Source organism: Lytechinus variegatus, chromosome 5 (genome assembly GCF_018143015.1).
Source record: "Lytechinus variegatus isolate NC3 chromosome 5, Lvar_3.0, whole genome shotgun sequence".
In the NCBI taxonomy this organism is placed as follows: domain Eukaryota; kingdom Metazoa; phylum Echinodermata; class Echinoidea; order Temnopleuroida; family Toxopneustidae; genus Lytechinus; species Lytechinus variegatus.
The window spans coordinates 46,574,609-46,718,787 of record NC_054744.1 but is presented as its reverse complement, the minus strand read 5'-3'; the positions used below and the strand labels follow the sequence as shown (position 1 = coordinate 46,718,787).

The following is a 144,179-nucleotide window of genomic DNA, read 5'->3' as shown; positions in this document are numbered from 1 at the left end:
TTTTATGTTTGTTTACAAAGCTGAACAAAAATATATTCGTATCACCTGGCTATAGGGTTGCAGATTCCAGAAGCCAATTTCTTTTTTCCAAATTCCATTATGATGATGCAACTGCATTGCCTATATGTCAACTTATCCCTTCCTTTTGAATTGTTTGAATATAAAGTCTTCGCCTCTTTGAAAAGAATTTACGTTAATAACTTGAAATTGAATAGAAGATGAAATTAAAAGATAAATACCTAGATAATGTAATCATGGAAGAGTGTCTGTTCTATGATGAAATTTTCTGGTCATTGCATGACTAAAGACATAAAATAAAAATTCTATCAAAAATAATTCAGGTTCCCTACGTTTCATAATCTTGTGATTCACACTATACAATAATGTTAAAAAAGGATCTATTATCTTCATCGAAACCTAACAACAAAATAAGCATGGTAAGGATTGATATATAATCTAGAAGGTTGGGCTTTGCTGTACTACATTTTGAGATTTAAGTATCCTGATCATTATTTTTAATTGAGATCGCATGCAGATATACAATTTATGAACTCGTATCGCGATCTTCACTGGTATATATCTATGAAGAAATCATGGAAATTGTTACACGTAATCTTTGGATTATTCGATAATGCTTACCACTTTCAAAATCTTGATTCATACAAGACTTGCCCAAAAAACTTTCACGCAGAGAAAATGTCAATTTCCAGGTCGGGATATCAACTAGCTCGCACTAGCATTTTTGGTTGGGGAAATATGCGCCCTAGACAAGAGTCATTAAAAAATATCTTAACAAATGCCTTTTCAGATAAGTATATGAAATATTGCAGCTCGTGCTTTGCACTCGCATTATTCCTTTAGTTAGATACGTATCTTTTTCGTGATTATAAAAACTGCTGAGTTTTTAATTTTCATGTCTAATTACAAGAAATTTTAAAAAGAAAATGATCTCGCATTATTTATGTATATAGACCTTGCGAGATATGTTTGTTAGAATAAAACTTTGATGTACTTAACACTGAAGTCTTTAATTACAGGACTACCCCTAAAAACCAACAACAAAAATGATCGGGGGGATCAAGTTAAGCCCAGACATAGTTTATGTTCTCTTAAAATGATACAAAAAATGTCGCCGGTCACTATCTATTCAACAAGCAAAATCACTTCAAGGGAAAGGATGTCATATTAACATTAATTAGCGCCATAACCACAAAGCGAGTTTTACATCTTTCAATTTCAAAATCGATCAGAAATATCTTCAAGAATGTTTTTGCTCAAATAAATTACCACGAAACACCAGCTACTTCAGGCAGAAACGCAATCTGATATCGAAAATACACGTTTGTACAAAAATGCCCATTGTGACATATTATAAGTGAATTTTGTTGCGTTTTCCCCAACGAAAATACGGTCCACTGCCCCTGCAAGACAAAAAAAAACTCATGTGAATCATACCCACCATCATTCTATTGTCATTATGCCCCAATCCCCCCCCCTCTCTCTCTCTCTCTCTCTCTCTCTCTCTTTTCTTTCTTCCCCCTCCCTCAGTTCCCTCGCCCTTTCTCTCTAATTCTCTTTAAAAAAATATATATATGATACCCCTCACTAAAAAGTACACTTTATAAAAAAATTCTGTAAATTTGAAACAAACCAATCTCTTTATTCCAGTGTCTATGAATTATTTTAATTATTTACGTTATTTTTTTAATGAGGTCTCTCTTATTATGAGCGTTATCTCTGGCAGTACAAGAAATGGATGATATCATCTACTTTCAGCCATAAATACAAATATACTAAACATCCCCGATAGCAAGATAACGTACTCATCCGTCCTGTAAACCGACTCTTTCTCCTTCGGCCTCCCTTGCTAATTATTCACGAATATATTAAATATATCATATTTCCCAGTGATGATATTGTCAAGGATAAGTTTGTCGGTTTGAGGGATTAGTGATCGAGCCATAATAGATCAAGCTACAGAGACGGCATTGCGGGGGCCACAGGCGACCGTCATTCTAAGAGTTTTCAAGTGGTAAAGGAGTCTATAGAATTGAAAAGAAGACGATTTTTTTTAAAGGGAATGGAGATGTAAGATGTTTTGTTGACCGTGATGATACTCTAATTTTCTAATGGTTTTATCAAACTCTCTTTGGATTATCTTTAACCCTACTATATACACTGGTACCATGATGGTTGACGACGTCCCTGAATGTCATCATGGTCAAGAGTCATTAGCTCGGGGGTACTTCAATGTATAGAGGAATATCATCTCCAACTCAAAGCGCAGTAGCTACACTTCCATCAAAATTTTGGCTAAAAAGGAGCATCTACTTAATCATCACAGCCTTTGATAAACATGATAAATGAAACTGATAGGGTAGGTATAAATATGTTAATCAGAAGCAGATCTATCGTTGTCCGAGAGAAGGGCCAGAAAAATAATCATCCATATTTTCCCCCAGCGCTTAAAATGTAGAAACCAGGGCCGGGATGTGTGAATATCTCATGAATAGAAAATGCGAGCGCGAAGCGCGAAATAATCTTTGTTGATATACCCAGCCTCGTAACCAGGGGTTCCCTGCTTTCCGCGGAACCCCTCCACTTGCTGACAGCAAAAAGGGGGAAAGGAAAAGTGGAAAGAGTGGATGAAGGGAAACAAATACGAAAAAAAGAATGAAACAAGGGGCTTCAGATATCCCGTTCTCAAGTCAGTATGCACCAATTGTTTTGCTTTCGATTTGAGTTTCGTTATTTTGTCGCAGCGAGATAAGCAATTATGTTACGCATCCTGTTCATGATTACAAAAAGTGCTGAATATAACAAAATGTGAACAGTTCGATTTGCGAGATTTGTATCCGGTTCCTGAATTCGATCCATCTAATAATCTTTGAAACATCTCCTTTTCAGGTCAGTAGGCCTATATCAAGTAATAGGTCCGAGAGAGAATTGGTACAAACTGTCAAATGTGACTTTTTTATTATATAATAACTCTTAGCTGGCTTACCAAGTGAAACTATACTTTAGCTGCTTTCATGCGACCAATGTGAAAAATAAAACATGTTATTATGATCCTTCCCCCATTTTGATATACCAAGGGATTGTGGGTTACAGTTTTGAGTTTCGGTTGTCAGGACATCCTTGTCCTGAAGTGCGTCATCGAGGAACCACTAAGCCAGTGATTTCATTCAGAATAGCTCATTATTTCATTCTGAACCTTGCAACTGATCCAATCATTGCCTTCTAAGCATTACCACATCCATGTTTTTTAATAAGATGAGCCAGCGCAGCGAATTAGTTTTCTTCTCTATTTTATCATGATGAAGAAGCACTTCCTACAATTTTAACAAAATCTCGATATTTTGGGCTTCCGGTTATTTTAGCAGAGAGTTAGTCCATGACATAAGTTAAACGTGATTTCAGAATACGGGCCAAAGTCTTTATACGGAAAGAAAAAAGGGACACAAAAAATCTTAGAAAATTCATCTTCATGTGTATACGCAAGGAAACAAAATTTTCAATTTCAGAAGATAATTATCAATTATTGAAAACAAAGAACTGATCCACACTAGTCTTTTGACATGTTTGAGGTGGGAGCTTAAAGGTTATAGTTATTGTGTTTTTTTTTTTCATTCTTTCATCCTTTCTGGGGAAGAGGTGAACTTAAGTGTCATGCTCAGTGATGATAATGTATATCATACATACATCAAATCTTAATGATTAGTTTTTCTACCATCTTCGTTTATATTTATATTTTTTTTGAAGATTGAAGGATGGTAATAGATAAGCATACACGTTCAAATGAAATATCACAGTCAAGAAAAGATAAAATCACACAGGTTAACAAAGATTTACTTTGAAAGGGTATAATGGAGAGCATTAACTAATACCTACCAAAGATAGATATTTATACAATTGTATAGTGTGTATTAACTGCTGATAATTACACTTGATAGTGAGTTTATTAACCAAGTTTGGGTTGAAATCAACGAATTTCTTACATACCTTATATGACAGATCCAGGGCTACGTACTATCATCAGCGTGTCTGTGGATGCATACATCTCATCAACCCGCAAAACACTGTCAAGTATAATACGTCAAAGTACAAGCAAAATTATCTCTTTTACCATGGCGAACCAGAGGAGCATAAAAGCCAGCATGAAATCCAAGTGACTTCCAATTTTATCCTTGAAATGGGAATGCATCTTCCGATGCAACAGGGGCATAGGCGGGAAAGGAAAGGATGCCTGTTTGTCATGAGGCCTCCGAATCCTTACTGCGCTTGCGCAATGCATCATTATCACGCATGAGCAACCACACCTAGAGCGCCACGGAGGAATAGCTTCATCACTAAATTTGTGTCCATCTTGTTCCCACTGCCACTGCAGTCCAGGCGTCTCTTTCGAATTTCACGGGGGTCACTCTCCTATGTTTTATCCTTTTTCATTTCATTTTTTATTTCTAAATTAAAAACTAATGTTTAACATTATTCATAAGTATCATTATTCGTTATTAAATGGTTGGTAGCTCGTCACCATACTTGAGACCAATCTTTTCACATTTTGACTACATAGCGATCATCTTCGTCGATAAGGCATATAAGTAGTGGCCCTCATTTCCTGTTTTCAATAATAGCCATTATGATAAGAACACTGCATAGCCCCTTGATGACCCTTTTTATTTTAATTCTGAATTGACGTCATTGTGATAAATGGCCCTCGTGATAGATTATGAAAAAACGACCCTCATATCACAGTTCTAATAACGAAACTTCAGAATAAAAGTATGATTTTGTGAAAAGTGCCCTCCACCCCCCCCCCCCCCCTTCTCTTATATGACTAGCGAAACTTTTGGCAAACGAGCTTGTAAACGCGTTAATACTAACGTTCCCTATATGACTCGCGGGTTTGGCCCATTTCTTCGGTCCCATCCTTTTGTGTTTAAATACCAATATTTAAAGGTTCCAGTGAAAAAAAACAATAATTGCATGGTTGTATATTTGGCAGCAGTGAGAACGTTACTCATCAGTAAAACACAAGAGACACTAGGGAGTAATACTCGGCCGTCAAATGCTACTCACGCTTCCCCGTTGCACACCTTGGGCACGCGCCAGCTGAGACGGTTACTATGGAGACGTATGCAAGTTTTATGAGCGGGAAAGTGGTTCGTTTTTCAGGGCCCTGTGAAAGTGATGTATTGCAACTATTTCGGCTGTTTACTCATCAAGACACCGGGCAATTGGTCAGTCAACGGGTCGGACTTGCCCGCAGGGGGAATATTCATTGAAATACAGTCAACTGTATTCAAGGGGATCTTAATTAAGGTGCGTTAATGACATGGTATCCCTGCTTGAATGTATCCACTCATCATGCTTATTATAATGAATATCTCAATAGTCTTAATGATGATAATATCAATAGTGATTTTTATTGTAAAAAATATAATAATGATTGTGAAATTGACGAAAACAATAATAATGATAATAATATTAATGATGATAGTAATAATAATAACGATGACGATAATAATGATAATAGCAGGAGCCGCGGAACCGCTTTCAAAGTGGGGGGGGGACTGAGCCAAAAGTGGGGGGCTGGCCATGCTAAAAATCACAATCATATGGTAATTTTTACGTTTTTGTACACGGTTTTGGAAAAAAGTGGGGGGCTTCAGCCCCCCCCCCCCCCCCCCGGGTTCCGCGGCCCCTGAATAGTAACAACAATAATAATGATAATAATAATAAGTAACAATAGTAATTATAAAAATAATAATAAAATGAATACTAATAATGAAACTAAAGATAATGCATTTCCTTACTAACATTACACTAGTGATAACGATGAGATTACATTACTTTTTTTACAGCGGTTTAGACTATTCATAATTCAATATATAATAAACATAGAAGCTTAATATTTCCATTAATTATAGGCCTATATTGTCATACGTTATTGTTTTTCTCACGAAAGAAACGAATTTACATAATAGATTATTTATTTTGCAAGCAATGTAACAATTTAAAAATCCAACAATAAAAAGACATATGTTTTGAAAATTAATCAAATCAATATTCATCACATCACATCACATCAGGTACGGAAATGAAGGACTTCTCCTGTAGATTTTCCGATCTTTACTTCTAGTAATTGACGGCCTAAACAGTTTAAACTTGTGGAACTTTACGTGCGTTGAGAAATGGAGGTTTTAAATCTTTCCCCCCACCAAAATTTATCCAACAGATGTTTAAACATTTCCACTGATTTTGCTTCCACTACTATGATCCTAATATTAATTAGGATCATCTGACTATAATATAATGATCACAAAAATCCTCTCCATCTGACTATAATTTTTTTATAGAACAGGAACTAAAGGTGAATGTACTTGTGATCGTGGTCTAGTGGTTACGACTCTCGTCTTTCAATCAGAGGGACGTGGGTTCGAATCGCAGCCATGGCTTGGTTTTTTTTCAGCAAGAAATTTACCCACATTCTGCTGTTATTAAATTGTTATTAAAATTCCATCAATGTTATTGTTATCATCTTTATCATTATTATAATTGTCATTATTATTATCATTATTCGTAGTACATGTAGTAGTAGTGGTAGTAGTAGCAGTAGTAGTAGTAGTAGTAGCAGTAGTAGTAGTAGTAGTAGTAGTAGTAGTAGTAGTAGTAGTAGTAGTAGTAGGATATCGTTATTGCTATATCTAAATCATCAATAAAAAATAACGAAACGATAACTATATATGCTTAAAGTAACAATGATTAAGCAAAGTACACAACCTTCGAATTATGATAATTAAAGAGAATGCCAATTGTCATTTTGATAGACTCTGGAGGTTTCTATCTACCTCCATGGATAGACTAAAGCAATACATGTATGAAAACAACCAAACCAATAACTGCCGTTCAAGTAAAAGTACGCCATCTTCGTTCAAACGCCTAGTTCTGTTCATTTTTACTTGAGCCATCTCACCAATTCATTCACATACCTTTCTAATAACATAAAAACTGGTATTGTAAAATTCTATCACCCATAATTTGTGTAGTAATGATAAAAGTATACTACAAACACCTGCTTTGATACCTCCTAACCAGTTCGTCCCTTCTTTTTTTCATCCATCACGTCATCATTGTGTACATGGTGTAAGCTCATCATCCTTTCATCGTTTTCTTTTACCTTCATAGTCAGTTCATCCAGTCATTTTCACCAACATATTTCCAATATGTTGCTCAAGTCTTTGCTCAGAAAATGCACTTTTTTATAATACTGTACATCCGCGATTTGATTAAAAATAGCGTCAATCTGTAAGGTTTAAAATGGGTTTTGATATCAAGAGGTTCCGGGAGCGCCGCCGGGATCCTACCCGCATAGCACCAATGGAAGGGTTTGGCCATGGCTCCAACCTACAACCAAAAACAAAACAGAAAAGGAGGAAAGAAAAGCCAAGGAAAATTTTGAGAGTAAGGCCGGCTCTGTCTGAGCTGTGCCAATATTTATTTAGTCATCAAATTACACGTTTTTCAGGATTATTTTCATGTCTGATGTTATACCAATGGGAAAACTGATCTTAATATGATCATGGACATGCATTCTATACAAGTTTTGTTATTTATAAGTATCTCGTATTTTTCATGATGAATCTGAATTTGTTACTGATTGAACTGTCTGTGATGAAGTACATGGGGAATCTTTCTGTAACTGACCGTCTAGATACTAGGCGGGTCAGTCAGTGCGTCATTTTCGCTGGACATGCCAACGCCAACTTTACGGACATATATTCATATAAAATACACGCTACACAAGTTACGTAATTCTACAAAGAATGTGTTGCCATTAGACGGGAGAGATACGTCACTTGGCATTGCTAGGCGCCGGCATCGGTAGTGTCATTAGACGATCTATTCCTGTTCGACTATCCCCGCGGAATGTCGTGGACATTGAGTGCAATCCCTCTTCATCAAGAAAAAAATTCTGATCCACATTAACTTGGCAGAGAAATCTTCAACAAGGTATTGCCTTCCGTCTATATATTTGTGTAACACAAGACCTCTCAATAACAAACGATTTTTCGGTTATAGTTAGGGATTTTAACCTTGATATATGTGTAATAACCTTAAGTAGGAATCCAGCCTTGGCCATACAGTGCTGTGTTGGGAAAGAGAAAAATAAATTAAACTGAATGGTGAAAGTTTGAAAGAAATCGGACAAGCAATAAGAAAGTTATAGCTGTTTTAAAATTGAGATCTCTAATACTATGTAGATTTCAAATTGGCAACTGGGGAAGTCAATTATGACAAGAGGCAAGGACAACTTCCCATAGGCCATGTACTTTATTATCAGGGATTTGTGGTTTTCTCCTAAGTACCCATTCCCCTGGGGCAGTAATCTAAATATAACCCATGTGGTATATTGTTTTATGTCCTCATGAAAGAAAAATATAATTTGAAATAAAACTTTTGGGAAAAATGACATTTTAGCCATAATATGTATCGGAGTACATGGAAGAGTAGTCCTTGCCTTACATCACTATGACATCCCATATGCGGCCAATTTGAAATCTCCATGGGTATAGTGATTACCAATATTTACAACTTTTAAAAATTCATATCTTTCTTTTTGTTTGTCCAATATTGTTCAAACTTTCACCTATCAACTTGTCTGATTTTTCTTTTCCTTATAAAAACAAGTTTTTATTTGGGTTGGATTCCCCTTTAAAGAGAAATTCCAGTAGTTGCAGTTAACACTGATTTCATGAGAAAGTCTGTAAAACAAGGCTTAATTGCCAGTATATCATCGAGGATCTAGATCTGGTACAGTTACATTAACTGGACTTTGTGAAATCTTGAAATCTACGCTGAAAAATGTTCACTCCGAAAATCCCCAACACAGATAAGCGCACGTGGGACAATGTATAATTATTGCTTAGGGCGTCGGGCCCGACGCCCTACCCGAATCCCGTGCTTATTTGCTGATTTCTCAGCAATTACACAATTTCTTCCAGAATCCTTTGGCACATGCGTTTTATTTATACAAACAGACACTCTAGTGGTCATTTCATTGGATTCTGTACGAACTCATTTTGATATCGTTACCAAAACTAGCATTTACAAGTCTTTAACATGGTTCACTCCCGACCAACCTTCATCGTCATATGGGGTTATCAGGTCTTCACAAAGTCAAGACACGGTCGAAGAAGAGGCGGTGCATGTTGCGAACATGGAGCTATTATGTTGCGATATACTCAAATAGCAACGCCTTACCCAAAAACCAATCAAGTTCCTACCATTCCCTGATCCCCATGAAGTAGTGTTGGTCCAGGGGTCTGTAACACTAAACCCTACTACTGTAAAGGTATAAAAGTCGATGTCAGTGATCAGTACCGCTGTACTTGTTTAGGAAGTCAATTCAGGAATTAATTGAGGGTACCGTTTTGTTTCCAACACGTGTCAAGGGTAGGGATTGACACGCCAATACTTGTTAAGGAGTGTATTGTCAGAATATGGAAAATGCTATTCATAGGGTGCTTTTCGAATCCACTCGTTCCGAGGGGGTAGGGGTATCATTCAAGGAAATCTTAAATGGGACGCTTACATTCATCGTATTGCGAGCCAACCGTAGAATGTTCATGGTAAAGGCACGGTCACACCGCCCAAGCGTTGTTGGAGCGGTCGTGGAGCGAAGAGAAAAAAAAATCATCACCGCTCGCTACCGTTCGCCATTTTCGATTTCGATTGTTCTTTCGGTTTTTTTTTCGATTTTTTTTCCCAATATTGTGAGCGAAATTCGGCCCTCGTTCCCTACCGCTCCACGACCGCTCCAACAACGCTCGGGCGGTGTGACCATGCCTTTAGATCGCTAAAACGGTTCCTTCTCCCACTACGCGACTTGGTTGTCTCTCAATATCATTCATATGATAATGCTCTCGAAACATCACAGCTGCCTACGTTGAGATGAAGACGCAAACAACTCTGCTTGCAGTTTGCTCGGAAAGCTTTCCTATCTGGGTGCCTTTGATTTGAGAGGAACACAAATACAAGGACACTAAAAACAAGAAGAACTTGTATCGAACATAGAAGCAGAACTGATCGCTACAGGAACGACCAAGCAGTCCACTTCTTAACTCCCATGGACTGTGAAATTTATCTTTTTATCTTCGTTTATTTTATTTGTCGCTTCACTTGAACTGTAATTGATTTATCTGAGTACTCTTGTAAATGTTAATTTCAGCAGAAATCATTTGAATTTTCATCTCCTAATAGTTACTGGCTCATAATGACAAAATCCATGCCAATCCAAGAAGAAGATGCACATGGTGTAAGACTTTGTAATTTCACAACATGTGGATATTTTTGCACTCACTGAAACATGGCTCATGGGGGTGAATGTGATGGCCGAGTCTTGTCTGATTTCTCCAAAGAACCTTCCATATCATCGGTTCATCAGCTCACCGAGAATAAAGAGGTCAGTGGTTGTGTTGGTGTATGCCTTCATCGACGCTTCAACGTTCTTGAAAAAGACTTTGGAACTCTTGAATCTTTTGAATATCTTAATTTGCTCATTTCAGGCGACCATCAAAAGCCTCTTCGCCTGGTAGTTATCTACAGACCACAGAGAACTATTGATCGACGATCAACATCTTCCATCTTTCTTGATGAGATTGCTACCTTTCTTGACTGGCATCTGAACGTAACCATCTTTTGCTGTGTGGTGACTTTAATGTTCATGTCAATGATGATAGAGATCGAGAGGCAGTTTTGTTTCTGGACTTGATTTCGTCAGCTAACTTGATCCAGCATGTTGACTTTCCCACCCATCAAAAAGGCCATACTTTGGATCTAGAGCATCTGATGATGTGATTTCTAACGTTTATTCATGGCATTTTCTTCCTTCTGACCACTCTTCCGTCGGCTGCCAACTTGACATCAAGAAGCCTGATCCAATGACAATTAATATCAGTTTCCGCACACTGAAGGAAATTGGCATTGATTTTTTTCTATGAGGACATTCTAGAGTCTAAACTTTATGGATCACCCGCTTCTGACCTTGACCAGCAGGTTCTTCAATACACCACTGTGCCTCAAACTCTACTACATAAGCACGCCCCTCTTATTGCTAGATGTGAAACTGCTAGGCCTCACTCACGTTGGTCTATGGATGATCTGCGGAAGAGTAAACAGAGAGTGAGACAACTTGAGAGAAGATCCTGAGCCAGATACTGAAGGGTGTCACTTCTACAGCAACCAGCTTGCCAAGGCAAAAAAAAAAAGAGTTTTACTCTGAACAATTTGATGAATGTGACAGTCATCAACTCTTCCAAAGAGTTGATTGCATGTTCTCTACCTCCACGCGATAAGTTCTCCCATCGGATGATGATCCTCATCTATCTCTTGCCAATCGTTTCTCTGACTTTTTCTGCACCAAGATTGGTGTCCTTGTCAGGTTCCTTGAGTGTCTACCCTCAGGCAATCTAAACACGTCAATTCTCGTATAGTACTCACCAGTGTTTTAATGTTTTCTCTCCAGTGTCAGAGGCTAAGTTCGTAGAGTTATTAAAGAGTCTCGTTCAACTTCGACTCGACTCGACCCCATCCCTATTTAGCCCCGGTTCATTTTTACACTCAAATTTCGTTCCAAGGCATAGCATTTTTGTCTTGATGAGAAAAAGAACAAAGAAAGCCCGCTCCAAAGCATAGCATTTTCTTCTTATCGAGAAAAAAAAAGAAATCCGCTCCAAAGCTTCGCAGATTTATCGTTACGCCGTTCCGGTCGCATTGATCAGCTACAATGAGCTGCAATTTTTGGTGAAAAGCGGCCACAGAGCGCTGTCCGACCATCGCCTCTGCGCGAGCGCACCTGGCGGAGACCGCAGCTGGCGATCCGTTCCAAGGACCCCCGTTTTCACAAACATTTGTAGCTCCGAAGCCCGTTCCGAGGACCCTCCTTTTTACAATAAGTCCGCTCCAAGGCCCCCGTTATTTGTCTCGCCTACCACTTTTTTTGGTCGAGTGCCCCCCCCCCCTCCGGGCTGAGTCCTGATGATCCAAAGATCAACAGACCGGTCTCTAATCTTCAGTTCCTGGAAAATAATGTAGAAAGAGTTGTGTTTAAACAAATCCAGGAGTACTTGTGTGAGCATAACCTTTATTCGAAAAACCGCCCTGCTTAAAGTTTCAAATTATATTCTTCTTTCCATAGATAAAGGTGATGAATCGGTTTAGTTGTTAGAATATTCTGCAGCCTAGCTTTCACACCGTGAGTCACGATGCCCTTCTTAGACGTTTCCATGAAAGATTTGGACTTAAAAACACAGCCTTGTCAATGGTTTCGTTCCTACCTCACTAACCATGCTAACAGAACCCAGTCTGTTTTTGTTAGTGGCTCTGAATCCCACGTCAGCTCTACTAACTTCGGAGTACCCCAAGGTTCTGTCATTGGACCTTTGGTATATTTACACTCTTCGTCACCATTAGAGAATGTAATCGAACACCATGGCATATCATGTATGACTTATGCAGATGACACTAAAATTTACCTTGTGTTAAAGAAGGACGATCATGATGTGGGTCTACAAAGACTCGGTGCATGTTTTACAGACATTAAGAATTGGTCCATACAGAATGGATTGAAGTTGAATGAAACTAAAGAGGAATGTTCACATTTTGTGAGCAGGCATCGGACTTGTAAGTTCAGTTGGGGATATTGCCAGAAACTAAGGGGTCACATTTGATAACAACCTTTCTCTGAAGACTCATGTGAACAATGTATGCAGATTTGCTTCATTTGCGTTGCATTATTGGTAGTATCCGTCCATTTCTCTGAAAAAGACCACCCAAAGACTCGTTCGGGCACTAGTCATGTCTCGCATTGGCTTCTGCAACAGTCTTTTATAAGGTCTTCCTGATGCATAAATTAACAAACTGCAGAGAGTACAAAATTCAGCCGCTAGACTGATTGCTAATCATCGTTCATGTGAGTCTGTCACTCCACTGCTAAGGGAGCTTCACACGCTCAGGGTCTGGGAACGAACCGATTTTATGATACTCTAGCTGACTTTCCAATGTTAGAAGAAATCAGCGCCAGTCTATCTATAAGAGTTGATATCAGAATATTCACCCTCCCGCAACTTGCGCTCAAGAAACAAATCACTATTAATAGTTCCTGCCATCAATACACAATCTTATGGTTCACCATCTTTTTATTCCGCATCCCCCTCCATGCCCTCATCTCTGGAACAATCTACCACAAAGTATAAAACAAGCAGATTCAACATAGAAATTCAAACCAATGTTAAAACCTACTTTCTTGTTAAATAGCCTTTCCCTTCGCATGTGAAGCCCCTCAACTACAGTCTACTGTACGTGAACTATATAATTGCTGATATTTTTTTTGGCTGAATTCCCTTCTCTCTTTCTATTTTTTTTCCTTAACGCTTAGAGACCTGTTTTGTGATAAGCGCTATACAAATAATGTTAATTATTATTGTTGTTACATTTACCTTTTCTTTTGCACATATCATTTTTGCCTCAAAGTCATCTTATTTTTGTATTTAACTCCTTTGAGGATAATTAATGGTTCCGTTTCTGAAAACTTTCATTACCATCGACACCATTTTTCTTTGGAATAGATATCATTATCAGGCATACCGATAATAATCCCAACCCAAATTACTTTTGTTATTTTTTTTTTAATATTGAACGGAATACATGTTTGCTCTTTCAATTCACCCCTTTTGATAGCTTTTGTTTGTTTGATTTTTAATTCTTAGAAAAAAAAAGTTTTATTTCTTAATTCACTCCGCATTCAAAGTGAGAAATTACGCAGAAATTATTGTATTCTTTCAACATTGCTCAATTATATATTTATGTTTGAAAATTTTTATGATAAAATGTTTTATATATAACTTTCGTCTACTCCTAATCTATTCCAATTCTTGGTTCTGACATTCCGTCTTCTTTTGTATACATTCTCTCTTTACCCCCTTCCCTATATTATACATTGATATACGATGTTGTTTTGATGTTTACTATCTGTTTGTACACTGAAATTTTGCTCTGTACAAATTCATGTAATTCAGCCTTTGGCAGCAAAGTGAATGTTATCATAATAAATGCAATTTATATATCTATCTAAGATATGATGTTATTTGCTGAATATAATGTAAAGATATATCGAAGTTTGATCTCATAAAAAGATGATATTTTCACTAGCTTCGCTCGCTCGAGACTTACATTAAGCAGCTTTTTGGTACATGCACCATACTGTGCCCCTCTTTTTTTTTTTACTCTTCACGCTACTGACGTATAGAGCTTCGCGCAGAATAATACAAAAGAATTCTGTTCAAAGTGGCGTACACAACAAAAAGGGGGAGGAAAGGAGAGAAGAGTGAAATATGATATTAATTTTCTGAATTTTATGTCAAAATTTATCACAAAACTGAATTCTTGTAATAAGAGTGTCGATTTTTGTTTGCTCGCTGTTTCGCTCGTTCGCAAAATAAATTCTGCCCGATACGCCATTACTGGCCCCCTCAAATATTCATCAAATATTTTCAGCTCGCGTCGCGCATCATTTTGGTTGGTGAGATATGTATCTTCCTCATGAGTCACTGCAAATAGTCTTCAATATTTCCCTTTTCTTGTTTTCATTCAGTACATAATATGACAAATTTCAGCTCGCGCTTCGCGCTCGCATTAATTATTTACTTCGATACATATCGCAAGACCATTACAGCAAATTGCCCTGAGCGTTCACTTTTCAGGTCTGAATGCAAAAGGTATCCAAAAATCTGAGCGTGTTCTCGAATTATTTTATTTAAGCGGGCGATCGCGGGAAAATATAGATCCCCCCCCCCCCCCGATTTTGCGAAAGCTGGGTCCACCCCAGGGATTAACAGAACTGCTTATCATGCATCTAGAAAGGTTCGCTTTTTTATGATATTGATTTGGAGCCCCCCTCATAGAAATCCTGATTATGGGCGTGACAAAATTCATTTAGGTTATGTGTTAAAGTTTACTTGCAGGTCTCTCTTATTATACGGTATAAAGAGCAGAGTGCAAGCTGAAAGTTGTGGGTACCAGAAAATGGGAATGGTTGAATTCATGAACAGAATACGGAGCTCGCTGAACAAAAAGTGTGAGCACAAAGCATTTCTTCTACTCTATTCCTTCCTCCTCTTTCTTCTCCGGTTAGTCTGACAGTCTGCCTCCCCTCTTTGTATCGCCAGTTAAGTATAGGCCTATGATAACGATTTTCTGTTAACTACACACACGCGCGCGCGGCCACCTCCCCCCCCCCCCCCCCCCCCTCATCGACCACCATACCATTATGCGCGCTGCTACCGTTCAGAACACTCAATAAACAATGTCTAGATCTCACTCTTTGTTCCTTCTCTTCCAATATGACCAAGTCTCAATTGATGGGCCAAAGGGCATTATCCCGAGTCAACATAGTTATGATTATAATATTCCTACACGTCATTTTGTATGTACTTGATAATGTTCACAGTACTTCTCAGTGGCGTAACTACGGGGTACAGGGGGGACGTGCCCCCTCCACCGCCGCCCCCCCCCCCCCATTGCCTAGCAAAAAAAAAACCGGGAGAAAAGGAGAAAAAAGAGGAAGAGAGAAAGAAAAATTATTTTATATCATATTATCATGATTATGTTATTACATAAAGAAATATTTTGTTACAACTGTGAAACATAATTTAATTTGCTAAGGACCTTTGTGTTCATCATACTTGGTACTCGCATTGTCTGAGATATATAATTCTGTTGTACAAAAACATCCCGTTTTGAAGTCCATATACACCCAATATTTTCTTTCACTTGTTGTTATTTTTATGAAGTGAAATATGCTTCTTTTTCATGGTTACTTAAAGTGATTGCCCCCCTTTTCGGTCTGAATATAAAACATTTCCAGTCAGTGATTTACGTTCGCATTATTGGATTCTTTGTATATATGTCAGTTCTTCATGAATTCCAAAAAGCAGTCCTAAAAATGTCCCTTTTTCTGGTCTGAATATCAAAAATTTTCAGCAAGCGCTTCGCGCTCGCATCTTTTGATTAGTGAATAATAGCTATGGTCTTACTGAAATCCTACGAACAAGCCTTAGAACATGTAGAATGCTCCTATTCATGTCTGAAATTTGCGGCTCGTGCCTCGCAATTTTTGATTACATTTGTATCATGGCTTTCTTCTTGAATCATTCTGCTGAAATAAAAAAAATATTTTTGATAATAGAATATCAAAAATAAAATGATTGATGAGGCAAATCTTGTCCATTACCGAGGCTTGAAGTATTAAGGTGAATACATTAAAATACAACGTGAACTGGGGCCCGTTGCAGAAAGAGTTGCGACTAAACGCAAGCCAAAAAATCAATCGCAAGTCCCAAAATGCACGCTGTTGATTTGCTGAAAATCAAGTTGCGCATGATTTTTAGAGTTGCGATTGATTGCAACTCTTTCTGCAACGGGCCCCTGGTGTACATACGTGGTGGAAACACGATAGACAATCATTTCGATCAACGTTCGCATTGTTCATTCTTCGTTTCTTGTTTATTCGAATGCCATTCCGATATGATTCACGATCTTGATTAAATAAGTATAATTATTTAATGCTTCAGACATCTAAGAAAGTATTATACAATGCGAAGTAAACCTGTATCGAATTGGAATATTACATTGGCCTGTGTACCTGCTCGAGGCCTACATCTGTTCTGACAATGGCGGTTTGTGACCAGTCGAGGACCAGTTGTAGAAAGTGTGAGCTATCACGATGATTTCGACATGAAATTGGTACGAGGAAATATTGCGGATATACAATCATCCTTTTCCATAGTTTCGGTATGTTGAATAATTATCATAACTGCAAGGAGTTGCAAAGTCGACTGGTGGTAATCATTTTGAATCATTATTGACGCAACTGTTATAAAAAGCCATGACATCAATCCTTTTTTTATATATTTAAGTAAGGCCTTGGCATCAATCCCCGGAAGCACGCCATTGTGATAATAGAAGTGTGAAATCGCCAAAGCATTAAAAAAATGATTCCGTTTTGTGAGTATCGTTTCTATATCTTAAAATATGCTATGTGCAATTGAGAAATCGCCTAACAGTGTGAAGTGAAGCAATAATTACAGGAAGTATATCTTTTATCTCGATGTGGTAATTAAATGGCCTCTCTTTATATATATGAGCCTGAGGTAAGTTATACTGATAATGGCCTCTCTTTGTACCACAGTTAATGACAGCTGGGTAGTCCATTTCTTTTGATTATTTTTCAATAATTATTCTAGTTAAAGTTATACACCGGTGCATGATTTCCCAATTATTATATTCAAAGGTATGACAATTTCAAATGAGCTTTTGTTTTCGAATATGCGATCTCGCGATTATGAAGAAACATAAACTTATATACTCGATAACGGTGTTTTTTAAGTTAATACTCGAAATGGAAAAACAAAATGTATTGTTATTATTTCCTACATCACATTTTTTTTTACTACTGTATATTTCACTATTATTTTGTTTTAGTCTAGTTCAGTGTAACTGTTTTCTACATTATAACTTTATGGGTATATAAGAAATACTTGAGAAATATGGATCAAATTTATATTTGCAGAACGACAGCGATATAAAGAGAGATAGATAGATAGATAGATAGATAGATAGATAGATAGGGTTAGGGTTAACAAAGTTGATGAAAATGATGAAATGAAAATCCATATTTCATTGTTCGAAATAGACTTGAAATTAAATACTCCGAAAACTAGTTTTGCCCAATTGATCGTGGGCCCGGCAGCCGCTGTGCAGCGCCAGATCGACGAGCCCTTTAATCGTAAACAGGGTAGCAGCAACTCCCATCTTTTAACGTCTTTCGGTCTGACGCGGCCGGGGTTCGAACACCCGACCTCCCGGTCGGGTGTTCGAATGCTCTACCAACTAAACCAACACACATCGGTTGCATTTTCCATAACATAAAGGTTATGGTTGCAGGTGTTGCCACTATCTAAGCTCAACTTGACTGCTTGGCAACCCCGAAAAACAATTACAAATTATATCTAACAACACTAATAGTGTAAAAACGCAGGTGTATAATTGAGAGGGGAGCTTGAGGAGGGAGCAAGCTTTACTTATGTGATAAAGCTGGCTGGAAAAGTATCTTACCGGTTTTCGTTTGCTGCTTGTTCATGCTTTGTTTGTATGTCCGATTAAAAAAAGAACTTTGATATCTACTTCACATTTAGATACAATGGTGGACCGTGGGTCACGGCTTTGGGGGAAGCAAAAATGTTAAGTCACTTAATTAGTGAGCGCGCGAAGCGCGCTCAGTTGCCATTTATACCGATGTAACAAAGACATTTTTAAGAACAATGCCATTAAAGGGATATGTATCTTACTGATCAAATAATGCGAGCGCGAAGCGCGAGCTGAAAATTTTTGATGTTCAGATCAGAAAAATTGATATTTAAAGACTGATTTTAGGAATTCATGGAGAGTAGACATATCTCACCAATCCTCTTATGCGAACGTAAGCATGGACAGGAAATGTTTTACGTTAAGACCTTAAAATGTGGATATCATTTTAAGTCCTAATGAAAAAGAAGCATACAATAGTACAAAAACAATAATAAATCGAAGTGCGAAGAATTATATTTGGTATATATTGACTTGAAAACGGGAAGTTTTAGTACAACATAGGTTTTGTTAAACATAGAATGCGAGCATCGGGAACAATGAAGACATAGGCCCTGAGCAAATTACGTTTCATAAAGTTATGAAAAAGTGTTCTTTATGTAATATAACATAACATAATTATAATATAACATAATAATGAACACTAATTTCTTCTTTCCCACAAAGTTTCTATTCATTTCTCCATCTTTTTCCCCGTTTTTTTTTAATCAGCCGATGAGGGGCACGTTCCCCCATCCCCCCCCCCGTAGTTACGCCATTGTTTAGATACCGCTATCTGGGGTAGACATCAAAGTAATTTTTTCTGCATTCAAATTTGTCCGGGCCAATTTTACTTCAATTTTTTTTTTTTGCTTCTCGAATTTACATCAGCATCCCACTTTAAAAAAAAAATCATTCCCAGGGCCCTGGTAGACTTTGGATCTAGATCTAGGCCTACTCACTAATGCCCTTTGTATGGGTATATCTAAACGCAAGCTCAAGTTAGATACCAGTTTGGTGGCCCCTCTAATGTACTCTTTCTTGTGCATGAATAAATTTGAATAAGATCAAGGACTCCATGCAGGCGCGCCGGAACACTTTCAGTTTTGGGGGGGCAAAATCCCGAAGGGGGCACAATATTTTTGACAGCGTGAGATACCGAAGCAATCGAGCGGGAGAGGCTATGGGACCCCCCCCCCCCCACGGTAGAGATTTTGTGTAAAAACGGAGTATAAAAGTTGCGTTTCTAAGTGCATTCAAAAATAAAATTTCTTGAGAATTGAACAGTCTTGGAGTTCTTTTTGCTCCTTCTGCTTCCTCCCTTCTGACCCAGCCTGGTGTTTCTTCATGACCAGGGTCGCAGTTCCAGCAAATTACGAGCCTTATTGCAAACGAAATTGTTTCAAACCAATGTAATATAGGACTTTTAAAGACTTTAAGATGACAAAGATGACCGTACGCAGCCGGGGGCCGCCGATCGAGAGGGATAAATTCACAAAATTCACCAAAAGTGTGCACGAAATCCTTCAATTTTATTCTAGAAAATGCAAAAGCTCCCCCATCACAAATCCCCTCGCTATTACGTTTCTTCGAAAAATTTAGGTCTTGCAGTGAGCGCCACCCACTCCTGGGTTGTTTTTTTTTGTTTATTTTTGCAAACGTCCATGAATAACAAAAGCTGGGATGAACCAGAGAACATAGCTGCCATCTCGATCTGATTAGTATCAGGTAATGGGAAGAAGCTTTAGAATCTAAAATACATATGAGCTGAAATAGTATCAGACAAAACGCCTTCCAATCATGCCAATGAAAAGGAATAGAGGAAAATACGGGGCTGTGAAAATATCTTAAGATTTTTTTTTATAGTAGAGCAGTACTGTAACGCTTATTTCTTTCTTTTACATTCTTTACATTTTCATTCATATCTCGGATAATATGAGTCCGGTCAGGAAGACACTTTCACAGATGATTTTATTTTTTTCATGTCTAAACATTATCTCTAAGTTGCTTTCGAGTGGGATTCACCATTTTTACAATTATAAATTATAATCCTCTACACATGATTATTCTGAGTGTAATTTTCTGATAACATGTCTATATTGAGTTGAAATGACCTTGGTATTTTACTATTTTCTTTAGGGCACTGAATTGTTATTATTATTTGTTTGGCGTCACCTGTGCCTGGGAGGCGAAAAGCGAACTGAATCACTATGATCCACAGGTCCCTCCTCCCGATATAATTGATTGGGGGGGGGGGGGCAGGTGGACCTCGACACCGTGGTTCCCCCTACTCTTATACGAATACTGTAGTGCAGTGGGTTCTTAACGTGCAAAGGTGGTGACTCTCCTCTACAAGGGGCCTCCATTTAACGTCCTATCCGAGGGACGGAGTGTTTTCCATTGTAACATAGCCTGCATCTATGAAAAATGGGAGAATGACGTTTACACACAACGCACTGACTTCAGTCATCCGCCCAGGGTGGACTGGAACCTACGATCTTTGGTTCGACTTCGACGGGCAGACGCGTTACCGACTGAGCCAACACCGCTCTCTTGTTATCACTGTATTAACTCAATTTATATTTAGTTTAAAATGAAATAATTGAAACAAGTTTCTCGAGATGTTATGGTTTCTGGGCTGGACAGCTATGACATAGATTTCATATCTTGCTCGAGTAACTAGTGTTCACGCGCGTTAGTGATATCGGGTCCGGTCTTAGCATTTCTGGGCGACCGCGCGTTTGTTAGACGACACAGCCAGCATCATAGAATTGTAAACCTAATCATTGGTAGACCACTATCAATTTGCCATTCGCTTTTAGTCTGAAATGTATTCATTAAAAGGTTAAACGTTATCACACTGTAATAAGATGGAAAAAGGGGCTTATCAAAGCTATGTTTCAAGAGGAACTGTTCGTCAAAAGACGCGAGGCTTGCTATGATAATGTATTTGGCCCGTCAGGGGCAAAAATTTTTCATTTTTGACAATGGAAATGACAATTTTCAGGCAGAAAAGTGCCTTCATTTACTTTTGTCCTTAAATAATTTATCATTTTTCATCTTTCAGGGGGGCACGTTGGGGGGGGGGGCAAAATCTCGTTTTGCCCCCCAAAAATTTTATTTGGGGGGGCAAGTGCCCCCCCTGCCCCCCCCCCCGCTTCCGGCGCCCTTGACTCCATGTGCCTAGATCTGCTCCAAATATGGTGTAATCAATGCTTTCACATTCAGGAGTACATAGCTCTTACGTTATAACGTCTTGATTAGAGTTTGATCTAAATCTAGACCCCATTTAGAATATAAGTGGAGTAGCGTGGTCGTGGGGCGATCTAAGTTAGAATCTGTTGTAGGAGTTGACAAGACTAGAGGATCTGCTCTCTATCATTGTGCATTATGTTAGGGTCGTAATCTTGGTCTAGACTCTACTAGGCCTAGGTCCTAATGATAATTCTACCTTCCAAAAATGAATCTCGGTGATGAACGATGGGATCATATTCATTGCACTATACGATAGGTATCATTCTGGTCAAGAATAGAAAGGCAAGTATACCTAATTGACGATATCAAAGAAGCATTCTTAACAAACTGAAATATCATCGTTTAAGAAACCTTGTTGAAAAAGATGTGGTAAAATGGAATTTAAAAGGGTAGGGTAATTGGAAGTCCAAAACATTGAAAACATTTAAACAATTTCATGACACAACAACATTCAATATATCATATCGCTAAAGAAATTATACGTGTGCAGTGAAAAAAAATGATATCATTATGAAACGAATCGGGATAAGAAATACGATTAAATAAATAAGGAGTAAGATTATTACTGTACAAGCATCAAATGAATTAAGGTAAATTAACATGATTAATGCATTATCACATAATTCACACGGGAGAATGAGGTTTAAAGTGTAGAAAGGTAGAGAGAAAGCGAGAGGGGGTGGGGAAAAAAGGGGCCTGTTGCAGAAAGAGTTGCAATCGATCGCAACTCTAAAAATCATGCGCAACATGATTTTCAACCAATCAACAGCGCGCATTTGGGACTTGCGATTGATTTTTTGACTTGCGTTTTAACGCAACTCTTTCTGCAACGGACCCCAGAAGAGTCGGGAGAACGAAAAAGAAGAGTCTCCGAGACAGAAAACTTGTATCATGACCATGGATTAATATATTGTTAGCATGGTGCAGTCAAGCAGACGAAAGGAAAAGAACAGGAAAAGCAGTGAATCAATAATCATAATCAAGAAATAAAATTGCATGCTTACCAAGTACTTAAGGAAAGTAGAAGGAGGAAGAACAGCAATATCCTTGATGTCATTTTATAATGTGTCCCACAGTCGAGGACTCGACACTGTAAAAACTGTGGTGTTAAAACTCACACCAATTGGTCTTGATAGAGGACCACACCCTGAGGTGTTAAAATTACACCTTAAAGATTGAACATAACACCAAAGAGTGTAAATGTAACAACCAAAGGTGTTGTAATAACACCTATAGGTGTAAAACTAACACCACCAATTTAACATCGGTGTAAAATATCTGGTGTGGTCCTCTATGTACACCGGTTAACACCACAGTTTTTGCTGTGGAGGTAGTCTATTCGTGGGAGTGCAAAAGAGGGCTTGAGTCCTCATGTAGAAGAAAGATGTCCAAAGGAAGGAACATCCGGATGACATGGGTATGTTCTCAGAGAGAAATTCAGAGTCACATAAACCTGGGCCCTGTCTTACAAAGAGTTACGATTGATCCAATCAATCGTAACTCTATGGAAATCCAACAGTGTCATAAATTTTTTCTGCAGGAAATGTGCAAAATGTGTTTTGAAAACGAAGGGCAACACACCAAACTGTCAAGAAATCAATGAATTTATGGATATACATTCATATCTAGAAAAAAAATTGAGCAAACATGCAATTGATATGTTGACTTTGCTGGCTTTCCATAGTTGATGTTATCTTTGTAAGACAGGGCCCTTAGTGGCGTAAATACGGGGGGGCATAGGGGACACGTGCCCCCCAATCGGCTGGCCGAAAAAAAAACGGGGAATAGGAGAAAAAGAGGGAAAAGGAAAAGAAACGTAGTGGGGAAAGAAGAAATTGTTTATTATTGTGTTATATTATGTTATATAACATAAGAAGCATTTTTTCATAACTTTATGAAACGTTATTTGCTTAATTGTGTCTTCAATGTTCCTGGTGCTCGCATAGACTGTTTAACGAGATATATAAACCTGCTGTACTAAAGCCACCGGTTTTCAAATCAATATACAACAAAATAATATATTTCCTCGCAATTAGAGTTATGGTTTTAAGTAGTGATATATTCTTTTTTCATGACTACTGAAAGTTGTTGTCCTATTTTAAGGTCTTAAAATAAAACATTTCCTGTCCGTGCTAACGTTCGCATTACTGGATTGGTGAGATTTCTGCTCTTCATGAACTCCTAAAATCAGTCCTTAAAATGTCAATTTTTCTGATTTGAATATCGAAAAAATTTAGCTCGCGCTTCGCGCTCGCATCATTTGGTTAGTGAAATACGTGGGTTCTTAGTGAATTTCTACAAATAACCCTTAGAATGCCCCTCTTCATGTCTGAATTTCCTAGATTTTCAGCTCGCGCTTCGCGCTCGCAGTATTTCATTAGTGAGATGCGTATGATAATCATGATTACAATGACTTCAAAAAGTGCTCCATGTGTTTAGATGTAATTCTAACAAACTCAGCAAGCGCTTGGCACTCGCACTAGATGACTATGGTGAGATATGTACACTCTGACTTAATGAATTCCTAACTATAGTCCTTAAAATATCCATGTTTGGGGTCAATATATACAAAAATTTCAGCTCGCGCTTCGCGCTCGCATCGTTTGGTTAGTCAAATACGTAGGGTCTTAGAGAATTCCTACAAACAACCCTTAGAATGCCCCTCTTCAGGTCTATATTTCCTAAATTTATAGCTCGCGCTTTTGCGCTTGCAGTATTTGATTAGTAAGATGCGTATGATAATCATGATTACATGACTACAAAAGGTGTTTCATGACTGTGTTTAGATGTAATTCTAACAAAATCAGCAAAAGGATGGCACTAGCATTAGATGACTATGGTGAGATATTTATACTCTTAATGGATTCTAAAATATAATCCTTAATATTTCCTTGTTTAGGGTCAGTATATACACAAATTTTAGCTCGCGCTTCGCGCTCGCATTGTTTGTTTAGCGAGACAGTTAAGTATCATGATTACAAAACAATTTGCTTATAATGTCAATTTTTAGCCCTCGATATCAAAAATTTTCAGCTCGCGCTTCGCGCTCGCATTATTTAATAAGTGAGATACATATCCGTTTAATGGCAATGCATGTCCTTAAAATATCTCTATTAGATCAGAATACCTGACAACTGAGCGCGCTTCGCGCGCTCCCTAAGTAACCCGAATTTTTGCTGGTGACCCACGGTACGCCACTGAGGGCCCTGATGGACACTTGTATGCAAATGAGCATAGATAAAAGCACCACGTGCAACAACTCGGATAAAACCAAGCAGACGGTTCGACCTAGAGACCTGGGTTCCGGGATAGGTCTGAAGTAATTGTAATTTCCAAGTATTAGAATAAAGATTATGGAAGATATGCATGCGTTTCCTAGAAAGTGAGGAGTTTGGATTCTTTTCTTCCTGGTCACATGCATAACTTTAGTCTTGTGTGGAATAAAACCCATTGCTGGCAGTCCACTGAATTACGTATCTAACTCTTTTTAGACGATGTTTTCGTCAGCATCAGAAGAAATAACTCGGAATAAAAGAATGTCATCTACAAATAGAACAGCTTCAGAAGGGAAGTAGAGATGTCATTAATGAAGAGATTAAATAGCTTGGGCCCCAAAACACTCCCTTGCGAAATTCCAAAAGGAACATGAATCCACGAAATAGTTGAACCTGAAAGAGAACAGACTGATAGCGTTTAGAAAGGGAAAAAACGACTCCATCTCCACAGGTTACCCTAAATGGTTAACTTGTAATAATTGTAATATACAATACGGCATGAAGAATATATATTGTTCATCAAAAGATACGTTTGGTATCTATAGTTTGCATTGTTTGTTTATGAATTGAATTTATCAATGGTTATTTATATGAGAAAAAGAATTTGATAACCTTTAATTATTGTTTTTAGAGTGAATTATGTACACCAGGGGCCCGTTGCATAAAACTTTTTACCTGAGAAAACTCAGGTTGTTTTTACCAGAGTTTTTGCCCTGTGTTAAAATCAATGGCAGAAATCAGACTAACCTTAGTTTCCAGTTTTTACCAGAGTTTTCTCAGGTAAAAAGTTTTATGCAATGGGCCCCAGGGGTCACAGGCCCAATGGCTTTAAGGGTAAGACCCCCCTCCCCCCCCCCCACTTTCAAAACTGATCTGCGGCCCCTGCTCGTCAACTCGTCAATCTCAAGCTGCTGAGAAATATAGAAGATTCAAACATTAAGGGGAATGAAACCTTTCGAACAAGTAGGCTTCTGTCGAAACAGAAAAATCAAAGAATAAGAACAAAGAAAGTTTGAGAAAAATTAGACAAATAATGAGAAAATTATGAGCATTTGAATAGTGCAATCACTAATGACATGGAGATCCTCCCATTGACAATGTGACAAGGAAGTGTGATGTCACATGTGAGCAACTTTCCCTTTGATGGACTATAAAATACCCCCAAAGTGTATCTTGCTCTTTCTTATGATACAAACTCTTTTAATATCCATGGTGTATTCTTTAAAAATCTGCATTACATGCCCTCCTATAAAAGAATACATGATCTACTGATAACGTGATAAAAGAGGCAGTGTAAGTGAAATATACACTACAGTAATGGGGAGAGTTGTTCACAAGTAGTGACATCACACATATTTGTCGCATTGCCAACATGAGGATCTCCATAGCATTAGTGATCGCAATATTCAAATGTTCATAACTTTCTCATTATTTGTCCGATTTTTCTAAAACTTTCATTGATCTGTTTCTCTGATTTTTCTGTTTCTGATGTAATTTCTAACGTTCATCACCAGCACCATTTTATTTTCATCTCTTTCAGAAAAGAACGTAACAACATGCCTTATCTTGCCAGCCTAAAAGGAAAACAATTTATTTTTGGCCTTCTGCTTGTGATTTCCGTGATGTTGTACATCATAATACTTTCTCCCGAGGGTCCAGTTTGGCCATCATTTCCATATGTTTCAGATCGAGACGCACAGACTAGGTTAGTATTTTAGTTTACCGTTCAGGAAAATAATCTTTAGTTTAAAATCAATGTTATCTACTATCTTAACAGGATTTAACTAATTATCTAATCAATTAATTTAGCTTTGCTGCTGTAGTTAACTCTCTACCTCGTTTTGTTTTTTTTTCTTATTTTTGGGGGGTCGAGGGTGACGAAGCCACATTTCCAACAGCGGCGGTTATGTCCGTCATTTTTTTTAATTTTAACCAAGGTGAAATGTTTGTTATTTTTATGTCATCATAACTTGAAATGTATAAACCTTTTGCACGAAAATTTGGATAATCAAGTGTCACTTATCATCTGGCATGTCTCTCAGGTCACATGATGAAGTTCTCCGCTCATTAAGGGTCAATGAACTTTGACCACGTTGTATATCAGTTTTAAGAAAAAAGTTATTAAATATACGCGGAAGATTTTGACAATATACGTCACTAATTAAGTATTCGCGTATTGGAAAATGAGATTTCTGGTTGCAAAACAGCAAAAACTGTGGTGTTAACCGGTGTACATAGAGGACCACACCAGTTATTTTACACCGGTGTTAAATTGGTGGTGTTAGTTTTACACCTATGGGTATTATTACAACACCTATGGTTGTTACATTTACACTCTTTGGTGTTATGTTCAATCTCTAGGGTGTTATTTTAACACCTCGGGGTGTGGTCCTCTATTAACACCATTTGGTGTCAGTTTTAACACCACAGTTTTTACAGTGTAGGAAAAGGATTGAAGGTCAAATGGCCCCAACTTCACTCTAAAAAACGAAGAGCTAACTTAGCTTAACTTAACTAGAGCGTGTAAAGTGACTGCACTTCGGAGTGCCGATTTGTCTAGTTCAAATTTGAACGGGAAAAATCAGCACTCCGAAGTGCAGTCATTATACACGCTCTTTAAGAGTCAAATTAGCTCTTCGTTTTTTAGAGTGGTGAAAATAAAATCTTCAACCAAAGATGAAGAATAGGAATTTTCAAGGTATTTTTAGACGAAAAGTCTTTATTCTATATTCGACTTGGATGAGAAGGTTATTAAAACATATACTAAAAAAATTATATTGGTCAATGGATGAAGATCAGTGGTCATTTGAGGTGAAGGAACTTTGTGCTTTTTATCGAAATATTTTCTTCTCTAATTTTGGACTATTTTGTTTCTTTTTTTTTATTCTACCAGGGTGGAGAAAAGGATTGAAACATATATTTTTGTCATGATTTCATTAGTAAAATATCATATATCCACCCATGTCCTTCTTCCCTGAAGATTGTATAGAATGAAATATTATGTCAACTATATTTGTATGTGCATGCACACTTATTCACATGCATATTAGATCAAATTTCAAGATTTTTTTAGTGCAAGGCCGTAATTTGATATAGCATGAATGGGGGTAATTAAAAACGGCACCAAAATTTTCGAAGGATAAAAGGGGCATAAAGTCCATTCAATAGGGCATCATGGTCTTGGATTTATATCATACACATAGATATATCTCTATGATTATACATCAAATGGGTAATTAATGAACGAGATAAATTCTTGATATGTCACTAAGTCAAAAAAATACTCCTGCTTCATTGAATTGCATGCTTAAAGCTAGACTTCTCCGGGTGTTCCACTTGTTTTTTGTTTTGTTTTTTTCAAATAGATTTGCCCTCTTTCCATTCCAGAATAATACTCATGTACCCATCCCCTCCAACCAACATGACCAAATAGAATTTTCAGAAAGCAATACAAATTACCCTTTTTATTATTATCTTCAACGTATTCATGGAGCGTTGTGGCCCAGTGGATTAGTCTTCGGACTTTAAAGCAGAGGGTCGTGGGTTCGAATCCCAGCCATGGCGTAGTTTCCTTCGGCAAGAAATTTATCCACATTGTGCCGCACTCGACCCAGGTGAGGTGAATAGGTACCCGGTAGGATTTATTCCTTGAACGCTTTAGCGCATATTGATATGGCGGCTCAGCTACAGCCGGGGTAATAATATGATACCAAGTATCAAAGCGCAGTTGAGTATATGCACAAAAAACTGCGCTATAATGGATATATTATTATTATCAGTAGTAGTATTAGTAGTATTAGTAGTATTAGTAGTAGTAGTAGTAGTAGTAGTAGTAGTAGTAGTAGTAGTAGTAGTAGAAGTAGTATCATTATTATTATTATTATCATTATTATTATTATGTTCTCTTTGCTTTCATAATAATCAACCTTTCTTATCTCTCAGTCTTTGGAATTTCAGAGATATCGGACAACAACAGCTATATCTTTATGATACCATACTGAAGTATCCGTGGAAATCAAATAGCACGAGGAGAGATCATTTTAGGTGAGGACGTTATGATGGCTCTGAAATACAGTCGATCACAGGTGACTTCAGCCGTTGCAAAGTCCATGACTTTACTTGTAATATATGCAATTCTTGTCGGGAATTTCGCGATTTTCTTTGCGAAATATGCAACGGAGGTTGCGAACTATATGCGACTGCAACTGCACGGTTTGCACCGAAATTCGCGAACTTCATGTGTGATCGTCCATATTCCAAGGCCAACGTAAGAAGGGGTCCTAATACTAATGTTATTACATAAAATCTTATAATAATCTTTTCCAAAAACTTATGAAAAACTTGCCAATGAATAAATTCCATTTGAAAAAAATGTATTAGTTTGATTCGACCATTCTTCTTTTCGTCTACCTTAGAATTATCATGAGTAGAAATTTGTCTATGGGGTTTTATGTGTTAGTATTTTATTAAATACATCTCCATTTAATTATAGCAACTATGTATTTTTCACTAAATGTGGAGTTTGAATCATTATTACATGAGACACGGTGTATTCCTGCTTTTAGGTAGATATATTACGCCCCATTACAACTCGAAATGTGTGCCAAAACAACTAAATTTGTTTTTATGTATTTTCTATAAAAAACTAAGTGAATATGCCTGCTTAATTCGATATGTCTTGGAGTTACTCGTGTCAATGTGTATCAAATAACCTATTTATTTTTTTATAATATACAGCGATTGACGGGTGTCCGGTGATAATGATTCTGTTTGTATCTATAGGGTAAAAGTACCCTTATCGTAATATAGAGTTTAAACTGAATTAATTCCCTGGAATATAATGTAATCAGATATGTAATTAAATTTTAAGATTAAGGATGACCTGATATTTGGTTACATTTAGTTGTATAGTTCCGGTTAATTTTGTGTCAGTCAAGTGTACCAATCAACACCCCCCCCCCCCCCGCCCATTGGAGAGTGTAGGCTGAAAGAGCGATGCGGTAGAACTCGGACAGCGCTGATTTATAAACAAATATCATTTGTTACATTTGTTGAAATACATGAATACCCAATTCATAGCTGAGAATGTAATGCGACCTTACTTTGTGCAATATATACATGTATATATATATATATATTTAAAACACATTTTACCAATTCATGTCACGTATTGTCCACTGATTCGATTATATTAAATGTCAGGCGTTCAACGTGTAGGTGAAGTATGGCCCAATAAAATATTCGAACTACGGTCTTGTTTTGTGATCAAATGCCGTAGAAGTAAATTTGAGACTTTATCCCCATGTTTGTCAAATTATTTACATGGAGTACCTTTTGTTAATTACAGTACGTAACTTGTTATTTATTTGTATCTGGCGACTCCAACTCAAGCTCTGCTTTTCGGGTTTTCGCCTCCTTCAAAATTGTGTCGAAATATATACTGTATTCGTTACTATGTCAAATATTATTTTGTATCTGTTTGAAGGAAATAAATGTGATTTTCAATCAATCAAATCAGTTAATCAACAAGTATGTTTTAAGAAGTTTTATTAGTACTGGGTTCCGTGACACAAAGGTTAGCGATTATCGTACGCTTGATTTTCATGATTTATTGTACATTGAAGTCATAATGCAATCAATGGTAGAAAAATGTTCTACGATCATCGCTAAGCTTTGTGTTACGGGACTTTGGTGTGCAAAATGATGTAATGGTGGGTTATCACAATCGAATATCAATAGGTGCCGTGGCCGACTGGTCTAAGGCGCCTGACTATACATGGAAAGTCCGGGTTCGATCCCCGGCCGCGGCACCTATGCCCGTGAGCAAAGTATTTTATCCTGCATTCAAATAAATGAAAATGCTATACACATTCTTGGTAACTAGACTTTTTTTTATTCTAACGAAAAAAATAAAGTAAAGGAATGTATTATTTTTCTGCTCCATAGATTTTGGCCAAATTACAAAGTGTGGTCATCAAAGCATTATACATGTGTTTTCTGATTCTACTATGTCTGTTACATCCAGCATGGCGAATGTACTCAGCTGTCTGTGTAGGTTTCGACAAATCTACGTCTTCACCAGAGTTGAGTTTTTAGCATTGAGATGAAATACCAATATATCCATTTGTATATTTATATAGGAGATTCGTTTGGTTTTGTTCCATGATATATTTCCCCACTATACGAATACTCAATGTCATTTCATTTTTGTTTTCATGCCAATTATTGTAGACAAGAGCTCGCCAACTATCGTTCGGAACTGGGCAGCAGCTGGTCAGTTGTTCTACATCAAGAAAATGTTACCATAAAGGATCATGACAAATATGTATTTCATGACAATTACAATGGAATATCACCCGAACTATACAAACTGCTCCCGAAGGTAAACAAAAAAAGACCAGCTCATAACGTACAACCTAAAGCATATTGGTATTGCATTTCTGAAAAGGATTTCTGAATCATAAAATAAACAGTGCTCCATTAATTCTGAAATGCTATCTTGGAAAACGTTCCGTATGATTTTTATTCGATGGTTTCTTGGCATTTTTAGTACTTATAGGCCTATATAGAACGTATAGTACATAGTTAGTATCATTTCTGCAGCTAATAGTTATGCCGTTTATATACGTTGATTCGTCATCTAATTCTCTTAAGCTGCTGAAACTCCAAGATGTCAGCAAACCTCTGCAATGTAATTTTTTTTATATAGATCTGTAAACTCCAGACCGAACTTCCATCTAAATTTAGTGATATTTTTGTATCAATTTCAAATGTATCAATTTTATTCCAAATTGTGTATTCCGAATCACAATGTTAGGTATACTTGTCCCAAAATATGGAATGATCCTCCTATAAAGGTTCTAAAAGTCCTTGTCGACATCAAGTTTTAAATACAATTTCTTTATAAAAAAAAACCCCCCAAAATACATGATATCTACCTACATATGAATCTTAATGTTTTCTATATTAATTAATTCTATTAATAATCGTGTTGTACTATTTACATTGAACGACCTCGTTCTGGTCTGCAGGGGCGGCTTCAGCGGAAGGGGGGCAGGGGGCGACCGTGGACGCCCCTTTACTGTTTCTTTTGTCGAGTAGTGATAGGGAAAAAAGATGTGCTAAAACGAAAACTAGATAATTTGATTGAGAAAAACAAAATAAGGTAATATTAAGGTCGACTTTTCTCCCCCTCCCCCCACCACCACCATTAATAATATCCTGGGGCCCGTTTCTTAAAACAGTCATTAACTTCTTGACTAAATCGGAGTTTGTGAGCTACTTGTCCGCAAACCGTTTCACGAAGCCCTCTTTGCCAAGGTCTGGTACAACAACCTCACCGTGACACCTCCGAACCTGTCATACGTACTGGGGGGGCTGAAGCCCCCCCCCCCCACTTTTTTTCCAAAACCGTTTACGAAAACGTAAAAAAATACAATAGGATTGTGATGTTTGCATGGTCAGCCCCCCCCCCCCCCACTTTGGAAACTTTTCCGCGTCCCCTTTAAATGGTTGTTGAGTCTTGTTACCATGGAATTTACCATTGAATGGCAAAGTTCCCATAATGATAAGTGTTATGCAACGGAACGCTGGCCATAAATCTGGCTTGATCGAATTGATCAGGAGAGCATTTAAACAAATCTGACAGGTTGTCGATTCGATGACTTCCTTGATGTTGAATGACTGAGAACCACAGCACTGGTTCATATTACAACTGTTGGAAAATTTAAACTTTGTCGGATGAAAAAAAAAACAAGTCCCTTCATAAAACGCTCCCTAGTTCTTTGTGAACCGATTAGAGGACAAATCTTTATTGAAGACAAAAATGAAGAATAGAACATAAAATTTTAATAAACGGAACACGTTTCGAGGTGTCGCACCTTTTTTTTTTTTTTACTTCATTCCATTTAACAATTAAATTCACACCTTGTAATCCTGTGTAACTACATTCTTGAAATTTTTACTTGACACCCTAACTGTATAAATACCAATGACTCTGTTAATAATTTTCAGGCTGAGGATGAGGTGCGACACCTCGAAACATGTTCCGTTTATTAAAATGTTATGTTCTATTCTTTATTTTTGTCTTCAATTTAGTATCGTGTCGTTCATTTGGAAGTGACAAATCTTTAATTGGTAAATGAAATGATAAAATATATCTTGTTTCTTTTTATTAATTTCTTATTAATATTTATTGTACTCGTGCAGAAAAATCCTTTATTACATGGGAAGAGATACCGTTCATGTGCAGTTGTTGGCAATAGCGGAACAGTTCTACATAGTGGATGCGGAAAAGAAATAGATATGCACGATTTTATATTCAGGTAGGTAGAACAAACAGTTATATTTACAAATGTATTGTGAGTTTTACACTGCGCAAACAATGTGGACATATTTGAACACTGCCACTCTTCCATATTTCATGTTCATAATAATGAGTCAAAAACTCAAAATAGACGCAGTTTAACTAACTTTTGGACTGTATTGAGGGAACCGAATATTGGACATTGTGTAAATGCTCTGAGCAAGCGCGTATGCTGGGGGAAGGGGATGCACCCTTCCACTGAGGCAGAGGAGTTCCGACACTGAGAAGCAAAACGAAGTTATTTTGTACCCCCTTCTGCTTCCAACAGCTAATTTTCCAAACTAGTTCCTACTCCACATGATGTGCACCTCCCCGTGCTCAAACCAGCCTACGCCCTTGAAAAGTCACTCAAATTTTCGTGTTTACTGAATAGTGGTCTTGATCTTTCTTATTATTTGATAAAATATCATTAATAGCTGAAAACAACGTTGGCCATACTATGCCTGGTGTTGTTTACGTCTTTAATGATGGGTTTTATGCAATACACTTCCTCATATTACAATATTAGAATAGTATACTTCCAGTAGTCATGGTAGTCAATACATACATATGAAGTATAATAAATCTAGTTGAAAACCTTAACATGACAGAAAGAAAACTCCGAGTAGAGCCACTTGTTCACCGCTACCATCTGGCCTGTGGAGAATCTACAGGTAGGATTATGGTATGCCAATGCTGTATTGAGCACACTTTTTAAAAATATCATTAAAATATCACTTTTGTGACCAAAATTACTAATTTCCATACAGTTTAAATTTATTTATCATTAGTAACGTGGGAATAATTTTTGTATTCACCAGAGCGCTCAAAAGCTTGAATTTTGGGCATATTTTTGTGTACGCCCTCTATTGGTGGAAAGTAATATGGCAAGAAAATTTTAATATTTAGATCTCTATTTTTAATTATGAAAAAAATGATATAAAGAATCAAATTTAAATAAGAGCCAAGTTGTATGAATAATAGGTGTAATGGAAACTGTCAGTGTAAAAAAATCAAGCATTTACCCCAAAGAAAAAGAGAAAATAAGCCAAACATTGCCACCCTTATTTTGTCACACATGGAGATATAACTGAGAACAAGGTTATATCATCATGATCATAACCTTGTTCAATGAATGAGTGAGTAGAGCCATTATTGATGAGTTCAAATTTTTGACCTTTTACTTTAGATCATCTTCAGGAACTGAATTATTCACAGGAAAATAGGTTTCATGAATATGAAACTAAATCACACAAAGGTGAAATAACTCTTGACTAAATAAACTACAAGATGTCAAACCGGAATTAAGAGGCATTAGGTTACATAACTTTAATATATATATATATATATATATTGTAAAGAAATGGATGAAGAGAACAATGGTAGGCGTAGCTTAAATCAAGGATCCCAGAGCTATCTACCCTTTGGAAAAATTGGTGATGCCGAAAAAATGTCTCTGCCGGGAATCGAACCCGGGCCCCCGGCTTTGAACGCCGGTGCCTTAACCACAAGACCACAGAGACGGGTTAGTGACTAGGGCGAACACAATCCGTTTGACCGTCAGATAGACAGATTTTCGACACTATACCAATTATAATTTCCTTTGTCGGGTGAAGGTGGGTTTAGAACAATGACAATGACAAGCCACCATGCCTCAGCTGGATCAAAGCTATTGCTTCGATACAGTACACGTATGGGAGAAGAAATACAAATGTGTAAAGTTATACATGTACAACAGCTTTTGTTCTCTTCATCCATTTCTTTACAATATTTAAATAAAAAAGAGTTGCCAAAAGCTGTTGTACATGTATAGCTTTACACACACACACACACATTATATAATAGAGATTTAACCTGTTTTCCTGTAAATAACTTAGTTCCTGAAGATGATCTGCAATAAAAGGTCAAAAATTTGAACTTATGAATTGGCTCTACTCGGAGTTTTTTCTTTTCTGTCATTTAATTTATTGATATATATATGCATCGGTTCAAGAAATTGATTTTTTTGGAAGCCTTCATCGTCAGGAATTTGCTTGATTTATATGTTGATACATAAAAAGGCAAACACAGTCAAAAATTCAGATTTTCATGATATTGATTGCTTTACTAACATATATTCTACAATATGAATACATGTATTTACATGTCATATGTTATCATTTACTAGATCAATGTCTATAATCCATGTGATACAATTTAAGCCCTATTTTTTTTTTTTTTTACTTTTATCTGAAATCTTAAATATTGTAGAAATGAAATTCAAAAAGTGCAAACATCCTCACAGTGTGGCCTACATTCTTAGCATCATCAGGAGGGGTAAACATTTAGGGACAAGCCTAAAAAGAAAAGTAAATCCGCCCTTTATATGAGGTGTGGTATAAATCGCATTTAGTGATTTTCATTTTTTTTTCTAATTTCTTTCGGGTTATTGAACCTTGAAAAGCCCAACACATATTGGTTCTACTATTGCAGTATAAAGTTACAGTATATCCTCCGCCCTGCCCCCTCTTCTCTTTGCACTCTTATCATACAAACACTTTGAAATTATTGAATTCTATTATTGGCTGACTGGCTTCCATTGTGTAAAGTGCATCCTAGACCACCCCCCCCCCAAAAAAAAAAATCCTTGTGTCATTAATCGTGCACAGAGATAATGATACCTAGTGGGACGTCACGAATGCGTGAGGTGAAAACAACTTCGAAAAAAGGAGAACAAAAATTGATTTGGTGGACGGTATATATTTGAATATATTTGAATTTTGAATGAATTATTATACAAATTAAAATTGGACTTCAATACCTTAATCATGGGAAATTACGATTCGATCACTTCAGTATTTTGCTTCCTTACTTGGAAGTGAGGGTTAAACCAATTAAGTTCCAAACCATGTAACCTTAAAGGACAAGTCCACCCCAACAAAAACTTGATTTGACTAAAAAGAAAAAAAAATCAACAAGCATAACACTGAAAAATTCATTAAAATTGGATGTAAAATAAGAAAGTTATGACATTTTACAGTTATATGCACATCTCGGTCAGTATGCAAATGAGGGAACTGACGATATCACTCACTATTTCCATTGTATTTAATTTTATGAAATATGAAATATTTTTATTTTTTCGTCATTGTCATGTGAAATGAAGTTTCATTCCTCCCTGAACATGTGGAATTCCATTATTTTAACATTTTGTGGTTCAGGCAAGGAGGTCCTATTAAAAAAAATCGTAAAAATTGAAATATTGTATAATTCAAACAATAAAAAAAAGAAATAGAGTGAGTGACATCATCGACTCTCTCGTTTGGATGTAACTGACTCGTTCATATAATTATTTCGTCAAAAATAAGCGAAACTTTGAAATGTCATAAGTTTCTTATATTACATCTGATTTTGATGAAATTTTCAGCATTGTGCTTGTCTGATTTTTCTCTATTGATTCAAATCAACACTTTGTCTGAGGTGGACTTGACCTTAAACAAATTACTACTATCCACTGTATAAATTTCCTCTGCATGTTGAGGTACATTGCAGTACTAAATAACAATATTAAATTCACCATGGCCACTGACTTATAAAGCCCGGCACACACTATGCATGTGATCCGATGAGACGTATTTTTTTAATAAATCGCATTTTTTTTATTTAATGTGAAAGTTCCAAGAAGAAAAATTATTTCATTTCAATTTCGGCATAATGTTTGGAATAATAACATCACAACTTTGCTTTGCGGCAAGCCCTATTTATGGGTGAAGTAAAGTCCAATTCGGCTTCAAGTCGCAGCTGATGATGACGTCATTACAGATTTGATTTGAATTTGTTTTTATTCCTTCTAGAAGGCTCGAACTAGACAAAATTTCGATTTTAGCTGTCCAACCACTATTCTTATCTCCGATCACTAAGATTTTATTGTTTGGAATGATCTTTTATCAAAATGTAATAAAAAACTCTTTGTAATTGGGATGGAAATGAAATTTGCACTGGGTGCTCCTAGGTTTATTTAGAAAGCAGTTCTATAGTAAAGTCTCTCTTTTGGGATTATAATCATTATGGAGATAGAAGATTACAGGCGAATTGGTAGGGCCTAGCTTCATGTTAGCGGCATATTATGGCAATTGCCATGATTACGAACTACTTTCTCACTTCTCATCCAATGCTCATGAGACTTTGCTCATACGTTAGTCTTTAAATGAGTACGTACTGTTGCCGGGCACTGCGATACGCCAATCATGCCATGCAATGGCGTGTTATTGGAATATGGCAGAAAATATAAAGTGATACCTCCATGGCTATGGCAATACATTAGGTAAAGATATTGTGGAGCTAAATGCGTGAACATGTACTTCATAATGATCATGACACATTGGAATTTACAATGAAGACGGGCCAGAAATATTTTCGAATATGTCGGGTACTGCATCGCGATGGTATGTGCGGCAATATTAAAATCAGATGGATATTATACTTCCATTTAAAAATGCTCCTCACACAAGTCCGTCGTGATAGGGCGGAATTATTCACCTACCTTCAGTAATATACTTATGCCTCTATTTATGGTAAGGTAGTAATAAACACTGATAACTTTTGTTGATTTTTTTTTTCTATGACGCACTCTATAGCTCATTAAGGACTTGATTTCATGTACCCTTTTCTCTCTAACGTTATTATCGCATTAATGATAATCATAGTGTGATAATAGTACATGTTAGAATACCCACGCCATCCTAATTTCCTAATCTAAATGATGGGATCAAGTTTCATGTTGTGAATATCATTAGATTATATGCTACTCGTCATTTCCCCGTCTACATATTAATCATCTTAATCAAATACACATGATGTCAAGATCTACACTATTACAAAATATTTATTTGAATATGAAGGTTCAAAGTACAAGATATTTCGAACACGGCGATGTTCGAAACTGTTATTGCGATATACCAGCGAAACATGGAACTGTATGAAGTGCGTTATTAATTAGTATTGGAAAGGAGTACCATCCCACTCCTCTATCTTCCACGATAATTAATTGAACACGTCTGACCCGTAGATACAGTACATGCATTCGTCATATTCTATAGGCCTACGGTTTAACATTAGCGGATCCAGCTTTGACCAACAAGAGGGGAAGAGAAAAAAATCGTTATAAAGTTCCGTAGTCATTGGCATACCGGAGAAATCTCGTCGGGGGATGGGGGGGTCTGAAAGCTTTTCTTCCCCCCCCCCCCCCCATCACGTACACTAGTGTATAGATCTATGTTTTTTCTGACTGATGTGCGTGTGAATATCAATCGAAGTTAGTTGATTATCATTTTGAAACACTTTTCAAGATAATAATTGACTTTGAAAACTATGATCAATTGTGATCAAATATCTGTAATATACACTCCCCTCTTTCTCTCTTTACTCTTATCTCTCAGGTGCAACATACCACCGTTGATGCCGTTTGAGCGAGACGCTGGAATAAAAAGTAATTTTTCCACGATGAATCCTAGTATATTGTTTAAAAGGTACTAATTTGATCTGAATTCTCCATCCATAATCAGAGTATTCCGCATGTTCCGCACGATCAATTGGGCAAAGCAAATTTTCGGAGTATTTCATTTCATGTCTATTTCGAACAATAAATTATGGATATTGGATAAATTATGGATATTAGATGTACGTTCGCTAATTGGAAATTTACATTACTTAAACACGTTATAGGAATCCAAAATTATTTAATTATTAATGAATTTCATATTTTTGCAATGCTTTCGTTATTTTCAAATATATAGTTGGTGATATAATACAACGCATGTACTTTCTCAGTAAACTTAAATTATTCAATGTAGATAGGACTATCCACCTGATTTTTCTTTTCTGATCTATTCTACCTGGACGATCTTCTTTACTTATCGTCTTTAATTTTTACATCTTTTGTTGGAAAAAATTTAAGATTATATCAAGAATTTCCCTTGTTACTTTCAAATGCATTTTGTATAATTGTATCTATGTAAGTGATATATGTAATAATTATGTAATGTTTTATTACAAATGTTTTTTATTGTGAGCAATATCGAATTGAATTGAATGATATTCATTTTAAAACCTGTTTTATTAGGTACATGATATAAAACAGCTGTGCTTTTAATGTATCCTGTATAAATTCAAATAAATAAATAAATAAATAGATAGATATTTTGTTCACTGGTATGGGTAAAAGCCTACATTAAAAAGCAGTTTCTGGTATGTCAAAACAAATAGTGACAACTGTAACACTTATGACCACGGCTTGTGTTTCTTTTTTTCAAGCGAGCATTGCAAGTTATTTTAAAAGTATATATATATATATATATATGTGTGTGTGTGTGTGTGTGTGTGTGTGTGTGGGTGAGGGTGTGTATGTGTATGTATATATTTATATATAAATGTGTGAAATTGTACATGTACAACAGCTTTGGCACTCTTATTTAAATATAGAGAACAATGGTAGGCGTAACTTAAATCAAGGCTCCCCAAAGCTATCTACCCTTTGGAGAAATTGGTGATGCCGGAAAAATGACAGAGACGGGTTAATTGCTAGTGGTTATTTGCTACAATTGGTATTGTGTCGAAAATCTGTCTATCTGACGGTCAACCGGATCGGGGTCGCCCTAGCCATTAACCCGTCTCTGTGGTCTAGTGGTTAAGGCATCGGCGTTCAAAACTGAGGGCCCGAGTTCGATTCCCGGCAGAGACATTTTTTCGGCATCACCAATTTTTCCAAAGGGTAGATAGCTATGGGGAACCTTGATTTAAGCTACGCCTACCATTGTTCTCTTCATTCATTTCTGTCACAAAATATATATACTTTTAAAATAATTGGGAAAAGAAGTACTCCTCTGTAACAAAAATCAATGGAACTAAATTTCTATATTGTACATGTATCTTTGTCTGTTTTCTTTTATTCTGTTATCTCTTCATTGTATTTACTCCACTATAGCTTAATAGCTCAACATGCTATAATCCTTATTTTTCTGATTGACATTATTTTTTAAGAAAGTCTGCTTATTCCTTTGCAGGTATAACGGGCTTAAGAAAGCGGAACAAATCGACAAATTCAATTATATGGTGTCGGAGTATAGAGGCGTGTTGTGGTCAATCTGCCATGCGTCCCATGTTTCACTGTCTCTACTGATGACCGCCATGAGGAATTTAATAGCGGAGAATTTAGATTTGGTGTGTGCTAATCCCATGCACGTCCAAGCTGTAACTGACTTTTGGTACGAGAGAAACATCCGGGCTCGGATATCTAGTGGTAATATCTTTTTTTTACAGTAGAGTAATGAAAAATGCTGACGACGATAATAAAAATAACAATGTAATAATAGTATTGATAACAATAATAATATCAATGATAATAATATTGATCATGATAATAAAAATAGAAGAAGAAGGAAAAGGTATATCAGAATTATTTACAAAGGTGGTTATAATGAAAATAATAATACATAATGAAGATAATAACCATAACATTAATAATCATTATAATAAAGAATGTTTTTAATCATGGTGATAATCAGAATATTTATGAAAGTATAATAGTTGTTGTACTAAGTTGTACCGACATTATGGAATAAACTGCCTGTAACACTTTTTTTTTTAATTTAATTTACTTTTGCTTGAGTAAATGTTTGTAGTTGAGTATTTAGCTATAGGTTTTTTTTTGTGTAGATCGTTATTTATATGTTCTTGTCTTTTTTTTGTGCAGGGCCCCTTGGTAGAGCAGTTTTGTAACTGAAAGGGTTGCCCTGCTGAAATAAAACGGAAATAAACAATAAATAAATAACACTAAGATCTGCTGACAAGTTAAAAACTTTTAAATCTGTGCTTAAAACACATTTATTTGCTCGTTGAATTTTTTTCTCCTTATATGATTTTTTGTGTAACTATTGGTATAAATATTCATGTTTAGTTCTCTTTCGTAAATTATTTTTGTTATAGAGTTTAGATTAGGCCTGGTATTTTTCATGGGCGGAAATCTGTCCCCAAGGGTAGCGGGACCAGGGGCTGGAAAATTTCACAAGCAAAAAAAAAAGTTATCACCTGAAATAAAAAAAATAAAAAAGTTTTTACAAAAAATGTAAGGTAAAAATACGTTTTTTATATCGATGTGAATGATGTATTTCTCTCCATCATAAAAGACCCAAAATAGTAGGGGGACATTTCATATAGTGTCCCCCTACTATTTTGGGTAGAAGGGACACGTCCCCCTGGGATTTCCGCCCATGGTGTTTTGTGTTATGAACCTGCCGGATTGCCTTATGGGCATGCAAGTTCCTTAAACTACTGGTGAACAGGGCATTAAGATCAGGCACCAGTCCCCATAGATATATTTTCAAGTGCTCTTTGAGTAATTTCATTTTTATTATTAGTAGTAGTAGTTATTAATTGTAAAGCGCGTTGATCATATTTTGGGTAAGCTATATGAATACATGTTTAATGTATGTATGTATGTATGTATGTATACTATTACCGCTGCATAATAACAATAATAGGCCTATAGGGTATTTATATTGCGAATATATCCACCTTGTTAGGTGCTCAAGGCGCTCCTATGTATTTCCCGGCTAAGCTAGGCGTTTAAAGGCACACAGCGTTTTAAGAAATTACTTCCTACCGTTACTCATTTACCTCACCTGGGTTGAGTGCAGCACACCGTGGATCAGTTTCTTGCTGAATGAAATTACGCCATGGCTGGGATTCGAACCCACGACCCTCTGTTTCAAAGTCCGATAAGCACACCTACCCTTATAATGTGCTCAAGCATCCACATAATTCCTTCCTACTGGTAGACTTTGTATTAATTTACTAAACCTGGGTTGAGAGTGGCAAATGCAGATTAATGAACACCTTGCTAATAGGGTCGAACGTTTGCAGTGAAATTTGAACCCCGGACCTTTTGGTTCATTATCGGAGACTTATCCACTGAGCCATATGAAGGTAACCTAGGCCCCGTCTTACAAAGAGTTACGATTGATTCGATCAACTACAACTATGGAAAGCCAGCAACATCCAAAATGCTTGTTTGCTCAAAATATTTTCTAGATAGGATGTAGAGCCATACATTTATCGTTTTCTTGAAAATGCAGGGTGCTTTTCTTTGTTTACAAAGGACATTGTGTAAATTTCCTTGAAAAATTATGACACTGTTGGATTTCTATATACACTGTAGTTTAGGTTGATCAGATCGAAGTCTTTGTAAAACGGGGCTCTGGAATCCTATTGACCACGTGCGATAATTTACAATCTACCCTAGATAACAGCTATGTCTGTTCTTATTTGTCCAGATTGGTATATTACCTGCGAGAACAGATCCAACACGAAAAGTTTGAGAGAAAAAATCAGGATTTACATTGCTCTGTTGGGGCATGTAATCTGTCGTCTTACAATCAGAGGATTGTTGGTTCGAGTCCCAGCCATGGCGTGTTTTCCTTCGGTCAGGCATAAATTGTGCCACGGACCGTGAAGGTGTTAGAATCTTCATGAATGTGCTGCAATCCACCCAGGAGAGGTGTGTATAAATATGTATACCCAGCAGCATCAATCCTGCAAACAACAGCTCGAGCTAAATCCGGGGTAATATTCTTTGAACAAAAGCTAGATAAACGGTCCCTTATCACGAGAAATGTGAAATACAAATATCAAGGAAGAATGATGTTAATAAATGTAATTTTGTTTTCATTGTCCCCACAGGTTTCTATTTGGTAACATTAGCCATTCAGGTATGTGATGAAGTAACGCTGTATGGATTTTGGCCCTTCTCCGAGCGATATGGAGCAAACAAGACCAGTGTATCTTACCACTATTTTGATAAAAGCACAGACAAGGTAGCCAAAGGAGTTCATAGTATGGATAAGGAATTTGCCCTTCTTATGCAGCTTCATGACCTTGGTATCATCCGTATTAATATAGGACCATGTAAATAACTTCATTACACCGGCATTACACTAATACCTCGTGTTGAGTACTGTACACCTGAGAATCGGAAATCCCTAGAAAACCTTATTGTGATGCTATGCAGAAAAAAAGGGACAACGTGACTTGTTTTGCAACATTCTCTACGGGATACTGTGCATCGACCTGAACAGGGATGACCGTGAGCTAGTTTACAGTAACGAAAGTAAAATTGTGGGAGTATAGCCTGTAGCCACCTGTCCAACTTTTAATCTTGTCAAGTTCATAACTACTAAATCCTTGATGACTTGCCAGTTGGCCTCCCGGTACACTGTCATATAGGTCTGGTGTTGATCTAGCACTAACGCAGAATCTGATTATAGCAACACCAGTTTGGTTTTGACGGCAACACCAAAGAAGTGTTTAATTAACATCAGTCATTATCAAAATGGTGTTGAGTCAACACTTCTTTGGTGTGAGCTGATGTAATAATAAATACCGCCTGCTTTTCAGTGTTAATGTGCACACAGGCATTTACAACCTACAACTTAATGGAAATGTCCTAGAATTAGCACAAACCACCTAATCCGGTCCCCAACTTGGATGGTCTCCCATCCTAAATGGTCTGTACCATGCCGATTGTTACTCCAGTTCTTTAGACCCCCATTCCACATAGAGAGCAAGCCCTCTGAACATGCTGAAAGACCATGAAAATCGCTTGATCTTTCAAAGGTCTTTCGACGAAATTTCAAAGATATGATGTCTTTTCGTGATCCCCAAAACTTTTTTAAACGGTTTAAAACAGTCTTTCAGTGGCCTTTGAGGGAAAAAGTCTTTTGGCGGTCTTTCAGCGGTCTTTTGATGAACTTTCAAAGTTCTTATCAGTTTTTCATGATCTTTCAACAGTCTCTTTACTTATTTTTGGGGGGTGGGGTGTCTTTGAAATTCGGTCTTTAAGAGATCCTGTCGGTGGTCTAGGTCAGTCTTTCAGAGTTCCTTCAGAGGGCTTTGTTGGTATTTCATAGAATTTGATTGATCTTTCAAACATCTCCCGCAGTACGCCATAATCTTTCAGTGATCTCTCGATTTTCTTACTTGTCTCTCAGTAAACTTTTAGCGGTCTTCACGGTCGTACGGGAATCTTGTTATAAATGTTGTTTTTTGGTCTTTCAGGGTTTTCAGAGCCATTCTACACAGACAACACATTTCACTAATCTTGAGGTCTACTGAAAGACCTTGCCAATTTTGTCTTACCGTGATCTTTCAAGGGTCTTCGTTCTGTGGAATGTGGGCATTGGAGATAAGGGTGTATACTTTAGAAGACAAATGATAATTATTATTTTACTAATAATGATAATAATAATAGAGAGGAGCAACAAAAGAAGGAAGAGGGAGAGAGAGAGTATGCAATATGGAATGATAAATTAAAGAACTTGAGTAGTAATAAGCTATACTAAGAGTAGGAATGTTGAGTATTTAAATCATGTTCAGGCGTTCTTTTTGTACCATACGATTTAAGTTGATTTTTTAAGAAAAAAAATTGCGAGTCATTTTAGAGTAAAGATATACAGTGCATTAGAAAATCTTGCCCAGCAGACCTGAAATAAATATTACGTTGCCCTTGGTAAAAGAAAAACTTTCACAACAACATGGCACATTTTTTTCTTTTTGAGACAGGTATTTTTTTTAAATGTATGAAATGAATGGGAAATAAAAAGTAATTAATGAAATAATCGGTAAATTCGACAATACTAAATGTATTCTAACTTTTGTTATGGGATATTTTCTTTTCCATCTATTCATGAAAGATATTTGTATGTGTATTTTCTTAACATTACATTTTTGTTATTTTCCTTGCCATCAATTGAAAACGTATATAAGGGCAGTTTTTAGCAGCTACTAAGTGAGATCATGATCGTTGAGGTTATAATTGTCAATTTCTGATGTACATGTAGTAATAAAGGTGTATGCAATCTTTTCAAAAGTTTAATTTTAGGCTTGGTGTAATAATAATACTACCTAAGTGGTCTTTCTGTTGCATATGTATATTATATATATACATATATATATATATATATATATATATATACACAGGCCCCGGGGGGCCACTTCCATTCACGAGTGGATACCATGCGCGACCATGAAGTCTCGAAAAGCACCCTAAACATGTAATTTCCACTTTCCGAAAATGCACCCCTTAACAAGTATTGGTGTGTGAAACCCTACCCTTAACAAGTATTGGAAACAAAACGATACTCTTATTGGTAATATTCCCTGAAATGAACCCCTAATCAAGTACAGGAATGTTTTATTGTTACGGGTCCTTCGGTCGTCGGCTTTACCTTATTTGGTTTAGTACTACGACCCCACCTTCTACACCTCGCGCAAATCGGACTCTAAACACGAAGTTTTGGGGCAAAAAAGACATCCTTTATAAAACATTTTAATTTTGTTTTATCATCCCCGCATATTCGACCCTAAACACGTAATTTTCCTAGCGAAATAGATACCCTTTTTTCATTATTTTTGTGTTTTTGACACCCTTATCACGTTACGTACGTAACGTGCCCTATCGTGAAAAAGACATCCTTTTTACGTGTTTTTTTGGTCGCGCATGGTATCCACTCGCCAATGTAAGTGGCCCCCCCCCCCGGGACACAGGCGCGTATCCAGGGGTGGTATTCTGGAACTTTGTCATAACTTTTGTCATAAATTTTGTCATTTCTCTCCGAGATATGACACCGCTATGATTGTCACAAATCGGTATTCTGAACATTGTCTTTTCCCTGTCATATCTCTCAAAGTTCCCGCCCATCTTTTCGGAAGCAATCCAATCAAAATCATCGTTAGTTCCCAGTGGGAGCCCTTCTAGCCAATAGGAAGGCCCCGTTACAGGTAGGGCGTATCCCCACTGCAGTTGCTGGCATCGCGCAACTACGCGAATATTGATGCGCTTAATTACAAAGAGAGACACAGAGCTGTGAAGGATTTTAGATGAGAAGTAGAAAAAGAAGGAAAAACAGAGAAAAAGAGGAGGAATTAATATGTAGGGCCTAACTAATTGTAGCATGAAAAAATAATTTTGAAAATTGTCATGGATGATGAGTGAAACTACTACCACAATCTAATCTAAATAATATCATTATATGCTTGACATTTAGTCGGCAGGGTATCGGAATATTTGGTACTAAAAGATATGACAAAATTTATGACTGCTACCCCCTGTCATAACTTTTGTCATATCTTTTGCTTGAATAAAAGGATTACGCGCATTGAAAGCCGCGTAATTTTGGTGCGCGCTTAAGAGAAGAGACGAAATTTATGACAATTTTTGTGACAAAAGTTATGACATCAACCAGGGGTGGTATTCTGTAACTCTGTCATAACTTTTGTCATAAATTTTGTCATTTCTCTCCGAGATGTGACACCGCTATGATTGTCACAAATCGGTATTCTGAACATTGTCTTTTCCCTGTCATATCTCTCAAAGTTCCCGCCCATCTTTTCGGAAGCAATCCAATCAAAATCATCGTTAGTTCCCAGTGGGAGCCCTTCTAGCCAATAGGAATGCCCCGTGACAGGTAGGGGGTATTCCCAATTCTGTTGGTGGCATCGCGCAACTACGCGAATATTGATGCGCTTAATTACAAAGAGAGACAGGGAGCTGTGAAGGATTTTAGAGAAGTAGAAAAATAAGGAAAACAGAGAAAAAAAAGAGAAATTAATATGTAGGGCCTAACTAATTGTAGCATGAAAAAATAATTTTAAAAATTGTCGTGGATGATGAGTGAAACTAATACCACAATCTAATCTAAATGATATCGTTACATGCTTGACATTCAGTCGGCAGGGTATCGGGATATTTGGTACTAAAAGATATGACAAAATTTATGACTGCTACCCCCTGTCATAACTTTTGTCATATCTTTTGCTTGTATAAAAGGATTACGCGCATTAAAGCCGCGTATTGTTGGTGCGCGCCAAAGAGATAAGACAAATTTTATGACAATTTTTGTGACAAAAGTTATGACATCCACCAGAATACCGATTTTGTCATATCTCTGAGATAAGATAAAAAACAGAGATAAGACAATGTTCAGAATACCGCCCCAGGATTTTGCACCCCGGGGGCCAGACCTAAGTTTGGCGCCTCTGTGAACTTTCCCGAAAATTTTCATATTCTGACCTAAAATTTGGACATTCTAAGCGCTTTATCTTACCATGAACAGGATCGTCACCTTTCTAAACAAATGAAGCGAGCGCGAAGAGTGAGATTAATTTTTTTTTTATAATCTGACCCAAAATTTAGACTTTCTAAGCACTTTTAGTAATCATGAACAGGATGGGCATCTAACAATGATGCGAGCAAACATGAGTTTGACGCCCCCATGTGAAACATGAATTTTCCCCTCCCCCGGTCAAACATCAAATTGGAGCCCAACAAGCCGAATATGAATTTGGCGCCCCTCCCTAGGTTGAACATGACTTTGGCCCCCCATGACAAACATCGAATTCGCGCTCTAAAGGTCGAATATGAATTTAGCGCCCTCAGGTTTAACATTGTCACGTTGGAAGTGACTTTTTTTAATTATGTAACTACTGCTGCTTGACACCAAATAAGGAATACGTAAAAACTGAGGACTACAGTTATGAAAGATTTAATTTAAACCTTTTCAATATTTCTTTTGATTTCTTTAACAATAATTGTACAAGAAAATATACATAGACGTGGATTATGGATAACAAAATATAACTTAACGGTAATCGTTGATGTGAGCCCCCATCATCCTATCTGGTCTGACATATGCCCCACTCGGCCCTGGTGGTCGGTCCAGTTCCTGGCCTCCGCAGCTTGCGATGTCTTTTCCACTCGGCCTAAGCCTCCGCAGACTGTGTTACCCCTCGATGAGTAGCCCCCAGATAAGAGAGATGTGGCTTCAACGAATTAGGACGAGATCGAGCCCCCAATAATGACATGATTTTTTACCAGTCATGTCGGTGCAGAACTGGCGGCAGCTGGGGTCGTTATCTCGTCACCGACGTAGTCCCTCAGTTTTAACTTAGACTGCCTACACGAACTTCTGTAGTAGTCCAGGATAGAAGAGGCATAACCTTGTTTTTATATATACAATATATTTTGATGGTTTCTTGTCAATTCGAGGTTGCTGATTACGAATCTGGATGATGCCACTCGTGTAACCTTGAGCATTTTCCGCAAATCGGCAAAATCCAATATGGCCGCCAAAATATGCAAATTACCCATGAAAATCATAAAATTGTCCGCACATTGTCTGTGAAATACATGAAATTGTGTGGCAGGAGTGAAATACAATCTTAAAAAATAATTTATGAAAAATATTTATTTTCCTGATATTCAAAATGGCCGCCATAGGCCATTGTATACACTATCATGTACAATATGAATAGGGAAAAATAATTTTCACAAAAATGAGCACTAAACTGCAAAAAATCGCGATGTATGAACGAAGTAATATATGCAAATCATCATTAACGAGATATATCATTTATAATGTCATATATGGGAACATTGCTGTATTTTGATATCTAAAATAGCCGCCACTGGCCCAAACAGTATTGCGTACAATGGCAATGGGGCCAAAATATTCACAAGAGTCAGTGGCGTACCGTGGGTCACGGCATTGGGGGGGCACCAGCAAAAATTTTGAGTCACTTAGTGAGCGCGCTCAATTATCAGGAATACTGACCTAATAGAGACATTTTAAGGAAGCACTTGTAGTCATTGTAATCATAAATAAAAATACGCATCTCAGCAATCAAATAATGCGAGCGCGAAGCGCGAGCTGAAAATTTTTGATATTCAGACCTAAAAAGGGACATTATAATCGATTTTGTAATCATGATACGTACCTGTCTGGCTAAACAATGCGAGCGCGAAGCGCGAGCCGAAATTTTTGTATATATTGACCCCAAACAGGGAGATCTTGACGACTATATTTTAGGAATCACTTACTAGTATACATATCTCACCAGTGCCAAGCGCTGGCTGATTTTGTTAGAATTACATCTGAACACATGAAGCACGTTGTGTAGTCATTGTAATCATGATTACCATACGCATCTCACTTATCAAATATTGCGAGCGGGAAGCGCGAGCTGAAAATTTAGATAATTCAGACCTGAAGCGGGGCATTCTAAGGCTTGCTTGTAGGAATTTACTAAGACCATACGTATTTCACTAACCAAATGGTGCGAGCGCGAAGCGCGAGCTGAAAATTTTTGATATTCAGATCAGAAAAAGGGACTTTTTATGGACTGATTTTAGGAATTCACTTACTTATCTCACCAATCCACTGATATGAACGTAATCACGGACAGGAAATGTTTTATATTAAGACCTTAACATGGGGCAATCATAAAATTTTTAAGTAGTCATTAAAAAAGAAGCATATGCCACTACATAAAACAATAATATATTTGGTGTATATTGACTTGAAACGGGAGTTTTTCGTACAACAGGTTTATACATCTCTCTAAACAGACAATGCGAGCACCAGGAACAATGAAAACATAGGCCCTGAGCAAATTATGTTTCATAAAGTTATGATAAAAATGTTTCCTATGTAATATAACATAACATGATTATAATGTAATATACCATTATAATGAATAATAATTTCTTCTCTCCCACTACGTTCCTCTTCCTTTCTCCCTCTTTTTCCTTTTCCCCGTTTATTTTTTGGGGGGGGGGTCAGCCGATTGGGGGGGCACGTGCCCCCCCATGCCCCCCCCCCCGTAGTTACGCCACTGACAAGAGTAATCCCTAAAATGCTTATTATGAAGACTAAACAGGCGGAATACTGACTATAAACATAATTGTTAACGAAATATATTATCAATATGCCATGTATGTGGTGAATGTTGTATTTTATTCAAAATGGCTGCCAAATACCCTAAAAGTATTATGCACAATGAGAAATGGGAGAAAAAGAAATCACATGAGTGAGCGCTAAAATGCATATATATGTGATAAATTAATTGGATACTGTCTAAATACGTATTTTCTAACGAAACATATCATTCAGGTTTCAAGTTTGTCTTAAATACTGTATTTCGACTTTCAAAATGGCCGCCATCGACATTAACTGTATTATGTACAATGCAACGTGGGAAACCAATATACCAACCAACCAGGAGTGAGCACCATAAATGCACGTAATAGTGATCTATAATAAAATATTGTCTGAAAGCATAATTTCTATTAAGATATATCATTTATTCTGCCAGTTAGGTGAGAAATACGGTTATTTTAAAGTCAAAATGGCCGCTACAGTCCCTTACGGTATTATGCACAATATGAATGGAAACAAATCATTTCAACAGAATTTGGCTTTGCTTGGTCAAATGGTGATGTATCAGTAGAATGTTGTTTGAAAACATGATTTATAACAAAATATGTTATATTTTATGTAATGTAGGTGATAAATACTGTATTTCAACATTCAAAATGACTGCCATATGCCCTTCTTGTGAACATTATTTTGTCTCCACCCAAATTGTATATTATACGATAAGTGCATATGGTGGTCATTTTCAATTTAAAAATGTAGCATTTATCACTTTAATTACACAGCATTATGATATATCTCGTCAGAAACCATTCACACTTACATCACAATTCACAATTATATGCAATATTTAGAGTCAAGCAAAGCCAAATTCTGTCAAAATTATATGTCTCGTGTTACAATGTACACAATAATTTTAGGACCTATGGCAGCCATTTTGGATTTCAAAGTACAGCATTTATTACCTCCACCATGTCCACGACCAATATGGGATGTGTTTAGTTAGAAATTATGTTTATAAGACAATATCTCTACTCGTACATCACAGTTATATGCATTTTATGATTCTCTTGTGAAAATTATTTTCCCTGTTTGCATGTTACATAATTTAGTTATAGGGCTTGTAGAGGTTATTTTGAATTGTCAAAATACATTATTTATCACCTATATGGAAGAAGAAATGTGATGATTAAAAAAATGTTTTCAAATAACGTTTTACTCATACAACAGGATTATATGGATGTCATAGTCAAGCATATCCAAATTCTTACAAAATTATATGTCCCAATTCACATTGTAGATAATACTGTTAAGGGCCTATAGGGGCCATTTTGAATTTCATAATACAGTATTTATCTCATGCATGACAAAAGAAATGATATGCTATAAAATATGTTGTCAGACAATATTTTACTCATAGATCACAATTACATGCATTTTATGTTTCTTACTCGTGTGAAAATTAGTTTCTCCATTTGCATTGTACATGATGAATATAGAGGCTTTGGCGGCCATTTTGAATTTAAAAATACAACATTCATCACATAAATGGCATATTTGCAATGATGTTTTTAGTCAGTATTCCACTCACTTATCTTAATAATATGCATTTTAATGCTCAATCTTGTCATTTTTTGGCCCCGGCCATTGCCATTGTGGGGCCATTGTTTATAATACTCTTTGGGCTAGTGGCGGCTATTTTAGATATCAAAATACAGCAATGTTCCCATATTTGACATAATAAATAATAAATCTCATTATATAGTAATGACGATTTGCATATATTTCTTCGTTCATACATCACGATTTTTGCAGTTTAGTGCTCGTTTTTTTATTCATATTGTACATGATAGTGTATACAATGGCCTATGGCGGCCATTTTGAATATCAGGAAAATAAATATTTTGTTTTCCACTCCTGCTACACAATTTCATGCATTTCACAGCCAATGTGCGGACAATTTTATGAGTTTCATGGGTAATTTGCATATTTGGCGGCCATATTGGATTTTGCCAATTTGCGGAAAATGCTCAAGGTTACACGAGTGGCATCATCCAGATTCGTAATCAGCACCCTCGAATTGACATAAAACCATCAAAATATATTGTATATATATAAAAAACAAGGTTAGGTCAATTTTCTATGGGGCCTATCCTGGACTATAGTCTATTCTGGCTTAGGTGGTTCTCCCTGAATTACTCAAATTAACTTCCTAATATACCCTACCATTACTAGGACTATCTGTAAAATTTCTATAAACTAATTCAAAGAATTGCAATGACAGATGAGCGCATTAAGCAACACATTCTATTAATAAAAGACTTCCTGTGCATTCAATACACTTACATTCATCAATGCTAGATCACTTTTTGTTATTTACGACACCTGTATGAAAATGCTTCGCCCAATAAGAAAAATTTCTAACACCTGTATAAAATATGACATAAACCTGGTACACTTGTACTCTTAAGAGGGGGGTATCAATCGTTTCTAATGCTTGCTTTTAAAGTATTCAAAACACATTTACCTGCTTGTCTATAACAGTATAAGCCTTCTCTAACCTGGACCAAGTAAATATTTTAAACACATGTTTGAACTCTTCAAATGTATAATTAAATTTCTTTCCTGACAAACATAAATTTGGCGTCACATGACAAACATCAATTTGTCGCCCCTTGATCGAACATCAATTCGGCACTCCTATATCCAACTTCAAATAGGCGCTCCTAGATCGAATATCAATTCGGTGCCCCCCCCCCCTATTATATTGAGCATCAATTCGGCACCCCCTATATTCAACTTCAATTCGGAACCCCTAGGTCGAACATCATTTCGATGCCCCCTCGATTGAGCATTAATTCGGCGCCCCCCCCCCTTCAATGGTCAAACAATAATTTGGCGCCCCCTAGGATGAACATAACTAGGCGCCCCTATATGGAACTTCATTTCGGCACCACCCCCCCCCCCCGCCCCTCGGTTGAACACCAATTCGGGGAACCCGTATGTAAAACATCAAGCCGGTGCACCCCTAGGTCGGACATCAAATCGGCGCCCCCCATGTCGAACGTCAATTCGGCGCCCCTAAGTAAAACATCAAAACGGCGCCCGCCAGCAAAATCGGATAACAAATTATGAAGTAATTGAATTTTAAAGATTTGCATTATTCCGGTGAAACAGTTCTAGGTATGTCTTTCTGAATATTCATTAGGTGGGATGACGACGTTATATCCCCACTTGTTCTTTTGTATTTAATTACATGAAATTAGGTTTATTCAAAAAATATTCTCCCAAAAACTAAAACAATTGGATTGAAAACTGAATAAGCGCATTAGTTATGTATTGCCGCAACTTATTTCATCATAACGGAGACACATCCTTTATCCATGTATGAAAAAATTAAAACATTTATAATTTCATGTATAGAAAAAGGAAAGTGGGGATGTGACATCATCAGTCCACCTAATGAATATTCATGACGATGTGCATATAACTGTTTTCACAAAATATCCATAAACTTTAAAATTCAATAACTTTGTTATTGTCATCCGATTGAAATATTCATCATTTTGCTCTGTGAATTTTACTCTATTTATTTAGATATAAATATTTTCAGCCCGGACCATCCCTTTAAGCCCGGCTCACACTATTGTTGCGATCCGAATTTAAAATTAAATGTGATATCTTTAATTTGATATTTTATTCCAACTAATAAAATATTACGGATCAGAGTTCAGAATAGTGGTAGGACTACTAGCATCGAAATTCAGTCCATTTATATATATATATATATATATATATATATATATTCATACGCCAATCAAAGATATATCGTCGTATTGACTGCATAGTGCATGTCAAATGTGTACATCAAAGACATTCACGTTCATGCGAGAAAGGTAAAATCCTTTCTAATCTTTATCTAATATTTAAACGTTGTGCAGTTAAAAAAGGAAGGAGTATTATGCAATAAAATGTTTTATGCTAGACTTTCAATTTAAGCTAGCTATATATCGTCCATCAACAATGTTTTGCTGCAGTAGTTCATGACTGGTTTGGGCAACCAGAATATGAAATGGTCATTTCTAAAAAAAAAATAAAAAACCTTATCAAGAAAAAATGCCCTCGCACATTAGCCCAAGCTATATTCGAGCCCACATTGAAGCCAAACAAAGTTTATCCCTGTCTCGTGTTCAATTCCTTTCAATTTATCAATAAGAGACATTAGCGCTAGTGAATTGTTTTGTATCATTTTGTATATAGTTTTCCTCACTACAGGCGATGTTCAGATTCATCCACTTTTTTTATCAAGGTTAGTGTAATCATGGACCAAGGTCCATGGTGTAATACAACTCTTGCAACTGTTTTATCAAGGCTTGCATATGTTTGTAGATCTTAACAAAATAAATTTGCCTTGACAACAGAAAAATGATTAATTTTTTGTGTGTGTGATTATTTTTTACAACCAATGATAAAGAAGAAAGAAACTTGAACAATGTTCGCTCAGAATGATTAATGACTAATTAACCCCTTTATTAATCTACATGTATTGCTTGCCATTGTTACATAATGCCTGATTCAATGTTTGTATTGTTTAATCATGTTCATCCAATTTTCCACTCGAGTTGACTAGAATAGTAAAACAATTTTAAACGACAGTTGATTAAATGATTAATAACGATATTCAAGCTTATTTGTTTACCATGTTTGCTGTTTCTCGCCAACGAATGTCACTCCCGATCCTGTGGTCACTCCCCTGTTTTACAAACACTTTTTAACTGATTGTCCCCTCGGCAACTATTGGCGCAGTTAGTTCCCCGCCTACGGTCGCCGTATAAATACGGCGATTATAAACAACAGTCGTTTTTTACATTTTTTTGCTTGTCAAATTTACCAGCCCCTGCCCCCCTACCTTTGGGGATAACGAATTTTGTGTTTCTTTCTTTTTTGTATTTATGTTTTGTGAATTTTTATTGATTTTATGTATTTTAATAGATATATCGACTTTTTCTGGAGAAATAAACTATTATTTGGGGTTTTTTCATGCCCTCAAAATATTTGGGAGGGTGATTGGACGTACAGGCCATCCCCCCACGCCTTAATTTTTTGGGATATACCCCCCCCCCCCCGATCTTTGCAGAGTCTCCCGTGGTAAATGCGAAAATGACATTATTTGCTCTGGGCATGGACTCGCCCATGGACCTATCCACGGAATATTATCTATTACTGGGGGTGCTGTGACAATGGTCAGCACCCCCGGTAACAATAAAATAGTAATCCTCCGTGGATAGGTCCATGGACCCTACTGGGGTCCTGCAGGGAAATCCCCGAAAAATAACTGAACTTACGTGCGCGTGCGTAAGGTACCTGGTATAGGTACGTCATCATGTTGTCGTCATATATTTTTTCATACACAGTGGATCGATCTCGTAGATATAGAGGCGACGTACGCGACGACACACAGCAAGGCCAAATTATATTTCAAGCCGTATAATTTCCGCTTCATCGTTTCGATTTCATTTTTTACAGCCGAACTTCACACAGCCACTTTAATACAGCCATGACAGGTAAATTGTCAATGAACTTTTTGCTTAATACTGGACCAAACTTGTAGGCCCGTATTCTGAAGTCGGGTTTAACTCAAAGTTAGAGTTAGACCGTCACCATGGTCTAACTCTGTGCTAAAATTATGGGAAGCCAAACGTGTCAAGATTTTTATTAAGTTGTATGTTTCTTCTGTTTACTGTGCTCTTTCCTGATTCATCGATGGTGAAGACAATCATCTAATTATATGGTTGGAACTACCCCTTATCGACCACCTAATCTTCTAAGCATCATATCTGCGAAAATATTCACAAATTTTACCCAGTTTTCGTCTCATTTGTGCAGAAAATTGAGCAGATCAGATTTCCATGTTTTGCTCGACGACTCCGATTCAATTCGCGTATATATCGACGAACAAGGAATGCGACGATTTTACATTTGCTCATTTGCAGCCGTCTTTTGAAACCGACCACCAGCGATACACTAAGTTTACGGTCGATTCGTGTCGCGGTGGCGAAATATTTTTACTCTTTCAAATCAGTTACATGACGTCAACATGCTAAATGATCGCCTCACTACTTCCACTGCGAGCTCCGGCGCATGATTCGACGATTGACGACGGATATTTGTTCTAAAGCCGTTTCCTATCGGATTTCTTGGTTTTTCAGCGGGGATTGGGTTTAGTCAATACAATTTTGATTAATTCTACTACATTTCTACTTTTGTTGCTTCTTTTTTTCTTGTGAAATCGATTTTTACCGTTTCTATGGACACTGCGCCTACTCTCCCGCGCGTATCGTTTGTAATACGCAATAATTTTAACGCGCGCAAGGTGGTCGGTTTCAAAAGAGGTGGTCGATATGTGGTAGTCTCACCATACTTAATAGACAATTATTAATGATTTGAGAGCCAAATGAGCTAAAATATGATGTCTGTATAGTTAGTGATTTATGTAACAATTGGCTATCCATACTTAAACCCACTCACACAACATGCGAGGTTGACTTAAACCATAACTTTAAACCTGAGTTTAAGTTAAACCCGACTTCAGAATCGGGCCATTGGCCCGAATTCACAAATGAAACCACCTTTGTGAATCGTAAAATCAGCAAAACCCATGGTTGAAACCATGGTTTCTGCAAAAACCACCTTTGTGAATTCGGGCCATTAAATTTAGCTGCTGCAGCTAGATGGGAGCCGGGACGGGGTAGTACTAGGAGCACTCATTCAATGAACAAGGTTATATATTATAACCTTGTTCTCAGTTTATATCTCCATGTGTGGCAAAATAAGGGTAGCAATGTTTGGCTTATTTTCTCTTTTTCTTTGGGGCGAATGCTTGATTTTTTTACACTGACAGTTTCCATTACACCTATTATTCATACAACTTGGCTCTCATTTAAATTTGATTCTTTAAATCATTTTTTTCTTAATCAAGAATAGAGATCAAAAAATGAAAATTTTCTTGCCATATTACTTTCCACCAATAGAGGGTGTACACAAAAATATGCCCAAAATTCAAGTTTTTGAGCGTTCTGGTGAATACAAAAATTATTCCCAAGTTACTAATGAAAAATAAATTGCAGCTGTATGAAAATTAGTAATTTTGGTCACAAAAGTGTCAGTGATATTTCAATGATTTTTCAGAGTGTGTGCTATGTACAGCATTGGCATACCATAGTCCTACCTGTAGATTCACCACAGGCAGGGTGGTAGCAGTGAACAAGTGACTAGGAGCAGAGTCAGAGAGCCCGAGGTACGGTACATTACCTCACTCATTCAATGAACAAGGTTATGATATAACCTTGTTCTCACTTATCTCCATGTGTGGCAAAATAAGGGTGGCAATGTTTGGCTTATTTTCTCCTTTTCTTTGGGACAAATGCTTGATTTTTTTACACTGAAAGTTTCCATTACACCTATTCATACAACTTGGCTCTTATTTGAATTTGATTCTTTAAATTATTTTTTTCTTAATTAAAAATAGAGATCAAAAAATGAAAATTTTCTTGCCATATTACTTTCCACCAATAGAGGGCGTACACAAAAAATATGCCCAAAATTCAAGTTTTTGAGTGCTCTGGTGAATACAAAAATTATTCCCAAGTTACTAATGAAAAATAAATTGTAACTGTATGGAAATGAGTTGGGCATGAGTCAGGAGGTTTTTGATGCCCTTGCTAAACATGACTCTTATACTTGGACTTGTTGTGACTGTGGAGCGCCAAACTTTCATTCTTCCTTATTTATGGATGTGAGTGATATTCAGACTGATAATAGCTTTGGGATACTGAATGATCATGATCCTGTATTGTCAAACAACGATTTACATACTGTATATTGGACAACCTATCCAAACATCCAGTCCTAAATGTAAAAAAGTAAAATTTGAATCAAATGAACATGTGAAAGTTAAACCTAAATATTCCCTCTACCCTCGTACAATTGTAGAGTGGAATTCACTTTCTCCCACTACTAAAAATGCATCTGACCTAGCTGCATTTAAGAAACAGCTAACTAAAAGAAGTATATAGCGGCAGCGATTGCATGAATGGCCTGCACGTCTATAGCCTCCTTGAGGCGTTCAAGTGCAGTATTCACAAGACAAGACAAGACCAATTAGTAATTTTGGTCACAAAAGTGATATTTTAATGATTTTTTAAAGTGTGTGCTCTGTACAACATTGGCATACCATAGTCCTACCTGTAGATTTCCCCACAGGCAGGGTGGTACATGTAGCAGTGAATAAGTGCATTACCTCAAGGCTCAAGTGATGCTCGTGCAAGACAGCTGTTTCGAGGTGTTCTTGAACATTTTTTTTTATTTCTCCTAGTACACAGACGGCTCCCATTAGTATGAGTAAATGCAAGGTGAGTTCCTTGGCTCCCTGGGTTAGAGGTAACCCAGTGAGCTCGTGTTTAACGTTAGGCGGACATAATTCATATGCTCTCCAAAATGGGGAAGAATCACTGGTTCACTGCAACCAACCTGCCTGTGCGGAATCTACATGTAGGACTATGTTAATTGGTATGCCAATGCTGTACATAGCACACACTTTAAAAAATCTTTAAGAATATCACTTTTTGTGACCAAAATTACTAATTTCCATACAGTTACAATATATTTTTCATTAATATTGGTTTTTTGTATTCACCAGAGGGCTCAAAAACTTGAAGTTTGGGTATATTTTTGTGTATGCCCTCTATTTGTGGAAATTAATATGGCAAGAAAATTTTCAGTTTTCAATCTCTATTTTTAATTCAGAAAAAATATTTAAGAATTAAATTTACATATAAAAAAGAGCAAAGTTATATGATGAATAGCTGTAATGAAAACTGACAATGTACATGTAAGAAAATCAAACATTTGTCCCATATTATAAATAGAGAAAATAAGCCAAACATTGCCACCCTTATTTTGCCACACATGGAGATGTAACTGAGAACAAGGTTATATCATAACCTTGTTCATTGAATGAGTGGCAAGAATGGGGTCGCAATACTAGCACTCGAAATAAAAGGGGAAAAAATAAATCATGCTCTTATGACTCACCTCGATTGTATGGATGAATGTCTATCAGGATACAGAATCCTGAAATCGAGACACAAACAAACTGGACACTCAAGAAAAAGGAAAAGTTAGACCTCTGGCACTGTCGTCGTGTTCTTTCTCGCCAATCTCGGTATCGATCAGCCATTACCTTGTAGTACCTTGTAGTTCCATTCCCTGAAGTCCTCCACCAGGAAGGGTAACTCGGGGCTGACGAGAGTGGGAGTATTATTACTCTGTTTTGCTTTGTTGCAGGTTTTGCATGTTTAGTTTTGCTTTAAGTATGTCAGTGCTTTTGGAGGATACCATATCTGCTGTGAGATTATTCCAGTGGGAGATTGCTTCAGGGAAGAAGGAATTAGCCAGTTGGGTAGTTGTGATGAACTTTGAAGTGACGTCATTGTGTTTTCAATTTTGACAGAAGAACGAACAAGACAGACTTTTTCCCTTCCAAAACACGTTTGGCTAGTCTTAGAAAAAAAAAGCTTTGGAGAAAATAATACCCTAAATAAGATTGACCCTGCGATTGACCAGTCTTTCAAAACCACAGTCACAAGCTTATTTCTGAAAATAAGTGTTTTTGATACCAAAGAGAAATTCCAGTACATGTAGTTGCAGTAAACAATGATTTCATGAGTAAGTCTGTAAAACAAGGCTTCATTGTCAGTATACCATCTAGGATCTAGATCAGGTACAGTTACATTAACTGAACTTTGGGAAATCTTGAAATCTACACTGAAAAATGTTCACACCGAAGATTCCCAACACAGATAAGCGCGCGTGGGACAATGTATAATTATTGCTTAGAGCGCCGGGCCCCGACGCTCTACCTGAATCCTGTGCTTATTTGCTTATTTCTCAGCAATTACACAATTTCTTCCAGGATCCTTTGGCACATGCGTTTTATTTATACAAACATACACTTTGGTGGTCATTTCATTGGATTCTGTATGAACTCATTTTGATATCGTTACCAAAACAAGCATTTACCTTTAACTTAATTCTTAAACAAGTGTATGGCGGCCTGCATCCAAAACTGATAAAACACCACTTTAAAGGCTTTAATTTTTTAAACGTAATTTTTTTGGTCGTGCATGTTTACAGCAATATATTTGATTGCCCAAAATTCAAGTTTTTGAGAGCTCTGGTCAATACAAAAATTATGCTATGTTACTAATGAAAAATGGATTGCAACTGTATGGAGATTAATAATTTTAGTCACAAAAGTGATATTTCAATGTTTTTTAAAGTGTGTGCTCAACACAGCATTGGCATTCCATAGTCCTACCTGTAGATTCTTCACAGGCAGGATGGTAGCAGTGAACCAGTGGTTAATGGCAAAGTTACAAGAGTTGTAACTCTTTATAAAACAGGCCCTTGATCTACTAACCCAGGGAGCTGATCTAGATGACTCTGTCAGTCTGTGAGCATCAGAGAGTCCTCTACTCATACTAGATCCATGCTAGATCCAGGGTAGCCTAATTTTAGTAGTCTAGCCTACATGTAGGCTTACTTACCAATCTGGGTAATAAGCTCTTAAATGTGCGAGTTGTCTAAAATTTTGATTAAATCATGCAGCTAAAGGTATCTGCAATCACCGCAGAAAGCACCATTTTACATGCAATCAAATGAGGATCTCGGCCAAATTTAACTATGCCTGTTGCTAAGGGGCAGATCAGGGGGCAATAGCCAGAAATCTTGTTAACTATTACTGGGGGTTGGGTGTCCTTCTTTTTTTGTCTTTGGATTACACTAAAACTATGGATTCAATAGTTGTAATCATCGTCTGTTTTGTTCTCTATAATATTTCCTTCCCTTTTGTAGGCCTACTAAAAATTGATGAAATTTTGCTTGTAAATTTTCCCAAGTGACTTTCTAAAATTGATCGTCCGGACTCCGGACACACAACTGGGTATACCGTTGCCCTTGGTAATCACCTTAGTTTTTTTGTTTTGCAGGCATGGTCAAATACATGACCCCACATTTGACCAATCAGAGGAATGGATTATTCATCGTTCTTGAAGAGAAGTTTATAATCCTAGATATTCTACTTCTACTTTCAAACAAAGATCTACATGTAGATCTAACTTGTTGTCACATTCATTTTCTTCCGTTAAAGAGGCAGCACGGTGTAGCCATAGCTCAGTCAGTTGGATGTTAAAGAGAAATGCCAGTAGTTGCAGTAAACACTGATATCATGAGAAAGTCTGTAAAACCAGGCTTATTTGTCAGTATATCATCGAGGATCTAGATCTGGTACAGTTACATAAACTGAACTCTGTGAAATCTTGAAATATACGCTGAAAAATGTTCACACTGAAGACACCAACACAGATAAAGCGCACGTGGGACAGTGTATTATTATTGCTTTGAATGTCAGCCCGACGCTTGACCCGAATCCTGTGCTTATTTGCTAATTTCTCAGTGCTCAATTACACAATTTCTTTCATAATCCTTTGGCACATATTTTTTATTCATACAAGCAGACACTTTGGTGGTCATTTCATTGGATTCTGTACGAACTCATTTTGATATCGTTACCCCAACTAGAATTTACCTTTAAAGATGCATACCAGTTGTAACAATAACGAAATACAAAATGATTAAAAAAAAACAATAACAAAATGATTCTGAACAGAATCCAATGAAATTACCATCAAAGTGTTTGTATGTTAAATGTAAAAAATGTGTGCCAAATAGATGGAAGAAAATGTGTAACTGCTGAGAAATGAGCAAAATAAGCACAGAATTCTACCAAATGTTGGGTATTTTTCAAAGCAATACTCCCACATATGCTTTTCTCAGTTTTCTGTATTAGTGATCATCACAATTATCAATTTTGAGCTAAGATCTCGTGATTTTACAATGAACCGGATCTTGATGTATGATATTTTGACAATCAACCTTGATTTAAAAGATTTCCTCAATAAATAATTGTTTGCTGCATCTACTGTATTTTACTTTTAAGGTGTAAGCATGCGATAAATGGGTCTCACTTCGAGTCCTGTTTATGCTGAAAAAGTGGAATTGATGCTCACCTTTCAGTTCAGGTGTAAATGAAGTTGGAAAACACTGTTGATTGGATTTGGAAGGGACCAAATTTTGTCCATGTATAGGGGAGTTACAACCTCTCCTTTACCTGTTCAAACCAGTACTGTGTGTCTTATGAGTATGGTGTTCAGCAGCTGTATTAGATGTCATGAGCCAAGTGTATCATTCACCAGACATTGCAGGTCCTGACCTTAATACAATATAGATCTAGTATTAGTCCAAATACCATTCTCTATTTTCCTTTGTTCAGCGTCAGAAGGATCAACTTATATATAATGTGAATAAACAGGAAATTTTGTGAGAATATGAAGAATTTTCAAGAAATGTCGGGAATTTTCAAAAGTAATAATTTACTGATAAATACAGGCCTACATGGATACCGAGGTGTACATGTGATGCACCACGCCGTACACCGGGGTACCGTAGTACCCCAGGGTACGGCGTTGTGCAGCGCCATCTTGTGTTGTAATAGTGTACAGTTACATTGTTGTCATTGTGATCACGGTCGTACGATCGGTGCGACAACCATGACAATGATGGGGACAATGATCACAAAGCCTATTTCCTTTCTTTGATACAATCTTATGCCAATAATAGTAAACAAATAGAATAAAGTTATCATTTGCATGCATTAATTGTTACATAAGATCACTAAAAAGAAAAAAAAAATCTGTACAAAACATTAAAATATACTTGTACACATTTTTGGTAACCCAGGGTACAGCGCAAAAAATAAAATAAATAATTCAACAAAATGGCGGATTATCATTTGGTACCCCAGGGTACCAAATACTGCATCATGTACAGAGTCAGATATTGCTTCGCTGTGCTTAGATCAAAAGTTTCAGTCTCTGTATTATGGTTGTTCCGCTGAACTACGTTGGTGAATGGGGATGATAGTAAAATGTCAGAAATTGTTGAATAAATCCCCAGAAACGACGGTTATTCCTGTGTACACTGTGCTTTGTCAGGAAGGTTCAAACCCAATGCTGATATTGTTAGATAAGAGCAGAATTGTATTGAATCCAATGTAAAAGTTGAATGTAACAAATTCTTTAAAAATGTGTTCAGTGGATGAATGGTTTGTGTGATAGCAGTACACAGTGCCTGCATTTCAACTTACACTTGGGATCCTGATCATAGGATATTAAAGGGGAAATCCACCCTGGCAATACCGGTAAGTTGATTTCCATTATAACAAAAAAGTTAGAGAAACATTGGTGAAGGTTTGATGAATATCCATTAAGGAATACAAGAGTTATGAATTATTAAATTTTTTAATGTGTGAAATACGATTAATAGCGTTTGGGACTAACTAAGCTTTATTTTCAAGTATAATGTTGCTATAAATATTTTTCTTTTTTAGCTGAATACAAGAAACTGGGAAAGGGTCAGGACTTGGAGAGTGGAATGGGATCACCCTTCTTAGACGACCCAAATGAATCTTGTAATATGGTAAGATTTTTTGTCCCAATTACTATATCCTTCCATGATTTTCATTATATTTAATTATCTTCTTTTTTTTTGGGGGGGGGCCTTATTTATATTTTACGGTTACCATCTACATCCAACCAGTCATACGGTGTCAGCTTACAAGCCTTTGTACAGTATATAGAAACCCATACTTCTGTTTTGGGGGCATTGCACTGGCGTGATGGGCTGATTTATGCTGTACATAGAGGCAAAAGTTAGCGTATCCAGCATTAACTATGACAAAGAAATGTGTGGACTGTGGACCCATGCACAAGCTTAATAGAGTCACTATTGTCCCCATACAATCAGGCCATGAAATGCTTTGTAGGATCTGATATGCGCCTGGTAGTGACTGCCAAGCATGCCAGCTTCTATGTCCCGTATGCTGAAGTCTGGTTTAATTTAGACCACGGTCGTACTCTGTGCTAAAACTAGTATGGGCAGCCAAAAAATTCTATATATTGTATATTTCTTATGTTTAAGATTTTGTTTCCTTTTGCCTTCATAATGAAGAAAAATACTGCAGTTACAATTCCCTGACAATTATGAACAATTTGTGTGTGGTACGAGTTAATGAATTGAATGTGTACTGTCAGGGATTTGTGTCCCATTTGGCTCTCCATACTTAAACCACAACTTTGAACCAGGGTTTGATTTAAACCAGAGTTCAGAATACGGGCCTATGAGTTTATTTCAAATGCCAAAACTGCGTTGGCATTATCTTAATCTGTCTAGGGGCCCAAATGGGTGAATTATGTGTGAACGGAGGGGTGTTCTCAAGTGGTGACAACTATCCCTTTTTGGCCTAGTCCATCAGTTTTATATTTAATCATATAAATTTGCTTATGTCCATGGGCCCCGAATGACTAATACCCCTTTCATATTAAAACCCAATTATGCGGCTAATAGCAGCATAATTTGGTTGTAAAATCGGAGGAGGACCAGAGATATTTTCATTTGCAATATTTTGATGCTGCTATTATCCGCATAATAGCAGCATCAGGACCAGATTTTGACTTTATGAACGCATTTCCAAATATCGCGGATAATTGCCATGGTGCGGTCACAAGGTCACCCTTTTCCAACACCACCGCATCGGAGGGGGCGTGTCCAGTTGTCATGACGATTATCCGCCTTTTTCAGGACGGGCGCTTGTAAAAATAGTGCGGATTATTTTCGGAGTTTGTGAACGCAATTTTTATTGAATTATCCGCATTACTCTTAGGCGGCTAATTGGAGGATGGGTCTATGAAAAGGGTATTAATCTGTCTAGGGGCCCAAATGGGTGAATTATGTGTCTATAACAACAGAGGGGTGTTTTCAAGTGGTGACAACTACCCTTTCCTGGCCTAGTCCATCAGGTTTTATATTTAATCATATAAATTTGCTTATGTCTATGGGCTTGATTGAGTAAATAACTACATGTATGTACTTTCTCAAATGTCAGAGCCGCATCTTTTGTGCAGGAATCCCACAAGCACACTTTCATTGCCAATTCTCACACATAATCATAGACAAATGAATGGGGAATGCAGGATAGTTGCTATGAAAAGACGCTAAGTGCATTTATAGGAGAATACCTGCTCAAAGATGTGGCACAGACTTCTGACAAGGTATCCAACAACCAAAGGGTATTTTGAGGGGGCCTTGGGCCCGAACCTGACCAGCACCATTTTTTTACTCATATTCTCAGCACATTTGAGGGGTCAAATCTTATGGGCTCATAGGGATTAGTCAGAATGTTGTCGGCTCTCTGTTTTTTGTATTTGGTTTGACGTTTTTACAGTAGTAGTACATGTAGATGCAGTTATTGAACTTGTAGTAGACATAGTAAAAGTAGTAGTAGTAGTAGTAGTAGTTGTAGAACTAGTAGTAGTAGAACTAGTAGTAGTAGAAGTAGTAGTAGTAGTAGTAGTAGTAGTAGTAGTAGTAGTAGTAGTAGTAGTGGTAGTAGTGGTAGTAGTAGTAGTGGTAGTAGTAGTAGTAGTAGTAGTAGTAGTAGTAGTAGTAGTAGTAGTAGTAGTAGTAGTGGTAGTAGTAGTAGTAGTAGTAGTAGCAGTAGTAATAGTACTACTAATACTAGTAGTAGCAGCAGTAGTAGTAGTAGTAGTAGTAGAAGTAGTAGTAGTAGTAGTACTACAGTGCGTATAAAAAAAAACGGACAGATTTGAAGTCTATAAAATTTTTGTTTCAAATTATGATCTCTATATTTTGGTGTCAATAGGTGCTCTGAAGTCTTATCCTTCAAATGTCATTAAAATAATTTAGTTTCGTTCATGCTTGAGCGAACACGGAATGTTTTTGTCTGGGGTTGAAATTTTTGTCATTTTGTCATTTTATGCCAAAATGGCATAAAATGATAAATATGATGGACAGACTTCTTGTTAATCAGCAGACTTCCTCTTAACCTTTGCACTTCTTTGCCATAATTTTTGAATTATCAGGTCAAAATTCATTTCCAAATCTACTTATTTGCTTGAATATATCTGTTGTTGTTCCTCTTTAATATGTTCCCTTTTATCTTTGAATATTCCTTCTTTAGGCAAGAACAATCTTTTTAAAAACCAAAGTATGGGAGAGCATGTTTTTTTTCCAAATCCTTTCATTGTGTGCTACAAAGGTTATGGTGCCTTTGAACAGTGGCATACTGATAGGTGGGGGCTCGGGGTGCTTCCCTTCCCCCACCAAATAAAAAAAAATCTGACCAAGAAAAAAAAGGGGGAAAGAAAAATAACAGAAAATATAGAAAACAAAATATGACATCATTTTCTGAATATCATGTCAAAATCACAAAATTTTATATTTTAATAGAAAAGTGGAAATTTTCGCATGTTTGCTTCACAACTTTTTAATACATTAAATACCCTATCTGCCATATCTTGCTCCTTAAAAATTGACTAAATACATCATTGCCTTTGAAAGAGGTGAATCCTTTCCTGTTGTCCTGTCAAGAACATGATTAAACTTCAAGGAATCAATAACCCCTTGAAAAATGTATTTATGTATTTTAAAGGTACCATAACATAATTTGTTTCACATAATAAAAGGATTTGAATAATTACAAATTCTCCCGATTGATAATGCAAATCTTCTTACTTGGGTTGACAAGAAGTCTTCTTATCTTACTTATGAAGGAAAATTCAAAGGTAAAACAAGTTGAAATGAAAAACAAAATAATTCAAGTAAATAAATAAATAAATTCATAAAATAAATTTGACAGCAAAATTCGAAAATCATGGCAAAGATAATGAAAAGATTAAGAGAAAGTCTGCTGATTGGCCAAAAGTCTAATCATCAAATTTCTCATTTCTGCCATTTTGGTGCAAGCCTCTTTTTGAACCCCCGATAAAAACGTCCCATGTTCGCTCAAGCATGAACAAAATTTATTTTTTTTAAATGGCATTTCAATAATAAGATCTCAGAGTATCTATTAACATCAAAATATAGATATAATATTCTGAAACAAATATTTTATAGACTTTTCAAAACTGTCCCGTTTTTGTCTCACCTGCGAAGCAAAGTGAGACTATAGGCGCCGCTTTTCCGACGGCGGCGGCGACGGCGGCGGCGGCGGCGGCGTCAACATCAAATCTTAACCTGAGGTTAAGTTTTTGAAATGACATCATAACTTAGAAAGTATATGGACCTAGTTCATGAAACTTGGCCATAAGGTTAATCAAGTATTACTGAACATCCTATTAGAGTTTCATGTCACATGACCAAGGTCAAAGGTCATTTAGGGTCAATGAACTTAGACCATGTTGGAGGAATCAACATCGAAATCTTAACCTGTGGTTAAGTTTTTGAAATGTCATCATAACTTAGAAAATATATGGACCTAGTTCATGAAACTTGGACATAAGGTTAATCAAGTATCACTGAACATCCTGCATGAGTTTCACGTCACATGACCAAGGTCAAAGGTCATTTAGGGTCAATGAACTTTGGCCGAACTGGGGATATCTGTTGAATTCCCATCATAACTTTGAAAGTTTATGGATCTGATTCATGAAACTTGGACATAATAGTCATCAAGCATCACTGAAAATTTTGTGCAAGTTTCAGGTCTCATGATTAAGGTCAAAGGTCATTTAGGGTCAATGAACTTTGGCCGAATCAGGGGTATCTGTTGAATTACCATCATAACTTTGATAGTTTATTGGTCTAGTTCATTAAACTTGGACATTAGAGTAATCAAGTATCACTGAACATCCTGTGCACGTTTCAGGTCACATGACCAAGGTCAAAGGTCAATGAACTTTGGCCGAATTGGGTGTATCTGTTGAATTACCATCATAACTTTGAAAGTTTATGGATCTGATTCATGAAACTTGTACATAAGAGTAATCAAGTATCACTGAATATCCTGTTTGAGTTTCAGGTCACATGATCAAGGTCAAAGGTCATGTAAGGTCAATGAACTTTGGCCATGTTGGGTTTTTTTTGTGAATCTCTGTAAGTTTATTGGTCTAGTTCATAAAAAGTGGACATAAGAGTAACCATGTATCACTGAACATCTTGTGCGAGTTAGAGTAGTATTCAAAGTCAGCACTGCTGCTATATTGAACCGCGTGATGCAGGTGAGACGGCCAGAGGCATTCCACTTGTTTTTATATGCACTGTAGTAGTAGTAGTAGTAGTCGTCGTAGTGGTAGTGGTAGTAGTAGTAGTAGTAGTGGTAGTAGTAGTAATAGTGGTAGTAGTAGTAATAGTGGTAGTAGTGGTAGCGGTAGTGGTAGTAGTAGTAGTAATAGTGGTGGTAGTGGTAGCGGTAGTGGTAGTAGTAGTAGTAGTAGTAGTAGTAGTAGTAGTAGTAGTAGTAGTAGTAGTAGTAGTAGTAGTAATAGTGGTGGTAGTAGTAGTAGTAGTAATAGTGGTAGTAGTAGTAGTAGTGGCGGTAGTGGTAGCGGTAGTGGTAGTAGTAGTAGTGGTGGTAGTGGTAGCGGTAGTGGTAGTAGTAGTAGTAGTAGTAGTAGTAGTAGTAGTAGTAGTAGTAGTAGTAGTAGTAGTTGTTGTTAGTAGGAGGAGAGGAGTAAAGAGAGATCAGAGAGAGAGAGAGAGCCGGGGTGAACCATTGTTCCCCCCCCCCCCACCCTATCTGATCAGAATGCTGTGGTACCACTGAAACGAAGAGAGCATGGGAAGAGCAAATGACAAAGAAAATAGAAAAGAAGAATTAGTAAGAGGTGGAGGAAGAGGGGGTTATTGTAACAATATATCTATGATAACCAAACACCTATACACCTGTCATTTGACTGTCCATAGGCACCACAAGCTCAAGTGATGGGTCAGGCAAGGTTTGGCCAGCAGCCAAATGACCATCTTCTCTTTGCCATACTCACAACTGTATTCTGCTGTATCCCGTGTGGCATTGTAGCAATCGTCAAGTCTGTGGATGTAAGTTAATACTACTTCACTGAAGTCTTTAATTGACTTTAATTCTTCCTCAAATTATTTTTTGATGATTAGTGATTTGAATAAGTTTTCTTGTACACTGGAGAGTGATAATCAATATTCATCTTTTATTTTCAGTATTTTCATTGACGTTTTCAAGAATTCAGTGTATGAGTGATAGGGCTACTAATATTTATGTAGTGCACAGGTTCATTCTCGGTGCTCATAGTGCCTCAAGAGCAGTGGCATACCTGGGATTTTCCACAGGTATGCCACTGCTGTTGAGGCACTATGAGCAGTGGCATACCTGGGATTTTCCACAGGGGGGGCAAAACCGGTCGAAAAATTTTACAAGAAAAAAAAAAGGTCTTCAATCGTACCCGAAAAAAATTTAACAAGCAAAAAAAAAAGGTCTTCAAGCTCGTCAGGGGGGGGCAGGGATATTTGTATGGGTTGTGACTCGTCAGGGGGGGGGCAGACTGCCCCCTCTAGTTTGGATTGTTTGCAGACTCGAGCTCAATCTAATGGCTTCTGTAATCAATAAGTGGGACTGTAGAGAAGTCTAGCACAAGATATAGCTTGCTCAGCCAGTTATTCCCTCGGGTCGCCTTTAATATTCATACTCCAAATATTGTGTTTTGAAAAACTAGGTAGGGTAGGGTCATGTGTTTGTGAATAAACTTTTGCAAAAAAGGCATTTGGGATGTAGGAAGTCACACCATGCCCAATACTGATCCCTTGATCAACATTGCAGCTTTCATTGTTTACATTTGGTGGCCTGCTCCCCTAAACTGTTCCATACTAACCATGTAGTAAAAGTTTTGAAATTGAGTCAGTATTAATTTATTTTGTATCTTTTACACATTTCTGCCAGGTTCGTAATAAATGGCTGGTTGGTGATGTCGTAGGAGCTACGCAGTCTGCAAGAGCAGCCAAGCGATATTCAGTGTGCAGTCTTGTATTTGGTGTTCTCTTCTTCTGCTCCTATGTTGGGATCATGGGGGCATTTGCCATTTACAGCATAAAAGCTATGAAAGAGATGGGAGAGCTCGGGCAACCTAACGGTAATCAACTCACCATCCTCCATCAATTACAGGATCAGCAAGGGTAAAACCCATAGGGGCTTGGTGCACACCATGCATCGAAGAGTTAGAAATTATCCTCAGCCTCAACTTCATCTCTCAATTTGTAGGATAATGTTCGAGGAATGTGCATCATGTAGACGTGCTTACCTAAATCCTTTTGCTTAACCGAGTTCCACATTCGTTTAATAAGCTATTCTCAGATAATACGTGGTTCCCATCATTGCCATATTTCTAATACAGCTTTTTCTGAGCTCCACTTAAAATTCATCTGCATATATAAATGAAAAAATTGAAATGATGCATTTTCTGGAATCACCCCAATATAAAGAAAAAAAACAACTTCTAAAATGTAAAAGAAATATATAGTGATAAATTTGAAAAACGCCACTCACCAATTTGATTTATTCTGTTTGTGTCCCACCAGTGTCTCTTCCACTTAGCTTAGACCAAAATAATTTAATATTACCTGTTGAATTTACATGTAGTACCAGTAAACTGCTCTGGACTGTGTTTTACAAATCTTTGTAAAGGTCCTGACTCACATTGTTCCGTGCAAACCTTGCTTATGAGTTGCAGGTGATTGCCCGCAACAAAGTTTTGAGCTTGTTCAAAACTTTTCTACGGGGAAACTGCGTGTGAGATGCGTGCGAGATACTGTCAACGCGGGCGACCTGCAGTTAGCAAAAATAGTTACCTGCAAGTCACACGCAAGGCTTGCATGGAATGAACTGACAGGGCTTTAAGTTGTGCATGGCTTTGCCCTTCACTGTTGACTCTTCTTAGATGCAATCATATAATATTCTACCATAACTGGTTGGTGGGATGGCATCTTTTCTGGCCCAAGGAAAGGTAACCAGTCATGGAGAGTCATACCGAACTTATAAAACTTGAAGGTTTCCATGATGAAGAATAATAGTACAGTAGGTTTCACTGTACACAGGTTTCTTTGGCAAGTGTTGGTCCTGAAAATGACCACCCAAACTTGACGTTTTGACAAGTGTGTTCTTGTCGTCTTCAGGAGTACTTACAGATAGCTTTATGAAATTCCCACCAGAGGCAAGCGGGAAAATTTTAAGAGTGATTTAAATATTTTTTACTGATTTTCTTTAATGAATTATTGACGATGTAGTACATGTATTTTCCTACATTGATAATGATGGTAATAATTGATCATGATGATATTTATTATCCAGAATTCCATAACACAGCTTAAATAGCACTTGATTGTGAGACTAGTTTTTACGATTGATTGCACTGATCATTGCACTTAATTCATGAGAACAAATCAATTTTTTGATCAATTGCTTAGCTTTATGATTATTGGCCCCTTAATGTATAATTTTCATCTTTTCAGTAACAACAAATTAAAAAGATATATATATAATATTTGCCCTTTTCCAATATACAAAAGCCTATCCTAATTTCCTTATATAATGAGGCCTGTATCAGTGTCATGTATATATTTGTTTCTGATTATTTTTGTTTCCACTTATATATATATATATATATATATATTCAGCTTTGGCTTAGGGGTTTGTTGTTTTATTTTTATTCGAGAGCATAATGTAACATGTTATGAATTGTATTCTGTATATTGATGATGGTGACGAAGATAGGCAAGGAATCTTGACAATAATTGTATGTTGGTTTTTTTTGTCTCGCCCACCAGAGGGAAGGCGAGACTTAAGGATCCAAATGTCGTCGGTCGTCCGTCCGTCCATCACAAACCTGTAATGACACATAACTCCACAACCGTAAGTCGCTTTTCAACCAAACTTGGGTGGTAGATGGACTTGGGGGACCTGCATGTCATGCTGCAGTCTGAGGTCACATGGTAAGGTCAAAGGTCATTTTCAGGTCAACGTTAAAGTTCACATGCAAGACTCTCTTATGACACCTAACTCCGCAACCGTATGTCGCTTTTCAACCAAACTTGGGTGGTAGATGGACTTGGGGGACCTGCATGTTATGCTGCAGTCTGAGGTCACATGGTAAGGTCAAAGGTCATTTTCAGGTCAACGTTTAAGTTCACATGCAAGACTCTCTTATGACACCTAACTCCGCAACCGTATGTCGCTTTTCAACCAAACTTGGATGGTAGATGGACTTGGGGGACTTGCATATTATGCTGCAGTCGGAGGTCACATGGTAAGGTCAAGGGTCATTTTCAGGTCAACGTTAAAGTTTACATGCAAGACTCTCTTATGACACCTAACTCCGCAACCGTATGTCGCTTTTCAACCAAACTTGGATGGTAGATGGACTTGGGAGACTTGCATATTATGCTGCAGTCGGAGGTCACATGGTAAGGTCAAAGGTCATTTTCAGGTCAACGTTAAAGTTTACATGCAAGACTCTCTTATGACACCTAACTCCGCAACCGTAAGTTACTTTTCAACAAAACTTGTATGGTAGATGTACTTAGGCGACCTGCATGTTAAGATAATAATAACTTAAACTTATATAGCGCTTTTCATGAAATCATATCAAAGCGCTTTACAATGTAGAACATACAAAATATACAAATTAGAAATCATTAAACTAAGAGAGAGAGAGAAAAAAGAAATCAAGAACACTGTAAATGGCGCGATGTTGAATATGCTTTATTCATGAGGTGCGTTTTTAAATTTGATCGAAATGAAGTGATATTTGAGATGCAACAAAGGGAAGCTGGAAGAGTGTTCCAAAGACGTGGGGCAAAGCTTGAAAAGGACCTATCACCAAAAATTTTAGTTTTTGTTTTTTTGACTGTTAAGAAATTTTGATTGACAGAACGAAGGGACCTACTGGGAGTATATGCCTGGATCAATTCGGAGAGATATTTTGGAGCATGTCCATGAAGAGATTTGAATGTTAGGAGTAGAATTTTGAATTGTATACTGAATTTAATGGGGGTTATGCTGCAGTCGGAGGTCACGTGGTAAGGTCAAAGGTCATTTTCTGGTCAACATTAAAGTTTACGTGCAAGGCTCTTATGACAAGTGTAATTCCATCCCAGTCATTTCACAATGAAGTTTCGATATAATTCTCTTGCGTGCCCTCGCAAAAAATTGCTTTTGCCTTGTTTGTCTGTGTGTTTGTTTAGTGTATTGATTTTTGGATATATTGCAACAACTGCTGTGACTACATGACACATGTAATCTAGAATGACATATTATACAAGTATAATGTGTATGATTGACTTTTATTCCCATTACCCACATAATTAGGGTGTAGTGACACTAAATGTTTCATCAATTATTGTGAACAAATTGTGCTCATTTTCTTTTTAAAAGGGATATAAAATGCCAGAATTCAAGCTCAGAGGTTCTCCTCTTTCAGCAAATTAAATATATGTATTCTATGAAGTGACAGAAGTGTATACTTTCTATTGAAAGTATGAGCTACTAGTTCTTCAATCATTATTTACTGATGAACTCAAATAGATAAATATATATATATATAATATAAGCTGCATTTGGAAAAGTGGATTAGCACTGGCCTCTGATAATCCAGCTCTATCTGGCAGAGAAGAAGCAGGTCTTACTCAATCATTGTGATAATAAGCAATAATAAGAGGTCTGACTATAGTAGATATTAATTGATTAAATCCTGTATAGTGATTGGTTCAAATAGCATCATGTGACCAAATATATTTCAACTATGATGTTGTGTGAGGTCAGACCTTGATATATTTTTTGCTATACCAATATTCTGACGTCATTATTTCAGAAAAACTGGATATTTAGCCTAACCTCTTGGGCGCACCAACCAGGGAGCTGCCTCTCCCAGGCAAGTCTTGTGATTTGTCGGTGCAGGCACTAATCCACGTTCCACAGAGCGCGATGGCGTGGAGAAAAGTCTTTTCAACACAATTAACCAGACTTTGCAAGCTCAGTGCATCAATTTTGGTTCTAAATGATTAAAGTAGGATATAAAACAAATATCTGGCGTTTCATTTGAAAGCATAGTGAGAATTATTAATCCTCGGATGGACTTGCAAAACTACTATTTCCCTCAGGGCTTCGCGCCTCAGGAAAAATAGTAATTGCCAGTCCAACCTCAGATAAATAATTCCACTATACTTTCTCAGAGCCTCATATACATTGTATTTGTTTACTGGATTACTAAAATTGGCCAGTATGGTAAAATAAAAGCATTTGTACGCCTTTGTCCAGTGCTAGTTTTCTAAGGGTTTGAGTGATACATTTTTGCAGGAAGAGGCTGCATCAAATCTAATTTAGGGTACATGCCTGAAAGTATTTTATTTTATGTACATGTATATTAGTACATTTGCATATTTTTAATCAAAGTACATGCTTGAGGTAATGGCTACAACTAATTTCAAAGGTTTGTAAGTATGAAAATTAAATAGTTATTTTTGTATTCATGAATCTTATTTAACCTTTGGCATAATGAACCTCATTCAATTTTCAGACTTGAATCTCCAGAGTAAAGAACCCTATTTAATTCTCAAATTGCTGAATTTTCAGAATAATGCATCCTAATTTCTTTGCACATTATTAACAAACCTTAATAGCGCCAGAATGTTTGGATTAAGGTACCCTTGATTATTTTCAGAGAAATCAACAGCTCACTATATGCACATCACATGTTTCAGAATGATGTCCAACTTAGTTTATATGTTCTAATGGTCATATTTTTTCATAAAATGAGAATGACAAACCTTTGTTGAAATAGGAACTGAATACCTCTGTCTTTCAAATATCATGTATGTAAAAATGAGGCTGAAGATCGATTGATGTGGTTTTGAGATATGATAGTCTTTTGAAGGCTAAAGTTTTTTTTCACAAGGAATGAGTGATACTTAATCGTCAACTAACAGAGTATGTTCAGTTGATTGTAGACTTGTTTGTACAAAGATTTTATTTCATTAATCTGGCCCTTTTGGCCCACAGATATTTGTAGGTTTGGGACTTTATGCTTTTCTCATATGAAGGGGCTGCTTATGTTCTTCATTGAGATAATTACAAAGTAATATAATTGAATGAATAGTACTAGTATGGTGAGGGGGTGGATGAATGCTTTACAGAGTCTGACCCAAGTGGTCCTCATTTACTTTTACTTGTGTGCAGTTTACTTCTTCCTTAATCATGTTTTCAATTCAATTGAACATGCTCTATTGATTACAGAGAATGAAACATGATTTGTAAACATATTGCCTTTTTGTAACAACACATTACTGACGTAAATACATATAATTATGTATTAAATGTACTGCAGTACTAATTGGTTTGATTTTTTTTATAGATATTGTTGAACTTTGTTAACTTTCAAATGTAGAAAATACAGATTTATTTTAAGTCAACATTTAAGGTTGTGAAGTATTGATGCTATAGTATGACTGATTATGTAAGATTTAGTATATCCTTATTCAGCTGATATCAATTTTTCAGTTAATACTAGTAGTTTTTATGACATATTTGTCTATTTTTAGTTTGAAAATGTCTATTTTTCTATTTATGCTAATCTTAGTTACAATATCTTAGCACATTCAGGACATTGAAATATTCTCGGTCTTACTTGATGATAATCAAATATTATTTTTGAATGGAAATGAAATTAAAGAATTGAATTTTATTAAGGAAATCGGAAGCAATTATATTTTTCTTTCTTTGCAACATCTATTTTTCTTTTAAGATTTATATAAGAAATGATTACAGATTGAGGAAAAACGTATTTTGCAAGTTAAAATTCTGCATTGTGGCACGTATGCAGCCATGTTAGGTTCAATCTTTGCATCAGTAGGCAATTTAAAGTGATTTGTTTCACTAATGACCAAATCACATAATGTGGTCAATTGTCCTGTATGAGTTAAGAATTGACGTGAGATATAGTTTTATAAACAAAAAACATTTTGTTTATCCATGGAAGAGTAAATAATGGTGACCATACTCTGGAATATTCCAAGCTCTTATTCATTTATGTCGACTGTCACAGAAAGTTTTTGATATTCTACAAACAACTCTAGTATAAGTAGTAGTGGTAGTAGTAGTATAGTAGTAGTAGTAGTAGTAGTAGTAGTAGTAGTAGTAGTAGTAGTAGTAGTAGTAGTAGTGGTAGTAGTAGTAGTAGTAGTAGTAGTAGTAGTGGTAGTAGTGGTAGTAGTAGTAGTGGTGGTGGTGGTGGTGGTGGTGGTGGTGGTGGTGGTGGTGGTGGTGGTAGGTAGTAGGTAGTAGGTAGTAGTAGTAGTAGTAGTGACAATATACTCCAAAGTCATTTAATCTCACAGCAATTAAATTATGAAGCCTATTAAATCAACAATTTTCTAAGGTGGTCTTGACCCTTAAATCAATACAGAAAAATCACACTAGCATACTGCTGAAAACTTCATTGAATCTGATGTAATATAACAAAATTATGACATTTTGAAGTTTCGCTTATTTCTCACAAATCAAATCATTCATTTCCACAATAATATTTAAAAAAAACATTACAAATATGTACAGAATAGGAAACAAACATAATTGAAAAAGGAAAGATCAAAAGTAATAAAAAGTAATGTACATTACTGTGGGGGAGCCAAAGAAGAAAAAATAAGTCTTAAAATCAGGCACCCAACAAAGTATATGCACAATTTAGTCACATGCAATGGAAAAATCGATGATGTCCCTCACTATTTCTTTTGATTTTTTTTTTTTTTAACTATGAAAATTTTTCACTTTATACAGGAAATAAGGACAAACTAGAGCGAACCATAAAATGGTAAATATGGTAATTCCACATGTTCAGGGAGAAATGAAACTTTGTTTTTACGGGACAATGAGGATAAAATTAAAATATTTCATATAATAAAATTAACAAAATTGTGAATGAGTGATGTCATCAGTGACCTCATTTGCATACCGACCGAAATGTGCATATTAATGTTTTGTGAAATTAAACTTTAAAACGTCATTTTCTTATTTTTACATCCGATTTTGAAGAAGTTTTAAGTGTTGTTGGATTTTTCTATTTTTTTTTATTAAAATAAGCTGTTTGTTGGGATGGACTTGTCCTTTACCTTATTTTTGTCATTTACCAAACATTTTTATACAAACTATTTTTGACATTTTAAGAATTAAAAAAAAACTCAGAAGTAGATGAAGACAGGGTCGGTGATAGGCTTCGAGAGTAAAAAAAAAAAGAATAGATAAAATATGGTCTTGGTCGTGTAACTCCGAATAACCCATTTTATTCAAATTACAAAAATGGCGTCAGCCTTTACGCCCGCCTTTATGTTGTCTTGCCACCCCCCCCCCCCCCATTTCTAAATACACTAGCGCTACGCTGTGTGAAGAAAACAGAGGGGTGGAGTCAACATATATAGGTGAGATTAAAGAAGTACATGAGACAAGATTCGAAAAATTAATTAATTGGACGAAGAAAATAATCGACACAAATGGACTAATCTTTATATAACTTCATCATTTGCCAACTCCGTCGCTCTTGATAAACTGGTCTATTTGATTCCGTCATTTATGTCTCGCCTGCATGGCGGAACGTGCCTATTGTCCCCGCTTTTCCGACGGCGGCGGCGTCAACATTTAACATAATTAAAGTCAAGTTTTTGAAATGTCATAACTTAGAAAGTGAAAAAACCTGGTTCATAAAACTTGGAAATAAGGGTAATCAAGTGTTACTAAAGCTAAAAGTCCTGCCCAAGTTCCAGGTCACATGACCAAGGTCATCTAGGGTCAGTGAACTTAGACAATGTAGGAATCATCGAAATATTAACCAAGGTTCAGTTTTTGAAATGCCAGGCATCATGACTTGAAAGTTTATGGATCTAGTTTATGAAACTTAAACATGACGATAATGGTGTATCACTGAACATCCTGCCTGAATTTCGGGACTCATGACCAAGGTCAAAGGTCTCTTAGGGTCAACGAACTTTGTCCACCGTTGGGTGTATTTGTTGAATTACCGTCGTAACTGAGAGTTAATGGATCTAGTTCATGAAACTTTTACATAGGAGCAATAAAGTATCACTGAACATCCAAGCTGTGTGAGTTTCAGGTCGCATGACCAAGGTCAAAGGACATTTACGGTTAACGAACTTTGGCCATGTTGGGGGTATTTGTTGAATTGCCATCATAACTGAAAGTTTCATGTAGTATACACCACCTGTTAATTTGTTCTGTTCTATAGTAATCGTCCCCTGAAATTCATTAATGTAAGAAAGATATATGCATCTCATAGTCAGACAACTCGTTGCACAGTCAGGTATTATAATCAACACCACGTTTCTTGAAAAAAAAGTCTTCACTAAAAAAAAATTGACTCAAGCAAAGCAAAAATGGCCCTCACTTGCGTATGCACGAAATTATTTCCCCATATTTGTTATGGCTCTCAAAATAGGGGGGGGGGCACAAAACGGATGTGTACTTGGATCTGCCTCTGGATTTTACGAGGCAACACAGCGCTCATAGCACGCGAGAAAAATATGACTATATTGAAAACAATTTGAAACGTGGTGACCTATACGATATCGCTAATGATCTCATAATATCAACTTGAAATATGTTGCTTCGTAACAGTTTCGACAATTTCGACAAATGTAATGAATATTGAGGTTATAGCCCAGGTTTAAAAAAAATGTCAAATGTCTCGCCTTCCCCCCCCACAAAAAAAAAAATTAATTAATAAATAAGATTTAAAAAAATACACTTGTGCTAATTGCTCACTGTAAAAACTGTGGTGTTAAAGATGACACCAATTGGTGTTAATAGAGGACCACGCCCTGAGGTGTAACATAACACCAAAGAGTGTAAATGTAACAACCATAGGTGTTGTAATAACACCTATAGGTGTAAAACTAACACCACCAATTTAACACCGGTGTAAAATAACTGGTGTGGTCCTCTATGTACACCGGTTAACACCTCAGTTTTTGCTGTGCTATGTAATGATCATTACAAGAACAACAACTAAAACCCATCACATTTCCAAAGATGACAATTCGCTATGGTTCATTGATTTCTTGCCTATATCGTTTTCATATTTAATCTGTTTCATCCGCGTGTGGATTGCATAGACCCGGAGGCAAGAAAAATTAGAATCTATTTTGCCTGTCATAGATTAATGGCGGTGTGATCAAGTTCCCGATGAGTGCACTAAAAGTGTGACTAAAGTCTCCCAGCAACATGATCACGTTCCATTTTAATCTCCAATAAAGACGTGAAACAAGTGACTCACTCCATCTGTCAAATCACAGACGTATAGCGAGGTTAAAGGTCAAGTCCACCGCAGAAAAATATTGAATAGAGAAAAATCAAACAAGCATTATGCTAGAAATTTCATCAAAATCGGATGTAAAACAAGAAAGTTATGACATTTTAAAGTTTCGCTTATTTTTCACAAAATACTAATAGGCACTACTCAGTGACATGCAAATGAGACAGCCAATGATGTCCCTCACTCACTATTTCTTTTGTTTTTTATCGTTTGAATTATACAATGTTTCATTTTTTACAGATTTGACAATAAGGAACAACTTGATTGAACCATATAGTATTAAAGGGGAATGAAACCTTTGGAACAAATAGGCTTGTGTAGAAACAGAAAATTCAAAGAATAAGAATAAAGAAAGTTTGAGAAAAATCGGACAAATAATGAGAAAGTTATGAGCATTTGAATATTGCAATCACTAATGCTATGGAGATCCTCCCATTGGCAATGCGACAAGGATGTGTGATGTCACTGATGAACAACTTTCCCTTTGGTGGACTATAAAATACCCTCAAAATGTCTCTTTTTGCTTTTTCTTACGATGATACAAAGTCTTTATCCATTATGTATTCTTAAAAAATATGTATTACATGCCCTCATGTAGAAAGAACACATGATCTATGGATAGATGTGATAAAAGAGGCAATTCAAGTGAAATATATACTAAAGTAATGGGGAGAGTTGTTCATCAGTGACATCACACATCTTTGTTGCATTGCCAATTTGCTATCTCCATAGCAATAGTGATCGCAATATTCATATGCTCATAACTTTCTCATTATTTGTCCGATTTTTCTCAAACTTTTGTTGATCTGTTTCTTTGATTTTTCTGTTTTCACACAAGCTATCTTGTTCCAATGGTTTCATTCTCCTTTAAACAATGTTAATTGCACATGTTCAAGGACCGGAGGAGAATCACGACAACAGGGAGAATATCGAAATACTCTCACATAATAAAATACAAGAGAAATAGTGAGTGAGTGATGTCATCAGTCTCCTCATTTGCATACCGACCAGGATGTGAATATCACTGTTATGTGAAATTAAGCGAAACTTTAAAATGTCATAACTGTCTTATTTTACATCCGATTTTTATGAAATTTTCAGTGTTTTGCTTGTTGGATTTTTCTCCTTTTATTCGAACCGACTTTTTGTTGGGGTGGACTTGTCCGTTAAAGATGAAGCGGTCACACTCTATCACGAAGGGCCATTCGGAAGCGGAGAGGGGACCAGGCGGTTGATCCAAACCAAAAAGGAGGGACAAACGAATTTTTGCCCACCTCACAAAAATTCCCATAACATATCGTGGTGAAAGTATAGATGGAGAAGATTAAATTTGAAAAAAAAAAGAATACGAAGATTATGGACAAGGCCTGGTGGTGAAGTAGATCACCTCTCTATTTTAATTGTGCACAGGACCTCTATACTGCACAAAGATTCCTCTTTCATACAAAATAGATAATAATAATATAGGGTTTTTATATTGCGCACATTATACACCTTGTTAGGTGCTCAAGGCGCTCCTATATCACCCGGCTAAGCTAGGCGTTCATAGCGCACACAGCTTTTTAAGGAATTACTTCCTACCGGTACCCATTTTCCTCACCTGGGTTGAGTGCAGCACATTGTGGATCAGTTTCTTGCTGAAGGATTCGAACCCACGACCCTCTGTTTCAAAGTCCGAAGACTAATCCACTGGGCCACAATGCTCCTTGTTATTTGAAAAAAAAATTAATTAACGCTTTTATTGTTAAAAAAGTTTTCTGTTTTTAATAACTTATTAAAAACGAAAACGTATATTTTTTGGAACACTATCAGCGTATAGAAATATGCATTGTTCGGTTAATCGCGACAAATCTAGCTGCTTTCAACTTAGAATTTTCTTCACTTCATATTCAATAATGCATGGATGTAAAACTGTCTACATATCATTATACTAATTATGCTATGCAAACTAGAACATTAAATATTTCACATTCTCTTGCTTTCCTAACTTAACTACTTCGCAAATTTATAATTTTTATAGCGGATTATTACATTAAAAAAGAAGACGCTATCATGGGCAAATGTTTAAATATCCTGCTAAGCGTTATGTTTAAGGCTAGTAGGTTTATCGTATTGTTGTCCGGTGTAGATGCCCTTTTTTGCAACAAAATCTATCCCCTTCCCCCACTTTGTGCCACTTCTTTTTCAGTGATCGTTTGATTTATTATGTGCGATGTGAGGATGATCCTCTTCCTAGGATATCTTGTCCCCTCTGACTCAAAAGAAATTGTTTCCGTCGCACTTACCGAAGAGTGTGAACATTCATATGTGACGATTTTCATGTCTGATGATAATGATGAGGCTGAGGAGGAGGAGGAAGAAGAAGATGATGATGATGAGGAGGAGGAGGAGGAGGAAGAAGATGATGATGATGATGATGATGATATAGCGAATATTATGATGATGGAATATAGCGAAGATTATGATGATGGAGATGATGATGATGATGATGATGATGATGATGATGATGATGACATAGATGGTGATGCTGCTGATGATGGTGATGATGATGATGATAATGATAAAGAATTTGGTGTTGATGATAATGATCATAACGACGACGATGATGGTGGTGGTGGAGATGAATTGATGATAATGATAATAGCCAAGATGCTGATTATGATGATGGAGATGATGATGATCATGATGATGAAGATGATGATGACAAAGATGATGATGCTGATGCTGACGATGATGATGATGATAATTATTTTCGCCCTTTCCATATTATAGAACAACATCAGTCCATTATATCGGACGCTCCATTAATTTTCAACTCGATTTTTATGTTTACTAGCTAATTTCAGCAGTGTTGCAAAAACGATAAAGTTTTAAACCAAATGCCCAATTTACAGTTTGGGTTTCAGTATAAGTGTGGGCAGATCATAATGGATTATGATAACGTTGGCGGTTGTTTATTCTGGGAACATAGATGAATCATAATTAAGAAAATGAATGTTTAATAATTTTTTACGCATGGGATCGTTTGGATGATTCGATTATCCTTTAACCAATATCACACCAAATCCCGATGCCATGATAGTGCCAAAATTTGTTCGATCTGTCAACGTTGTGATATCAGTGTGATTCTAGTCTGCTGCGCAAACCATTCACTTGATTTAAAGGGTCTGAATGTGCAGTCTATAATGCTTTGTGTGCTTAGGCCCTTTATAGTCTTTGCATGGAGACCCACTTGTTTCAATCAGGGTCTGTGCTTCTACCATACATGATTAAGAGATATATAGAGTATTATAGCCATATTATATTAGGAGTTCATAGGCTATTAGTACTTGGGTATAAGCCGCTTTGGACAGGGTTGGTCTTATTATATAGTCTTGGGCAAAATATCAAATCTTTTCTGATCAATCGTTTTAACAGAACAAGATCCCTTTATTTTCTGATTTGTCATTATCTTTTCTTGATGTGTGTCCTTTTTCTTTCCTGTACTGTAAAGCAACAGTAAAGAAAGCCTTCCATGTCTTTCATGCTATAATACGTTATTGAACAAAATGCACCCTCACAAGAAATGCACTGCAAAAACTCCGGTGATGATTTAACACCAGTCCGGAATCTATATCTGTCCACACCAGAGAAGTATTGAAATAACACCAGCTTGGAATCAAACCGATGCTGTTTTAATACTAATTGGTGTTGTATAAAGACATACCTGGTGTTAGACCGAAACCAAACTGGTGTTGTGTAACACTTCTGTGGTGTGGACAGATAAAGATTCCGGGCTGGTGTTAAATCAACATCGGAGTTTCTGCAGTGTGGAAATGTGGGTTTATTAACTCACTAGCTGAAAAATGTATGCCACATAAATTGTAAGATTAAACATTTTGAAATGATCATAATTGAGAAACAGCTCTGTAAATAGGCCTCCATGTAGGGTCCATGCATATTAAGGATGCACTCATATTGCTATCACCCCCCCCCCTCGTTTCCCCTCCCGAACTGCTGGCAACGGAGTCACTGAAGCACTCAGAGCAGTGAAAACCACATCAGTCAAATATGATATAGGCCTACAATAGCAACAAGTTGTAGGAGTAATAACTTGAATTTCGAATCATCAAACCTATAGTCAGCTGAAGAGAATGATCTGATGATGATTGGTACTGGTGTGTCGCTTTCACTTATTTATTTTCCGAAAGATTGATTTTAAATTGAGTGTAGATAGGCATAATTCTTTTAAGAATCTTAATTGTAATGGATAGTAGCCTATCTCCAAAGGTGGCTTACAGATGTGAGAGCTTGGGGCACTTGACCCCCCCCCCCAAAAAAAAAAAAAAAAAGAAAATCACCACCAAGGAAAAAAAGGAAATGAAAAGAAAAGGAAAGAGAGAAGGGTAAAGTATGATATTATTTTCTGAATATTATTTTTTTTTTAAGTGAATTTTGTAATTTGTTATAAATTTTGCCCGATACGCCAATCCGGCCCTCTCAATACTTTTGACTTATCTCCCTCACTGATCTCCCACTATAGATATTTTCTTCTCTTTCATTATAAATGAGTGACTTCGGTAACTTAACCCTTGATCGTAGTCCCTCAATTGCTTTGTTTCTTGTTTGATATGCCATGCCATCAACGACAATTGTAAGCACAGTAGTGTGTTGTCAAACGTATTTTTTAATCTAAAATTTGGTTTATACTGGTTTTATCCGTCTATTCATGAGGTCAAGATTGCTAATCATCACCAAAACTATACTGCATCCACCATCGTCATCACCTCCGCTACCACCATCCTATTCACTACCACCACCACTACTACCACCACCACCATCACCACCACCATTAACATCATCTTCACTGTCATCAACACAATCATCATCACCACTTCCATCATCATCACTCTACCATTACTACCATCATCATCATCATTACCAATTAGTTTCTTCATCATGCATTCAATGAAGCGCACTATTTTTACAGTAATTACACTTGAAAATAAACAATGAGAACTATTGATAAAACAGTAAATTGTAATGGTCGGGACTCTTGTAAAAAAAAACAACAACGGAGAGGTCTCTAAATAGTGGCGTATAGGGATAAGGATCGCGTGCCCTGATGGGTGCCAAATTCAGGGGACGAAAATGTGACAAATTGGAAATGAAAAATAAAGGATGGAACCGGATTTTCTTGAAAGAAAAACGAAGGGACAAGCGTTAGCGTCTGCTTTCATAATGTTGTAGGGGTTCCGTTTAAGCCCTTTTAGCGCTGTTTTGCTTGTGCATCTCTAACGAGATGGATGACACCAAATAAGTTGCATTTATTGTTAGTATTATACCTCATTACTATACTTGATCAAACTGAAACAACCAATGCTTCTCAAATCAAAATATTTACAAGCCAACCAATTAAAAGCTGAAAAATATATATTTTTATTATTTAGGAGTAATAGATACAATATCCATAATTATGTTTTCATGAGCTTCCACTATTATAACTAATATTTCATTGACTACAAAAGTATCTTAAAGGACAAGTCCACACCCAACAAAAAGCTTATTTGAATAGTTAACACTGAACATTTCATCAAAATCGGATGTACAATAAGAAAGTGATAACATTCTAAAGTTTCGCTTAATTTCTCAAAACAGTTATATGCACATCCTGTTCGGTTAGTCTGGGTGATTGGTGAAAAATGTGTTCAGAAAAAGGTACTAGCATGAAAATTGGCACAAAGGTAGAGTAAGTTATCCTAGAATATTTTAGCAGGGGGTGCCAACGTGAGTTTCCCAAATATAGCAACAGTTACTAGGTAACATATTTACCTTAATAACTGAGCTTTATTTGGCTTGAGGAACAGTTTTACTAGCAATATGTCACATAAATTTTTATCTAAAGCATATTTCTTTGTATCACAACAGTTTTGATCCATTTATTCATAGTAACGGTTTCTAAGGGACCTTTTCGATAGCAACAATTGTTTATCATAGTTCAGATCATTATAATTTACTCAGAAGAGCTCAAAAAATTAATTGTGACCCGTAGATTCCTTATGTTATGAATGATTTCATAGGTATACCCAATGAGCACCAAAGCTTTCCAAACATTTTCTCAATAACCAATACTTTTAGGGTGTTTTTATGATTATAATTTTTGTGAGCCACCACATCTTTTCTATATAAGCATTAATACATTAATCACAACAACCCAGGAACATGTACACCATGTTTACCCGCCCATGTACCAGTTGCTAAGCATATGTTATCTGCAACCGATTGTTAAAGGCCGTATGGTAAGATTATTAATGCGCTTAAGAGGTACTCATTCTAGTAGATAGAACGCAAAACCTTGCGCAAATAAAACTACCTCATGATATGGTTTATATTTCCAAAAACGATGTCTATGGGGTCTATATCATTGGCATAATCATACTTGTTGCATTTTAGAAAACTCACCTTAAAACCAATCTTTCTCCATTGGAAACCATAATTATAATGAATTAACCTAAACATAATTATAGTAAAGGGTTATTTGTTAAATGTTTGTTATTACTATGTAGTTACATACTTATCAATGAATGATAATAGACCTCATGATTACTTATTTGAGCGATTGACAATAAAGGTAGAATCGATCGACACTTGTATCATCAAGAATCAAAAGTCTAGAAACCGTTGACATTCAATAAATTTAATAACAATAACAAAAATAATAACAACTAATATTTCATTGACTACAAAAGTATCTTAAAAGGACAAGTCCGCCCCAGCAAAAAGATGAAGTTTTCAGCGTTATTCATGTTTGATTTTTCTTATTTATTTAAATCAACTTTTTTTCGGGGACGAACTTGACCTTTAAAAAACATCATGTCAAACATATCAAATAAGTAAAAAGAGAGATTAGAAATTGAGCTGAAGGGATAAACGATCAAGCACACTTTTAGATGACAATTCTTATTTCAACAACCCGATGTGAATCGCGAGAAATTGAAATTACTAACTTAAAATGCCAATTCACTTGCTGCCATTAATTATGTGTGTTGTAATGACAGAATTAATGAACAACTACAGACATGTAGATGTACAATGTGAACTTTAATTATGTTAACTTCTTTCAATACCCCTCATGACACAAAAAAAATAGAAAACGGATTCCTAAAAAATGCAGGATTTTGTTGTCTTTTCACGACTTTTCTTCTTATTGTATACAATATTTTTAAAGTTTTATGAGCCGAATTAGCATTCTACTCATTAAAGTACGTGTAATTCGTTGTTCATAAAATACATGTTTGAAGAATGAAAATAAATAGCACCTCATATCTAACACTTTCATTTGAATTTTATCAAAATGGCTTTATTATCCCAGATCGTTATTAGTCAGTTTTTCCTTTCGATTGATTTCCATTCATATGACCAACGCACTTTCTTAAAAGAATGAAGATACTATAGAGCAACATACATAATACCACCAAGATAAATACCCCGATATCAATCAAATGATACTGAATAAATGACAGGTCATACGCAGGTGATTGCATATATTTACCGCCATGTTTAATGACATGTTCAATCCAGAATGCAGCTCGATCCGCTGGACCTAATGGGCGATCTCTAAAGATGGCGGAGAGCCGTTTCGCAGTGATGCTGTATGCAGGATTCGAAAGTACTTCTTGAAGCTGATGGTGTAAGTAATCGGTGCTTACATTCTCTTTGCCTATCATTAAACCTAGGCCACGTGATACAATTCTTACTGTGACGTCAATGTGGTCGCCAAAGATTGGAATGACTACCATTGGCACACCATGCCAGAGAGCCTCTAGGTATCCATTGTTACCAGAGTGAAACAGAAATACCTTTGTCTTAGGATGCCCTAAGAGATCGTTTTGAGGAATCCATGTCATCGCTTTAACATTTTCTGGAAGACTGTATAAGGATGGATCTTTGATCTGCATGACAACTTTCTGTGGCAATTTTGAAAGGACCTCGAGAATCATGTTCATGATGTCAGGTCTGTACGTGGTGAACGACGCGAAGTAGGAGCCCATGGAGAAAACGACGACGCCATGTTTACCAGAACTCTGCATGAAATCTTCAAGCTCTTGATCAAGAGGCATGGCTGGTCGCGCCGTCAGGCCACCAACAGCAATCACATTGGGCATCAGGGGGAATGGAAACTCGACAGCGAAATCGCAGTTGGTCAGAAACAGGTCGATGTGCTTCTGCGAGGTGGATAAGGAGGCAAGATTTTCATGCAGATCGAATTTTTCAACCGTGTGTTTATAGGCATTGTTAAAGATAAATTCCATGATAGAATGGAGAACAAGTGAATAGACACCATTTGTGATCCTCTGGAAGAAGTTCATAGATGAAGAGTAACTGGTGTAACTTGCCGGTTGATAAGAAGGATTGAATGGTGATCCAGCCATTAGGAACATTGCAGGAACAGGTGCCGTAGCAGAAGATAGAACCATACGAACATCCGTGGCATTCAGGTGTCTTTCGATGTATGATTTGATAAATATGCTGCATGGCCAAGGCAGTTCGAACACGATGGCGTCCATGGATGCGAGTCTACTCATCATGTCATCGTCTCGCAGGACTGACTCACAGATATCAACCTGAATTCTTCTCCCTATCTTGTACATCTGCAGCAATTGTAGAAAACCATTGCTTCCTTCGATCCCTATCTTCTCATATCCACGGAAAAATTCCCTCGCATTTAGTGTTTTATCATTGTAATGAAAGATTTCAAATTCGAAGATCGTGGACAGCTCGGGATCCCTTGCTCGATATGAATATTCATCACTTATTAAAAACGTGACGTTGTGTCCCTTGTTCACCAAGCTTTTTCCGATGGGCACCAATGCGGTAAAATGACTTCCCTCCCCAAAGACTCCTGACATCAAAATCTTAGCGGACTCCAAGGTTCTTACACAAAGCACCAAAGGAAGGAAGAAAATCGAACTCCTCATGACTTAATCGTTCAAGTCAATGAGAACACCAGAAAATGAGGGAGTTCTGATGAGATCACTTGATCAGTCACACTACACTTGGATCTACAGTGAAGGGAGATCAAATTCCATTGACGATACAGCTGTAAAGAAAGAAAATATATTAGAGATTTAAATATGTTATCCGAGTTTTGAAGGCAATCATATTTATACTAAATAGGTTCATTATTGCGGATTGGAATAATCGCTAGAGGGTATTCATTTTGTCTCGCAATCTACTATGGTCAACAAGGAAATTCGTGATCACTCTCGCAAAAAGTGATCACTGGCTTTCTAGGAAATTCATGATCGAGACAAATGAATATACCCTCTAGCGATTAATCATATTTACGTTAGGATTGCATCACGATAGACCAAGGGATATGATCTTAAAACAGACATCCTCGTCCATCATATTAATCAGTGCATCTATGAACTGATAAACGAAAAGGATTATTTACTTGATTTACATCAACTCCCTCATCATGTCGTCATTCGTCGTGTAATCCACTAAAAGACCATGCAAGTCCAGAGCAATAACTATTCAATTTAAGCGAGAAGAGAAAAGCCGGGGTCAGACAAAATAATATTGTACTGAACATGTAAATCGGATGTAAAACAAGAATGCTGTCGCTTATTTTTTTTTTTTTGGGGGGGGGGTTTGTCAATCATTTCCGTGAACGAAATGTCCTTATTTTTGTTTTTTAGGTTGAAAACCCTTTTTTCCTCGGGAAAATGTCCCCCCCCCTTGGAAAATCCTGGATCCGCCCCTGACATTATACATAGACCAATGCACATCTTGAGGGTGTTTCATAAAGCTGTTTGTAAGTTAAGAGCGACTAGAAGAATGACTGGTTAAATTTTCTTACGCGTATAACCCATGGCCGATGAACATTTTGGTGTAAACCATTTCCCACAAAATTCTGCGTTGAGTAATACATTATGTTTTCTTTTCTTTTCTTTATATTATGAAATAAAATCCAAGATAAATAGTGATTGTATGACATCATCGGCTGCATTTTAATTGTATGTCACTGTTATGAATGAACAAAAAAGTTAAATTGAAAACGAAATTTCTTATTTTCTATCCGATGTAAACGGATTGATCAATCTAAGGCTTATGGTTTGACTTTTGTGTATTTGTCTTGATCTTTAATGCTGCATGATACAACTTATTGCCAGAAAAAAATTGAAGTGAGAAAAGCAAATAAAAATGGGATTCCATGTTTAGTTTTCACAGGCTATCGGGGTAACATAGGGTGCACGATCTGAAAAAAATATGTTGCAGCCATCCTGCAGTGTACAGTGAAAACCCATTATTATTCTGTGTTCTCTCTTAATCAGCAGTTCATGGAAAATTTCCTTTGAATACCCGTATTTGTTAGAAAAAACATGAAATCTCGGTATCATGTCACAAATAACCCATATACCCGGCTCGCCCACAATATTCGATGCATCTCTCCTTCCCCTTTTTTCACAGGTAAACGTAATACTATATGGTATGAATGTTAAGTATGGAAGCCGGTGTATAATTACTGTCAACAATTGGTTCTTGCCAATATGTTTTTTCAAGGGCCGCGGAAACGGAGGGGAGTTGGGTGTGTGGGCTCCAGCCCCCCCCCCCTTTTTTTCTTCCCAAAACCTTGGACTAAAAAGTAAAAATGATTGTGATTTTTTTTTCATGGTCAGCCCCCAGCCCCCCTCCCATTTTCAAAACTGTTCCGCGTGGCTCCTGTGTTCCCATTATCTCCTCACGTGATATATATATAGTCTCCGTATAACTCACAAAGATGTAGCTTGAATATCAGTGAATATTTCTTGACAGAATATCTATTTGCAACACACTATTATTATCATCATGTAAAATCATATTTAAAATACATAATACTGGTGTACATTTTCACTGTGCATTTAAAACAATGTACATTTGTAACTTAGTTCAAAAAGGAAATGAAAATAAACAAAATTTGAGGTCAAAGTTTTAATAACAAAAAACTATGGTCTCATTTTCTATTTATTCAAGATGTGACATATAAAGTTATACAGCTTATGATATTATTTAGTGTAAGCAAAACAAATAAGAACTTTATTGACCCACTTACCACTTTATGCTTCCTCGTTGTTGATGGTTGTGAAAATTAAGATTTGTATGTGACACCACCAATTTGTAGATTTTGTGGATTCAGAGTATCTTTTATTACGTTTCACTAGACTTCTACTTTGCCTGTCTATTCATGCATTACGTTGAATAGAAAAGGGAATAGAATCCCTTTCACACATCGTTACGTCTGATCCAAAGAAGATTTTAGTACAATCTAGAACAAATAATAGAATGTCACTTCTCAATTCACGATATAAGATCCAGTAAACAATGCGTGACGGTCATTTTTATCTGGTGTCCGACCTACTATCCTATTTAAAATATAAAAGATCGTTTTATGTAGATACGGGCGTGGTTGTGTGATACTTAAATACCTTGAATAGAAAACATTGTGTGCCAACTTCTCTCTCAGACAAGTGAAAACCCATATCGTCCATTTTGCATTACATAATTTACAGCAGAATCGATTTTGTGACGACATTGAAGACTTGAAGTACCAAACATTATATCTTTTCTGTTTACATTTTGAGAATAAAATTTCAATACTTATATTTTGATAATATACTTGTAACTGTAATGATTTAATGATTTTATAATCAATGACCATACTATGATGATTCAATTTGGTTGAAGAATCTTTATGAATTATTGTGTGAATTAACGTAATGATAATAAGCGATATAGTAAGTGATTTGATAATTAATAATGTACAATATATTTGTTATTGAAATTTAAGTGGTACATGGTATATTTTATGCTAATGTAAAGCGCATTGAAATGTTAATATGCGCTATACTTTTATAAATCTATTACCATTAATACCAATAATTGATGCAACACAGCAAAAAACTGTGGTGTTAACCGGTGTACATAGAGGACCACACCAGTTACTTTACACCGGTATTAAATTGGTGTTATTATTTACACCTAAAGGTGTTATTAAAATACCTTTGGTCGTTACATTTACACTCTTTGGTGTTATGTTCAATCTTTAGGGTGTAATTTTAACACCTCATGGTGTGGTCCTCTATTAACACCAATTGGTGTCATTTTCAACACCACAGTTTTTACAGTGAAGGCCAAGATTGGTGCCTTATCGTCAAACTACAATAGAGATGTTCTTTGATGACGCTTTTATTTTTTCCTCATTTGAGCTGTTTAATATCCCATAGAAAATTGACTTTGCCCTAATAATATTGAACTTCTTGGCCTAAAATTTTATTAAAATTCATTTTCACACTTTACTTTTTTTAAACAATTTATCCGTAGGATTTGACCATTTACCAATTACTAGTTGTGGACGCGTCGTGGTCTATAGTTGTTCTGGCTCTCGCCTTTCAAACGGGGTCGTGAGTTCGAATCCTCGCCATGGCGTGTTTTCCTTCAGCAAGAAATTTGTCCATGCTGTGCTGCACTCGACCTAGGCGAGGTGAATGGGTACCCGGTAGGATTAATTCCTTTAATGCACGAGCGCTGAAAGACAGCTCGAGCTAAAGCCGGGGTAATAATAATAACAATGCGCCTCGAAATAGATTGCTTCTAGATAGATGGCGCTATACAAATGCCTATTATTATTATTATTATTATTATTATTATTATTATTATTATTATTATTATTATTATTATTATTATTATTATTATTATTATTATTATTATTATTATTATTATTATTATTATTATTATTATTATTATTATTATTATTATATTATTATTATTATATTATTATTATTATTACTACTATTATTATTACTACTATTATTATTACTACTATTATTATTACTACTATTATTATTACTATTATTATTACTATTATTATTACTATTATTATTACTATTATTATTATTATTATTACTATTATTATTACTATTACTATTACTATTATTACTACTACTATTACTACTATTACTACTATTACTACTATTACTACTATTACTACTATTACTACTATTACTACTATTACTACTATTACTACTATTACTACTATTACTACTATTACTACTATTACTACTATTACTACTATTACTACTATTACTACTATTATTACTATTATTACTATTACTACTATTACTACTATTACTACTATTACTACTATTACTACTATTACTACTATTACTACTATTACTACTATTACTACTATTACTACTATTACTACTATTACTACTATTACTACTATTACTACTATTACTACTATTACTACTATTACTACTATTACTATTATTATTATTATTATTATTATTATTATTATTACTATTACTATTATTATCATTATTATTATTTTCTTTTGTCTTGTTTTTGATAATTTATTTAAGGAATCTTCTATATCGTATTTAAAGAGGGCAGTTGGCTGCAAAGTGCAAACACCCATTTACACCAAGTAAGATTACGTTTATACCTGAACTAACTGAGTGTTTCGTGGTGAAGTGTAATGTACATTACGAGAAAGGTTTTTGAAGAGGAATAGGAAATAATTACAGTTCTTGTTTGTAGTATGTTAACAAGGTGTGCAATTTTCTCCCCTTGATTTTTTTTCTTTTGAAGAATAAGTGATCGTTGCAAAATTCCCTAAAAAACAGTCACTTTTAAGCGTTTGAAGAGAACATGACATAGGGCTACGTTATCACGAAAAAAAATGGAAAGGGCACTGTAAGACGAAAGACCAAGACATAGTGCCTTTAGCCATAAAATAATTGAATTCACCCAATCATGTCTCCTCTGTGCTGTATACGTATTCCTATTGAGAAAAAAATGAATGACAAAGAGAAGGAAATATTTCTCAATATGAAATACATATCAACTAAAAGATAATCGATTAACTTGACGAGTGAAAAAGTACAGATTTAAAAAGTGTTACCTTACAACCTATATGAAAAATAGAACATTTTTTTGGAATGGGATATTTATACTATTGACTGGCCTTGAGGGGAACATCAATTATATTGCCAGCAAAAGAATCATATTGGCCCAAGTCTTTAGACAGTCCCCCCCCCCCAGTTGAACATCAATTCGGCACCCCCTGGGTAGAACATCAATTCGGCGACCCCCCCCCCCCCATATCGAACTTCAGTTCGGCCCCTCTACTTAGGACATGGTCGCCCCCTCCCCCTATGCTGAACATCAATCGGGGTCCCAATGTCGAACATCGATTCGGCGCCCCCCCCCCCCTCGGTTCGAGCATTAATTTGGCTACCCCCCCCGGGCCCCGATCGAACATCAATTTTGCGACCCCCTAGTTCGAACATCGATTCGATGCCCCCCCCCCACTTCGAATATCAATTTGGTGCCCCCCCCACTAGTTCAAACATCAAATCGGCGCCCCGGTCAACATCATTTGTTTTTATTCTTTCTTTATTTATCCCGCTTCCTCTATATATATTTTTTCTTCTTTTCGTTTTACTCTCCTTCCTCTTTTTTTATCTTCCTTTCCTCATTATTCTCTTTTTCTCTTCCTTCCCTTCTCTTTTCTCTTCTCTTTCTTTCCCCCTTCCTCTCCCTTGTTTCGTCTTATCCCCTTTTCCTATTTTTTTTCTCCCCCCCCCCCCTCTCTCTCCTTTCCCCCTTTTCCTCTCTTGTTTTTTGTCTTCTTTTCCCTTTCCCCTTTTCCATGTTTTCCTCTCTTTCGCCTGTTCTTTTTTCCTTTCCCCTTTTCCTCTTTTTTTTCTCTCCCTTCCCCCTCTTCCTTTTTTGAGCGGGGGGGGGGGCAAGGCCCCTCGGCTCCCCCATGGTTCTGCGCCTGCATATCCCCCCAAACATACCCCCTCTCTCTCTCACACACACTTATTCCTCGTCCTCCTCTCCTCCTTACTTTATTCTTATCATAAAAAAAGATTAATTAAGTAAGGGCCAATAAATAGTACTGATATTTCTGTTCCATGGTATTTTTATTCATTTGTTCATTTTCTATTATTCATTGTCTTTAAGAGAAAAATAAGTACCACGTATGATCTCAACAGTTAAAGCAATCAAGAACAAAGCGCGAGCTAAAAAAATATAAATGATAATCTCTCTGCTTTTTCTTTTGTATTAATTAATCGCGTGAATTTTGTTTTGAATGATTAAAATAGCAAGTGGAACAACTCTGGTAGTCTTTTCTGCATTACGCGTTTTGAAATAACAGCAGTGCCGACTTTGAAAACAGCTATTGAACAATTTTTCACAAAATATATCATTCATATGATAATAAGATACTATGTCCCCTGACCCAAATTGACCTTTGACCATGATCATGTGATCTAAGATGCGTGAAACATCATTCATGCTTGATTACCCTTGTGTCTATGTTTCATGAGCTAGATCCATAAACTTTCAAAGTTACGATGGTAATTCAACAAATACCCCCAACATGACGAAAGTTCATTGACCCTAATTAATCTTTGACCTTGATCATGTGACCTGAAACTTGGGCAGGATGTTTAGCAATACATCATCACTCTTATGTGCAAGTTTCATGAACTAGGTCCATGTACTTCTAAGCTGATGTAATTTCAAAAAGTTAACGCTAGGTTAACGTTTAATGTTGACGCCGCCGGAAAAGCGGCGCCTAATTATAGTCTTCCTCTGCTATGCAGGCGAGACAAAAACATGACTACACATCGAAATGTGCAAGATGTTTTCTATTTCGAATTAAGGGAATTTTCTATGAGATTAGTTTGGCATGTTTGAGAAAACAAAATAGTATAGATGTCATATAATGAAAAAAATAATTGGCGTCATGACACCATCTGTTCATTCATTGCATATTCGTGATGACATGCATATAAAAGGTTACAAAACTTAACAGATTCATTTTCTGTGTTTTTTATCATCCAATTTCCATATGAATTTAATTAATCAATTTCAGCGAAATACAGAAAAACATGTAATTGAAGATATCATAATTTATTCTCAAACTGTTTCTGCTATCATTCTAAAGTTGTTCTTTCTTTATTCTAAACAATAAAGGCCACAATTATCAATCCGATTCCGTCAATAAGAATGAGCTTATCAAAAATTAATGTTGAGCACGATTACAATAAATTATGGTGACTGCCGGTAAGCTCCCACCCACCCCCCCCCCCCCAAAAAAAAAGTTTCAGTTTCAAAAGATCAGTTTCAGAAAGTCATTCATATCAGTAGCTTATTACAGTCAATTTAAAACAAAGAATGTCATCACTTATTCAGTCTTTCTTGCTTTTGACAACTTTTGATCGACAGCAACATCTCCTGCAAAGTTTGCATGTCCTATAGATTAAATAAAATATGACCAAAATTATGCCAGTAACGAAAAGTGCAACATCTATAAGGTACAATTGAATGAAGGAGAGTTCATGAGAAGGTGATTGCATGTATTTTCCGCCATGTTTGAGGACATGTTCAATCCAGAACGCAGCTCGATCTGCTGGTCTCAACGGTCGATCCCTAAAAATGGCAGATAGACGTTTGGCGATGATGCTGTAAGATGAATTCTGGATAACTTCGGAAAGTTTTTGCTGAATGAGATCAGTACTGAGGAGTTTTTTGTCGAGTTTAACCCCAAGTCCTCGCGATACAATCCTCGAAGCTACATCAGGTTGATCAGTTTGAAAAGGTATTACAACTAAAGGAACGCCGTGATACAGTGCTTCCTGGAAACCATTATTACCACCTTGAAACATGAAGACCCTGGTCTTAGAATGACCCAAGAGATCGTTCTGTGGTATCCATGGTAACGCTTTAACATTGGAGGGAATTTTAAATCGCTGGGAGTCTTTCAATTGCATTATGACCTTCTGGGGGAGTCGACTGAATGCGTCAAAAAACATTTCCATCAAGTCAGATCGTGTTGAAGCAAAAGTAGACACGGAAGTTCCTAGGGAGAACAGGATGACGCCATCCTCCCCAGAACTGTTCATAAAGTCTTCTAGATCTTCACTTAAATGGTTCGCTGGTCCCGACGTAAGCCCGCCAACGGCAATTACATTCGGCATCAGCGGGAAAGGAAACTCCACCGCAAAGTCTATGTTCATGAGGTAAAGATCGATGGTCTGGTAGTAAAAAGAACTTGACATTCCTAAATCAGAATCCAAATCGAATTCCTTTTGCAAGTCGCTAAAACAATCAAAGACGCGATTCTTCCCCAAATGGTGAATGATTGCCCAGTTGATGACGTTTCCGAATCTTTGTGTAAACGACATTGATGACGAGTACCCTGTGGCGAATGTGGGTTGATATGAAGGATTGAACGGGGAACCAGCTATCTCATGCAGATATTGAAGTGGTGACATAGGTGATGTCACCGCCACTCGGATACTTGATGCGTTCATATGCCGCAGTAAATACGATTTCATGTAGATTCCACACGGCCAAGTTAAATCAAACACAATCATATCGATATCTTTCAATCGATCCATCAATGGAGTATCGGAAAGGACCGCTCTGCATGCTTCTTTAGTCATAAACAAGCTAGCTGGTAGCAGTTCCATGTTTTGGATCACACTTGTAGTTTTACCGAACGCAACTCGCGCAGAATTTTCAGTCGTTCTCCGGATAAGACCCGGATGATCAGATATAGTAAATGTCTCAAAATGGTAGCCCGAATACGCTGGGTTTTTCGCCCTGTGAGAGAACTCTTCACTGATAAGCAGTGTGATATTATGACCTTTTTGCGTTAAACTCTTGGCAATAGGAATCTGAGATAGGAAATGGCTCCCTTCACCGAACAGTCCTGAAAATAGAATGTTCGCAGCGTTAACTTCCATGGCGCCAATGAGAAGGTATAACAACCCGACACCGAGTATTGCACTTCCCGCCATGATGGGATTATAAATTCACACACAGCTGTAGGGCTCACAGCAACTATGCACCGTGATTATATTCATGCATTGAGCAGAACCGCGGACGACATGACGTCACGCTATTATTATGGAAGAATGACGAGTTGAGTTTTTTATTCGAGTCACAGTCAGCAGAAATAGCCTTACTTAATACAATGTCATTGTCAAAATAGTGGTTGGAAGTGTGCCGCGTCTTACAAAGAGTTACGATTGATCCAATCGACCACAATTATGGAAAGCCAGTAATGTCTACATCTATTATGCATAATATCCCGGTTCAATATATTTTCTAGCTGTGATGTATAATTTATACATTCATTGTTTTCTTAAAAATTCAGTGTGCTTCTCTTTGATCTTAAAAGACATTGTTCAAATTTCTTGTAGAAAACATTATGACATTGATGGATTTCCATAGAATGGCGATTGATCTGATAATTTATTGTAACTCGTTGTAAGACCGGCGCCCAGGTTGATGAATACACACACAGTCATGAAAGTGATTGATCTCTAGACTTTGACCTCTTTCAGTCTGCCTGTAATCTCACTCGTCAGACGCGTAGAAATGTTCGTGTCTGTAGGACTTAATGCACTCTACAATTATGAAAGTTGGTATAAACATTCAGGTGGATTCAACTATATCGCCATGGCGACAATGAGTCAAAGTCCAAAGAGAATAATAATCAAAATGATATCAGCAAAGATTATAATATATATATATATATATATATATAATAAATACATGCACGGACTCGATCGTGCTCAACGGAAATAGTACTACTCTGACGATAATATGGTACAGAATAAATCCATATAATTATATTAATAATAAAAACAAGAATGAAAAGAAGACGACAGAGCAAAAATTATTCAAAAATATAGGGAATGTATGTGATGGTGATGGTGGTGAAGATGACGATGATGACGGTGGTGGTGGTGAACGTGTTGCATGGTGGTGGTCATGATGATAATCGTGGTCGCGCGTTGGCATAATGAAGTGGTGGTGGCGACAATGAAATTAATGATAAAAATAACGATTTAGAATTAATTAGAATGAATAGCATCTTGTCAAATGAAGAAGAAAAATTCTAGTCATTTTCTATATCAATATTTCACTCTGAAAAAGTGGTTCTTTATAAATATGAGTATAATTGTAGATACGTGGGTACAGAATACCATTTCAAGTGCTAAACGTCCTTTTTGACCTGTAGGGAAGAAAACGATACAGAAATGATAAAACATGTTTATAAATACATTTAAATTACACATCAGTGTGTAAGCCTATATATCAGGGGAATAATCCCCCCCCCCGTACACAACTCTCCCTTATATACTTTTCATTTTATTTACAATTTTCTCCCTCTCTTTTCCTTTTACTCTCTTTTTACCCTCTTTTCACTTCTTGAAAAATAATATAGTTGTCACCCCTCATTCCTCCCCAACCTCATCCTCTGTGACGTCGCCCCCTGCTTGCACCTTGTAAATATTTTCTGTATTTTTTTTTATTTTCCTTGTATCTATTTATAAACCCCTCGAAACAGTTTGGAAATAATGACTTTGATCGATAATCCCTCTTCGGTTTTAGTGAATATTAATGTGTGATTGATACAAATGGATAGATCATTTAATTCTCTTGAAATACCTACATGATATGATTATGGTTTACATGGAGGTAGAGTGCCTTGAAATGTGGGGCAAGGTCAATATTCCAAAGTTGCAAAATATTGAAAGTCACTGTTCTTTTTTCCGTGGTGATGAGTGTGTTTCTCAGCGATTTCTTTTGTTTTCATCCACTTTAACATGATTGAAGTCGTGGTTTGAAATACCCATGCATGTTTGTTTGTTTGTGTTCGCTTGAGAGGTGATTACATGTTAATGTTGATGTTAAGGTGCATGAAAACAGGAAAAAACAGAGCTGCAATGAGAAACTCGCTCATCACCAAGGAAAAAGAACAGTGCCTTTCAATATTGTGTCATTTTGCAGCTTTTGAATTTTGACCTTGCCCAACATTTCAAGGCACTGCACCTCCATGTGAACCATAATCATATCACGTAGGGTACCATTGCACTTTATAGATAATTGAATGATCTTTTATTTGGAATGATATCAATTATACATTGTGTAAAATTTAGAGTTGGGAGAAATTAATGGCCAAACTCAGATTTCCTAACTTTTTGAGGAGTTTTTAGTGTTGGTGTTACAAATATTATCCTACAATTTCTTCGTATACATACCCCTCCCGCATGTTTCCTCAAACAAGTACACAAACTCCATTGGTATACCCCACCCCAGTTTCTATCTTTTCTCTATACATCCCCTACTGTCTCTTTCTATTGCACTCCCCCTCGACCCCCCCCCCCTCTCTCCCTCTCTCTTTCACTCCCCTCTTCTGTCCCTCCCTCAACGAGCAATGTGATGAGCAGCAGAATTATTTGCCATTATAATGACTACAAGAGGACAGTCGATCATGTGATCAGAATTTTGCATCCTGGTTAACAAAAAAGGTAATGGTAATATTTGCATAACTTGTCTTGAGCTAATGGAATTCAAATGGATTGTAGCATTGTGCCTGTAAACAACAATAGTTCAAGTATCAACAAAGTAAATAAACTTCAATAACTGAAACAGACAAATTATTGGAATAATGACAATATAAACAATTTCAATATTTATTTCCATATTATGGGAGGACATAAAATCACGATTAAATTTTTAGATATAAAAGTCATCATGACTAACTTGTGGCAATGTTAAGTATATCTGACCAAAAATATACCTCATTAGTAATAACTCTAGCATTATAATAATAATAAAAATATACAATCCCATCAGAGCATCTGTGCCTTATATACTGCATTAATAGCATAGCAGAGTAAAATACATAGTAGTAAATTCCATGTTTTAATCAGAATCGGTTTTTATAAACGGCATAGCAGAAGCTTACATATTGCACAAATTTCATAATCAAGACAATTTATAGGTTAAAATGAGTTAATATAATGACAGCATTCAAATATATTGTTTTGGAAAATGGAAACTCAAGAAAACAATGAGAGAAAAACAAAGAAACACCCTGACGCCAGTAATAATTTAGCAGAGAATATCAGAATCATGTAAGATATGTACAATAGGATAAGTCTCCTAGCCACAAAATCAATATTAATGAGGACAAATTTAGTAGATTTGACTTTGTCTTGTCACTAATGAAAACAAAGTAACACTAACAAAGTGATGTCCTACAGAGGTGATAACCACCTATATCAAAGTTCAAACTGAAAATTTCATTTCTACATTTCCATATTAAAGTCAACAAAATAACAACATATACAGAAATAAAAACAAATACACTGCTTATGACTAAGAAGATTGGGGACTTGTACATTTATATCCATGCAAAATTATTTATGTTTAATCGGGGGAAAAACCTATCACACATATTTTTGTATGTGGTGGGATCAAAAGAAGTAAATTATAAACTTAAAATATTGCCCCAATATGAAAAATATGATCAAATTTGTGAGCAAAGAAAGATGAAATGCTGTACAAATGAATTTCTTAAAGGTCAAGTCCACCTCAGAAAAGTGTTGATTTGAATCAATAGAGAAAAATCAGACAAGCGAAATGCTGAAGATTTCATCAAAATCGGATGTAAAATAAGAAAGTTATGACATTTCTAAGTTTCGCTTATTTTTAACAAAATAGTTATATGAACGAGCCAGTTACATCCAAATGAGAGTTGATGATGTCACTCACTCACTATTTCTTTTGTTTTTTATTGTTTGAATTATACAATATTTCAATTTTTACGAATTTGACGATTAGGACCTCCTTGCCTGAAGCACAAAATGTTAAAATAATGGAATTCCACGCGTCCAGGGAGGAATGAAACTTCATTTCACATGACAATGACGAGAAAATCAAAATATTTCATATTTCAAACAATAAAAAACAAAAGAAATAGTGAGTGAATGACATCATCGACTCTCTCATTTGGATGTAGCTGGCTCGTTCATATAACTGTTTTTGTGAAATGAAGCGAAACTTTGAAATGTCATAACTTTCTTATTTTACATCCGATTTTGATGAAATTTTCAGTGTTATGCTTGTTGAATTTTTCTCTTCTTATTCAAATCAAGTTTTTGTTGGGGTGGACTTGTCCTTTAAGGATGTTCCACAGTTAAAATGAAATCCATGTCATTTTCAGAAAATTTTGCACAGAGTTACTTAAGCGCCTAAATATTCCAAATATACATAAATTATTGTGGGTTCATTTGCTTTTAATATTCTTTGCAATCAAACTTTTTAAAATTCAATTATTTAAAGGTCTGAGAAAATATGCAATACAAATAATTTTGCGATTTAAATCCCCATGAGATCACATCGCGTTGAAATCTCTATTACACAGTCAAAATCCATCTAAATTTCCCCAAATTTTACATTTTACATGTAGTTCTGGATTATATGCTTAATATAAAGAATCCACTCAATTGATATTCATGTGCTCTTTCAAGAGTAGCATTACATTCAATTTGTAGAACAAGGTGTGAAAGAAGACAAAAACATATATAAATAATGCGTCCCATTTAGGATGGGCGTATAAACATGTGAAATTTATTTAACAAATTTAAGAAGTACAATAAATGCTGCACTTTATTTAAAACCCATTTCATTTTCACCAAATTTTGCATGGTTGTAGAGAAAGGTATACTAAAGAGGTGTGAACATTAAAAATTGGGGGATTCATGTACTTGTTTTCAAAATATCAGCACTTTTCTTGGAGCAAATTTGCTTTTAAAAATATTTTCTAAAAAGGTGTCAAGTAACTTCTATCTTCATAAAGAAAAATTCTACACCAATATCCCATTTAATCAAACTCAAGGTCACATTTGGCATACTTCACAGCACTGCAGAGTAAAGTCTTGTGAAGAGTAAGATGCGTTTAAAAAGTTGGTTTATTGATTATTTTCAGCTAATAGCTTCAATGTAATTCAAATTACACATCAAGATTTACTGTTGGAGTGCAGATGCTTGGAAAAATTACTCGCCTGTTCATTTATGGTGACGTCAACATGCATGGCGTAAAATATACACAGATAGGAATGCGCACAAACATAACTGGGGAACCTCCTCATGATAAAATCATTATCATTTGCCCCTATCAATAACACAAATATTCAGACTAGAAGCCCCCCAAAAGAGGCAAATATCTGTGAAGAAATTTTAATCTTACCTCAAAATACATTCTTGAAAATGTGTTTTAACCGTTTGCATTAATATATCCATTGTTGCACATGCCTATATCATGCTTGCCTACTAGTAACATAAAACAAATAATACATGATTGTTAGTCTCTGGAAACCAATAAAAAAGAAATTACAATAAATATCTTTCTACACCCCTAAGTGTATCAACAATCAAACCTTGTCGGGTAAATTGAACAGAACATGAACTTTCTTCAATAAATTTGTATCAAAGCTTAATCTTAAAAGCGTGCTTGAAACAAGAAAATGCTATGCAAATTTTCTGATAGTATCACAATTTTCTTTGGTTTCCTAAGTTAAAAAAAAACAACTGATAGAGCTTATTTTGCTGGTATGATTTGATATTATGATCTCATACAAAATTTTGTCAATGGTTTAAAAAGCATGCTTCCATACAATAACCAGCATTTAATACGCTCTCCATAGTTCACTATTAAGATAGTGATTACAAACAATAAGCATCATAGTATATATATTAATTACAATAAAATGCATTATAAAAGAAATAAAGAAAAGAGAAATGACTAATTGGAAAAGAGGGTAAATAGAAGTTTTAAGTAAAAGTGATATATGAAAACCCTTGAAAATATATATAATCGGATTTCTTTAAGAGTGGATGCCATGAGTATCTCTTTGGGTGAAAACCCACACTGGAGAGGACTGTATTATAACTATTATCACTATCAATACTTACAGTATTTAAATTTGTGGAGACAGAACCGATTACATGTACATTAACCAATTCACCTATAACATAAAAAAATACTTCAAACATGCAGAAAACTTCTGTAAGCCGGAGATGATGATCTTCTATCCCATCTTTTATCATTCTAATGCTAAGATGGCCTAACTTAGTTCATAAACCTATTTTGCACTTTGTCAAATTAAAGTTAATATCACCCAAAGTTCATCTAATCATATAGGTTAAGTGGGGTTAAAACATTCTGATATTAGATATGGGTATGGCCTAACTGGAAATAAGAAAAATTGTACACGTGTTAAATGGCAATTAGACTAAATGTGTAGGATACCATCTGATAGTAGATGAACCAAGATTAGGCCTTGAAATCAAACTAAAGTAGACAAAATGGGAGTACCCCCCCCCCCCAAAAAAAAGAGACAGATTTATCCTCTTTAGTCATACTGTGTCTTTCACATTTCGACCACAAGTTGCATTTTAAGTATATAATGGGTGGAAGGGCCGTGGTATAGTGGTTCTGACTCTCGCCTTGTAATAAGTGGGTCATGTTTTCAAATCCCACCACTGCGAGGCATTAATCCACTCTACGCCACACACTCATAAAATAGGTACAAAGTTAGATGAGAAAGTTGCGACTGACTGGAATAGTCCCTAGGGGAATGGAGGATTTGCATACACTGTAAGCAGAAAAGACTGATAAAATCCTATGACCAGGGTAACAATAAATCCGCAAGCAATTAGGTATGTACAATGCATGTCTTATCCGCATTAAAAATAACCACATTATTAGATGAGGGTAGTATCCAATCCTATTCAGGATACCAGGGCCCTGTTGTACAAAGAGTAACGATTGATCGGATCAATCATAACTCTATGGAAATCCATCAGTGTCATAAGTTTTTCTACAAAAAATTTGCACAATGTCCTTTTTATGCAAAGAGAAGCGCAGTGAATTTTCAAGAAAACAATGAATGCATGAATATACATCACAGCCAGAAAATGCTTTGAACAAACAAGTTTAATAGATGTTGACACTGCTGGCGGTCCATAGTTGTGATTGATCGGATTGATCAATCATAACTCTTTGTACAACAGGGCCCAGATTACACAACATAGTATTCAGGGGATGAGTGAAATGTTATTGTATCTATCCACCACTGCTATTCTAGCATGGTCCTACGTCACTAAAGGGCAGCCCTGTACAGATGAACTGAGTGGGATAATAGGCTTGTTCCGAGGGTTCTTTTGTGTCCTTTCATTCGGAGTTCAAAGAGTACTTGCACAGACTTATACAGATGTAGGTTGTTGAAGAACTACAAAAGAACTCTTGAATTAAGCAACCCATCCCCATTTAAGCTGACCAAGTCATTGATGCAGGACATAATACTGGATAGTCAGAGGTCATCAAGTTTTGGTTGTATAAAATGAAAAAAGAAATACAGGTATAGAATGGTCCCATTGGTCATCACTCTGAACTCCAGTAATGGTCAAAGTCTGGGCTAACATTATTGGGGAAAATATGTGTCATATATTTTAATTCACACTGAAAGCTTCTTTTGAGTTTACTTGGATCAACCATGGTTCAATGTTTGGGAAAACTATTGCAATGCATTCAAGAATGTTTTTAATATTTTGATATCCAAATGTGATCAAAATGTGATGATAACTTTTTGATTAATCTATAGGGATGCATCACACTTGGCTACAAATAGTATAGGATTTGTATAGCGCATGAATCCACCTTGTTAGGTGCTGAATGTGCTCCTATATTACCCCGGCTAAGCTAATCTACCTATTCCGGTTAGGAATCGAACCCACGTCCCTTAGTGTGAAAGACCAAAGTCTTATCCACTAGACCTCAACGCACCCCCCCCACGGCTAATCATGTCTAACCATAGTACAACTTTAGATTACGGTTAAAGTTAAAATGGAGATTAGAGGGCCCTTAAGTATGTTTCTGAGCATATCAGCTTTCTGCCAATACCTTGTAAATGGACAATATTAAAGGACAAGTCCACCCCAACAAAAACTTGATTTGAATAAAAAGAGAAAAATTTAACAAGTATAACACTGAAAATTTCATCAAAATCTGATGTAAAATAAGAAAGTTATGACATTTCAAAGTTTCGCTTCATTTCACAAAAACAGTTATATGAACGAGCCAGCTACATCGTAATGAGAGAGTCGATGATGTCATTCACTCACTATTTCTTTTGTTTTTTATTGTTTGAAATATGAAATATTTTGATTTTCTCGTCATTGTCATGTGAAATGAAGTTTCATTCCTCCCTGAACACGTGGAATTCCATTATTTTAACATTATGTGCTTCAGGCAAGGAGGTCCTAATCGTCAAATTCGTAAGAATTGAAATATTGTATAATTCAAACAATAAAAAACAAAAGAAATAGTGAGTGAGTGACATCATCGACTCTCTCATTTGGATGTAACTGGCTCGTTCATATAACTATTTTGTTAGAAATAAGCGAAACTTTGAAATGTCATAACTTTCTTATTTTACATCCGATTTTGATGAAATCTTCAGCATTGTGCTTGTCTGATTTTTCTCTATTGATTCAAATCAACATTTTTCTGAGGTGGACTTGACCTTTAATGACATTAATCATCAGCATTCGTAGGCTGAATGGCTACCCTGATCAGGCACTCAAGGAATTCCTTCTACCTAGCGAGTGTTTACAAGCAACTTTACAAACAACTGGTGATCCTTTCTGAGTATCGTATGTTATGCGGACCAAATTTTTGTCGCTCCTACGAAAGATTCACAAGTCTTTCGTAAAGTCGCTGTAACTTACAATCAGCTTATGAAATACCAAGATCAGACCTGTCAACCTCTGGGAATGAAAAAGTGTATTCTGAGATAAAAAAAAAGTGTATTTTTCCCCAAAAAAGTGTCTTTCATAAAAAATGCATAATGCACTCGCTCAAACATGTGTATATCTCACCCTGGTTTTAACGAAGTGATTGGAAAAAAAAACAAGTTACCTGAAATTACATTGATCTAATAACAATATTTGTGTAAGTTTTATGACATAGAGACATAAAGAGATGATTTTTCTCAATAAATTACGATTTTGTAAAGAAAAAAAACATGCTGGTTGGCAGGTCTATAAGATAATATAGCAAGCCTTCTCCTAAAGAAAGTCATCATCTGAGTCACATGTGTCAATGGTTTCCACTTGAGATCTAAGTTTACTGATTGCATTGAAGAGTTCAGAATTCTCCCAGTCGGTCTGTTTCTGAGACTGACCATCACCCTTGACCTGTCGAAGCTTCACACCCTGACGAATCAGATTTAATGTATCCATCATGGGATCTAAAACAAAAAGGACAAATAACAAAGGGAAAATCATAAAATTCAAGGTCAGATCATTTTAAAGAGGGTTTCATCGTAAAAATCACTAAATTTGCAATGCAAGAAGTTTTGGTGCAGAGCATCGGTATCTTTATATTCATGCAAGAAAACAATTTGAGGATAATCAATAAAATAAGTCAATTTCACTTCTTAATACACTCCTAATACATCCTTTTTCATCATTTCTCTTCTTTTATTAAGCAAAAAAGGGGAAATGCAGAATTAAGAAAAAGAAGTAAATAAAAATAAGTAAATCATTAGATGCAAAAAGTACATTCTGACATTCAAATAACATGTCCCAAATATATTTAGAATTATATGAGATTGACATTCACTTGAATTCAAGGGAAAGTTTGTTTAATGGAGAGTTTGAATGATTGTTTGTATTCAAATTCGACAAGGAAGAATTAAAATGAAATTTACGAGATTTGAATCATAAGGTCAAGATGAGCATTTCAAATGTTTAATTGAGAAGTAGGCACTGACAAATCCATGTTACAAAATAAAAGCTGAAATTGACCTTTATTTGGTTTATGTGTAGCACCTCCGTCAGTATCTGTTCTCTTTTGAAGTCTCTTTCTTGCTGTAAGGATGCTTCCTAAATCAATACCGGATGAAGGAGCAGTCTCGGCTTCTCTCTTTACCTTCACACCATCTGGTGATCTCCCTTTAACACCTGTCTTGGATGCCACACCCAGCTGTGAGCCTGGGGGTGGTGGTGGTGGGGGTGGGGGTGGGGGTGGGGCAGGAGCAACAGGTGGTGGTGGTGGAGGCGGTGGTGGTGGTGGAGCATTCACTGGTGGACCGGCAGGAGGGGGGCAAGGAGGAGGCGGGGGCGTATATTTGGAAGATCCTGGTGACTTTGATCGGGAGTTCTTTGCAGCAGTGGGTGAGGAGCTCGGCTTGGATGACTTCACTCGTGAACCAAGTTTGGATTTTGAAATTCTGGAATCTGTAGAAACTGATGATTTACTTCTAGGTTTGGTTTTGTCCTCTTTAGTTTTATTGAATTGGTGGGGCTTGATCATCTTTGGACTTGGGTATTTCTGTTTTAAAAAATGAAGAGAAAAATTAAAAAAAAAAAAGAAATGGAAAAAAACAAACACACGATAGCGCTCTGGGAAAATACACATGTGTACTTTATCATTATATACAAACAAATCTGTAGTAAAGAAGTAAAGATGTAACAGGGGGCTATATTGTCCATAATGTTTTCATTTAAAGTATTAGTATTGATTTAAATTAACCATCATAACATTAATGTTATTAAACCAAATCTTGTCAAAAACAAAAAATATCAAGCCTGACAAAATTGCAAGGGTGACTGATGAATCTGACCAGTTTGAGAGAAATCAAATCAATAAATTTACTGAGTGATTAGTTTCATGATAAATTACAAATATAAAAGCTATGCACTAAAACCAAATACAAAGTGTACTATCCAACAAACTTTAATTAATACAAGGCATAAGCAATGTTGTGTCTCACCCACATGTGAAAGTAACCAGAAATATTGTGTTTTGCAAGGGCATGCAACAGAATTGTATCAAATGTTCATTGTGAAATAACTGGGATGGAATAACATTTTGTCATAAAAGTCTTGCATGTAGACTTTAGTGTTGACCTCAAAATGACCTTTGACCTTACCATGTGACTTACGAACACAATAACATGCAGGTCTCCTAATTACTGCTACAACCCAAGTTTGATGGTACCATTAGTGCTTTGTAAAACAAAAATAAAGTACACTCTGCAATGAAAAGGCATCATTTTTATTCCCAAAAGAGCAAGATCTTATGAAATATCTATAAACAATCATTACTTTAGGCAGCATGAGTTTTATCAATAATATTGGCGATATCTAAAGTAATTAAAACAAATGCTTGGCATTATCAGATTCAATCATTTTCTTATGTGCTACAATCGCATGTATAGATATACAAAGAGGTTTTTCAACAGAGTTTGTTCAATGAAAAAGGCCTCATGTTATTCCAGATTAAGTTAAAACTTTGGAATGTCCCATCATGACCAGCTTGTATCCTTACCATATTATAATTCTTTAATCTTTCTAGTGTCTTCTGTCTCTCAGTATTGAAGAAATCTTTTTTCTTCTGTTCACTCGCTGCATGTTGATCACGTTTCTGTAAGATAAAATGAATAAAGTTATCTCTGTAATTTTGATTAAACATCACCTGTGTATTCTTTAGCTCTCCAGAGATTACTTTACACCAAATTTGATTAGCATTTTTGGTCTTAAAAGAAAAGCTTTTTAATTCTGCACAGCCTTAAGTAAAAATCTGCTACACAAAAGACTTTTGGAGAAGCAATCTTTACACACATGTGGAGCAAATTGCGATGCAATACCATGAAAGTAATTCCCTACTCTCAATGTATCCCTTGCTCTAAAATGCAAACAACATTCTAATGCAATAATCTTTGAACAGATGCAGCAAGGCACCTTAACAAAAGTCAGAGCTGTGTCCAGAATTCCATCTCAATTCTCATCCACCGATTCAATTTTGGCTGTAGAGTGGTTTGCATTGTGGTCAATACTTGCGGATCCAGTGAGGAAATTTGTACTGTAAATCAAATCAAAAGGCTAATAAAAGACTGTTCAAGCAAACTCTTGATACATCCAAGGGCCATTTCATAAAGTGTTTGCAAGTTACGCTTGATTTCATGCAATTAGTGACATTTGAGCTAAATGATCGCTATGGATCGACTGGGCACCAAAGAACATGTTACAGATGTATGCAACTTATGAACAGCTCTTTTGGCCAAACAACATATGTACAAAGGAACTTTTTCACTAAAAGCCCGAGGTGGATATTGGGGGAAACAGAGGATGGACTTCTAGTCCTAGGCGACAACTGTGGAAATTTCCTTGTGTGTTGGGTCTTATGCACTCTTGCTAGAGACTTTACCAGGGCTTGCTCAAATTTACGATCATTACACTGGATTGTATTGTACTGAGCTAAAGAGATGAAAAGCTTTCTTACTTACCATTTGGATCTTATGATGAATCTCAAAGTCTTCCTCTTTCTTCCTAATACTGGCACTTTTTTCACTGTTTTGGTTCTTACAAATTTGCTGCAATAAAGGATGACAATTGTACAAGAAACAAATGTTCAAGTAAATCAACATGATAATGTCGTGTTTTAATTTGAGATTCATTTAGGTTCTGAATTTATTTTCACTACTTCACAATTTTCAATATGATTACTGAATGTGTTATTCTAATAACAAATCAGTGTTTAAGTTTAAATTTTCTGCTTCATCAGGTTGACCTACTTTACTATGTTTGTGTTGTTTATCCCTGTCACTGATACTAACATCGATGGTTGTTTTGAGTCATATTTGTATGGTTTTTTATATAAAATATAGATAATTTATATGTGGATTTAACATTTTTGTCTTTTGAGAAGGTAATTTTTAAAAAGTCAGCAAGTAAAAAAAAAACATAAATGAAATAACACCTTAAGTTTATTTTGACACATAATTTCAAAAAATAAATTTATTAACATAGATATATCTCTTAAAATCCTGCAGTTACATTAATTTTCTCCATGCTTAAGTATACATGAATGCATATTAATACACCTAGAACTTCTAAGAGAAAATTGAAGAACAAAAAATATTGGTAGACCGACAAGATTCAGTTTAATAATGGCTCGCAATTACCACCTTGACCTAGACACAATTACCAGCTTACTAAAAGATTCTGAAAATACAAGACATTCAGATCAGATCTTACCCTGTTATTTCTAAGTTGAGCTTTCCTCTTGTTGATACGTGCAAGCCTTGCTCTTAAAACCTTTGACCTTGCATACTTCTCTTCCAACGTCCTACTCTCCTCCTCTCTGATTGGCCCCTCCTCCTCCGCATCAGTATCTAATTCCAGGTCCTCCATGTTCTCAACAGCATCATAGAACATCACGTTATCCTCCGCTTCTGTTATCAAAAGGAAAAAATACAAATAGTATTATGTGCTCAAAAGCATTCATACACTCAGCATTTTTTTTTTCAGGTAGATGTAAACGAGGCATTCTGAAGTGAATATGGCTTTACGGGTTTTAGTTAGATTCATTATTTGTCTTTGGATTATATCCATATGTAACATAATCAAACTATAATTTACAAGTCAAGTTACTCTTATCGAAAGCTAAATCATAATTTTCAATCACTCCTAGGCGAGTCGATATATTTAACTTCGATTGCATATGTGTAAAGTAATGCATGGGGATAAAACCATTTACACGGATTCAATTATCATCAAAACATTCTAGGTGGAATATAAATAATGAATTTTTACCCTGGATTTCTGTTTGGAGTTGTTTGAGTTGTCTGCTGCATTGAGATTCCTGATCCTGTAGAATACTAAGCTGTGTATCAAAGAGTTTCATCTGAAGATCAAAGGCTTTTCTTTGTAACCTTTCAAACTCCTGTTGAAATCCTGCACCTTCATCTAAACATGCCAGCTACAATGAAAATGAAATACAAGGGTAAAGGCATTTGGTCAAACTGGGATTACAATCTTAATATTTGAATAATTTATTTTTTACATTGGATGACTAATAATGCCCCTGCTTTTTTATTCGTTATTCATTCTGTTCTATTTTCCCTGGGTAGTCTCTACACATTTTGATTTTTATTTATTCAAATGAGCCTTGCAATCTATGAATCTGCAAGTGGTGACTCTCCACTCTAAAGTACAAAAAAGTGACTTTTTCAGAGGCTGCTTTGATCAGCCCAAATCACAGAGCACTAAGGGTGAAATAGAATATTTGTAATTCTGTAGGCTATAGGCCTACTGTAGGGAGCATACACAGAAGTGTCAAGTGCTCAAGACTATGAGGTACATGTACATGGTCATTGTAGCAGATTTTATCACATCATGGTTGATTTCAATGTAAGTATTAGTAATCAATAGTTATATACTGTATACCCCAAAAGAAATAAGGCACTGGTCAATTACAAGCATCAATTGGCATTCAATATTTCCTACTAACAAACAAACTAATGATTACTTACATCTTGTTTAATCTTGCCCAGTTCATGCTTGTATTTATCTCTTTTTGCTTGAAGAAGCTGTAGCGAGTCTTGTGAGAGAGTCTGCTGTAGGCTGGCTAGACGCTCCTCTCCTCCCATCTCCCATGATGCTTTGCCAAATTTCTTACTGTCCATTTTCATCTGAGTGACGACAGCTGGTATAAGTGGAGTTTGAAAACATGAAAATAATAATAAGTGATTTTCATAGTACTTGAGTACTTGGGTGAGCACATAATACGCTCGCCTGTAACGTGGAAAATGGAGTTATTGGTCAAGCAAGAAAAGTGGAGGGTGGCGACTTGACCTTTTGACCTATAAATTGATAGGCTTCCTGGGATCTATGCTAGTATCATACAAACCAAATTATATGAGCCTAGGTTAAGTTAAACTAAAGTTATCGCAATTACAAGGACTTCAGAAGAATGAAAATGGGCTAAACATTCCTGGATTCCATGCTAGTATCATACACACCAAATTACATGTGCCTATGTTAAGTTAAACGGAAGTTATCGCATTTACAAAGGAAAGTTAACGTACAGACGGACGCAGAGCATGATACCATAATACATCCTGTAGGACAGGCATATAAAAAGTGATTGAATGGTACACACGCTTCTCAAAGAAAATGACAAGGATTTTTATTAAAAGTAATTAGTATTACATTCCATCATCATCTATTGTATTTGAATTCAATGATATTTATTTACAAAACAATGGTCCTTAAATGGCAGGCATGAATTTGGTAACATTTGACAAAAATATGGTAACCTTTTTTTATGGGCACAGTCAATTTAGAGTGAAATTAATGTGAATTTATTTGCATCAACCCCTCAATACCTAGGTTACGTAAGTCAAGACAGCTTTTGTGAATTTAGACCAATATTTTCTTATCTGCTTTTAGATTTACCTTTTGTCGTTTTCATACACTCTTCAAAATAGTTTATCCTCAGCTTGTTGATGGCATCAATCGATTCCACATAGTGCTCCTGCCATTCACTGTACTCCATGGTACATCTCTCCCTTCCCTGCGTACTCATAGACTCGTCCTCCAGTCTCTCTTGTAAATTCAGTAAATGATCAAAAGCTAGTTCCCTAAGGTCTAGATAAGGTTGGAGGTAGAGATTGAACAGTTCAGCCTGAGCTGATGCAAGATCACTTAGAATCCCATCCTCCTTCTCGTAGATATCCATCATGTCCTTCATTTTCTTAATTGAAGAGTGCTTCTTGTGAGATGTTGCAAGCTGCTCCTCCCACTTGGTGACGTCAGCTTCATAAGCATCTTGCTTCAATTTACCATAGCTCTCCACATAGCCCTCGATACCAACATGAGAGTTGAAGAGGGTATCAATCACAAGTTTCTTCCCGGCGACTTCAGCTGCGGTTCCAAGGTATCTCACCAGCTGTTGGTCAAAGTCATCAGGAATCTCAATGTTGTACACCCAGCTCCAGATGCCACGGGGGTCAAAGGGTAAAGATGGAGGATAGTCAGAAAGCTCAGGTTTAACAAGGCACATCTGTTCATGGGCATACTGCAATTCTTGAATGGACATGAGGGTTGTCCAACCTTCTTTGGTTCCATTCTGCGAAGGTCTACCCTTGGGGTCACCAGGTTGAGGAGTACATGTTTTTTTCCCTGGAGCTCCAACATTGAGGGTTCTTCGTATCACCCGTTGCTCCTCTTCATGGCAGACAATGGCAACCTTGTGAAGCTGTTCGTTCCATGCTACCTTGAAACGGAGATGTGACGTTTTAGCTTCAGAGGTTTGGAATGGATCCGGTTGGATAGCTACCCAGTCTTCTGAACTAATTTGTCTCTCCATGATACTCTGTAAGAATAATGAAAATAAGAATTAGAAAATTTATAGGGTGCAGGTAATAAGAATCTTGAAAGTGCTGAAAAACTTGTGAAAATTTCCCCCCTTTTGTGGAAAGCCTTCGATCTTGTTTCCAGCGCGTGCATGTTTAATTTTCTTATATCAGCCTCTAAATGTATAGTGATATGATGAATTCCATGACTAGGTCCTTTAGGCCTAGCCATGAGGCCAAGAGGAGGCTTGGTACAAGAAATTCTCTATTAAGATTCTTTCGTTGCATCTTCCCATCATCTGCACTGAAGACTGAAGAGCACATACATCCAGCCCTGGAACCAGACGTGGTTAGCATTTCAGCAAGTGGATATTCCATGTACTCCATATGTGCCTGGAAATGCATGTAATACATTAGTCCATCCCTATTATGCTATACTGTGTGGGCTTGTGGCTAAAAATAGGCATTTTAAAGTCTTTATATGTTGACCTACATGTAGACTGTTGAATCTTTGTTTGTGAGAAGCCCTGGAAACACATTGATAATCAACTTGGCTGCCAGAAAATGTGAAGATGTTGCTACATTTAACTACATTGTGCACTAAAAATATAGAAAGAATATTTGAGGCCAACTCACTTACTGACTTTTTGGACACATGTCTAACGTTACAGCACAAATCTAGTGCCAGTCAGAAAGTCAAAAAGTCAGTAGGTATCCATAGGCGGATTCAGGAGGGGTGGCCCGCCCCCCCCCCCCCCCCCTATTGGCAGAGCAAAAAAAAAAGGGGGGAAAGTGAAAATAGGAAAAAGAAGGTGAAAGAAAGGAGGAAAAAAAGAAAAGGAAAAAAAAGAGGGAGACGAGTGAATAAAATAAGGTCAGGGAAAGACTTAGAAAATGATTTCAAAATATATATTTCATGTAACTTTATTAAATTTTCGCTCGCACTTCGCACTCGCATAGCCTGTCCGATGAGATACATATCTTGCTCAATAGGCTGATACGTAGCTTAAAATATCACGTTTTGAAGTCAACATACAAAACATATTTCAGCTCAGACATCGAGCTTTTATCCTTTTTTGATTTACAAATTGATTTTTTTGAAGTGCTCTGTAAAATGTCTGTTATATGGTGTGAATATCATTTGCAGCGTTTGGCACTGTGTGCTCAAATTATTTGATTTGCCAAGTAGGCCTACATATTGTCTTAATTTATTCCATAAGATTCTTTATATATTAATTTTGTAACAAACTAGTACTTAAAATCCCCTTTTTTGAAGTTTATCAAAAATTTCATCTCATGATTTGCGCTCGCATTCATAGTTAAAAATATATTAACTCATAAATCCTATTCATGATAACAAAAGTGCCTAAATATCCAGTTTTCAGGCCTCAAAAGTCAACAAATTTCACTCACTCATTAGGCTTATACATTAATAGATATGATAAAATTTTCATGAATTCCTAATAACTAAATTGTCCCTTTTTCAGAAAGGAATATCGAAAAGTTTCATATCACGCTTAGGAAGAGAAATAGGAAGATAGTCATCCTTTTCATATGATGACAAAAGTATCTTAGGCCTAGAATGTCCAGATCCTAGGTAAAAACAATGATAAAAAATATCAGTGTGCGCTTCACAATCGCATCATTTATTAAGTGCTATCCAAATTCACTTCACAATTTCCCTACACAGTGCTTTTGATGGTGCGTGAATTCACCCTCATACCGGAATATCAAATATTTTCCGCTCGCGCCTTGCACTCAAATTATCAATTTTCATAATAAACAATGAAATGTATTCAGAATTCCCAGATTCTGTCTAACTCTAAACACACGCAGGCATGTTTATTGAGATATACACAGCTTGATCTTTATTCGAAACATGCTATAATTATCCAGTTGCACTCGCATTATGTATTAGGAAGATCAGATATTTTTATAACTATACCGTTTATTTCAATAAGTGCTTAGAAAGTCAACTTTATATATAGGTCCGAATGTCAAAAAAATTTCAGCTCGCGCTTCGCGCTCGCATTATCTAAAAGTTGAAATATGTATTGTTTTAATGGCTAACTCCAACTCGTCCTTAACATGGATAAGTGTGAATTATATAGTTTTTATAGGCCTATAATTTTTCAAATGTTATGTCAAAATCTATCAGAAACTTTGATTTTTTTTCATTAAAATGTCAAAATTTTTGCTCGCTCGCAACTTCTTATTAAATTTACGCAATATGCCGTAACAAGCCCCCATCAAAATGTTTGGCTCATTATGCCACTGAGACAACCCCTTCAAAAAAACAAAGAAAAATCAACTTTGTCTTTGAGCGACCGATCGGGGAAAATATAGGTGAAAAAAATTTCGGGCCCCCCCCTATTGGCGGGAGCTGGATCAGCCCCTGGATATCTATGGTCTACTTTAGCTTTGGTGAACAATTTGCAATGTCACTCAGCTCACACAGTCACAGACACAATCTCTGCCTACATGTAGTTACATGTACTAGTATTAAACCCAGCAGATCAGAGGAGAGAGCTCCGGCCTGCGGCCGCGGAGCTCTCTGGCTTGGCCGGGTTACCTTCAACAACAAGACAGTTCTGCTAGTGCTACTACTACTAATGCAAAGTTAACGTTCTTAGTTACGTTACAAATCATACAAATACAACTACTACTGAGTACTACGACAATAAAAGTAAACAATCACAAAGACTGAAAAAAAGACGGAAGATTATTATCATGGATAAGATTTAAGAAAATGAGATCCAATATCAGTTACATTTACAACAAAAATGAAATTAAAACCTGAACTGCTCCTCAGCTTCGAGCAATGTAAATAATCATGACGTCATCTCCCTTTAAAGGCTTTAAAGACTGTGCTCTTATCTTGATTTTATAAGTGTAGGCCTGCCTACGCTCGATTCTACATGTCAGCTATATCATATGAAAACAAGAACCGGTACTGGAGGCTGAGCTCAGAGAAAGTAGCCCAGTCAAATCAATGTCTGCTCACATGTGAAGGGTAGGTGAAAGAGAAACTCGAAAGGTATTCAGCTGTTATTTATCGACCATTCTATCCTTTTAAATTTGGTTCGTATTTATTTCAACCGCCGAAAATATTTATATGCTTACATGCACTTTTTTTTTTAGCTTAGTCTTAGAATACATTTTGTCCTATTCTCATGACATGGCAGCTGCTATGTACTGCTGTTAACTGTTGTTAGGCCTACTGTCTACCATTCTAAAACTAGTCCCACACATATGTTTTCGTGGACGTGGAGAAGAAAAACGTTCTTTTAAGTTAAGACTTATATTATATATTACAGAAACACATCATGACACCCATATACATGTAATGTTTGGACCTCATTGGTACTAGGAGTGATGACACCAATCTTTCATGACATTGCAAATTTCATTCCAGTTTAGCTTTTTCAGTTTTTGGAGCTGCAACTTTGCAAGAAGAATTATCGCATCAAGTATCATAACACGAAATTTACCTGTTTTTCTTTTTTTTTGTAAGCTTCACTATAGTCTATAGACAGCTGGCCGCCGTCTGTTTTGAGAGTTTTTTGTTTTTTTAATATTTTTTTAAAATTTCTCCTTGTACACAGACGGCTCGCTATCATTCAGCCACCATTACATTAGGGACTTACAATGCAAAATCCCCCGTCGGGGCTCTCCAATTTTTGTCTTTAATGAATCAAACTTTTGAAAATTAACACGACCGAAATACGAATTAATATTCCTTCTTGGCATTAATTGCAAGAAAACGGGAAAAAAATCAAGTTGAAAGGAACAAAAACAGTGACTTTGGCTTTCGCGCACCTTCACTTCCCTGTTTTATCGAACTTAGTACATAAACATATGGCCATTGAGTCCCCTGTACAGATCGCGCTAGAACTTCGGTCTCTGTATTTGGTAAGTGAAGCCAACAGAGTTCAGCTGCACACCAACATAACAGAGACTGAAGCTTTTGGTCTATATTTGCTAGTACCATAATACTACTAGGCTGCAAGCTATCAATATCAGACATTACGTTTGTCTTAATTGGTGCATTTACTGACGCAGCACGACAGAGGCCACGGCTCTAACGTTACTTAGGCTCACTCATTCAATGAACAAGGTAATATGATATAATCTTGTTCTCAGTTACATCTCCCTGTGTGGCAAAATAAGGGTCACAATGTTTGACCTATTTTCTCTTTTTCTTTGGGACAAATACTTGATTTTTTTACACTGACAGTTTCCATTACACATATTCATCATACAACTTGGCTCTTCAGTAAATTTGATTCCTTAAACGATTTTTTTCTTAATTTAAAATAGAGATTGAAAAATGAAAATTTTCTTGCCATACATACATTCCACCAATAGAGGGAGTCCACAAAAATACGCTCAAAATTCAAGTTTTTGAGTGCTCTGGTAAATACAAAAATTATTCCCAAGTTACTAATGAAAAATGAATTGCAACTGTAAGGAAATTAGTAATTTTGGTCACAAAGTGATAATTTAATGATTTTTTAAAGTGTGTGCTATGTACAGCATTGGCATACCATAGTCCTACCTGTAGATTCCCCACAGACAGGATGGTTGCAGTGGACAAGTGCTTAGGCTAAGGTCTTGTTCATTGAATGAGTGGTCTTAGGCACTCATTAAATGAACAAGGCTGTGATATAACCTTGGTAAGGCAGAGCTCAGAGCAGACTTGCTCAGACTGAGATTGTAATGATTGTCTGTTTTTGTTTTCCTCAAACACCTTCATCCCCTAGTATTTTTTTTCATTTTTTAATGCTTTAAGGGACTACTTTAAGTGGTGAAATTACACAACACTTGTGCCCTTTTGATACTAATTTTTTCCAATTCAAATACTTTATACCCCCGAAGCCCTGGACTCGTCTGTGTAATATTAGGCAGAGGATACTCTCCAATTAAATGGGGTCGCAATGGCACTCCAAATAAAAGGGGAAAAAATAAATAATGTATTAACCTCGATTATAGGGATGAAGGTCTATCTTGACAGAATCCTGACATCGAGGCACAAACTGGACCCTCAAAAAAGGAAAACTTAGACCTCCATCCATGTCACGTTCGTTCTCGGTATCGATCGGGCATTTTGTTTTCAATTTTGAAAGAAGGAGATACAGACAAGACAGAACTATTCCTTTTTTGAGGGTGTTAATAATAACACAGTCAAAGGACTAAAAGGGATCGATCGTACAGTTCATAAATAATGTCAAATTTCATATTTATAATCTAAAGAATGAATTAAGTAGTATGTATTGAAGTAGACAGGAATAACTGTCGTTTCTGGGTACTTAACAATTTCTGACATTTTACTATCAGCCCCATTCAGTATTGGTGGGTGGAGCCAGCATAGTTCAGTGGAACAACCAATTTACAGAGACTGAAGCTGTTTGTCTAGTATTATGGGGGAAGTTCCTAAAAGTGCCCGTGGGAAATATTTTTTTTTCCTTGAGGAAATGCAAGTGGACTGTGATCAAATTCCCTAGAGTGTTTTATAGAAATGTTGATCCTTTGATCTGATGTTGCCTGATAATTAAGGATATAAGAATTGTAACTAAAAATGTTGTGTGATTAAGGGGCACCTTATTTGTAATTTGTTATTGAAATATCCTATAGGGGATCAGTTGAGTAATTAGGTGTAAAACTACTAAGGAATTCTAAGAATTGAGTTACAATGAATGGAATTCATTATTGATTGAGTAAAAATGAATCATAAACAAATAAGCCCATGTACTGTACAAGCTGTTATTAATTTCGTGTACAGAATTTTTCGCGATTCGCGGGGGTCCCGACAGTTTTGCGGGTTGTTAAATTCGTGATCGGAAGATGTACAAAACACTTCCACAGCATTACAAAGAAGCAAAGCTAGTGCAAATCATGTGTAAATCTATTCTCAAAGTTCCCATGGTGATGTGTGTTTTGTACATAAATATGTCCCTGTAAAAACAGTTACAAAGTAAGGAAAAAGATGGCATAAATTTCTTTTTTTTGTACCTTTAGATCTGGAAATTCATCCTGTCATAGTTTGATCTGTAATCCATACGGTAAAGCAATCTTCGTAATTCTTTTTTTTTTAGATTAATTTCTCAAAAAATTGGTATAAGTGCAAAAATGTTGAATTTTGTGAACAGAACCTGCACCTCTCAAAAGCTCTGGTCATGTGACTTATGAATATTAATGAGTATGCAAATAGCTGCCAATACGTGTGTAAAGAATCATTCAGATGACAATAAAATCAAAATATTTCATGGAATATACAGTGAGTGAATAAATATTGATAAAATTATATTAGAAAATAGTTGAGGCTCTGATTTTGTTACTGAGAAATAAAAAAAGTGAAATTCTAGTTAACTTTTTTAATCACTAACTGTACTTTCTAAACATACATATAGAGGTGCATATCTTAACCTTTTTACTTAATGGTATGTTTTCAATACCAAAGCTTTGCTGTTGGGGATATTGCCACTGAATGATAAATGTGTTGATATTTTGCATGCTGTTGAATTCGCCAATCGGAAATTCGCGAATTCCGCGAAAAATAAAACCCCTGCAAAAATAACAGCTTATACAGTATGGTTGCAGTCTATTTGATTTCTACACTGTAACAATGAGTCATATTGTTATTTTCATCTTATATTAGAAGTACAGTTCATCTCATTTAAGAGATATACATCTGTATCATATTTTCAGTTTTTTATTTCATACTGCATACAGCATTAAAGACCCTGACTGGTGTAAAAACAATCATATATCAAAATAAAGATAATGATTCATACAATACAAATATACCAAAATATTACATATATCTCCTTCCAATAGTTAAAAATATTAAATAAAAATCAAAGAAACTGCTCCTCCAAATTACGCTTTGATTGAGCACCCCCACGTCGCCTGGAAATGATGACGTCATGTTGTGTCTGGAGGGTTGCGATTCCATAGGTTTGTGTACAAAAGCATTGGGTATTTTCTTCCATTTCCATGTTATGAATCCATTTTTTTTTTCGTTTTCAGATGAAAATGGCACCCCTAAAAATTATTCACTGTTCAACTTGTTGTAAACCTACAACTATTCACTACCTTTTTGTGATTTCTTTGTTTGGCTCTTATTGGGCCTAAATTGCTATGTCAGGAAAAGTTTTTATACGTAATCAAAATGCAGATAGAATTGATATCTGTGCCAAATAAGCAGGAAATAAAATATGGCAAAAACTAGTTCAAAACTGTAGATTTCATAAATTCAAGCTTGTGGGAAAAAATATATGTGATATCCCTCTATGATAGAATTCAAGAGAATGAAATGCGTTATCTGGAAAACAAAAAAAATCACCAAGTTTTTCTGTGTACAAACCTATGGAATCACGACGCTTCTTACACAACGTGACGTCACGGTCTCGAGGCAGGTGAAAAACACAATAAAGCCTATTTTCTAAACGGGGTTCGAAGCCCGATAATTGGAATATTCTTAAGCAAAATATTCAGCTGGGAAGCAGTGAAAATGCATAAAGCATACCTTGCTGTATTTAGTAGCTTATAAGCTTTCGATTGGTATATAATTTGTCAGTTTCATTTTTGGGTCCGGTCTGGATCTTTAAATTGAGAAATATGAGTGTAAAACAGTGACTCATCTTATATTTTCCCATAGAGTCCATGTGAGTATTTGGTCTGGTGTCAAATATAATACATCGCTATAGTGGTTTCCCCTCAATTTTTTTCCTTTTATTTCTTTACAAATAGTGAATATATTCTAATCTCCCCAGAGTTGTGTTATACTTTATGTCTTATATATTTCTTTCTTTTTTTAACCCAGTAAGCAAAGCTGTGCAAAATGTACAAAAATGTACAGTTTTGTGAGATATTATTTTGTAGTTATTTCATTCACTTTTACTAATGTTTATGGAGAGACAATTGGACAAAATTTGCATTGTTTTTAGCCACTTTTCAAAAGGCTTCAGATGGCTACATAGCAGCTTTTAATATAAACAGGAGGAAAAGGGCTACAAAACGGCTCAAAGTGGCTCACTGTGCAACCATTTGCAGTTACTACAGTGTTCTGCCATTGTAAATTGTACTTGATTCTCCAATTTGGCTGATGTAATGTGCATTATTCAATATGACTTCTCATTTCCCTGGATAAATTCAACAGTACTAAAATTTCAGTCCTTTATATTTGTTCATTTCAATTTGAATACAACATCTTATCATATCTTATTATTATCATATCTCTTATTTTGCTATTGCAGGCAGGACCCATTATTTGATGTGAACATTTTCTTCAAGTCAGGGATATGACAATGCAGGTTCTAATGAAACTTTGCCAAGGGCAAAGAGCAGTGTGTCCAATTCTTAATCTATCTACAAAGAGTTTCATCAGGAATAAAGTATGGAAAGCATCATCTGTGCTTTCAACAAGGAACATTGCATCAAAAATGCAAGAACATTTTCTAACCACACACTTTGGCAGGAGTCCTCTTCGCTCAAGGAGTATAGTTTGTCTTGTCCAGCAGCGACTCCTAAGTACTTCAAGAGGAGTAACCAGCAAAGTAAGTGACATGGTTTCAGGTGATGAAGAGGATCCAGAATTCAAAGCATTCTACCGTCTTCCATCCATTGTTCAGCTGAAGATACTATCAAGGATCAAGATAGTCCAGACTGGATTAACACTAGCTCTCATCCCTCCTATCTATTACTACCATGATGCAGGTGTGTTGATGACATGGCAGCTTCAGTTCTCTGTTGGTATCGCAACCTTTGCCCTCTTCATGCTTTATGCCATGAGCTTCTTCCTAAGGCGAATGATTGGAGCGATGTACCTACATCGTGAAGGAGACATTATCAAAGTCTCCCATTTGACATTCTGGGGAGGCAGGAGAGATACTGTTTTCCCGGTAATGGATGTTATCCCCCTGAGCGAAGGAAGCAATAGAGCAGATGATGTACTCTTAAAGTTGGAGAGATACAGCACAAAGGATATCCTTTATTTCACCCTGCCATTTGGACGTGTCATTAATGCGGAAGCCTTTGAAAGCGTATTTGGTCAACCTTAATGATGCAAATCTATAAGTCTGTCAATGAACATAATTTTTGGCATAAACTTTTTCCAGTTTTTAGGGCAAACCCCCAGAAAAGTCTTCAATATGAGTTTTACTTTTGCAATCTGGAAATTAAGTAATGTTCATGTCCCTCCCCTCTCCTGCCCTGAGAAAAACTTGGCAAAAACCATATAAAACTTTATCCTGTTATATTATTTGGCAGGGTTCATGTATAATCATTTCAAAAACATTTAAGTTCCAAACAAGTAATACACATTTTGTTTATTTAGTAAGAGATTGAGCTCAATAATAAGTCCCCCCCCCACCGAGAAAAAAAATGTGATGAATCTAAAATGACATACTTGTATTTATTCTACACCCCCCCCCTCCCCTTAAAAAAATTATGTCCAGATTGTGCTTCCCTCTTGATACAAGAAAAAAAGTAACATGAATAAAAATTGTTTCCATTTTCTTGCATTCGATATCTAAGAGTCAAACAGCATCATGAATATGTTGCAGACAATACACATGTCAGATTTTGATACTTAAGTTTTGAGTGATATTCACATCCAGGTGCACTATGCATAAGTGAGATCTCTTTGAATATTGAATTTCATTCATCTTTGATTTATCTGAAAAACTACTTTAACTTGGCTGGCTCATTACTTTATGGGTGCTTATTGTATGTAATTGAGGGCACTATTTCATGTGAAATATATATTTAGTGGTTTCATGCAGTATCTGAAGAAGATAGGAGTGGGATTCTTCAAATTGTGAAATGCATTAAACAATTTTTAATATATAGTAACTAGTATGAGTTGTTCATTGGTGAATGAAATGTCATTTATGGAGTCATTACGACTGGAAAGGAAAAGGGGGCAATGGGAATTTGAAGGGTTACACTTTGTAATTCCGAAGGTTCTTTATTCCGAACGTTCGTAATTCTGAAACTCGTAAATTGCCTATACCTCGATGTTCATTAATCCGATAAATTAAAAGGGTTCATTAATCCGAACATTTGTGCCGATTTTCCGAAGGTTCGGTAATCCAAAAACAAATTAAGGCTCGTAATTCTGAAGGTTCATTAATCCGAAAACGAAATAAGGGCGGTTGTTCCGAAGGTTTGTTGATCCGAAAACGAAATAAGGTTCCCTAGTCCGAAAGCGAAATAAGGTTCGTTAATCATTTTGTTTTCCGACTAATGAACCTTCGGAATTACGAACCTCATTTCGTTTTCGGATTAACGAACCTTCGGAATAACAAAGCTTCAGAATTACGAATGTATGCAGATTTAAAGACATGGAAGAGATAGTAGCACATATTTTAACCCTAAATCTCCCGGGGTATTTTGATTCTTGTCATTCCCGGGGGGGGGGGGGGGGGCCATTATGGCCCCCCCTTAAGATCTCAGCCGCCGATTGCGAGCGATGCAAAAATTTGCACGCTGGTAGTGTGCGATGTAATCTACAAGGCTGTATGGTAAAATTTTCCAAAATAATGAGATTTTATTTTATATGAATTAATTATGCTAATTTATGCATAAATCATACTTTTTGCTTTAATTCACTAAATAAAGCTCCTAGAATGCTAATTTCTGGTAAAAATTTCTTTGTAGCATTCTTAACAATCTTAATTCAAAAAAACTTTGGTTTGGAAATAAATTTCTTATTGTTTTATTGTTTTATGAATTTCTTATGTATTTCTTTGTTTTTTTACTTTTTGTTTTTTATTGTTTTTTCAATGGAAATTGTTCCAGACATAATTCTGATCATAAGGCAAAATTAATTAAGTTTAATCAGTAAAAGTAGAAATAATGATACATTTATGAATTTTGGCTAAATACGCAATTTGCATTGGATTTGTACATGAAATCACGTTTATGAGCAATTTTGGGGTCTAACATGCACTTGCACAATGTTGCGGAATGTCGTAACTGTGTACCCGGGCGTCACAACTTTGGTCTCAAAATTTGCGCGAGACTTGAATGTAAAAAGTCAGTGAGCTGCGAGGTGAAAAAATTTCGCGCAGCAGATATATCGCGAAAATTGTTGAGGGGGGCCATTATGGCCCCCCCCCCCCCCCGGGAGAATTAGGGTTAAGAGTGGAAAGAGATCAAAGTAGGTAGAAATGGAGTAGGGAAGAAATTAAAATATATATAAAAGGGAGAATAATGGGAGAGAATTAAAGAGAGAGGGAGAGGGAAAAATATACAAGAGGGGGAGATTGTAATTAATGCAAGAGAGATGAGAGGAAATAACAGACTTATACAAGAGAGAGGAGATGGTGGGATATACATAAATATATACGAGGGTTGAAAGGGAGAGAGGAAACGGAGAGAAAAAAAGGAAAGAAACAACAAGACAATAGAGAAAGAGATAGCAGTGCATCAAGAAGAGAGAGCAGTGGAATAGAGATATTCAGAGCAAGATGAAGGAGTAAATTAAAAGGTGAGAAGTTTTTATACCAAGAAATGGAGGAGAGGAGGGTCTTACAATTAAAGGTCAAGTCCACCCCAGGAAAATGCTAACTTCAATAAATAGTGAAAAATAAACTAGCATGGCGCTGAAGATATCATCAAAATCTTATGTAAAATAAGAAAGTTATGACATAAGTTTCTCTTATTTTTCACAAAACAGTCATATGCACAACTAGGTGAGTCAGTCAATGATGTCCATCACTCACTATTTGTTTTGTTTTTTATTGTTTGAATTGTACAATATTTCATTTTTTATAGATTTGACAATAAGGACCAACTTGACTGAAGCATGTAGTAAACAATTCTAATTCCACATGTTCAGGGAGGAATTAATCGTATCACTTGACGATGAGGAGAAAATTAGAATATTTCATATATCATACAATAAAATACAAAAGAAATCGTGAGTGGATGACGTCATAGTCTCCTCATTTGCATACCAGCCAGGATGTGCATATAACTGTTTTGTGAAATTAAGCGAAACTTTAAAATGTCATAGGTTTCTTATTTTACATCCGATTTTGATGAAATTTGCAGTGTTATGCTTGTTGGATTTTTCGCTCTTTATTCAAATCAACATTTTGTTTGGGTGGACTTGTCGTTTAATAATAAGCGAGAGTTAGAGAGACCAGACTACCTTACATAATAAAAAGCCAAGAGGAGAGGGGTTGACTTGACATAAATTGGAAGGGGGCTGTAATATACGCAACAAGAGAGAGAGGAGGGGGGGATTGAAATAACAAACCATTTAATAAAAGGAAAATACAATCAAGAGGTTTAATACCCCTAGCGAAATTTTACGCAAGCAGATGTTTAGTCTTACTCATCCTATATCTCTGTTTATCTCTGCTTCGTCTGCCGTCTGTGACGTGCAGTATCTCTTCAGATTCTTCATAATACTTCAACATTTTCTCTCCTCTCAACCAGTTTTAGTTCAATCTTATCAACAAATAATTTACAAAATAAAACGGTATTCGCCGTATTTAATAATCAGCAGAGCCACATCCTCTTGTACCGTATATGGTACCAGGGTAGAATGAGCAATTACGCCATCTACGACGGAGGTATGAAAGGCTCGCAGCAATGACGACCTACCCAAAATGTTAACACGTCACTTAAGCAGACGAGATAGAGGATGTGAAAACAATTGGTTGCTTTAACTTTCACTGGGGATATTAAATCTATTTAATAATGTATTTCCCTTTCAAAGGAGGGTAAAGCCATGGGAAGTATGGCAATTCCGAAAAGACATGTAAAAGTGCTTAAAATCAAACTAATACTTGCTATCTATACAGTATGTCATTTATTTGAAATAGACACGCACGTTTTTATAAGAACAAGAATTGCGATCCTTGGGCAAGCAAATTATATACAGACTGCAGATCACTTGTGTATCATGTCTGTATTAAGAATCTCCACATTTATCTCTTTCCGAATTTCGACATCGAGTTGTGATGTAAAGAACAAAGGAAAGGGAAAATTCCGTTCTCAACAAAGTTCTGGGTATTTTTTTAAGATATCATCCGTTCATAAGCCCCCTGTCGTCTGCTAGTCTGAACAACATCTTCTTTCATGGCGGCATGCTGTACAATGTCAAAGCACAGCCAGCGATACCAGTAGACGCCTTGGGATAATCTTTAAACGATTCCCAGTCGTCCTCTTCGATATTATACTTTTCAACGGAGTGAAGCCATGATTTGCTTTCCCAGTTATACCCTCCAATCAAATAGATCATTCCATTTACGACGCTCCCTGCCATTTCTGCCCGCGGTGTCGCCATGGGTGATAATTGAATCCAAGTGTCCTTTCTGGGGTTATACTGCTCAATATGAGGGATGCATCTGACTGTTCCTGTGCTATCAGCAGTAGCTCCACCGGCGAGGTATAGGTAGTCACCGTGTGGTAAGAGTATGGAAAAGAAACGAGGGATGCGTAGACATTTACACGCTTGCCATTCGTCTTTGTCGTCATCGAAATATTCCACTTTGCTTGAAATCTTTTGATTTCCTGAAAAATCGAAAGATACAAGACGAATCTCTGAAGTGCGCGTATGTAGCCTCTACTATTATATTTGACCCTTTCAGCTCCCCACGTTCCGTACGTGTTTGATTATTGTAATTGTTTTTATTTGGGTAATGAATAGTGAGCAATGCTTGCATTTTGCTACCATGAATATTGTAATGACTTTCAATGACATCACATTTTTACCAATGAACTGAAATTCAGATATGACAATTACGGGCGTCTGAATACAATATCTTTCAACCACACATCCGTCCAGTGGTGTGGGGGGGGCAGTCAAATGTATTGCTGTACACACGCATGGCCAAATTATTTACAAACACCCCTTGAACGAGTTTTTCTATGTGTGAAAACTACCCCCTACAAGTTTTTCGCAGGTTTTATTTACACATTTTGGCCCCTATACAAGCTGTCGCCAGTATATGATCCGGGGGGATCCTATGGGGGAAAAAAACATACCGTAAATACGTTTCACCCTGGCGATTGACCATTGACCAGTTTTTCAAAACTACCCCTTTTTTGAAAATCGTGTTTTTGATACTCTTATAACGAGTGCACGCGCGGCCCGCCTCCAAAACTGAAAAACACCCCCCCCCTTTTTTTTTGGGGGGGGTTGGGGGTCACGCGTGTGTACAGAAATATACTTGACTGCCCCCACCCCGGGCCAAACTATTTTGGCGAAGGCCTGTGCGAAAGTCGCCCTGTTATCGTGTCCCTTCAAAAATCTGACCCTGTCCGTCCTGTTGTTCAAGCGTCCAAGGCCTCACTATCATTCCTGTTTGAACTACCCCAACCACCCAGCACACAGAGTCACCTACAATTAATTAAGAACCACTCCCACTTCTGCGACGTGTCACATACCTGATCCACCCATGGCGTAAAGGCGATTACTGTGAGCTGCTACTGCCACACATCTTCTAGGATCACCCAGGCTTTCGACAGCTTCCCATACATCTCGACATGGATCATAGCGTTCTACGGCCGATAGCGAGGTCTTGTCGTCAACCCTACCCCCTTCAAAAAGGAAATGATTATACAATTCAGTCTGAAATCCTATGGCTCACGTATTTTGCTATACTGCAATTAACTTCAATTCACTTCAAATGTGGATCAATTCTGTACGCAGGTACGTACACATCTTTCAAGAATTTCAAGGACTGCCACGACTACGGATTTCACCCGAAAGTCTAGTTGGCAATCGGTTATTACCAATATCCCTTAATATTACGGGGCGGATTGAGGATGATTTTCCAAAGAAATTGGGCAAACCAATTCTAACAAGCTTAGAAAATTCAAAAAATAAAATCAAGGTAAAATTTCAAGGGTCATCTTCACCAGAAACACTTTCATCGTCGGAAATTATCCAAGCAAAAAAAAAGTCTTCAAAGTGGATGAGTTCCGCACCTGCCTCCGTCATTTACGCTCTTATGATGTTCTCAAAAGTGTTCTTTAAACACTATTAGTGGTCGATATTATGTAATTTTAGTCTTACCAACGGCGTATATCTTTCCGTTGAGGACCCCAAGCTGAAAGCTCTCTCTGCCATCAATCATATCGGCTACATGAAGCCAGGCATTGATACGTGGATCGTAACGATGGGTAGAGCGAAGAGGACTCCCCGCAGATGTTGTTTCTCTTCCACCAGCTATGTATAGAAAACCACCTAACGTAGCGGCTGCGTGATATGAAAGGGGATTATATATATCTTAGTTGGACAAAAATGGGTGACGAAACCCGTTTAATGATTAAACATTACAGATTGGCAACGCTGCAGGTATGTGATCGTTTGCAAATTAATTTTTCTTCATATAGTGGGAGATGAAGAGAGAGAAAGGGAGTGAAAAGTTACAAACTTTATATAATGATTTAGTGCAACCCCGGTGATTATCTGAAGCCTTCATGCCGATAAAGAAAGGCAACATTGAGGGGTGACGAAAACGAAAAGAGAAGATAAAATGATCTATGGAAAACCTTTATCTCTATATCAAACATAATTTATATTCGATTTAAGTATTATTTTCAACTTTAGAATAACAGAAACTTGCACCTCTGGTAAATGAGAACTGGATGACGTCATTTGAGAAATTTGAACATTTTGAGGGTGACGAAATAATCAAACACACATAATCAATCTATTAATCACACAAATGATTAATCTATGTCATATGTTACTTCATTTTTGACAATCATTGCTTTTTTTTCTCCATTTTCACAATTCATACAGAAAACTTAGGAAAGTGATTCATAAGAGCCTCATAATGTATAGTAATCATACGCTTGTCTGTTAAATTGAACAGACCGATAGATTTGAGGGTGACGAAAAAAAAATATCAATGGAGAACGTTTAATTTTAACATGATTGATATTTCATTTGGGAATATATTCATCAGTAAAATATTAAGCACTTGCACCCCTGGTAAATGAGAACTGGATGGCTTCATTTAAGAGATTGAAACATTTTGAGGGTGACGAAATAAAAACAACTCACAAATAATTGTCTAACCTATAATGGCATATGCTACTTCATCCGCGACATTCAATGAGAATACCCTGACTCTTTATACTGAAAAGTTATTTGTAAGAGCCTCATAAAATATTCCATAAAGATGATCACATGAATTTCATTAAAATTAAATAGATATAGTGCATAACGCCACGAAACAGATCGCTAGATTCTCTATTTTCATTAATAATATTCTTTGCATCTTATTATGTGCTAGAAATTTATTTAGTTGACCAAGTAACTGTTCATCCCAAATGACAATCATGTAGAATTATTATAGCTGATTATTAATGAGCCAAGTCAATGGGGTGACGAGATGGTCTAATAACCTATATTTGATCTGAATAAACAAAAAAGGCTCTTTTATTGTGGAGACTGAATGATAAGCCCAAGCCAATAAGAATACTGTATCATATGACGCTGGCGATATTGTAAGGACAATTTCAGCTATGGCAATATTATTCTTTATTTGTAATATTCTTTGAATATTGCAACTGTTTGCAGCTAAAGATTTATAGGAAATATTCTGGTATCTGTGTAAATAATTATGAAACTTTGTCGCGCATTTCTGTCGACCAAAATAGTGCTTCCTCTTCAGTGGAAAGATTATAACATTTTAGGGTGACGAAATTTCTTGTCGTCTTGGGGCATTCCCCGAGCTCCCCCTCCCTCTCTCTCTCTCTTTCTCTGTGATTTATTTATATCCTCTATAATTACCCCCCTCCTTTTCTGCGCTCACTCCCCCCCCCCTTCCTCACTCTTTGAAAACCCGTCAAACCTGCATGATGGTGTCTGGGATGTTCCATCTCGGTAAGTGTCACCCATTCCTTGGACGCCTGCTTATAAAACATGACGTCACAACCAACAGGCTCTTTGGTTCGTCGAGGTTGGCCCCCAAGGGCGATGGGCGTGGTGATATGAAGAGACGACCTCGGAACAGTTCGAGATGATTGGAGCACACTCTGTCGATAAGGAAGGCAGTGGTAGTGGAGCGCGTCTTTCACCAACGACTCGCATTGAGGGTTTCGCATGATGTACGGTACACTCTCCACGAAGTCGACGATCTCCGACGGGGTGATCATTGGAAGTCGGACTCGACGTAACAGTTGTACTAGATAAGGTAATCTACTATCGAGGTCGTGTTCTAGCCAACGAGTGCATGCATGAAAAACCTACAAAAGAATGGCAAAGGGGGAAATGCAAAAAAAAATGTATTAGCACTTTGTTGTTGATGTAATTTTCCGGGAGGTTGAATTATGAAATATAAAACGCTAACTCTAATGTTGCAATTGACACTCTTTTTGATTGACTTAACAAGATTGGAGATTCCAATTAATTTTGATTGAGAGTTAAGCTAACTCAAGAAGATTTTTTTTTCAAATATCAAGGTGTCATTAATCCCTTTCTTATTATAGCTATTTTTAAAGATAAGAAATACGTGGAGTATAAAACGCGGGATAAAACGTTACAAGAGTGTTTCAGTACTTTTAGCTGTTCATTATGGTTGCATGCCTTTCCTACTTTATACTTTCATACCAACTAAAAATTTATTGAATTTAAAAAAAAATTGCTTAAAATTGGATTTGATGATATACCTTTACGCATGGGAGTATCTTTGCATGACATACATTTTGAGATTTTCTTTAAAATTAATTGTAAAATCTAAAATGATAATCAAATTTCATCGAAATATGTCTAGTTTTGCTTGTAAACAATATCAGGCAGCACATATATATGTGTATATACCTCCAATTCATCATCTACGTGGAGATCATCCCTTGATACCAGACAAAGTAATGTCTCTTCTGACAGATCTAAGAATTCATCAGTGATTGATAGCTCTACGAAGTGGCTTGCTACCTGCTGACACGCCCTCTCAAATATATCTTCCATGTCGAAAGAAATAGCAACAGACAAAGTCCGAAGACATGTTTCCGATGTCAGGTTCTCGAGTAAGAAGTTCGTGCACGAGTCCAACGCTGTTTGTATTCTTAGATACAGTGCTGCGTTCAAGAGTTCATCGATGTTTTCGTATGTGACGGCTAGACTCGACGTGTACATGGATTCTAGTAACATTTTAACGATTTCATGGCCCACACCATGTAGTGTGTAAACAAACTGTTCCCCGTCTGAGCTTGGATCGTCTTCTTCCGACGTGAACAGTTCACAGAAATACCCACTGCATGCTGCTAAGATCAACCGATGAGCACCAACGCGGTGGTGTCCTACGGCAAGGACGACATCCTGTAACTGTTTCTTACGCCAAAGAGTGGTGACGGAGCCCAGATCTTTGTAGCATGGTCCGCTCCTTGTACATTGACATTCGATGTCTCGACGACGGTACTTAGGCGGGATAGTTTACTCGGTAAGATACCGGTGGTGGCTGGTCTTCTGTAATTGTCCTGGCTTATTGGAGTTCTCCGTGATACCCTAGGTGGCATTCGATTTGTATATTGAGCACTTTCGGGTTTCTTTCCCACATGCTTTAGTTTTTGTTTCGAATTTTGGGCTTTTGGTTTCCTCTTATCTTTTGTTGTGTTCATGATTGCCTTGGCAAGTTTGTGTTTCTGCATTTCTCAGTAGTCATACATGTATCATGTGCTTGGTCTTGCCCATCAGTCGGACAACCTCCTTGTAACTGTCCTACTCCATCCGCATACTTTGTTTTGAAACTGTCGATGTTATGCAGCCAGGCCAGCTCGCTGAGCGGCAAAATCAGCCTATTTTGGGGGGCGTCGTCATGCACAACTTTAGTCACATGATAATGCGCGTAAACGATATAACGTCATAATTCTGAATAAGCATTTACATTGTAACGTCATGATATGCTTGAATGATTCGTGTAGTCTTTTAAAATCAGACCCTCTCTTCAATAAAACTTTTAATAGTCACTGGTTGTCGACAATGATGATGAAATGACGGTCGATTAATATAATGGGGGCGATCATCTAAACGGGACAATGACGCATTATTTCTGTAAGAATACATTTTCTCATGTTGAATTTTGAAATCAGTTCACACTGCTTCGAAATTGAACAGATTAAACCAGTTCCCTTAATTTGTTCCGGTTGCAATGTCCACCTTTTAACAAATCTCAGCATTATACCGATGGCATACAGATGGGCGGTATGAGCCACCCCCCCCCCCCCCCCCCTGTAATACAAAAATAAAGGAGAAAGGGAAAGAAAATGAAGGGGAAAAAACTGTGATCCCCAAAATAGATCTTCATTTGAAAAGGCCAAATTTTTGGCTCGCTCTCGACTTTTTAGGAATTTTCTCACTACATCGCTGATTATTACTAGCCTCTTTCTTCTTTTTAGCCCGTCCCTCTCGATCCACTGATCCTGATACTCTTGAATACTTTTTCTCTTCCCCAACCGTCTTTCTCTCAGCAGTAAAAGGAAGACTAATGCTTCGCAGCCAATCAAAAATATTGATTTCACTGAAATGGCCAGAGCTAGCAATTTAGTCACTGCTGACCCTTTTTCATGTAATGTCCCCTTATTGACCCCCCCCCCCTTCTTCTTTCTCACTCGTTTATGTTATATCATCCTTATAGCCTCTTTCACTCTGTCTGACATTTCTTTTTCTTGATCAAGTTCATCTCACTATTTGAAACGGAATATATATATATTGTTTCCAATTAAATTAATTGCTTACCGATTAAAATTTACGAACACGAGAAAAAAAATTATGAAAAGTCTCATAAACTTGTATTGTATTTCCTTCTCAAAGAAACTGAATGAAGAGAAACAGGTGGTATACAATTCAACATTCGTAATACATATTATTTTACACGTATTCATGGAGAGCATTATAGATTAAATCCGCTATGAACAAAAGGTCCGTTTAAACTTGTACTATCAAATAATCTCAAATAATCTCTTGTCGATGAAGTTCGACACCGTTGAGTTCTGGTCTATCGGAAGACGTTTTCAAAGAACATTCGTCGTATAACTGTATTATTATTCTAGACACTTTCTCATCCATAACAAAAATTACATCTCAGGATCGCAAAAAGTTAAAGGAATGAAATTGTTAAACATCACTGATACTTAATATCATGTAAACAGCATAATTCCTTACGCACTTTTAATGTGATCAAAAATCGTCTTTGACTCAAATTCCATGCTGCATAGTATTTTCCCCGAAAAGATCGATTTTACAGTCAATTCCTAGTTGTGGAGATCAAATAGATTTGACTGCTTATTTGTTTTCTTCTCTTTTTTTAATACAAAAATGAATATATTTCATGAAAATTTTAACTTTGTGTATTAAATCCGCGAATGATGCAACTTCGATGCTTGTGGCTAGAGATCAAACGAATTTATTTATAAAGATTAACATTAACATGAATCCAATTTTTTTTTACATTTTACCATTTATGGATGCACTTAATTTATATTAATAAACGTGGTCTGCACTCATTTAATTTACAGATTCACAATAATTCATTAGGTTAAAATACCGTAAAACTTCTTATTTTCCATGTAAAATCATGGATTTATAATTTATTCAAAATAAAAACAAAATCGGATGTCAGATTACTTTTATCATAATAATCGTGTAATAAGAGTTTTCAGGTCCCCGTAACACAAACCTTGGAGATTGATGGTGATGATTTTTACAATTAATCATGTACAACAATCAATGTATTCAATCGTACGAATCAGAACCGTAATCAATCGCTAAGATTTAGGTTACGGGGTCCAGGACTTTGTCACTACTGTAAGAAATCCCCCTACCATGGTCTGCTTTTCTAAAGGCGTCATTCAGGCAGAGTTTTCTCACGTTACAACATATATTCACAGTCAAATGACAAACATTTTCCCAATCAACAAGACATCGAAAACTATAAGTAATTCACTAACTAAAGTATATTGCAACAAGAATGGAAAAAATGTGAACTGGTAATGGACGGCAAGGATTTTAAAGAAGTTAAAGTTTAGAGATTGTCCGTCTCCCTTGGTGAACTTAAATCCTCAAAAGCCGAGGTTTTATGTAACAATTCGCTGATGTCCGCCACCTCATGTAGTCATGCTAATGCACTCCCTTCAACCATAGAATGATGAAGATAACTTCTGAGACGTAAGGAGACAATCATTAAACAAGTTTGGTTGCTAGGATAGCCATGGTGAGAAGGGTGATAGAAGCAGTCTTGATGACACTACCACTCTTTGGTTTCTCCGTGACCGTTGTCTCGTTGCCACTACCGGGGGCAGGCTCAGGAACTATGGAAGAAAATCCAAACAATGGTATTTCATGAGTGAGCAAGGGCAGATTTGAGTATACCGTAGATCGCTACATTTCTGCCACTGCTAAAAATAAGGAAATACAGGGGATCAAATCCACTTTATTACCCGACTTATCACCGTGACCATGTCAACGAAACATGTGAAATATTTCATTCCCGGGGGGGCAATTACATTGACGAGTGGATACCATGCGCGACCAAAAAAACACGTAAAAAAGATGTCTTTTTCAGGATAGGGCACGTTACGTACGTAACGTGATAAGGGTGTCAAAAACACTAAAATATTGAAAAAAGGTATCTATTTCGCTCGGAAAATATACGTGTTTAGGGTCAAATATGAGGGGAGGAAGAAACAAAATCAAAATGTTTCATAAAGGATGTCCTTTTTGCCCCAACACTACGTGTTTAGAGTCCGATTTGCGCGAGGTGTGGAAGGTGGGGCCGTATTAAACAAAAATAATGGTGTGTAAAGGCAAAACGACCGACGGACCCGACAATAAAATATCGCTGTACTTGTTTAGGGGTTCATTTCGGGGAATACTTGCCAAGAGTATCGTTTTGTTTCCAATACTTGTTAAGGGGTGCATTTTCAAAATATGGAAAATACATCGCTGTACTTACTTGTTTAGGGGTTCATTCAGGGAATACTTGCCAAGAGTATCGTTTTGTTTCCAATACTTGTTATGGGTAGGGTTTCACACGCCAATACTTGTTAAGGGGTGCATTTTCAGAATATGGAAAATACGTGTTTAGGGTGCTTTTCAAGACCCCGTGGTCGCGCATGGTATCCACTCGTCGATGGAAGGCCCCTCCGGGATTTCATTGAGACATATCTTCCACATTTTCACAAGAATATTCCTCAAAAACTTAGAGGGAAACGGGAGTGGTACTTTTTCAGAAGGTGGACACATTGCTCGTACATGGACTTTATAAAATAGCCCTAAACAAGTAGTCCATAGCACGTATTCTGAAGTCGGGTTTAACATAAACTCAGGTTTAAAGCTTTTTTCATATCCTTTGCACTGTATAGGCGGCCATCGTGTAAAAATAATGGCATGCTTTCGTACATATATTTTTTTCAATTTGTTTTATTTTCAACAGAACAGAGTTAAGAAGACGTATATAATTAAAATAATAATTGTAAATGAAACTTATACAAACAATATAAATTGAAGCAAGTACAATACAGATTTTTTTTTTCCAAAAGTAAAACAGTATTTCATATAAGCAAATCATCATTAACATAATCTGAGAAAATAAGAGGGATCCACTAAAAAGCAAATGCTTGTAGAGTGTGGACCCCTCTATGAGCATACTCTACGAGCATGAAGCCTACATCAATGTCATATTTTGATGTAATATTGCTTCTGTAAATTGCAGTACTTTTTGAGTTGTCAGAAAACTGTACCCCCTCCCCTCCGCCAGGGGTTTTCATGTCCACAACTGCTTTATACACTCCCCCCCTTCCCTTGCATGGAATTCAGACAGGGCTCCTACCCCCCCCCCCCCTCCTCCTGCTCCCGAACACCAACCCATACCTACCGGGAGAAGGTGATGGTGTGCCCTCATGTTCAGACTCTGCTCCTGACTCTATGATGAAATTATAAAATGATTTTTTTAGAATTTTGTTAGTCTTAATTTTAATCTTTAACTTAAAAACAGAAGGGTTTTAATTTCGTTTTTACAGATCAAGCACACACGGGTATCCCCCCGAGGGGTATCCCCCAAAGAAGTAGAAAATCTATATTACATGGTGGTTTTGTTTTTAGAGTTCTTTTGGGGTTAAGAAAACAGGCGAGTATCAATCAGATAACTGATGAAGAAGAGAATAAGAAGACTTTTTAAAATGAAAGACACTGTAAAACATTAAAAAAGTACCGGTAAGTAAATGACTATAGTAATGTTTAGATAAATTTTATTTACCTTCTGTTTGTTCAGGGGCGTCTGCTGACGTCGTCACCTCCACATCAAAGGTTACTAGAATGAGAATATGATAATAATGAAGATCAAAATCAAGAGTTTCAATTATGATCTACATTAGCAATCTGTTTCTTTTTATCATCAAATATATATGGTTATGGAAGGGAAAATATTCTGTTTTACGATTTCTGTCATCTACGAATCAGTGCGTTATTTTTCAATTTGTTGTATTTGAAAAGTTGAAGTACACAGATAAAACAAAATATCGTTTTATGTTCTCAAACACGCGTATGTGAATTGCGTTATTTCAAAGCTAAAACAAAATATCGTTTTATGATATTCTCAAACAAGCGTATGTGAATTGCGTTATTTCAAAACGGGTCGGAAAACATTTGATTAAACTTCATATAAACTACATGTATATGTAATGTACATTGTAATTACACTATATTTAGGCAGACTTAAATGCTCTTTCCTATGTCATCATTTGAAACTTCCAATGGTATCCAATATAGATTGTAGCAATCAAAATCACGGATTAGAGGATGAAATATATGTCAGTAACAAAAATTATAATAGGAAAGTTGATTTTCATTGTACCCAAATAACTAAATACATATACCATATTAGACCTTGATATTTTGATTGGTGTTTTATTTTTGCTTTTATTGGCTTAACAATCACAATATTTACAAATCATTAGGAACAATTAAAGTCTTTAAAGAAAATACACTCCCATACATTTCGCTTCGTTTCTTTTTCCTTTAAGTTTAGGTGTGTGTTTTTTTTTCTTTGTCTTTCGCTCTTTATTTATTTCTCTCTTTCTCTCATTTACGTTGTTTCTATGTACATGCCTCTTTCTTTGTTTCTTTCTTTCCACTTTGCTTTCATCTTTCCTCCAATTTTATATGCCCGTCCTAGACAGGACGCATTATGCTATCACGCTCGGTGTCCGTTCGTCTGTCGATATCTGTCCATCCATTTTTTCCTTGTAAACGCGATAACTATAGCAGAGATGCCAACTTTTGGAAATCAGAATTAGGGAGGATTTGCAACCGCCACCAAATTATGTGCGCATAGCGCACATCTCGAGCGCGGAGCGCTCGACCCTTGTGGCCGGGGTCCAGGGCCCGCCTTAGGGCCCTGGAAGCTCTGGGTTTCTAGATGCTCTCTGGTGCAATCTGACCCTTATTTTGGGGCATTTCACATGTTTTGAAATAAACATTGTTCCCACTTTTTTAACATTAAAAATATCAAATATGCATTTTCACATGTAAATAAAAAATGAGGGGACAAAAGAAGTACCTGTTCAACAACAATAATAAGGATGCATTATCACTATCGGCTATGGGCAGGTTATGTTCCACTATAAATCCAGTAAAGAAAAGCTCAGCGCTGGTCCCTTGCTTGGTGAAATAAAGACAACAGGGTACTAGTGGAGCTCGAAGATCTTGCCATCGCAATGTCCGTAGGCCTGTGCCGTTTGCTCCCGAACGTTAAGTGCCTCCGAATTATCATCACGACCTCCCTGCTAAACTGAAATGTCCACGCTGCAAATTGCGCAAAATGCATGGTAAATTCCTCTTTCCGACTTCCGAACACACAGGTACTGGAGACTGTATTCAGTCTTATACTTCTCACACCATTTCTTGGTCTTCTTTTGTTGATTTTCCGCCATTTCGTTTCAATATCAACCCATCAATACGCCGAAATCACACACCGATATTCCACCGCACGACTCGACAAATCCAGTGGCCGCGAGCGCACACGCCTCGCGAAGCTAGCCGGGCCTACCGGCCTGGTGCACAGTGGATTCCCGTCGGGCATATCACATGCACCAGCTTTTCGCTGCTCCGTATTTGTCTACTTTTCACACAGAATTTAGTAGCAGCGAACGTAATGGAGTTACTACATGCTAAAGTTAGCAGACGATACATGTCCTTCCAATCCAATTTGATCAATGCAAAAAAAATCGTAATTTCGGGAGGATAAGGATGGTAATCGTAAGGGCGGGAGTTGGGATGAATTTTCGGGAGCCTCCCGATGAAATCGGGAGGGTTGGCATCTCTGCTATAGTTTAACTTAACCTAGGCTCGTATAATTTGGTGTGTATGATACTAGCATGGACCCAAGGAAGCCTATTGATTTTGAGGTCAGAAGGTCAAAGGTGAAGTCGCCACCTTTCACTTTTCTTGCTTGAACTGTTAAAGCAAGAAAAGTGGAAGTTGAGCAATAACTCCATTTTCCGTGTTACAGGCGGGCGTACTATTTGCTCGCATTAGCGACACTCTTGTTTCTTTTATCTTGTAAACCCTTTGCACACTGATCTTCAATTTGCACATGTGCACAATTAAATTCAACAATCGTACTACTTAGATTCCTCCGCTAACTTCATATTAAAGAGGCTAATATATTGTAAAAGTTCTCGGACGTAACATCTATATGATAATCATCAGTATCAATGGTTCAAAATGGAAATCTTGATTCAAAAAATTGACATGGAAAAAATTGTCATTATTATTCCCCAAAAGTTAATTCAGCATGCAAAGAGTTAATACCCCAAATCACATCCATACCTGCTGAATCAGTTGTTTGGCTGCTGGAAGTTTGTGCATTGATTGTCCACATCACACAGCATGCGATGGATAGCCAGAAAATGAGACAAACTGATGACGTTGAGTTCTTCATGATTATTCAATGCTGGAAAAAAAAATATATATGAACTTATTACAATATGGAAGGATAACTCTAATAATTCGTTGTGTCTATATTACGTGCTGTACAGTATTGTGTTGTCTTCTCCATGGCCTGCCTTGGCCCCGAGGACAGTTTGGTTGTCGGTTCATTTTGATTTATTTTTTAAACATTTTCAGTTATTATTTGCGTCACATCAATTGAAATGAATTGTATTTCTAAATCTAATGAGATCAAATATATTAGAGTCATCAGCAAAAAGTAGAAACAAAATTAGATCTAGATCTAGACCTAAAAAAATACTGACGGTTTTAGTAGCCTTTAGACCTCGATTCTAAATTCATGATATAAACATGGTCACAACTTGGAAAAAATTAACTCTATCCATACAAAACTAGACCCTAAACGTTTTCTGAAAGGAATTGCTTTAGAGGTCTAGACGAATGACGTTAGAGGTCTAATATACTATTGTCCTAAAATAAAGAATATTCATATGATGTATAAACTTTAAGATCCTAGTCTAGATAGAGTCTAGGTCTAGGCCTAATGTTACACTTTGACTTTTTTTTTAATTTAGATCTAGATCTGCACTGACCATTCTTTGATATTTACATCGATTTTAATTGAAGTTTTTGATGTTTATGCTACAACAGATTCATGAAACATGAATTGACCTAATTTTTTATATCAGAGACAGAGGGGGGAAAATATTTCGATGTCTTGTCTATGTCATCATAGCCCCATGATGCACCTTTATACATCAAACCTAAGGCTAAGCCTAGGTAGACTATACATGACCCTATATTAGGGTCTAGACCTAATCTAACGTTAGATATAAACATGGTCACAACTTGAAAAATGTTTACTCTATCCATACAAAAGTAGACCCTAAACGTTTCTGAATGGAAATATCCTGAGTAGGCATACATCTAATGATCTAGACTCTCTAGCTCTAGGCCCTATGTCCAAAATGGCATTTAGATCTAACGTTAGACCTAGATCTAGACATAGTTCTAGATCTATTAAGGAATGGTGAAATACAATCTCATGTCGTGATTGAAATTTTGAGGATCCCCCAATAAGTTAGATCTAGGCCTAGATCTCACTTGTTAGATCTAACTTTAGTAACACTGTATGTAACAATGGTGACCAGATGTCTCGTATTTCCCAGGATTTTCCCGCATTCTTTGCTCCTTTGTCCCGGCGTCCCGACAATTAACCCTTCCCGGGACACCTATTTGTCCCGTATTTCTGAATATTGAACAAATGCAGTTAATACATTTAAAAGTGACGAATTTTCATTAAGTAACCAACAGATGACGAAGCAGAGACAACAATTAAAACTTGGTGGAATGGACATACGCGCAAGTACTTCTTGTAGAAATCTAGGAGTTATATTTGATGATAAATTGACATTCGATGAATTTATATCCCAAAAATGTCGCTCTGCATCATATGCCTTATACAAAATTGGTAAACTTCGTGAATTCTTGGATAAACCCACCACTGAAAAATTGGTACATGCTTTTGTTTTATGTCACATTGATTTCTGCAATAGTCTCCTTTCAGGATTACCTATTAAACAAATTAAAAAACTGCAAACCATTCAAAATTCAGCTGCGAGATTAGTAACACGAACACGCAAGTATGAAGCAATTACTCCAGTTCTCAGAGAATTACATTGGCTCCCTGTCCGTTCCCGGATTGTATTCAAACTTCTAGTTTTTGCACACAACTGTTTTTATAAAATTGCCCCGTCCTATTTACTCGATTTAGTTTCATATTACCAGCCATCCCGAAATCTTAGATCAAGCTCAAAAGCATTATTGGTTGTTCCCTCTGTCTTTACAAAGTCATATGGTGAGCGTGCTTTTACTTATGCCTCTGCTGTCCTCTGGAATGCTTTACCGAATTCAATGAGATATCAAAGTGATTTATGTACATTCAGGAGATCCCTCAAAACATATCTTTTCAATGCATAAAAAACTATCTTTGAACTAATGGTCCAATCTAAATATCTCGATTACTTTATTCTTATATACCTTTCACTATTTCTTCTTTAAGCGCATAGGGACATGCTATGCTATGTGTGATGCGCTATACAAGAATTGAGCATTATTATTATTATTATTATTAATTTGATAACTGTAAATTTTTGCAAGTTCTGCGGTGATTTTCTTGCTAACCCAGTAATGTACATTGCAAACGAACTGGCCTCCTGCCTGTGTGTGGCAAGCTACTAACTAGCTACTAGGCAAGTAGGATCGGAGCAAATTTTCAATTAATGGTGCAAACAATCTCACATGGTAAACAGTTTTTCCACCAAAATAATCAAAATATCGGCGGGAAATTCTTATAATTATATATTATGAATTCTTAATGATTTGGAGATGTAATCGGAGGAACAAGTTATTGAGTGTGTACGATGCCGAGATGTTTTATCTAATAACTATTTAAGTTTGACAATATGTTTTACTTTGAAATTTTAGTCATTCTAAAAAACACCAAATAACATTATGATTTTTGTTAGATGATTGGATTTTTTTTTTTTGCTTGAAGTTTGTACTTTTTTCCTCCTTTCTTTTCTACCTTATCCTTCCTGCTTGCCCTGTTTAGTTCCATCTATCTTTATTTCCTATCTTTCTTTCCTGAATATTTTTTTCTCTCTCTCTGTTCATTTTCTTTCATTCCTTTTTTCTCTTACCTGTCTTCTTTAGTCTCTTTTTTTTATTTCCTTCACTCTTCTTTCCTTAAAATTACCATGGCTTCCTTATCTCTTCCTCTCCTGTTTCTTTTCGTTCTTTCTCTCCTTCATTTATTTTTTTTGTTCTCTCCTCCCTTCATTCTTCCCTCCCTCTCTTTAATTTATTTTTCCTTCTATATTCTTTTCCCTTATCCTTTCTTTCCCATTCCTTCCTTCCTGTTTTTCTTTCTTTCAAAGAATGAAGGAAACATATTTCTTTCCTTCGTTCTTTCCTCCTCCTTTTTCTTGTTTTTCCTGTTATTCTCTCCTTTTGTCTTTCACGCATTTATTTATCTTCCCTTCCTTTCTTTTTTTTCGTTCTTTCTATATTAATTTTAAGGAACGACAGAAACCTTTTTATCTCTTATTCTTTCTTTCATCCTTCTTTTATTCTAACTTTCTGTTTATTTTTCCCTCTTTACTTAATTTTCTTTCCTTCTCAATTCATCTCTTTTCTTTCTCTCCTTCATTCTATCGTTCACCCTCCCTTCCAATTATTTTATCATGTTTTGTTCACAAGTCTAACACTGTGTGTGGCCTTTTTATTAATCTTTGTCGATTGTCCCGTATTTCATCTGGTCACCCTGATTCATTGTAAGTTAGGCTAGATCTACGCCTTACTTGTTAGATCTAACAATTACCGGTATATCTAGATCTAGGCCTAACGAGTTAATCTAATGGTAGAGTCTAATGACATGTTAGTATTAATTTTAAGGGGCCTAACGTTAACGTTAGAATTGATCTAACGCAAGGCCAGGCCCAGGCCAGGCCTAACTTTCTATCTCTCTCTCTCTCTCTGCCGATATCGACTCATTGATTTCTTAATCTTTAAAAGACTTTATCTTATCATAGGCCTACATGGTAACATGTGTTGCTCATATAATTCCCAACAAGTTAGACCTAATGCCTCGACAGACCCAGCGACAGACACAATGTTCAGCAGGCAAGAGAAGGCTTGAACTTCCGGCACGTGATTTATTTGGCATGCATGAACGAATTGCCTTGCTAGCATGATACAACTACAAGGGCAAGGTCTGGGGAGCGTTTCATCAATATTTTCATCCGACAAGTTGTCAGATCTGACATCTTTCCATGATTTCGATTGGCTGAGAGGCAGTGTTCCTATGGTAACTGTCGGATAAAATGGGACTTGTCGGATAAATCGTCTGACAAGTCCTTTCATGAAACGCTCCCCTGGGGAGCGTTTTATCAACATTTTTGTCCGACAAGTTGTCAGATCTGACATCTTTCCTTAATTTTGATTGGCTGAGAGTCACTGTTGCTATGGTAACTGTGGGATAAAAGGGAACTTGTCGGATAAAACGTCCGACAAGTCCTTTCAAGTTTCACGAAACGCTCCCCTGGCGACCGTGACACATATTTGACTTACGCGTACGGTACGTTACCGTATCGGGTACTGTGCGGCGCGCTGGCTCATTAACGGTCAAACGGGTAATCTGGTACGGTAGTCATTAATGAGTTTTTACTGTTTTTGAGGCAGTCTAAATGTGTCATCACCACGCTATACGTATCAGACATTCTTAATAATGGTTTGCGTAGACTTACCTTTGCAGATTTAGGCCCAAATCTTCTGATTCGCTGATCAAATGAAATACTCAGTCTTAAGTTAACGTTAGTTCTGTACGTCTTGATCGACCGGTCGACCGCTTATACAAAATTTATGCGCGCGCTATTATTTGCGCATGCGTACGTACATGCGCGATATCGGTCACGGGATCGGTCACGTCATCAACGTCATCAACCAACGTTAATTTTGCGCTGGCATTGCTGCTGCTCACCTAACAAAGTTACGATTTTTTTTCCTGTTTTTTTTTCACGATTTCAGTGAAACATATCTATCAGGGGCCGCGGAAGGGGGGGGGGCTGGGGGCTTCAGTCCCCCACCTTTATTTTTCCAAAACCGTGTACAAATATAAAAATGACCATATGATTGTGATTTTTTGCATGGTCAGCCCCCCCCCCCCCCCTCTGAAAACCGTTCCGCGGCCCCTGTCTACATAGGCGGGGGGGACGTGTCCCCCCCTAAATTTTAGATGGGGGGACGATCCCCCCCTAAAAAAAATTTAATAACCTTTTTTTTTTTTGCTTGTCAATTTTTTTTAGGCGTCCCCCCCCCCTAAATTCACGTGAACCCCCCTGAAACGTGTGTTGCCCCCCCCCTAAAATTTAGGTTGATGACCTTTTTTGGGGGTGCTTTTCAAATTTTTTACCTGTGTCCATCCCAAAATTTCAGGTGGACACCCCCTAAATTTTTTGGCTTCTGCCGCCAATTCCTGTCTATGCATGTTTTCATTAATACGATGAGTGAGTTGATAATGTCATCTCTCTATTTATTCTTTTGT

At 36.6% G+C, this 144,179-nt stretch overlaps 8 protein-coding genes across 11 annotated transcripts; 3 read left to right on the top strand and 5 right to left on the bottom strand.

Moving 5' to 3' along the window:
- Positions 1-17,044: 17,044 nt before the first annotated feature.
- On the top strand, positions 17,045-43,322 carry LOC121416305 (sia-alpha-2,3-Gal-beta-1,4-GlcNAc-R:alpha 2,8-sialyltransferase-like). The gene is made up of 8 exons (XM_041609855.1): positions 17,045-17,172; positions 26,254-26,418; positions 28,656-28,757; positions 30,945-31,095; positions 32,922-33,037; positions 38,475-38,564; positions 40,098-40,333; positions 42,772-43,322. Exons 2-8 carry the CDS (start codon positions 26,270-26,272, stop codon positions 43,002-43,004), a joined length of 1,077 nt encoding a protein of 358 aa, XP_041465789.1. The 5' UTR covers positions 17,045-17,172; positions 26,254-26,269; the 3' UTR covers positions 43,005-43,322.
- Positions 43,323-55,197: 11,875 nt separating this feature from the next.
- Positions 55,198-70,564, top strand: LOC121416304 (proline-rich transmembrane protein 1-like). Its single transcript, XM_041609854.1, has 4 exons — positions 55,198-55,363; positions 63,307-63,395; positions 68,679-68,810; positions 69,682-70,564. Exons 1-4 carry the CDS (start codon positions 55,357-55,359, stop codon positions 69,916-69,918), a joined length of 465 nt encoding a protein of 154 aa, XP_041465788.1. The 5' UTR covers positions 55,198-55,356; the 3' UTR covers positions 69,919-70,564.
- Positions 70,565-84,751: 14,187 nt separating this feature from the next.
- LOC121416303 (UDP-glucuronosyltransferase 2B7-like) lies at positions 84,752-90,321 on the bottom strand. The gene is made up of 2 exons (XM_041609852.1): positions 90,186-90,321; positions 84,752-88,187 (listed from the first exon to the last, which is right to left on the bottom strand). Exon 2 carries the CDS (start codon positions 88,063-88,065, stop codon positions 86,467-86,469), a length of 1,599 nt encoding a protein of 532 aa, XP_041465786.1. The 5' UTR covers positions 88,066-88,187; positions 90,186-90,321; the 3' UTR covers positions 84,752-86,466.
- Positions 90,322-95,269: 4,948 nt separating this feature from the next.
- On the bottom strand, positions 95,270-97,163 carry LOC121415001 (UDP-glucuronosyltransferase 2C1-like). The gene has a single exon (XM_041608040.1). The coding sequence runs from the start codon at positions 96,949-96,951 to the stop codon at positions 95,338-95,340; it is 1,614 nt and encodes a 537-aa protein (XP_041463974.1). The 5' UTR covers positions 96,952-97,163; the 3' UTR covers positions 95,270-95,337.
- An 8,882-nt stretch (positions 97,164-106,045) lies between these two features.
- LOC121416301 (junction-mediating and -regulatory protein-like) lies at positions 106,046-116,030 on the bottom strand. 2 transcript variants are annotated; one of them, XM_041609847.1, is made up of 9 exons: positions 115,954-116,030; positions 112,259-113,177; positions 111,334-111,506; positions 110,615-110,780; positions 110,057-110,253; positions 109,306-109,392; positions 108,348-108,443; positions 106,823-107,348; positions 106,046-106,263 (listed from the first exon to the last, which is right to left on the bottom strand). In XM_041609847.1, exons 2-9 carry the CDS (start codon positions 113,169-113,171, stop codon positions 106,082-106,084), a joined length of 2,340 nt encoding a protein of 779 aa, XP_041465781.1. In that variant the 5' UTR covers positions 113,172-113,177; positions 115,954-116,030; the 3' UTR covers positions 106,046-106,081. The 2 variants fall into 2 exon arrangements, with proteins under 2 accessions (XP_041465781.1, XP_041465782.1); XM_041609848.1 differs by having other exon boundaries at positions 115,928-115,994.
- Positions 116,031-116,093: 63 nt separating this feature from the next.
- Positions 116,094-123,011, top strand: LOC121416302 (transmembrane protein 186-like). 3 transcript variants are annotated; one of them, XM_041609851.1, is made up of 2 exons: positions 116,094-116,170; positions 121,416-123,011. In XM_041609851.1, the coding sequence occupies exon 2, from the start codon at positions 121,461-121,463 to the stop codon at positions 122,217-122,219; it is 759 nt and encodes a 252-aa protein (XP_041465785.1). In that variant the 5' UTR covers positions 116,094-116,170; positions 121,416-121,460; the 3' UTR covers positions 122,220-123,011. The 3 variants fall into 3 exon arrangements, with proteins under 3 accessions (XP_041465785.1, XP_041465783.1, XP_041465784.1); XM_041609849.1 differs by having other exon boundaries at positions 116,108-116,194; XM_041609850.1 differs by having other exon boundaries at positions 116,157-116,238.
- A 3,239-nt stretch (positions 123,012-126,250) lies between these two features.
- On the bottom strand, positions 126,251-131,281 carry LOC121415485 (kelch-like protein 31). The gene is made up of 5 exons (XM_041608685.1): positions 130,952-131,281; positions 129,984-130,377; positions 128,195-128,377; positions 127,564-127,716; positions 126,251-126,687 (listed from the first exon to the last, which is right to left on the bottom strand). The coding sequence occupies exons 1-5, from the start codon at positions 131,279-131,281 to the stop codon at positions 126,251-126,253; spliced, it is 1,497 nt and encodes a 498-aa protein (XP_041464619.1).
- A 2,867-nt stretch (positions 131,282-134,148) lies between these two features.
- Positions 134,149-143,459, bottom strand: LOC121415000. Its single transcript, XM_041608039.1, has 5 exons — positions 143,383-143,459; positions 138,956-139,079; positions 136,383-136,436; positions 136,002-136,049; positions 134,149-134,436 (listed from the first exon to the last, which is right to left on the bottom strand). The coding sequence occupies exons 2-5, from the start codon at positions 139,065-139,067 to the stop codon at positions 134,309-134,311; spliced, it is 342 nt and encodes a 113-aa protein (XP_041463973.1). The 5' UTR covers positions 139,068-139,079; positions 143,383-143,459; the 3' UTR covers positions 134,149-134,308.
- Between the last annotated feature and the right edge of the window lie 720 nt (positions 143,460-144,179).

Excerpts from the sequence above, each read along its gene's own strand:
- LOC121416305 (XM_041609855.1), top strand. The coding sequence starts at position 26,270 with ATGCCTTATCTTGCCAGCCTAAAAGGAAAACAATTTATTTTTGGCCTT. Across the intron at positions 33,038-38,474 it reads ATGCACGATTTTATATTCAG|GTGCAACATACCACCGTTGA; the intron begins GTAGGTAGAACA and ends CTTATCTCTCAG. Across the intron at positions 38,565-40,097 it reads CCTAGTATATTGTTTAAAAG|GTATAACGGGCTTAAGAAAG; the intron begins GTACTAATTTGA and ends ATTCCTTTGCAG.
- LOC121416304 (XM_041609854.1), top strand. Across the intron at positions 63,396-68,678 it reads CAAATGAATCTTGTAATATG|GCACCACAAGCTCAAGTGAT; the intron begins GTAAGATTTTTT and ends GACTGTCCATAG. Across the intron at positions 68,811-69,681 it reads CAATCGTCAAGTCTGTGGAT|GTTCGTAATAAATGGCTGGT; the intron begins GTAAGTTAATAC and ends CATTTCTGCCAG.
- LOC121416303 (XM_041609852.1), bottom strand. The coding sequence starts at position 88,065 with ATGAGGAGTTCGATTTTCTTCCTTCCTTTGGTGCTTTGTGTAAGAACC.
- LOC121415001 (XM_041608040.1), bottom strand. The coding sequence starts at position 96,951 with ATGGCGGGAAGTGCAATACTCGGTGTCGGGTTGTTATACCTTCTCATT.
- LOC121416301 (XM_041609847.1), bottom strand. The coding sequence starts at position 113,171 with ATGGAGAGACAAATTAGTTCAGAAGACTGGGTAGCTATCCAACCGGAT. Across the intron at positions 110,781-111,333 it reads TGGGCAAGATTAAACAAGAT|CTGGCATGTTTAGATGAAGG; the intron begins GTAAGTAATCAT and ends TTTTCATTGTAG. Across the intron at positions 109,393-110,056 it reads CTCAACTTAGAAATAACAGG|CAAATTTGTAAGAACCAAAA; the intron begins GTAAGATCTGAT and ends CCTTTATTGCAG.
- LOC121416302 (XM_041609851.1), top strand. The coding sequence starts at position 121,461 with ATGACAATGCAGGTTCTAATGAAACTTTGCCAAGGGCAAAGAGCAGTG.
- LOC121415485 (XM_041608685.1), bottom strand. The coding sequence starts at position 131,281 with ATGTTACTAGAATCCATGTACACGTCGAGTCTAGCCGTCACATACGAA. Across the intron at positions 130,378-130,951 it reads ACGTAGATGATGAATTGGAG|GTTTTTCATGCATGCACTCG; the intron begins GTATATACACAT and ends ATTCTTTTGTAG. Across the intron at positions 127,717-128,194 it reads CGGAAAGATATACGCCGTTG|GGGGTAGGGTTGACGACAAG; the intron begins GTAAGACTAAAA and ends TCCTTTTTGAAG.
- LOC121415000 (XM_041608039.1), bottom strand. The coding sequence starts at position 139,067 with ATGAAGAACTCAACGTCATCAGTTTGTCTCATTTTCTGGCTATCCATC. Across the intron at positions 136,437-138,955 it reads CCAAACAACTGATTCAGCAG|TAACCTTTGATGTGGAGGTG; the intron begins GTATGGATGTGA and ends TTCTCATTCTAG. Across the intron at positions 134,437-136,001 it reads CACACCATCACCTTCTCCCG|TTCCTGAGCCTGCCCCCGGT; the intron begins GTAGGTATGGGT and ends TTTCTTCCATAG.